Source organism: Microchirus variegatus (genome assembly GCF_963457635.1).
Source record: "Microchirus variegatus genome assembly, chromosome: 3".
Taxonomy (NCBI): domain Eukaryota; kingdom Metazoa; phylum Chordata; class Actinopteri; order Pleuronectiformes; family Soleidae; genus Microchirus; species Microchirus variegatus.
The window spans coordinates 29,918,325-30,062,503 of NC_139804.1; the positions used below are offsets into that span (position 1 = coordinate 29,918,325).

Genomic DNA, 144,179 nt, shown 5'->3' on the forward strand with positions numbered 1-144,179 from the left:
GTCGCAACAGTGACCATCTCATTGTCATGGATCCTGGTATTCATTTTGTTGTCCTGTGAAGGTGAGCAGAGACCGTCTACATTGATTAACAGTAGATAATCACACCTCATGGGCTTTCTCAAGGATTGTGGGAGACAGAGGAAAACCATGTACACCCCTCTAGTTGTTCTTTTGTCTCCATTGGGGAATTGTACTCCAAATAATGCCAAGAGAACCTCGGCATTATTTGCATGATGTACTCCAAGATTTGTAACCACTCTGATTTTGGGTTGCTGTGGGAGGCGGCGTTTGAGCTCTCCAAAGACACAGCCCAGCCAGCGAATGGGAATGTTTGAGGCATCTCCATCCATTAGTTCAAGTGGAACCCCGTAAAGGAGCAGGTCTGCAGCTAAACTGGGTAGACGCAACACACTCTGGCTCCCAATGCCAGGGCTGATGTAAGTAAGGTCAAAAACTAGGCCCATCTCACGCAAAAAGTGCTCAAGCCCCAGTGAAGGTGGATCAGGTTCAACTTGGTCCTCTCTATGTTCAACCTGGTCCTCTCTATGTTCAACATGATCAGGTTCAACCTCATCCATCATTACTGGATCTGCTGCTGCTGCTGCTGCTAGTGTTAGCTCGTCTTTACATTTCTGTGTCTCTTGGCGGCTCAAGGGTACATCAGACTCCAAATCACTGTCTTGGTTTTGTTCTTCAAAACAGTTTTCAGTTATGCCTTCGCCTTGAATTGCACCATTGGATAACATATGCAACTCCTGCTCTGGAACTAAATCAACTGTGGACTCAAGATTTTGTAGCGACTGTGGTTCGATACTTTCATGAGCACACTCGGCAACAATATCCTCCATCTCTTGCCCATTGTCCCCCTGTCGATCAGAATCAGTCAGTCCAGCATTTACAGGTTGTTCATCTGAATTCTCGCCTTCAAACATTGACTCTGTACAGAAGCTATCGCTGTCATAGAAGTCATCAATGACTTTCTGATCATGTAAGAGCTGATCTGAATGTTCAGACATACCATATTCACTTTCTGTCTGCGGCTGTCTGAATAGATCATGTGTATTGTTTCCTGTTTCAGTTTGCTTCAGCGTCAGCCTCAGTTTCATCCAGTTCAGGAAATAGGTCCTCTCTACTTTATCCGTTGTGAAAAGCGCATTGGTAAAAATCTTCATCGCTGGGGTCATTTTGTAGCTCTTCAACTCAGCCAAAATAGCTTTCTTTTCTTTTCGCAGTTGGAGGTGAAGCTGTTTTTCTTCTTTTCCCAGTTTACTCTCCTTCTTTTCTATTTCTGTCACTTTGTTCCACAAAGCCCCCTGCAGAGGAAGCTGCTTCTCCTTGAACTGCTCAGGTCCGTCATCCAAACCTTTTAATACTTTCTCCATTGTGGCCATTGCCTTTTTACAGAGTGTCCCTTCATCCAAATTAAAGCCAAACTCCACTGCTATGTTTGCTGCTTCCTCTAGTGTAACACGTTTCAGTTTGTCTGGATACAGCTCTTTCAGTATCTCGCACAACTTATGAGCAAGTTCCTCCTCACTCAAATCTTTCCCTTGCAGCACTGACCCTTCAGGTACTCCCAGGTCTTTTTCAAAGTTTAGACAGGCAAACCCCACAACACTGTTCTCATTTTTCCCAGCGTCCATGTCAACCACTATGAGCTTGCTTGCCATATATTTGTGCGAAGCAAGAAGTTGTTTGTCTTTTTCCCTGAGAGTATCGCAGATAACAATCACAACTGAAGAAGCTTGACATAGAAGGCTGAAGCAATTCTCATGCATGCTAGCATCACCGCGTAGGTTAGCGATGACCATAGGGACAGGGAGAAAATCACTTGAAGTGTCTTCACTGGGGACATACCATCCAATCTCTACCAGGCCACCGGATAGCTTTTGGGGAAGCTGCCCTCCATCCATTCCCCTGTGTACAAATGTTTCATTGCAAGATTTGAGTCCAGTTATAATGCGGTTGAGCACCTGTGACTTGGAGACGCCACAGTGACCAAGTTTCACGCAAGAAACCATCGGCATGCGCGTACTTGCCAGATTGCCTTCTTGAACCTTCTCATTGTGTTCGGGTGAGTGACTTGTCCACTGGCTCACAACACTTCTCATGGGCCAGAGAAGAAAGTGACTTGGTTCTTCAGGAGTTATACTTGGCAGGACTAGGGGCACAGCAAACTGACACTGCACCATGCGCCATGTCATCTCCTGCTGAAGGAAGTTGTTGGCTGACATAAAGACAGCGGAGACTAGATCAAGGGGATTTAAGATGGACTGGCTTTCTCGAGTCAAGCCATTCGGTATCTCAGGTGAATTGTTGGTGTCATCTGGAGCATCACTTGGAGCTTTGCAGCAAGTACTTCTGGCATCTGGGCGAAGCAGCCAAAGACGTTGAAGAAAAGCATTTGGCAGATCTTTGGGCTCTTGAGGAGCTTGAGCCTCCAAAGCCCAAGTGCTGATCTCCAGCATACATGCTGGGTCCATTGGTACATACTTGAAGAATTCTAGGCCCAGGTTACATAATATCTGTTCTCGGAGATTATCAATCGGAGGATCTGGTTTGGGGAATAAAGGTGAAAATTTAGTAGGTACATTAAAAAATGAAACTAAAAATATTGATATGATTTCAACCAGTTAATTGAAAAGTAAAGTTTTATATGAACAGGGATTTTTTTTCTTTCCAAAAGTTATATTGTTTTGATTGGTAAACTTGTTCTCGTTTTATTTCATACTTCAATTATCCAAGGAATTCAAGTTCTGAAGAAGTTTATTCATTTTCACGAAATGATTGGGTTCTGGGTTTGCAGATAGTTGTCAGCTGTTGCATCAGAATAGTATTTTATATATCTATAGATATATAGATATATGAAACGGACCATCCCATGGTGCCATTAACATCAGATTTTTACCCAGATTTGTTTACCCAGATCAGATTCTACCCAGTTAATGAGTGAACATTACGACAATCACTAATGCAATGCTTTTGTCTGAATACATCTCTTTTAGCCTGCAGGGTTTATTCTAATTTTACTCTAATATATTGATTTAATTGTATTCCTTTCAATCCAAAGCAGTCACTGGAGGTTTCTGTAGTGGCCAGTCTGAACGCAAATCTGCTTTTTCTCAATAAACAGACCTCATGAGATGCATAACATATCAGTTATTTTCGTGGTAGTGTACATTTACATTTAAGCATTTAGCAGACACTTATATCCAAAGCTACAAAAATACATCCCAACCCCCCAAATAAAATAAAAGGGAGAAAGAAAAAAAACAACAACATACGTTTCTTCTTGCTGCTTGAGCGTTTAGAAAGCTTTATCGACATGATGGTGAAGCCAGTTGAGTGCCTCTCGCCTCTGTATTGAGTTCTTCTTGACTGGTCAGCCACATCACTGATAGTGTGGCTCGTTGAAAGGAACCCTGTGATTAAAGTTGTAACACAGACATTATTGACGTATACAGGACAACAATCACAAGTATGCTGCAGTTTATTTGGCCTAAAACCATTTTGTTCACATGTAGCGTTTATTTAGTGCTTTCCCATTACAATATTTATGTAAACGTATAACATTTGGAGATGTATAACAGTAACAGAACTGAGGCTGGTTTAATCCACACCTTTATTCTCTTGAAATATTTCACTGAAGAAAGACAAACAATAAAACTTGATAAAAACTATATGTGATGATGATAAAAAAACGGCCTCTCCTCTCTACTTTTAAGAATACTGTTTCTGCTGACAAATGAATGATATTATGTAAAATACAGCAATGGAGAAGTGAAGAAGGGAGAGAAAAAAAGTGAGGAAAATAAGAGAGGAAAGGAAGTGAAGAAGTGAGGAAACCCTATCATGGAACTCACAAACAGCCGTGAGGAAAAACACTGGAGACTAAAACACTAATGGGTGATCTAAACAGGAGATAAAAGAAGGTGAAAGGGAAATGAAAAGCATATTAGAAACAGACACAATGTAATGAAACAGATAAGTGAATCAGCAGTTAAAATAAGTAAGTAAATAGATGAATGAACAAAATAAATAAATTAAGTAAGCATGTTAAAGGAATAGTACTAAAAGAGTACACCTTAATTATAAATATCAGGTTTAAAAGGTTAGTCTTTAATGTACATTTCTGTCATGTTTCTTTCCTTTAGTGCAGAGGTGTCAAACTTGTGCCCGTGGGTCACATGCCCACATAATGGTTATGAGTTATTTCTGTATGTTTTAGTTAATCGTTTTAAATGTGTTCATAGTGTGAACTATTTTTATCCTTCCATATTGAAACAAACACTTTTATTTTGAAATTATCTGAAATATCAACATAAATATTAATATTTTGTATTATATTTTTATGTCTTTTTCTCAAGAGGTTGGACTTTTTTTTTTTTCCACTTGACCGGCCCAAGACCCTCAGTGACTCCCAGGTCATTTAAGTTTGAGACCCCTGAATGAGTGGTTAAATATGAGATGTTATAGATCAAGGTGTTTTTACTTGTGTCATTCATGAAATAAAGGTAACAAGTAATAAGTAACAACTCATAGTTCAATGAATCTGCTATCATCAACCAGCTCAAATTAACATTACTATTGCAATAGTGTAGTAGAATAATGTTCTTACCTTTTTTTTCTCCTCACACTTAGTAAAAGAGGACGTGTATCCACATTGTATCAAGTATCTGTGGGTCTCTGGCCGTCAGGGAAGCTCTTATATCTGTCGTCGTGTCATACGACACATTCCTGTGGTTCTATCTGATCCCGTACTGTACGTACGAAATGAACATCGGTCGCGTGCGTTCAGGCTTTAAGCACCAGACTCACCAATCACCTAGAATCAAGTTAAGGAATGACATTATTGATGAGGTAAAGATTCCTTCAGAGGACAAACCTTGATAGAAAAGTGTGATAACGGCAGGTTGCGTCATTGCCAACACACTGCTGAGACAGTATGTGTACAGGCACCTGTCCACACACTGATCATTGGTTTCAGACAGTGACGCACAGACACACACAAACATTTACATGTGTGTGCGATGTCCGAGATACGGGCCTGTGTCTGATTGTTACAGATAATTACAGACAGACATAATAAGAGAGAGCCTCTGTGGAATGATAGGAATCCTCATTACATAAGTGTATGATTTTGGTCAAGTTCAAAGTTAGTCAGAATATGACTGGATACTTTGCTCCACAAAGGGAGATTTAAGGAAATAAGGAAATGTCTTAGTCATACATTCATACATTTGAAAGGTGCAATTAAAACTTCACTTTTTTGATAAATGCTTTATTGAAAAGTAAAAAACAACAACGCTGATTTAAAGGTGAAGTAAGTAGTTTATAGTGCCATCTAGAGGAGAGGCTGAAATTTACAACAAAGACCTGCTGCTCTGCTCACCCCCTCCCTTCGCTGAGCGCTACGGTATCCTCAGCTGGTCAAATGTCGTCCACGTTGTCTTTCTCCGTGTCAGCAGATGAGGTTCGTGAGGTGAGGGAGAGGGCGAGCTACCGCGGCCGTAGCAGACGAAGCGGAGAGAGAGGAGGCGGGACTTCCGCTACAAGTAAGGAGACGCTTGATTTGTACTCTCGCGTTTGTCCTTAAAGGCTCCGGTAGAAACATGGCGTCTCGCTGATAACAGTGGCTATGCAACCGCGGCCCGCGACCGTGTTATTTTACATGACTTTTTGAAACACTACGAAAATGAAACAAAAACTATTATACAGCGACGAGACAATGCAGGAGCACATAATATGTATAAAAAAGTGGATTTTGGCTTATATTAACCCATAAATACTACACATTGTCCCTTCAAAGGTCCCATATTATGCAAAATAAACTTTTTAATCATTTAAATCCTTATATTTGGGACTCTGGAGGTCCTATCAGTCGGCAAAGTGTGAAAAAAATGACTCAGTCGTGTTTTTGTGGTCCTCCTCAGTCTAAGTACAGGAGATAAGACACGCAATGTTGACTTCCGCACTCATTGGGACGTCTCAAATTCCTGGAATTGTTTTCTCGCGGAGCTCAGCTTTGTCTGTAAAACATGCGAGAGTGCTGGTGAGGGCAACAGTATCCGAAAACCGGAAGTCCACAAAGTCCGCGAAAAGTTCTATTCTTGGCTCCACAGTGCAGCACAGAGTTCTACACAAACCTCCAGCCTCAGAGGATTTATCTGTCCAGTGGATACATGTTATATATGACGGCAATGTGCCTGCTAGAGCCTGCAAATGATCACTTTTCCAAATGCTAACTGCTGTTAGCTCCCAGTAGCCTCTGTGGCTGATGTCATTTCCTGTCCCTTAAGTTTTGTTTTACTTGACATAGGGCGAAATGCAGGGTACACCCTGGACAGATCATCAGTCAATCACAAGGCCACATGGAGACAACCAACCATTCACTCTCACACTCACGGCCAACTTAGAGTGTACAATTCATGCAGAAAGGCGCAGGTCATGAACTCGGGTCTTGTTGCTCCAGGAGTGCAAATCACTCCAAAGTTGATCTTATTAATAGTAAGTTTTTCTTTTTTCTTACTCTACATACGCAAATAAATCCTGATTTGGTCTTTGTTGCTGGAAAGGTGAAGGAACACCTGAGGGATAAACGTTGTGCCAAGGAAAAAGATTATCCCCCACTTCCCTATTTCTGTCCTGCAAAGCTCCTTAGCAGTCTTACCGTCATGTAGCTCTGTGTGTGTGTGTGTGTGTGTGTGTGTGTGTGTTAGTCAGCATGTGATTGTGTTTACTGGACGAGTCCATGTGAGTGGACACACTCATCACTGTGGTCAAATGTCCTTCCCCCTGAGTGGCCTGAGCTCTGTTGCATTCCTGATTGCTGTAGCTGCGTGGACTCATCTTTCCAACAGTGGGACTGAGGAGAGCAGACGAGAAGCAAAGAGAAGAGAACGCTGAGGACGGACAGAAACTAAAGGAACAGCAAGGATGTTGGTCGCCATGCTAACGACCATGTACATGCTGGTCAGAGTCATAGAATCGGTAAGAAGATTGAAAGAAACTGAGATAAGTCAAGTAAATGATAGTATGTAGGCATAAGGAATAACAACTGCATTTTAACCATTAGCTTGCAATTCCATCAGCCAGTATGTTGTCAGGGTCATAAACAAAATGTTTTTATATGAGCATTAAAGTGTTATTATAGTGATGATAAAACAAGCTGCCAGAGTTAAATATAAACCAGGTTCATATTGATGGCATCCAAATGTAATCAAATGTCATGCTGTCATTTTAAATATCACATATAGAGCTGCAACTAACGATTCTGTGTGTAATCGATTAATCTGTCGATTATTTTCTCGATTGTAAGAAAATGTTCAAAAACATTGATCAGTGTTTGTCAAAATGACAATTTTCTTGAATGTCAAATTTGATTCAGTTTTAATGATTTCTTTGTTATGTGGAGAAAATATTCACATTTAAGAAGCTGAAACAATCAGAAATCTTGTTTTAATAATGAAAAAAGCTTTAAACCGATTAATCGTTTCCCTTTTTCTTGTACAAGTATTTGTAGGTAAAGTGGCGGATATATGACGGACGTCACCTCTGCAGTGACCGTGTTCTCCTGCTCTCTTTCAGATAGGAGTACGGTTTGCACGACAACAGGATCCTTTACCTTATATGGTGTCACAGCCTTTGCCTTGGCAGGTTCACTCTGTGTCACACAACCGGAGGAGCAGCAGCAAAGCAGACGAGGTTTGTCATCACGAGAGAGACAGCGGGCCTGTGATTGTTGTCGTACATGAAGTCATGAACAGTGATGGAAAAGTTACAGGCAGACAGTGTAGCTGGGAAATGTCTATTTTACTCATGGATTAGCGTTTTTTTAATCTTCTGTTATCTAATGGTCAGACAGTGCACGTGGAACGTGGAGCAGTCAAACCTGACTCAGCATGTGAGCATGTAAGCTGGTCTCAGAAAAGGAAAAGCAGAGAGATGTGATTAACACATTAACAGAGAGGACTTTTAGTGAATCTGAAACATCACCACCCATAGAATAGAATAAAATAGTGTGTTCAGTTCACCTAAGTCAAGACAGTTTGACAGTGACCCATCATGCACCTTGAAAGTGAGGAAGCTAAATGTCACTAATGTAGCGGAAATAATTACATAATTTTTCAAAATGGCTGCTGTGCAACTGCTCCTCACTGAAAATAATCACTTTTTTTACATAGACTAGTGCAGTGCCCTTAGGAAGTATGTATGTGCCCTTATTAGGAAGTATGTATTCCTATAGTAGGAGCTGAAGAAGAGGCTACTGGTGTGGATGACAGTCACAACCGCTATCTACGCTAATGCTAAGCCAAAATTAAAACATTTGCGTTGTGCCTAATGAGGTTGCACAGTGTTTATATTATGTTAGCCCTACGCTAATGCTAATAGTAGCCTCGCTAGCTTACCTTTGGAAACAGGTTTGCCAAGTTAGCCGCAAAGTAGTAGCATGCTAATGCAAAGTAAATATCTGCTCGCGTATTGGTGAATGGACACCGACTTTGTCGTTTCAGTATAACACCATGTTCTGCGGTGAAACGTTTGAAAATGTCTCACCCACCACCGTGAGGACAGTCTCTTCACTAACAACCTTCCCGCTCCAGACAGCGCAGCTGCTGCTGATGAGCCGCTGCCTGCCTGGTTTAGATGATAACTCAGCGAAAGTGCAGCATAATAAATCAGTGGAAATTAAAATTCCTCAAAAAAATGTAAAAATCAAGGATGCACACCATCGGGCCATGCTCAACCCATATCCAAAGTCTGAATGCGATCTGAATAACGGTCAGTGAGATATTCCTGTCACAGGCACACAGACACAACTTGCTTTATAGATAGATAGATATACTTTCATACTGTATACATGTTCCACTGTCCACAGTAATGTGGCTGCTACCCAACATTTAACTTTGCCCTCTTTAACAAGAAAAACAGGTCAGTCGACTCAAACCTCAGGTGTTGTCTACATAAGAGCACATATTTCACATGTCCTCGGCTTTTCACGTATAATTAATGTGCAACAAAGAGTAAGGAGGACAGGAGGACTGTGGTGGTTGAGAAACAATGTTGAGGGTAATATAAGATGTGAAGTTGAGAGAACAGTACACAAAGTCACATTTGAATCACTTACTTCTCTGGTAAAGAAGGAGAGAGCAGAGGTCACGGATGAGGTCATGACTGCGGTGTGTGAGACTCACTGAGCAAAAGGCCGTGAGTCGGTCCAGTCCTCGGCCTGCAACTGCAAGACCTGTAATCCCAATTAAGGGGATCAGTAATTGAGGTCATTGAGTGAGTACATGACCTGTCATTTTTGAACAGCACATTCTGTACAGTTGAGTTGTGCCTGTTTACACGTGTCCAACATTTGTGCCGACAGTGGCATGTGAACAATGTCTCCATATCAGATGGTTTCATCGATAATTAGCATACCTGAGTGGTATCTGATGCGTCTGGCACACAATCCTCACCAGTGACTCGGTGCCTCAGAGTGTGTACTGGTCTGAATGCGTCCTCTAACGCAGGCGTTCTGTTTCAGTTCGATGGCTTCAGGAGGAACAGTGTGTACAGAAAGAGTAAGTACTGTCGAATGCTCCCACTTTCAATTGAAGTCTATGAGACTCATACGAGTCAGATTTTAAATCAGAATAATAAGTAAACCATGTGTTTGGACTCAATCACTGCTACAGACTTTGTCTCCATGGCTATTGCCTCTACCTGTCTGGCTATCCCCTGTGTCCTGTCGTGCTCAGACTCCAACGCCGGCAACGGGACGTGCCCTCATGCCGCCGCTCGTCCACTCAGCCCAGTGCAAGTTGAGAAGGCCGCTGCGACCATCCAGAACCATTACAGGAAGTTCCAAGAGAAGAAACAGAAAAACGGCAAGTAGGCGAACAGAGAGAGGGATGATGGTGGTACAGGTACAGGTACAGGTACGGCAGGGACATGCACAATCCTACATGGATAACAAAATGTACATAGATCCAAACCTGTAAATAAACAGATAAAAATGGATTAGTGACAGAATGTTCAGTAATATCTCACATGTCAAACAGCTGCTGCTGCTCATAGAGGATTAAAAAATTCTATGTTGATTGTGTCCAACTGCAATAAGAGTGGCTGTTAGAGTGCAAGTTTGTTGTAAATTCAATAATGTGTAACACTGTGGATTTATTTATTTTAGTAATAAAAAAAATCATTGCGGTGTATATCTTACCTGGAATCCCAGATGAGAAAGAATGGAGACGGCCATGAGCGTTCATAAAAAGATAGCTTTATTGCACAAGGTGTTGAGTACTCTTTTTCTGTTTTTGTTTGTTTTCATAGAAAAGAAAATGTAGAGTTAAACACAAGCAATTTGCAAATTGAAGCAATGTTTTCCCCATAAAAACAACCTCTGCATTTATTTTTATTTTATTTTTTTTGTAATGTTTTAATTGTTACCCCCCCCCCCCCCTTTTTTCTTAATTTGCTCAATTCACCGTGTCCCTTTGTCTTTTATAACCAGCAAAATTTCTTCAGAACATGCAATGCTGCTGTCCTCCCCCCAAAAAAGTGGAATTAGAAAAAAAGGCAAAATCTGTGACAAAGTAAAAAAAAAAAAAAAAAGAATAATAATAATTAAAACAAACAAAAGATAATGCAACCAAATGTCCTGTGAAAGGAGAAATCAACATTGGTAACTATTCATGGTCCACTCTGACATAGTTCAACTGCTCCATATATCAAGATAAAGGGTGTGTGTGTGTGTGTGTGTGTGTGTATAGTTATATAATTTTAACTTCTTTTCTGTTTCATTACAATAACGTCAGTTATTCAGAGTTTACATTGTGCCCTGGTTTCTAGTGAAGATGTCGAAAATAGTACTCATTTATACAAAACACTTTTCTATGTACACAAGTCTATTATGGAGTACAGGTGGGCAAAGGGGTACAGTGTGTGGGGGGGGGGGGAAGGGGGGAGACATCTGATTGGTTGGACAGATGTGGAAAAGGAGGGGGTGGGGTTGGGGAGGGGGGGGGATAGCGTGTGAAGTTGTCCACACAAACACAGACTGAGTGAAAGTTTGAAAGTATGTTTTCCTGCACGTTGAGAGGAAATCCACCAACGTCACCACAGTAAACTGCAGAAATGGGTCAACAACACTTTTATGTCATAATAACTTTTTCTTTCTCTCAGTTTAAAGGTCCAAATCACTCACCGGTACTTCAATACATCAAAATTGACACAGAAGGATTGAAAATCCTGAAATACTTTTAGATTTAAATGCTGATAAAGTATGAAAAAGCATAAAAAAAAGTAATGTGACAGGGTGGGATATTCCCTTAAAGGCAGATGATACTTTGGTCAAACTGACTGCAGATCTGTGTTTGGAAACAACTTTACAGTAGAACTGTGGGGAAAAGCAGGTTAGGCAGTTTATTTAATCACTCCATCCAATATCCATACAACTGGAGTAAGGAACCCTCTGTGTTTTTGGTTTCTAAAAAAAAGTCCTGTCCTATTTTTCTCTTTTTGCATAACTTGGAATGTAAATGAAAATGTAAAATGGAAATTAAAAAATACATTTCTATTCTGACTACATGGGGTGGGGGATGTTGAAGTTTTATGAGCAGTTTTACTTTGTTTGTATGATCGTTGGCTTTCAGTCCTAGAGTTTGGGGAGAACTTGCTTTGACAGAGATAAGAAACAGAAGTCTGTGTGTGTATCTGTTTCTCTTCGTTCACCCATCGTCAGAGAATGGCGTTGAGTTTGTGAACACACCTTTGGAAGGTACAATACAACATTATTACAATAGGCTCATTGACTGTATAGGCTGTTCTCGTTTCACTTGTTTTCTTTTTCAACACCACACACACACACACACACACACACACACACACACACGTTCTCTGCACTGAGCCGTCGAACCACAGTTCACCAGCGACACAATCTCACACTAGAGTTTGACTTGACTGTGCTTGACCTTTCAGCTGCTGCCTGCTGTAGCTGGAACATTTTTACAAAAATCACAAGCGAGTCATTGTATCACCGTCACCACGTCATTTTCTTTCACACCATCTTCCTTTCTCTCCACCGTCTCCTGTCCATGGTTGTGCTACCCGTTTAACCTTCTTTTTCCTTCCTGCGTTTATTTTTTGTTGTTTCTCTTTTTTTAACTCTGAGCGATTGTCTTGTGATCTTTTATATATATTTTCAATTAGAACAGTTTCTATATTTCTCTGCTTTTTTCATTATTCATATATTTGCTATATATTTGAATAGAAATATATATGTACATACTTTTGAAAACAAACATATATATCATATCTTTTCATTTTTTTTTCTATTGCGAGAGCCCTGATTTTACATTTTTACCTTTGCAAAACATTTGGAGCAACTCTTGTTATTTTTTGTTGTTTTTTTTTTTTTTTTGGAACAATCTTTGTAATGGGAATAAGCTTTGGGAGCAGAAATGGGAGAAGAAGAAAAAATAAATAAACAAACAAATACAGTACTATTTATAAAGCTAAAATTAATTTCCGTGAGGTGGAGGGACTTGAAAACACATCTGTTAGTTTCTAAAGAAAAATCTCATCTCTTCCGAGTTGTACCTCCCCCTTCTTCCTGTTTCCCAACACGATTGCAAATTCTATTAACACTTGATCTAGCCGTCTATAATCTCAAAAGTCATCGTCCGTCCATAAATCCGAGTTTATGTTTAGCTTCGTCTCTATAAATGTGCTGTTTACTTGTCCAGCAACAACCCACTCAAGTTGTCTTTGAAAATCAAACAGCAGCATTTCTGCCCGTCTGTGCATATAGGACCTCTTCTCTCAGACTGTCTTCAATATCTGGCCTGTAAAGGCAGCACTAGGTCACAGTGACACTGTATGGATATGATGGGAGGGGGCTGGCTGGGGATATGTGAGGGGTCGGGGAGGATGGAGAGGGATAGAAAAGGTAAAATTACTCAAAAATAATAAAGATATTGTGGCACCAGGATGAATATATAAAAGGGCCTCCTCTGGTTTCAAATCAGCATCATCACCGTCCCAAAATCCTCTTTCATTGGTACAAAATGAACACTAGGGGGTGGTGTTCAGTCTCGATACAGATCTGTCCACTGTGTTGTTGTTGGTGTGTGTGTGTGTGTGTGTGTGCCTGCCACATGTACACATATACATATTTACACACTCACTCTCTCTCACGCGTGCATGCACACACACACACGCGCGCAGGCTTGTGAAGGTTTATGTTACTTGGATCCATCCTAACTTTTTCTTAGTGCACATGAGATTATATTCCCATTGTCAGAGAGAAATAAAATAAACATTTAAAAAATAAAACGTTTTGGATTCATCGTTCACATGATGATGCTCGACATTGTTTATCTGCTCGGTTTTTGAGTCTGTTTATAAAACCATCAGTTAAGACCACTATATGCTGTGTCATCGTCATTGCATGTATAAGAAAATTGCCCATGTCTCAAAACTGGACAGTCATTTCACTGACTTTTATGTATGAATCCGTGGTGGAATAAGCTCTCAGAGCCAGTGTAACCCACAGGCTGGTGGTGTATGCATACAGTAAAAGCATCCCGCCATGGCACAATACTGTGATATGAGCTCTTCTTCCATCACAGACCAGAAAAGCAACAAATTAAAAGAAAGAAAGAAAAAAAACTTCAACACACATCTGTGTGAAAACTCAAGCAAACCTAGTTTTCATTCTACCGCTGTCTTGATGCAGAAGACATCAGAGACAGTGTGTGTTAGAAAGTATTTTGTGCATACAGTGTCCTTACTTGAAAAGTAAAAGATAAAAGTGAAAAGATAAATCATTTATGATTTGGCAAAGTGATTTCCAGGGTGATGAAATAAGAGCAAGAAAGATGACATGATAATAATAATAATAATAATAATAATAATTATAGAAAGCAATCAGGCAGAAAGGAAGGCAAACCCCTGTGCTGTGGAGAGCCACCTCTGACCCCTTCATACAGTAGTGTCGATGGGAACCCAACCAGCCCCCTGCAGCCCGGCACAGCGCAGGCCCTGACGGCTCAACTGTGCATTTGTGTGTTCCTCAGCTCGCTTTTTCCACAGAGGCTCCAGGCAAAATGCCAGTTTTGACCAGCAGTCTTTAAAGAGTTACAGTGACAGGCCGCGGTGATGGCAGGCTACACCAGTGTGTAGGACTTGGAGTAGGCCCCCGCACCTCCATCCCGCTGCTTCTGCAGTCTGCCTAAGCCCGAGGAGCTGCTCTCCAAGAGAGAGTCTCTGGATCCTCCCATCTTGGAGGATGATGAGGCGGCACCTCCTGGGGTCCCTCCTGTGGCCCCCATTGCTCCGCCTCCACCGGAGGAGGATGCTGATGCCGCGGCAGCGGTAGCAGCAGCAGCTGCCGCCGCACTCTGAGCTGCTGAGGCAGAGGAGCCGGGCATGGTGAGAGTCCTCTGGGGAAGTGTGGAGCTGCTAGAGCTAGCAGATGCTCCACCACTCCCACAACCTCCTCCACCCCCTGTGGCTCCTCCAGAGGATGCCCCAGAGGAAGTCAGGTTAGACAGGCCAGAATGACCCTTGGTCAGGGCCTGCTGCTTTGCAGAGTCCATAGTCACATGACGGCCCTGGGTGTGGTATGATCTCTGGGCCAGGCCACGAATAGAGGCTTCACGGGGCGGAACCACTGGACACGGGTCATGATGCTCCGACTGCTTTCGGAAGAAGGGGTCGGACTTCATGTAGAGGGGTAGGTTGCAGTAGTCACCTGGAGGGAAAAGTCCAAAATTGCTGTGTCATCATTTAACGACTTGTGACTCTCTTTCCGTAAACTTAGTAAATACTTTATTACCATATATTATTATCATATATTTTTTAGCATTTACAATCACTCTCCTTTAACCATCAAAACTTTTCTCTATCTGTTTGCTTTCATTAGATAACATTACTTGAAAACTGGAGTGTGTAACTTGAAAATATGAACAAATTTGGTAACACTTTAGATTAGGTAACACATATTCACCATTAACTCGGTGCTTACTAACATGTGTAAGTTGCATACTGGCCCTTTATTAGAAATCATTATGCACGTATTAACATCTTATTCTACATGACCTTATTCTACCTCTAATTTGACATAATAGGTGTTAATATGTGCTTTATATTTAGTAATTAGGGGCTAGTATGCTACTTATGCCAAACATTTGGTGAATCTACTGTCCATAAAACACTGTGCTGCCAGTGTGTGCAAACAAACGCTCCCTCAGTCAGCTCTGATAGTATAGCTTGACAGAGTCTGCTTTTTTTAGATGAAGGATGCAGAATGCAAATAATGTTGCATCAGTTCTGTTCACGGAGACCAAACAGAGGTCTGTGGAGGTTAAAAAAGTTAAGTTTTCAACCAAACTCAAGCAATCATGTTGCCTACATCATCTAACACCAACAAATGATGCTATTTGTTCTGTTTTGTGCCATTTAAAATATAAAACGTGAAATGAAAAAAAAACACATTTCAACAGCCACTCACTCTTGGCACGATGTGGAATGGGCACAGCTACATTCTTGCCACGGTCATAGTCCTGGGGTTTGGGTGGCGAGGCAGTGAAACGGCAGATACCAGGCTCCGATGGCGTGCTCATGGACGTCATGCTGTCTCCGTTGTCGTTGGTACCTGTGGTCATCTGGTCAGATGAGCTGTCGGAGATGAAGCACTCTGTTATCTCAAACTTGGCATGCTGCAGGTGCTCCTCCAGCTTGGCGTGCTCATACGCTCTCGCCAGCTCCTCGTAGGTGGAGGAGGCGCTCTCTGTCGATACCATGCTGTTGCGACCCTTATCTGAAAAAGCAGAATGAAAGAAACAATTAATCCAGACTTTTTTTTGAGGTGTGGCCCACAACATAAACAACATTCTCCTCTGAATTTGAGACATTTGAGTCTCATTTTAATTTGTAATGCTCAGTGTCCTTTCACTCTGTGCCAACCTGTGTCCTGTGAGAGGCTGGCACTGTAGCTGTCGCTCTCTGTGACGGTGATGCCATGCTGGGAGCCCACTGTACGCCAGTCTGAGGTGAGAGTGCGGGCCGGCGTGGAGGCCTGGCACTTGGTCAGAGTCCACTGACTGGAGTAGCGGTTTCTGATGCTGTGGGCCGACTTCACACTCTTTCTCGACACAGGATCTGTTGATAAATGGATGAAGAAATATTGAGGGAAGTCAACAAATGTCTAATGTCTTAATTGCCAAATTAATTGATACAGAAAATAATAATTAGTAGTCCTAGATTAATTCTTGATTATTTCTGGTATGTGGTTAAAATTAAAGGCAAAAAAAGAACTTTAAACAACAGTACAGCTTATTCATTGTTTTCAAGGAGGAGGGGATTTTCGGCCACAAGTGATAATACTAACTCAATTACTGGTAAGTCAGCTTTTAATGACAAAATGACTGATAATCATAATCACTTACTGGTTCCTGGTCTAATGTCTGACATGTCAATCAAAGGGCCGGTGTTCTGGATGAGGGCAGGGTGATGAACAGATACACCTGTGCAGAAGCTCTGGGGGTTTCCAGTTTGGTTGAACTCAGTGTCTGTCACAGGAATCGTGGCCTTATCCTCACCTGTAGCAATATTACAGAAAATGAGTTAAAAAAAAACCTGAAAAACAAAAGACTTTTCCATCTCAAACAATTTGACATCAAAATAATTCGATCCACACACACACAGCAACGCTGTCTCTCTTCCTCTCACCGATTTGCTTGATGCCTTCTTTGTCCTCAATTAGCAGCTGCACTCTGGGAATGTCAATGTGTAAGCGTGGGCCCTGAGGAGGGCCCTTCACTGGGGTGTCGAAACTGCGGTTGTTTTTGCTGTTTCACATTTAAAAGAAAAGGACAACATTTCATAACTTTGAAAAAAAGAAAACTGTGGATTTGTGAAATGGACTTTGAATAACACTAAATTCTTTTTTGGGGGATGGAAAAACGCAGCCTTACCTGATCAACATCTCAGCCAGGCTCTTGGCATCTGGGCAGAGCAGAGAACGTAATAAATAATTAATTTCCCTGACACAAATCAGCCTTATAAAATAAATGCGACTCTAAAGATTATATTCAACGTCTGCTTCAGGGATTTTACTTCTTTCTTTTACTTCTAATCTCACCTCTAAGTCTCTTCAGCCGTTTCTCTTTGCGTTTCTTGCGAATTATGAAGAGGAGCGCAACACCCAGGGTGACCAAGATGACAGGACAGCCAATGGAAAACAGCGTCTTGACATCATCATTCTTTTCCAAGGGGGATTTGCTTGGTGGGATTGTACCTGCACAAACACACGATAAGGCAAGAGTTACAGCCTTTTCATAATAATATGTCTGCCACTTATTGAAATGCAAATGCAAAAACATGGAGTTATCAACTTACTGCCATCAATGTCCAGAGTGGCAAATTGGGAGGTCTGATTTCCACAGCCAGCGCTGTTACATGCTTTCATCTTCAGTTCATACCAGGTTGCCTCATGCAACTCTGCCAGGAACACATCTGTGGTAGCATTGGTGCGCACAATCTGCCATGACCACGTACCTGCAACAAGTTACCAGTGTCAGGTCTCACTTCTTTACTCGTTGGTTTCCATAAAAAGGCGGCATAATACTTTCTGATCTTATTGGGCAATAATCTCAAATACTACAAACTCGTACAAACTGAAGAAGCAGTGACTCACCTTTTGGTCTAAACTCCAGTGTCACAGCGCTGATTGGACAGCCTCCACTGGCCCAACCCTGGAGGTTAAGGCGTGCGTGGCTGGAGTTGATGTGAGTGAAGACGGGCTGATCCTTATTGAAAATGGGTTCTAGAAAAGATGCAATATCATGAGATTTTCACATTTTCAAACTTCAATACAAACAAATAATATTGTGACAAATTAATGGTCGATTACATACAGTATGAAATGTGTCAGTGAAAATAGGAAAGCGGAAAACATTACAGATAAAGAGAGGGTCTATATGACACCACGTTAGCTTTGTTTTCCTTTGAATAGTGTGCATGTGCACAGCTGATGTAATTAAATTCAGCAACCTATAGTAATAAAAATCATCATTATCACAAGAAGACAATAAATAAAATACAGTTGTAATAAAAATATAATGTGGTAAGATTAAATGGTAACACTTTAGATTAGGTAACGTATATTCACCATTAACTAGATGCTCACTAAGTAGCATACTAGCCCTTTATTAGTAATCATTAAGCATGTATTAACATCTTATTAATTAATTAAGATTTTTCCTACATACGGTGTTAACACGTGCTTATTTATTTACTAATAAAGGGCTAGTATGCTACTTATATGCATGTTAGCAAGCACCTAGTTAATGATGAATATGTGTTCCCTAATCTAAAGTGTTACTAATTAAATGAATGAACGGATTTAGTCGTAGGTCATTCAATGACATGTGATGTCTCCTTTGTGAAAAATTTCATTTGTCCTTTTTCACCTTCCTCTACCCCGGTTTCTCACCTCGCCCGTGGGTCTTTGCTTCAATGATCTCACTGATGCGTCCAGCTCCAACACTGTTCTTGGCAGCGAGCTTCACTTTATACCAGGTGCCACAGCGCAGGTTGTCCAATTTGAAGGAGCGCTCAGTAGAACTGATAAAAACATCTTTCCATTCCTCTGTGTTGTCGACTGAGTATTGCAGCACAAAACCTGCATACATACAAACAAAAAAAAGGCAAATTGTTATACTTTTTGCTTTATTAGATTATTAATTCTCTTTGCAGGTTCAGATGAAGGACTCTTTTTTTTACCTTTATGCTACTAGACAGTCCCAGAGATTAACTACTTACTGTATTGTATATTTAACAGAAAATACAGGGATTAGAATTTCAAGTTTGAGTTTGAGTGGGATTATAAATCTGGAGCCTATTGTGAGACCTGTGATTATGACTGCTTTGTAAAAATAAAAACATTTGACTCATGTCAGAAACTTGCTTGCGATTACTTTATAAAATGTATGGTGTTTTTTTAAACTACCCAACTACAGTAGACAACGCTTATAACTCTACTGTCCACTAGATGGCAGTGTCAGACTGTACTTTTCTTGCATGGATAGGCACTGAATGGAGGACAATCCGAGATTGAGAAACATCAACGGTCGTGGGGACCCATTGCCTTGAATGTTTTAGATGTTTACCTGCTCCAACATGACTGATTCAAATGAATGGGTCATTATCAGGATTTTGTAGAGCTTGATGATAAGCTGAACATTTGAATCAGGAGTGTTCATCATATTCACATCTAAAACGTTGAAAAAAACCCCAAATATGCAGGGCATCAGGTCCCCAGGACCAGGTATTAGAAGCAATGGTCTATTTGTTCTCCTTCTAAGTTGCCATTAGTTAGTGACAAACCTGAAGACTGGGATGATGCTGACTGAGCATCTATGCAAATGGAGACATTCAATACGGTGACCATTTTTTTAATCAGCTGCCTTGAAGAGCTAAAATCTTCCTGCTCAAAGCCACTTAACTTGTCTGTCTTTCCTTCTCTTTGTAAATAATTATGCATACATGGTCGTCTGTGGTACTGTGTTTTTCTCTGTACGCTATGTACAGTCCTTTTCTATCTTTCTCTTGCTCTCTCTCTCGAACAGATGGTGTGATAGAGTCAAAAACATTAACAAGGGTTAACATGTGCAGATCCTGCAGTGTTTGTTTGTTAATAAGTTTTACAGTCACCCTCTGTTGGTCACAGAGCAGAACAGAACACGGCAGAACAAGAGCAGAATAGTATTGACCAGAACAGTTCAACAACAGTCTGCTATAGAACAGATAAAATGGTCACATCAATTGTTCCTCAAGGATGTCTAAACTACATAAATGCTTTTATTTATCCCATGGTGTAGCAGTTGTTTTGTTGTTGTTTTCTACAAAGGCTTCAAAAAAAAGTGGCATATCCAGCTGAAAACATATTTCATCAAAAAAAGGAATAGTCTGCAGATGCCACTGCACCAGTAATGAAAAACAGATTTCTGAATGGCGAACTTGAGCATCGCCTTCTGCTGACATTGCGCAGACACACAAGCATTCTGCTACACATAAAAGATATATACAGAATGTATGAGATGCTGAATGATATATGCACTCACTGATTTAGTGGACAATCACTGTTTAAGTACAATACTTCATAACTCATAACACACTGCACAAAAGTTTAGATCATTAGAGTATTTCCTTCCAGTGATGCATGTAAATGATATTAATTTTCTGTAACTTCCAAGATGGATAAAATCCAGGCTTACACAAATCAAACAAGTGACCCTTTTAGTAATATTTTATACAAACAGACACAAAAAGAACAATATTTGTTACACTATTCGCATGTCTGGCCATTAAGGCACAAATGCTACATCCATCTTCAAACAGAAATGACCAACCAGATAATCAGACACAGACAGAAGTACAAAAACAAAGCCTAAAATCATAACTCCAATGATTAAAGTAATAGATTAGAATGCATCATAACAATATGAAAAAAGATATATAGAGACATGGACTAAGCATGTATATTTCGTATTTTATAGCATAACAAAAAAATAGATGCAAGAGCCTAAGAAGACCAATGGAAAGACATTTTACCTCTGATAGAGCTACCTCCGTTGTCCCCTGGTATCCAGGCCAGAGTGATGGAAGAGGTGGAGGTGGTGGAGACAGTGAGACGAGGCTGGTCTGGGGGAACTGAGGAAGAATTTCACAGAGTTTAGAGTTCATTTCTCATTGTAGGCGCATTGATAGAAAAGTGGCATTCATGTTCTTCTCCTACCTTGCACTAAAAGGTTGACTATGATGGTGTCAAAGCCGAGGGTGTTGGTGGCCGTGCAGGTGTAGTAACCCGAGTCTTCTGCTTTGACAGAGCGCAGCACTAACGTCCCGTTGGTCATAATGAGACGCTGTCCATCCAGAGACACTGGGATGGCTGTGTCCTCGCTAAAAAAAAGGAAGAAGAAAAGTTCATACTACAGCCTACTGCAGCGTATATCATGGCTGGAGGTGGACATGGTTGCCACAGTAGTATAGTGGTTTACTCTGGTGCCTCACAGCAAGAAGGTTACCGGTTCAATTCAAGTTTGACCTTTCTGTTAAGATAAAGGTAAATGTGTTATTCCCAGTGGGGGAAATTCATCCTCTCCATTTTATCAACCCTCTACTAGGCACCTTCTTAGAACAAGAAGCAGTGGGCAGTCACTGAGCAGAGCCCGGGGACCAACTTCTGATTGAATGTCAGTGCCTAATACATGTTTTGATGGCGAGAGGAAACTGAAGCACCTGGAGGAAACTCACACAAAGTAAAAACCAACACAGAAAGGACTTGGGAGGGACAGGGGCACAGGGGATTTGAACCCAACAGTGCCAACCACTGTGTCGCCATACCATCCTGTCTGTGTGGAGGTTGCATTATTCTTTGTGTGTGTGCATGACTTTTCTCCAGGTGCTCTGGCTTCTTAGTCCAAAATTAGTCCAAAGACACAGACAGTTCATTTTGAATGTATTGTTCTTAGGTTAGGGTTAGGGTCCTGTGTCAGCTGGAATTGACTCTAGCTCCTCTGTGGCCCTCAAAGAATATGCAGCAAAGAATAACGAATGAAGTTTTTTGTTGCATGTTATTAAAAACAAGAAAACAAATTGGAAAAACAAACATAAGTTTTTCAGGCACAAAAGGAACAGTGATTACTGTGGGGAAAATTACTCCTTTTGCTGTGGACGTCTTTGTAACAAAGACCCTATTTATCCACAAAAACAGTGAAGGGAAGAATAAAAGATACGGGTAAATATTTTTGTGTTGATATTCAGCTCAGGGTCAAGCTTTGTGTGCGTTGTACGTGTGTCGTAAGGTCATATAAAGATGAAGTGCTTAGACGACATTGCTAATAAACCGACCTTCTGAGATGCTTTCATGTGAATCCATCATTCAAAGACTCACAGCAGCACTGTGTGTACATAGCTTCATAACAGTAAATAAATGGGCTATGATGGATTCTCACCTGTCTTTGGTCCATTTTATCGTAGGTGTCGCTTCTCCAACTGAACTACAGGGCAGACGCACCTCTTTCATCCAAGGAGTGGTTACAGTACCCCCAAATGACAAGATCTTAGCTGGGGCTGGGGGGGAGGAAGAGAACAGGCACATACAGATGAAGATGGAAATAACCATGAGAGATAATTGCATGAAGACACAATACACACAATACAAGCAGAGCAAAGGTGTAATTAATATGTACAAATCGGATTATGTTGCCAATGTCAAATAAACAACTTGCAAACCAAATTAAAACAATGCTGCAGAGGCATCTCAATGTCTGGATCAATATCCTGAGATGTGAAAGCGTGTACTGTGTTTCCTGGGATTCACACTTGGTGGATAAGACATGTTAAATGTGACATTGTCCACCAAAGACTAGAATATGAATCTAAGAGCATAAGATAAAATATCCATACATTATTATTCTTTCTTTCTTTCTTGCTCAAACATCTTAGTGGCAGCACTCATGTCCGCTAATGTTCAGGCTGAATGAAATATTGAGTGGGCAAGTCAAGAGGACACTGCCTTCAACTGACAGCTGACCTAGCCCCTTCCCAGCAGTCAAGGAAATAGAGAGATTTAGAAAAGTGTAACATGGTTCAATAGGCACTCTATTAAGTTTTGTTTCCTTTTTTTTCCTCTCTTATTTTCTATTAATCCAAATTCTATTGATTTAACTGTCCTCTTCCTTTTCTTAAACACTTGCTTTTGTGTTGTGTATTTTTTTTTTAGCTCTGGTTGTCCTCTCCTTGCTCCCTCTCTTATTATTTTCCAGTTTGGGCGCAGTGTAGTTGGTGCCCTCTGAACTTTGTGATCAATAGATCACCAAGCATCACCAAAAAAAAGAAAGGGAGGGCGAGGGAAAAACAAGCTGAGAAGAGATACTGTATACAGAGCAAGTGGAAAAGTAAGAGGTAGATCATTTACACAATTCACAGTGTCATAGGGGATACGGAGCAAAGCATCCATTAAAAGTGTATTTTTAGTTCACGGCAGTGTCACTAAGAGGCTTGAAGAGGAATGCTAGCACTGTCATAACTGTTCCTAATGGGGATATGTAGAAGCAGAGAGAGGGAGGGGGAGCAAACAAGAAATAAGAAAATTCAGGTAAAAAAAATAAGAGAAGAGTGTTGTCTCATCGCCAAAAAACAACTGATTTGGTGATGCGCAGGACACTGGAGGCAGAGATATGCAGCATGTTATTCATTTTGAGGCCGGTAAATTGTCCCACCTCCCTTTTAACCACTATTGAAACAATTGTTAATTGTTACATTAATGTAAAGAAATATATAGCTAAATTTGCATTCCCAGTATATGCTCACATTTAACCTTACTTTCCTTTCACTTGAAAATGACCAAAACTACAGTTATCTGTTATTTAACCATACGGAGTCTCTAGTAGAGCTGAAACTTAATCGGTTTAAAGCTTTTTTCATGATTAAAACAAGATTTCTGATTGTTTTAGCTTCTTAAATGTGAATATGTTCTTAATTCCTTTGCTCCACATAACAAAGAAATCATTCAAACTGAGTAATTTTGGTCTGTGGACAAAACAAGACATTCGACAGCATCGTCATCTCCACTGATGAACACTGATCAACGTTTTTTAACATTTTCTGACATTTTATGGACCAAACAATTAATTGAGAAAATAATCGACGGATTAATCGATTGTGAAAATGATGGTTAGTTGCAGCTCTAGTCTCTAGTTACAGGGACTCACCCTTGGCTGCTGGCTCCACGGTGACCTTGTCACTGAAGTTACCACGGCCTGCTGTGGTGACGGCTGCAGCCCAGATCAGGTACTGCTGCCGGTGGTTGAGATGAGTGATTCGGTAGAACAGCAGCTGAGGGTTGGCTTCATACTCACTGGGCATCTGTGGAAAACAAAATGTATTAGTGGAAACGTTTCTTTCTTAAATCTTTTCTTAAAGTGAAGGATCTACTGGTTGGCTCTTGCTTTTTCACTTGGAATCTTCGCAGAAATTAGCAGCAAAATGGAATATATAATATGTAGACAGACAAGAAAACAGAACAAAAGTTAAAATATAGTCCACACATTTTCTAAATCTCTCTACTAATATACGTACACCAAAGAAACACGTTTGTGCTCTGCTAACAAAATGGGCCTTTTATCACAGGTGCTAAGCCACACAGTAAATTCTGGGGGATGCCAAAGACAAGATCATTTTGTCACTTTAGTGTAAAGGCAGGATTAATGTGAAGGGCTGAGTGAACATCATTCAACGTGAACTCCACCCTGCATCCTCTCCTCAAGTCAGCACTACAGGAAGAAGAAAGGAGGATGGGTTGGAGAGGGCACATAGGTTCTGGGGCATATTATGATAAGGTAAAACTGTGTGAAAGGATGGCGCTGGAGGGAGGGGGGGGGGGTAAAGCCCACCCCCCTCTTCTCATCTGTTCTCCTCAGGGAGAGCAAACAGAGATATGATACAGAGAAAGACAATGGGAGACAGACAAATGAGACAGTCAGAGATATCATGAACAGTCGTACACTAATGAGGCCGATATCTACTGCAGGCATCAACACTGAAGGGGAGAGGAGAGGAGAGGAGAGAGGCAGACAAATTGTTAAACATAAACGACGCAGGAATATACACGTATACAGTGGCATTCATGACCTGGAGGTGGATGTGTAATTGCCGTGGTTTTAACCCAGCCATGTGTCAGCTGTCTAGACATATAGACGTCGCTGCCCCTTCAAAACACACACAAACACACACAGTAGATGCACAAACACATGAACACATATTCCTACCATCAACCGCCGTCAGCTAAATCACAATGTTCACTATACCCGACCAGTTTGAATCACATTTTCTCAGTGGCAGTCGCTCGTGCACAGATGAATTGATGACTGATGAGTGTGTAGATGTGGCAGACACCAGGAAAAACTTGCAAAGACTGTTCGAGCTTGATGTTTTTTTTATTCTGGGCAAACAGATTCCAGCATTCCTGTTGTTTTTCCACATTTACGAGTGGGCCGTCACGGAGGAATCCACTTGGCTTTTTATTTCCTGTTCATCATCCATTCCTCCCGTCTCTGTCACATCTTTGCTCACCTCTGTGACGATCCTTTACCCCCACTGCACCATCATTTCCCTCTCCTCCTGCCATCACTCTTCATCCCACTCTTCATTTCCTCATCCCTCTTCACATTTCCCTGTCAACTATGGGCCCACTCCTTGCTATTCCCTCCATCCATGCACAGATACCCCCCCCCTTCTCCATTTTACACCATCTCTGCATTTCCCCCCTCCCCAACTCTCACGTCTATTAATGTATTCTCTTAGACTCTTTCATCTCAGTGCATTTGCCTATATATACCTCTCCACTGCAGGCAGAGGTATGGACAGAGGGATGTATGTAAGTATGGATGGATGAATGGGTGGGTGGGTAGATGTTGAGAGGAGGGGAGGAGTGACAGAGTGTGTGTTGCTGTAACGGATATTAAAATATTCCTCCAGCGTGGAGATAGCAGTGATCCAGGGAACGATAGAGAGAGATAATGAAAAGAGGAACAAAAGTACTTCCCACACGGTGTGTCTGACCCCCCATCCCTCCTTCCATCTCTCCAGTCGCACTCATTTACATAGTAATCATCCCAAACTCTGCATGGGGGCTTCAGAGAGAGAAGGAGAGACTGAAAGAGAGAGGGAGGGAGAGAGGGAGGGAGTGTGTGTGTGCATGTGCGAGCGAGCGAGAGGTAAATAGATAGACAAAAAGAGAGTGATTTGTGAATGAGCAACTATGAAGATGGATGTATATTTGTAGATAGATTTATGCGGTGTGTGTGTATGCAAGTATATGCAAACTGGATATATTTCTTGCTTCTGCATTCACTCATTCAATCATGTCACAAAAACATGAGTTGCATATATGTATGTATGCTTGGTGTGAAACACACACACACACACACACACACACACACACACGTGAGTGTGTATTTATTCATGTGCATGTGTGTATCTGTGTGTGTAAGTGAGCGTGTGTGTGCTTGCTGTCGGCTTGTTTTCTGCCCTCGTTGATGAACAGATGAGGTTGTCCTGGCAACGTGATGAGACGCAGATATGCAAATTAGGCTGGAGGTTGACTTTGCATGCACACACACTGCGGTATGAGGAGAGCTCATCTCACACACACGCACATCTTGCTGAGACTGCAGCACTAGACCACACACGCACACGCTCACACACACATCCACATAAATGTAATATGTCCTCATTATCAAATTTCCTTTATCTTGTCATCATACAAATTCTATAACAGAACCTTTATGGTACATTTAAAACTGAACCCATCTCCAGCCATGTTTGGATGGTCTTCTCTCACCCCCCCCCCCCTCTTTTTAACTCATTCATCCAGCTCCCACTCCTGAAAAAACTCACTGCACCCCTCTTCTAACTCACCGGTTGGCCCGACCCGGGGCTGGAGCAGTAGATGGTGTATTTGCGGATGATTCCATTTGGCTTATGAGGGGGTAACCAGGACACCACAACACTGCTAGCAGAGGAGGGGACAGCTTTGATGCCAGCTGGTGGTCCAGGGTCTGAATCATACAGAGGAGAGAATATGTGAACCAGATACCTTTGTCTGTGTGTACAATACAGTGGACTAAGAGGAATCATAATGAGTGTTAACGTTTTTTGTACACTCCATGAAAAAAAGCACACAAAAAACACCCTTGACAAAATTGCTGCCACAGAACTTTACCCTACAGCTCTGTTGTCATTGTAACATCTGAATGGTTGGTTCCCCTCAATATTTATCCATCTTACAAAAATGCCAGACTTTAACTAACTTGCCTCTGGGAAACTGCATGTGATCCAGGTCATAGTACTATAGTACTTTTTACAATTTACCCACAAATCATAGAAAAACAAATGCAGATTATTCATAAATGAAGACAAGTTAGCAGCAGCACTAATACACATCACCATTTTTCATTGTGTGCTGTTTTTGTCCACAACCTAGATTTGCACATTGTGTCATTTTTGTTTACTTATTATTACTCATTCAAGCAGTTCTTTGAATGAAAAGTCTCATACATATTACACAGTTTCCATTGCACCTTATATGAACCGTACTCTGTCTGATTCATATACAATTCTTAGTTTGTGGTCAAGTGTCAGCATGTTTTACTATGTGATTTTGATGATGATGGATCATTTAAATCAGTTCATATGCCATAACTTCAGGATTAATAAACAAAAGCCAAAATATCCCAGACGTGGCTCCTGCCATTTTGTGCCGGTGACATAACATGTACTTGATGTTGAATATGAGCAGTAAGGATTGTGGTATGGAGCATATGTGTCGAATTCCTGTCAATAGACTCACCCATCTAACTGCGATTAAGTCACTGCTGTCGATCATGAAAACTTATTTTTATAACTGGTAAAGGATAATTATGAATATTATATTCTAGATTAGGGTCATACGGCGGAGTATCGGCACGTACTGTTGCCTTACAACAAAAAGACCTGGGTTCGTGACCCGGTCTTTCCTCTTGGCATGTTGTTCTCTGGTTTCCTCCTGCCCCAAAAACAGGTTAATTGGACTCTAAATAAACCAGAGTGTGAATGTGTCTCTCTGTGTTTGCCCTGCAATGGACTGGCAACCTGTGCAAGGCGTACCCCTCCTTTCACCCTCCAGTGGCCCTGACTGCCCACATGTGGAGGATAAAGCAGTAGACAGTTGATGAATGAATTATTATTCTACATCTGGATCCTTTTAAATCCTACCACTGAACATTTAAATGTTAAAATCCTTCGAATAAGCAACATAAAACTCACACACATTCATATTTTCAAACCGATGAATGCTGTGACCCCATAGGTGTGTGGCCTTTGCAAAGAGCATGAAAAATAACTGCAGGGCGAACCCATCTCCTTCACTTCGATGCTTACTGACTTTTGTCTTTGTGTCTGAAGGGCGGAGGTTGAAAAAGGCAGACTGAAAAGTGGCTGTATGCACAATTGCACCGCAAACACTTTTCCATATGTTACAGTGAGAGAACTGAGGGCAAACGGAAGGATGAGGCCCAGAGAGACAGAGGAGGTTGAATGCACAGTATGTGAAGAGGTTGCCCCTGGACACAGTGTCAACTCTCATCAGGGAGAAAGAGACACTCCACGCCGGGCCATGGATAAACACGCACACGCACTCAAAGACCAACACAATACATATATTTGAAGAGCTATTGCAGCAAGGCCAGCTTATAAAATGAAATACAGTATGAAAAATAGAATAAAGGCCTTTTCTGAAATGGCACTTCTTAAAAATCTCTGCTCCCCCCCCCCCTCACTCCTCCACTCCCTCTCTCGCTCATTTTCTCCATCTCCAGACGCCTGCCTCCTCCTCTGCTTGGCCCCAGGGAGTGAGAAGAGAGGCGGATACGGATGTAATCCATAGCCCGACAGTGTAAGCACAAAATTAATTCTTTCTAAGCCACAAAGAATTAATCCTTCTCCTTGTGCTGGGTGCTAAGCTGGACCTGCACACATACAATAGTTGTATGCACACACACACACACACACACACACACACACACACACACACACACACACACACACACACACACACACACACACACACACACACACACACACACACACACACACACACACACACACACACACACACACACACACACACACACACACACACACACACACACACACACACACACACACACACACGCATACAAACACACTCTCTCCCACACAAGCAGACAGACAGACAAATGCTAGAAAATCTGCACACACACTTAACCCTTCCACACATACACACGTGCAGACCCACACCCTAAGGCTCCTTAACTAATCACACACACACACTTTTGGTTTTATAATTCTCATTAGCACTGGTAATGGCACATCAGAGAACAAAGAGGTTTTAATCAGCATCCTCAGCCTTACAAAGACCCTCTTCTAACCCCTCTGGCTGTCTGCCTCCCACACACTGCTACCTAAACCAAGCAGTGAAAAAAAAAATTGGACCTGCCCAGTAGATGTGGTCAAATCAATTCACACATTCATGTATATTGTGTGTTTATTATTTGGTGTATCCTTTGTGAAAAAGATGTACTAAATTAAGGACTCACAGTCTTCACGAGTTTGGATGTAAAGGACGTTGCTACGGACTCCATCCCCGGCCTGGGTGTAGGCCAGCACCTGGATGCTGTAGTTGGTGAACTTCTCCAGGCCTCTGAGCTCCACCTGCTCTTTGGTGGTTGTTATGTTTTGCATTTCACCCCACTCTGGGAGACACAGAGGAAAAGGAAAGATGTTCAGATCAAGGGCTGAGGCTGTTACCAGGCTATGGTGTGGAAGGAAGATGACAGACACAGTCAGCCCACCTCCATCTGGGTAGACGGCCCAGAAGACGATGCGATATCCCTTCAATACGCCATGCAGAGTCAATCTGGGAGGCTCGGCCCATGTGATTACCGCCTCGTCTGATGTTACAGAAATGGCTCGCACGTTCTGGGGAGGCTGACTGGGCACTGGAGTCAAAGGAAGAAAAGAGATTACGAAATTTAGTAAGAAGTATTTCACAGCTCAGAATAAAAATGTTCTACTTCATCAAGGTAAAAACAAAAAAAACAATCACAACTGTATTTGATGATTGAGAATACAAAGTGAAATTATCATCCAACTCAAACTCTTAATAGTAGCTATATGGTGTCTACATGAGTTAAATATTTTAAAAGGAATTATATGCTAACTTTGGAAACTTATGTTGTTGTTTTTTTATTTTTCAAATAAATAATCAGATGTTATTGTAATATCTGAATTTACATATCAAAAATGCATATAAACATACATCATTGAGTAGTGGTCTGTGCTAGGAGAGAAAATGGATAAGCAAAATTCAAATAAAGTAGAAAATGAAAAGAAAATAATAAAGCAAGAAATGCAATTCTCACAAAATTTAGGGATGTTTGGCTTTAAGTTAACCTTCTCTAAACTTTTGAATGCACACATGTCCAGTTGTTCAGTACTTATTGAATAACATGCTGTTCTCTAATGTTGACATCATGAGACCAAGACAACACTTTAAAATGAAGTTATTGAGACATCACATCCCTGTAGCTGTCGAGAAATATTTCTGATCACTGGTCAACTCAGTCTGACAGCTTCTAAGCCAGGTTTCCCCTCTGGATTATTTCACTTAGATCGTTAGGTAGGTAATCCATTAGAGGCCACCATATGCCCAATGGGTCGTCATTTCCATTTAATTTGGCACTTAGTCTTTCCATAGGAAAAACTCTAAAAATGTCTTTGTACCACTGAGTTACAGTGGGAGGTTTCTCGCTAATCCAATTAAATAATATACATTTTCTGGCCAAAAACAAGATTTTATTGAGTAATTTTCACATCTGGAAACTTATATGTTTAATATCTGATTCTATCAAATACTCTGCGAGCTTGTTCCAGATTCTAATTGAGAAAAAATGTACATATATTTTCAGATCCTCACTATGGAACTCAAGTTTAGTGTATTTTAACAAACATAAATATGCATAATCTGGCCTTTATTCTGAGATTTCAAGGGGTTTTAAGTTTGCATGAAAACATAAGATGACGCAAAGGTGTCCCATCAAAGGTAGGACTGGTTTGGTTTTTAGTTGATTAATGAATAAAATAAATGAATAAATCCTTGCTGAATCCCAGAAAGGCATTGCCATCGCAAACCTGAAGTGAGTATACAGGCTAGTGATAGATGAAAAGCCCATGACATGCATCCAGCATGATGTATAGGACCATCTCTATAACCACCACCTCTCTCTCTCTCTGTACAAGCCACCCTCTGTCCCCTCCAACCCAGGTGTCTCCTCTGTTGGCTACTGCTGACCGTTAGTCTTTCAGAGCCTGAATAATGCAGAGTGTTAAAGACGAACAGAGGTCAACTTGTGAGTGAAGGAGAGGCAGGAAGAGAGGAAGAGAGGCAAGTGAAAGAAAGACGGCAATGAAAGAGAGAGATCGGGGCCAAGTCCACCAGGGAATTTCTCTGCAGCTGGAGAAGAGAGTGGTGGTGTGGAGAAGGACGGAGGAAGAAGGGAGGGAGAGGAGAAAGGAGGATTAAAAAACTAAACGTGGGTTTTGCATGAACAAATCTTTAGGGTCTGAAAAAATCAAATGGCATCATCTTTACAGTACCTTTACAAAAGGAACGGGAACAGGATTTGAACAAAAGGTGTTTCCAAAGTGTCTGTATTGGAGCTTATGTAAAGTAATGAAGGCAGATGGATAAAAAGTTGAATAAATCAGTGGTCGTGTTGGTATAAAATGACCTCAGATAAATATGTGCGCAAGCTGGAGGAAAAAACAAATACAGGAACAAAGCAAAAGGCAGTTTTTGGACTGGGGCTACAGAGAGGAGGAGATAAGGGTTGAGGGGCAGAGGAACAAGGGAGGAAGTGAGGAAGAGTTAAAAGCAAGAGGAGCAAAGGAAGGGCAGAAAAAGATGAAAAGAGGGAGCAGGGAGACAATGCGCTCAGCTGTGGATAATTACAGCAGGAAGCTAGCACAGGGAATGAGAGAGAGAGAGACAGACAGAGAGACATGCTAATTATAATTATTTTTAGTATGCTTGTTGTTATCACTATTATCATAATGGCCATCAATATCACTGTCGCCACGGTGACAGCCACAGGAAAGAATTGGAGGGCTCTGTCTCCTCTGGACTAATGGAGCTCAGCCAACTGTTCACTGGGTGGACATGTGACGTCTGTGGGTGTGTGTGTGTGTGTTTTATTTTGCTTTATTTGTTTGCTGATGGAGGGAGGGCGTCCTATGATAGAGAATAACAGACGTGACAGGAACAGAATTTTTTTTTTGTGTGTATATTGTACAGATTGTTGTTTATTTTTACTGCAGCGCAACAATAAAGAATACAATGTAAAGAGGGGAAAGCAGTTCTTCTTCTACTAGCTCTAAAAGATGGTGGGAATTTGAATGGAATTATTTATTACATTAAAAATAAAGAGAGTGAATGATTGTCTCTGTGTGGCCCTTTTCGCCGTATGCCAGCTGGGATTATGGAGGATAAATTGGTAGACAATGAATGAATATTTGGTTTCAAGGATCCCAGGATCCTGGGCCTGATACCTGGTGCAATTCAAGCTATCTCTTCAGAATTCTGATAGTTTCACGCAAAAAGGCAATTTCCAAGGAACTGGTTGAAATGTGATCCTCCAAGCCGAGATCAGTGGCAGGACATCGTAGAGGAAATGCACTCCATGGAAATACTGACTTATCTCATCAGGATTAAAGTAGGGATCCATACAAAACTCGAGGCTAGACCAGAAGTGTTAAGTGTTTTAATTTGCTCTTTTTGTCTCGTCTTGCTCTTATACTGTAAATGTAAAATGTATAAATAAAGAAAAAAGGGGGAAAAAAGGAAAACAGAGTCAAGGATGTTTTTGAAGATGAATAGTATTTAAAACTGTTTTGTTTTCTTTGTTAAGCACTTGTTTCAGATTTCGTCTGCTTGTCTTTGAAGGCCAAATGTCAATCAAAGCTGCTCACTTACAAATACTGCTTCATGAATAAAAGATACATGTTAGCTTTTGAAAGACAGGTCTGATCCACAAACAAATGTGATCCAGAAGGATAATGCAGACATATTTTAACCTAATATTTTAATGCTTTGCACCCCCATAGGTTATTACCTATTAAGTTGGAATTAGAAATAACATGATAATACTACCTCCATATTACAAAATTATTACCATAGTATTACCATGTTGTTGTTACTGTACTTTTAAGTATTACAAAAGTTGGCATTTCTCTTTTGGAAGGCAAATTAGGGCTCTACAAAATGACTCCTTTCAGTTTGGTAAATGTTTTTTGACTGAGCGAATGAGTTGTGCATCTGGGGAGTAATCCTAATTCTGCACCTAGCTGATAATTGTTCCTCGTTCTGTGCATTTTTTCGCATACTCAGGGACAGATGCATTAACAAATTAAACTAAATACTGGATTGTCCAGCCTTGAAAGTATGGGTCTGATTCCTAAATGCTCTTTTCGTTAATTCTGCTGAAAGAATGGTTTCTGTAAGAGCTTGTGTCCTTGATGTTTGTAAAAAAGGAAGTGGAGTCGCATTTAGATTAGAGAGGAGAGAAGGAATATAGCAATTTTAAGTTATGTGCCAATCACACAAAAGCACAGCAAAAAGAGAACAACAAACAGAAAAAAGAGCACTTACAGTGGATCAGAGAAAAAGCCGAACTGACAGTTCACTCTTCTTCTGTATGTACAGCATCGTGCTGTTTTACCTGCTGTATTTCCCTCATTGTTGCTGGCCCCTTTTCCACCTATGGTCCCAGCTCGACTCGCCTCGGCACGGTACGGTTTAGGTTGTGTTTCCATTACAAATTATAGTACCTCCTCAACATGGGCAGTCACCACTGCACAGCTGCATGAAACTGCCTTGACTTTGTTTTCCACGCAACACAAAACGAGTGACGAGTGACTTGTAAAGCAGTTGTTTTCAGTGTAACTGAATCATTAGAATCAGTTAATTAAAACTATTTGTTCACTGTTTACTTCCTCCATGACCAGAGCACAGACTCCGTCTGACACAGTCACTGGACTGAAATACAGCAGCAGGGTTCGTGATGCCGCTCGCCACTCACGATCAGCACACACCAGACTCCTCTGTTAAATATTGAGAATTTAGACATTTCCCTGGTAACTGTTGGAGGTTAACCCACGTTTTTAGGATAATTAAGTCTTTTTAACTGATCTACAATTCGGCATTGTTCGGCGTGATTCTTGTGTCGGACTTCTCTTCCTGTGATGGCACTCTGACCAATCAGGGGCCGGCAGTCTGGCGACATCATGCATAGTATCGCCTCAGGTTGCTTGGAATCTCGCCAGAGCAGGTACTAAAAAAGTACCAGGTACTATCGCTAGTGGAAAAGTAAAACAACTGTGCCAAGGCGAGTCAAGTCGCACTATTATGGAAAATGATTATATTTTTCTAGGCTTTTTGATCACTCAAACTACATGTTGCCATTTACTCACACTTTCATTAATGTGCATTAATGTGCATTTTCTATCACTCATCTTTCATACCCATTCACATTCTGGCGTTAGGGTTAGTGTCTTGCCCAAGGACACATCAGCATGTAGACTAGAGTAATCGAACCCACAACCTTTGAGTTGAAAGACAACTCTTTCTACCACTGAGTTACTGTCACACACTCAGATACAGAGCAAGAACGCATGCTGAGATACTGTATGTGTGTGTTTTTGTGATTCTCACCATCTTCCAAGGTTGTAGCATTGATCTCTGAGCTAGAAGGTCCTGTGCCAGCTCTGTTAAAGGCCTGGACAACCACACCGTACTGGGCAAACTTCTTCAGGTTGTCCAGAGTGTAGACTTCAACATCTCCAGTGGCCTTCATCTCCACAATACTGTACTGGCCATTACTGCCAGGGCCGTTCTCTCTGTAACCGATCTGGTAACCCCGGATCACGCCATTCTGCAACTCTTTCCTCGGAGCCTAACAGAAGAAAAACAAAGAGACAACTCTCACGTCATATCGATGGAGTCATACCAACATTTTACATAATAACTCAAGGACATCCACTGTCTTTCAGCATTTAAAGTGTGGGACAAAACAATTGGGTATCTTTGCAAGCATCAAAACATGATCATCTGAAATAGCTGATAGGCTTTACCTTCCATGTTACTCTGATACTCTGAGAGGTAACAGGCTGCAGGATCACATCTATGGGTGGACCATCAGGCTCTAGAGAGAGACCAAAAAAATACTAAATGGCAATGTTTCATGTACAAATGAACAATTCTTATTTTAATTTCCTTAAAGAAGGACACCTTTAAAATGAGATGCTTATTCAATGACAGTGTCACCACAAATCCAGAGGCTGAAAGCTAATTTCACAAGGACAGTGTTAAAGAGCATCCTGGCTAAATACTTACGTGCTTCCTCTGTGCTGATGGTGAGTTCCTTACTGGCCTCGCTCTTTCCTATGGCGTTGTAAGAATACATGCGGATGCTGTAGACTGAGGCAGGATGAAGGTCCACTATGTTGGCTTGATTGTTGGTGGGGGAGATATTTCGAGTTGCATGCTTCAACTCCCAGGAATCTGAAAGTAAAATATAATACAAATTTCTTCTTTAAAAAAAATAAAAATAATAATAATAATTCCACTGTGAGATTCACTCCTTTATTTACTGTCTAATAAAGAAGAATACTCTTCTTATTTACCCGTCTTGTTCTTATACTCAATATCATAAGAAGTAATGACACTGTTTCCATCAAATCTCTGCGTCCAACGCAGATTCATGCTACGATCTTTCACTTCTCGCACTTCCAACTCCGGAGGGTCTGGTGGCTCTGAGGATTTAATAAAGAGGGAGTGAACAACAGGAGGGAGCGGAGATAAGGGAGGGAAAGTTATAGATCACAATAGAAACAGACTTGTGTATTTTTTTATCAGTAAGATAAAACTACAATACACACATCCGTGCAGGATCAATAGATCCTGGTACGATACACACATTGCACAAATGTGTGCAGCAGTGGTTACCTTGCACTGTAAGCTGTATAAGGCCTCGTCCTTCTCCATAAGAGTTGATGGCATGACAAGAGAAGAAGACTGAATCCTCGCGCTCTGCTGGCTTTAGCTGTTGGGACAAAGGCAGAAAGAGTAATGTCTAAGAGACAAACAGCTCCGTCTTGGAGCCAAAAAACTGTATAGCTCTGTGGTGGAGAAAAGAGAGTTGTGTAATAAAAAGGAAAGAGTCAACTATCCACAAGTGCACTGTATTTAAAGAATAAAGAGTCACTTTTGCAACATTTTTTGTCGACATGAGCTAATAGAGGTGTATGCAGGTTTAATCATTCTTGGTTGAATGAGGCTGTGACCAGAACTGTTGAGGAATGGCATTTACAGCAGCCAGCAGCTTTGAACGTGCCTCATGGCCTCACTGAAACAACTTGCAGTTGCCCAATATGGAACTAGTCTGCTGTCGGGTGTTGCTGATGAATCAGACAGTGTAGGTCCTTTTGTTCTAGACACGATAGGCAGAATTTAAAAATTCAAGCAAGTATTGGACCAAAATTAGAAAAAGCCCTTGGGTAGAAGATGAGTCATCAAACAGTTTCTTGCAGAAAATGCAAGAAACTGTTTTTTTACACATAATTTGTCAAAAAGCCAAGAAATTAATGAACAATTAACACAGAGACACAAAATAAAACATTTACAAGTAACATTAGAAATAGAATTTCTTAACAAGTACCGATACATTTACATCAAAATCTTCCACTTGGACTGAACTACCAAATCAAATCTGATGAATCATTTGGATTTATTTATTTTTAAGTAAATATTTGTGCCTTATGGTTGCCATAAGTGATACATGGCGTATTTTAATTTTAAAGGAATACTTCACCGATTTGCATTTAGCTTTGAATTACTAGAATAGGGGTAGTATTGTTGAAAAATTGTGCGAGTTGAGAAATATCATTTTTTTGTCGCGTGACCACCAGTGAAACTTGGTCTGAGGCTTGAAACCGTGTCTGCCATCTTTGCTAACAGTTACGCTAACAGGACCAAGTGTCACTGGTGGGCACGTGACAAAAAAATAATGAAGATATTTCTCAGGGGAAACTGAGGTTGGGAAGCACATTCTTTCAAAAATACTACCCCTATTCCAGTAAAAGCTAAACGCAAAATCAGTGAAGTATTCCTTTAATGTACAAAAACACGGTTTTATATCACATTTTCTCTCAGTTAATGCCGGTCTGGATTTGATAAACTAAACTGGCAGATTAAGAGGAAGCATTCATGTCAAACAACTAGAAGATCCGGTGTGACTGGCCATGCTTGGTGCCAGCCTTTAACAGTTGTTAACACACCAACTGACACAACAGTGAGTATGCATGTCATGCTGCATCTTGACTCAGAAATGCAAACAAGAAAAGTGAGAAAGAGAAAACTGAAAGGATCCTATTGATCACACTGAGTAAGAGTAATGGACACACTGCTGTTTGATTTCTACAAATAGATGATCTAACATATATACAAGTGTTTCTTACCCTGAGTGTAGACAACACCTCATCAGTCTTCTCATTGGGACTGGTGGTGATGGAGTATCGGGGGTTGCGGTCAGGGTCAATGACTGTGTCGCCTCGTTCCCAGCGGATGATGATGGGCCATTCTCCCCTGGCTGTGCAGTTCAGCTCCTTCACATGACCCTTCTTCGCCATGGTAGTGTTAGGGTGACTGGTGATCATTGCCGGGACTGGAAGGAGAAGGGAAGTGAAGTGTGAGACGAGTGGAACGTGAGGCCAAAATGGGGAGAGGCGGGGAGAAATGGCGATAGTAAACGTAAAAAGATACAAGAGGAACAGGGGGGGGAGAAAGGAAAGAGTGAGTGGACAATAAGTTGAGTTTAAGTGAAAAGGGAGAGCGAAGTGAACGAGCGGAGAGTAGGGCAGGATATTTAAGTTTAAAAAAGTGGAGCTCAAAGTAGCCAAGTTCCATTGCAGTGGAGTAATCAAGAGCTATGGTCAATGAGCTAGAGTCAATAAACCTCCTCTCTCATTCTCCAATAGTTAACATCAGGGTCGCGGTGAATGAAGAGGCAAAAACAATACACTCTACCTTTCTTGTGCACTCCATATACACACAATCACTCACACACTCGATCCTCTCTAGTCAACACACACACACACAGTCTGGTTTCCATGACTTGAGCGGGCATTGCATTACCTTATTTCCTGGAGACTAAATCTAACCTTAACCGTAACTACTACTGGTCTAACCTCATCCTGACCATACAGCATGTCTTCACCTTGAAATGTAATCATTTACGTTATTGGGAGTTGCTTTTTGTCCCCATAAAGAAGACAAGTCGTGGAATGCCCGCACCCGCACACGCACACACACACACACACACACACACACACACACACTATCGATCCAAGGAGGGTTCTGCTGTTTTGTTTTCATCACTTATTCAACTCACCCTCCCCTTTTCCTCCCTCTCCACTGAGCGAAACAGACAGAATTGAGGGAAGCAGGGGAGAGGAACGATTCAATCAATAACACTAACACCAGTAGGAGAGAGAGAGAGAGAGAGAGAGAGAGAGAGAGAGAGAGAGAGAGAGAGAGAGAGAGAGAGAGAGAGAGAGAGAGAGAGAGAGAGAGAGAGAGAGAGAGAGAGAGAGAGAGAGAGAGAGAGAGGCAACCCTTAGATAGCAGAACACAGAGAAACTAGGAGATGTATTTATGTACGCCTGGTTATGTGTCTGTGTGACCGAGAGTCAAAAAGTTCCTGAAATTAAAAGTTAACATCGTGTAAACACTGTTGGATTGTCAGGTCAGTGCTTTGCTACTGCACTGCTTCCACTCCCACATGGCCTGGTGCGCGGTGTGTATCTGTATGTATATTATTTGCCTATGCATTATCACACACAGGGTGTTACTGACAGCAAGGGCAGGATGAAGAGATTGATTGCAGATAATGATTAAGCTCAAAGTGTTTTTGAATGTCAGTGGACAGATCCCAAGAGTCAAGAGATCAATCGCTCAGTTGCTCACGTTCTCACTGCACTCTCTCTCTTACACACACACACACGCACACACACACACAAGCTGTGTTTTTTTCTTATGTCCATGCTCACCTTTGCCCCTTCACTTCATCATCGAGTGTGTATGTACGCACAGTGTGAGCTGGTTCACTGGTATGACACGGTGTGTGTTTGTGCACGAGTGTACTGTAAATCAGGGGCACTGACATCCACGGCATGAAAGAGTCACGCTCTCTGATCCATTAGCTCATGTGAGTTATCATACTCACTCTTAACGGTGAGAACCATGGATTTGCTGATGTCTGAGCCCACTCCGTTGGAGGCCTGACAGAGGTAGAAGCCACGATCCTCTTCCAGGACATGTCTGATGAGCAGAGAGCCATTACTCACAATCTGGATGCGTCCTGTCAGAGGCACAGGGTGGTACTGCTGCGGGTTCCCAATCCCCGCTGCACAGAAAGACAAAAACAACCACAGAGGTGATTATGTTATAGTCGCTGGCAAAAACTTGGACAGGACAGAACTGCACTACTGTTCAAAAGTTTGGGTCACTGAGAAATGTCCTTATTTTTTCAATGAATATAACATTAAATGAATCAGAAATACACTCTATACACATAGGCTAATCGCGTTAGAATGCTATTGGATGTTTAGAAAACCCTTGAAAACCCTTGTGCAATGATGTTAGCACAGCTGAAAACAGTTTTGCTGGTTCTTTGACCAAAGCAAAATTTCAAGGGCAAAATGTTCTAATCTTGTCAATGTCTTGACTATATTTTCTATTCATTTTGCAACTTGTTTGATGAATAAAAGTGTGACTTTTAATGGAAAACACAACACAAATTGTATAGGTGACCCCAAACTTTTGAACGGTAGTGTATGACTACTATATTGCGCAAAGAAGAAAGAAAACTGGATTGAAAAATGGGTTGCGTACCTAGTGCACCTTTGGCATGCTTCCACATGACCTTGGGAGGAGGGTATCCATCAACAGAACAGTTAAGGATCCCAGCTTTCCCATAGATCCCATCCTGATTGTTAGGCTGCACCACAAAGCGAGGGGGTACTGGAGGAAGAGAGAGAAAAGACCCGCTTTACTAGACGTCCAGCAAACAGCGTTTCAGGAAAAGCATCACCACTGCTGCACGAAATGTTCATCTGTGAAGTAGAAGTGCCATTGCAACATTGCTAAAAATGCTAAATTTTCTAAGTAAAAGTGCATAAGTATGTTATTAGATTGAATTAAGCACTTAAGAGTTTCAACTTTGGACTTCAGATTTTGACTCCACATTTATTGCATTCAAAACAAGGACATATATTTTCAAATGGGCCTTGATAAGATACTGGAAACTATATCAATACTGTAAAATTAATCCGTATAGAGCAAGGGTGGAAACAGCTTGCATGCGGAGTGATGTGAACATTGTCAAGGTTATTGCTGCGTGAAGTTAGCTTTCACAAATTCTCCAACAAATCACCCAACAATCGCTGGAGTGCTCTTTAAAATAACCCCTTTGCTTCCTCAAAATCACTTACACATTTTCTAGCCTCTTTTTTCTCTTACCTGTGACAGTGAGCTGCCTCTCCGTGCTGACAGTGGCAGCGTCATTGCTGGCGATGCAGGTGTAGTTGCCATTGTGTTTCAGCGACACCTTGGATATCTGGAGGGAACTCATAAACTCCTTTGTGTCAATAGTGATGCCCGAGGAGGCCACGATCTCTTGTCCATCCTTGCGCCACGTGATGCGTATAGGCATGTCTCCAGATGACACCACGCAGGCAATGTACATAAGTTTACCAATGGAAGTCGGAGGAAAGTCAAATGGCTGGATCAGCGGAGGAACTATGAGAGGCACAGAGAGCAAGGAGTGAAAGAAGGAACGTGATAGAGAGTCAGATATTAAAAAAGAGGAAGGAAGAGTAAATACAAATGTAGTAGAGACAAAATAGTACAGGGAAAAATAGTCAAATGAAATAGAAGATGAGTGAAAGAGAACAGACCGCTCATGTCAAGGAAGGAATATAATGAAAAGGCAAGTGGGGGAGATTGACAAGGACAGGTGGCAGGGTGAAACATGGGTGAGAGAGAAAGAAGACGGAATGCGGCAAAGAGAGAATACATAAGAAGAGAAAAGATGAACAAAAACAGGGTTGTTTAAATGTGTGGGGTAAAGAAGAGGTGAAGACGGATATTTAAGGCAGATATGAATAAGTGAAGAATGGAGAAGAGAGAGAAAGTCAGATGTGAAGGCACGGGGAGAATATGGGTAGACACACAGATTTGGAGAGTCGAGGGCATCGAGAGGACACAAGGTGGGAGAATGAGTGATGTAAAAAAAAAAAAAAAAGAACAGATGGAGAGAAACAGAAACAGAGAAGGGAGACAAAAAGATCTTTTTTAGAGGGCATGGTTACAAAAATCTGCCATTTTGACCTGGAGGGCTGACTGGTAAACATCTGGTTTGACTGAAGGTGAAAATAAAACCTGCTTCCATTAACGTTTTCCTCAAAGCCTGGACCCCACTTTAACGCAGCCTGGCCTGCTAGACCACAACCCACTCCACAGATGCATGTACCCACTACCAACCCCTCAACCCCACCCTGGTAAAGCCAGCCCATAATAGTTGCTCTAATTAAAGCTTCATCCACAGGGGGAAGAACAGTGTTGCCATGGAGACCAGCGGAGGTGATGGCGGTTGTTTGGAGTGCGGGAGGAGAAGGAGGGGAGGTAGCGGTGGTGGTGGTGGTGGTGGGTTACAGCTGAGACATCTGGGGGATTTAATCTGGGCCTCGTTAAAATTCATCTAATTAAATCAAAGACCTGACGAGCACACATTCATACAAGCACATACCTACAGCCGTGCACGCATGCATACACACGTGAGAGAAACCATCCAGAGACGACCAAGTGCCACAAATTTCACCGCATCTACTTATGTCAGGCAGAAACCCACACTCATACTCGACAGCATCCTAAAACAAACATGTCATGCTCCTGCTGCAGAGAGCAGAGCACAATAACACACAGGCTGACATGCAGAAAACACACACACGTGCGCACACACACTTCTTTGCAAGTACAGATACGTATGCACGTAAAGCACACGCATACACACATCTTATACAACAGCGCTCCTGCTCTATGTAATTGCAGAGTGGTTGAGAGAGCACACTAGGCCACTCCGCCCCTTAATCAGGGGTTATTAGAGGCAATGCATACAGCTTTCTTCTTTCCTCTCCCTCTATTACAATAACACCCGCCTGCTACACACCAGTCTTACTCACTCTCCATACAATAATCCTGTTTTACATTCAGAGGTTTTTTTTTCCCCCACAACCTTTTATGGCACAGTAAATCTCAGCTCAGCTACACCCATATAAATTACAATTCTGTATTATTTCCCATACAGTACATTCACATTATTGAAATTGTACGCTTTGGTTAAAGCACAGTCATCTCTGACGGCAGCGGTAAAATAATGAGTAAAATCCAGTGAAACACAGTCATCAATTTCATACATCCTGACACGTCACTGACCTTTGACAGTGACATAAACGGTCTGTGTGATGAAGAGCTGTGGCTGGATGAGCACGCTGCACACATAGGCGCCCTCATCCATCCCTTTCTGAACGTCGCTGAGCTTCAGAGTCCCGTTCTCGAACACCACCTGAAACGCAGACATCAGGAATGTCACATACCAGAGCCTGGCCTTCTGTATACATAGAGGCTCTAACACAAGGTCGGCACGAACGCAAAGAGAACTTGATTTCCTTTGTGCCCTCAAATGATAAATCATAAAATATAACGCGATAGAAGTGGCTCGAGGGGACTTTAAGAGGTTAGTGGTCAATGCCATCGTGTGTATCTGATAACACAACTTGAATGAAATGTACATTTGCAGAAAAGAATGCCATTTCCTTTCAAAGTTGTTTCAAATGTTCACCTTTAGCTCAAAGGTCAAGGGCAAGCCATGAAATCATTGTTTGGCAGCAAACACATTGAAAGACATCTGAAGAGACTCCTGCTCTGTTCCTTTACATAGTACATGATTTAATTAACTGCCGCATTGAATAGAATACTGAAAATACACCCTCACAATACAGATTTTTTTTCCTTCCAGGGCTCTGTACTGTTACTTATGGATAATATATTCAATTTCTGCTGTACAGTATACATGCTGTATACCCTATAGAGAGGGTGAGGACTTATGTGCATACGCGTTACAATGCAAAGTGCAGAAAAACCCTACCTGGCGATGGTTATCAGGCAGTAGAAGTCCCTCCTTGTACCAGTTGATTGAGTAATAAGGGTACCCAATCACCCGGCAGTTAATGAAAGTGTTTCTTCCTGCCACTGCGGTGATGTTCTTCATAGGCCGAATCCTTGGAGCACCTGGAAGGACAGAGACAGCGAAAAAATAGGCAAAGAGAGAGAGATGAAGAAGTGGGTTGTGCAGAGGTGAAAAGACAAGGAAAAGAAGTTCATTAGTTGATGGTGTCAAAAAGCAGGTCATGGAATTTTAGGAATATTGGGAAGGGATTTGGGGAGGAGGAGGAGGAAGGGGACAAAAGAGGAAGAAAGGCATGTAGTGGTGTAAGGAGAGAGAAAGAGAGAGGTTAGAATGTCTCGCTTTATTATTAAAAATCAGCTTTAACCCTGGAGTTTTTCCGGAGCTGCACCACCCACTCACAACTGTTTTCTGCTGAAAATCTGTTTAACCATCCCAGGCGTATGTGGGTCTTTTTGGAATTGAGGAGAAATACAGTTACTCAGCAGTTTATTAAGCTGCCTTTGTAAGATGTAAACTATAAATACGCCTCACCAGATGCATTTAAAAGTTAAAAAGTTTAAGGGAACAGACGGTGTGCGAAAATGTCATAAATCATTTTCCCGGGGTCTCTGATACCAGTGATTCATGTTGTTCGACAGATTAACAGACCCCAAAAATACAGGAATGCCAAATTTTTGGTCAGATTCCCTCAGTCATGGTTATTTTGTTTAAAGGGGTAATATTATACCCTACTTCTCCAAGTTAACCTAGTTCCCTCGTGTCCTAATGAACATGTCTGTGACATGCTTTGGTCAAAATACCATAAGGATGAAGCACCACAGCAGTTCAATCACCCTGACAAAACAGCCCTGTTCAGAACACTCTGTTTAGTAGTATCTCTTTAGGTCCACCTTAAAAAAAAAGTACAACAAAACTTAAGGGACAGGAAATGACATCAGCCACAGAGGCTACTGGGAGCTAACAGCAGTTAGCATTTGGAGAAGTTATCATTTGCAGGCTCTAGCAGGCACATTGCTGTCATAACATGTATCCACCGGACAGATAAATCCTCTGAGGCTGGAATTTCGTCTAGAACTCTGTGCTGCACTGTGGAGCCAAGAATAGAACTGGTTCCGGTTTTCGAACAATTCCAGGAATTTAGCACATTGTGACGTCCCAATGAGTGGGGAAGTCAACATTACGTGTTTTATCTCCTGTACTTAGACTGAGGAGGACCACAAAAACATGAATGAGTCATCTTTTTTCACACTTTGCCGACTGATAGGGCCTCCAGTGTCCCAAATATAAGGATTTAAATGATTAAAAAGTTGATTTTGCATAATATGTTCCCTTTAATGTGACATGTTTTGTAACAACAATACAACTAATCTAAAAAAGAGAAAATAACAGACAGCAGGAACGTGAATGAGAAAGAGATAATATTAAGAATGAAAAATAATCTGTATTTTGCACTTCTGTTGGAAAGGTAGTACAGTTACATGCATGGGTAAAAACCCACATCTGTCATATTTTCATATTCATTTTCATTCAGGCCAACCAACCGCAGTTTAACAGTAAATGTTTCCCACACCTGCCACATCTGTACTGCACAGTGCAGAACATAATCATAGACTGTGTCTGTGTCCATGCTGAATGTGTGGTTTGAATCCCTCTAGGACATGTGGACAAAACTATGCAAACTTTCATAATGACATGTCGCAACTACTTTTTCTTTATGCTATAACAAATATGAGACAAATATAACACACAGCACAGCACCCCCCGCTACCCCCTAAAGTGGTAGATAATGGATGGATGGATAATGAAAAATATCTATATTATTTGTAGGTCCACATTTAACATATAAATGTGTATATAAATATCAACGTGTTGGTTATGTATCACTGCCAAAATGCCAAAGACTGTGGGCTGCAAACAAAAAGTCAGACAAACAAAAATGTGTTCAGCATTATTGGAAGACAGTGGTGGGAACTATCACTCATCCATCACTTGTCTTCTGACCTTCTCACCACCATTCGTCTTGTATCTTTGTTTTTGTCTCTCCTTCCAACCTCCTACCCCCCACCTCTGTCTCTCTCCGTCTGTCTCTCAGCGTATGCTGAGCTTTGAAGTCACGGCTCTGACGAGTCAAAGATGTATTATTCACGAGCACCGTTGCACAGACATGAACACGTGCACATGCACGCGCGCGCACACAAACACTGCTGCACTACACTTGTGAATGTCATGCACTACGTCTGCGCGGCTCAGTATCTTTGCTGTTGGCCGCTCACTGAATGGGATAAGTTGGGCGTATCGCATTTCTGCGAGTGGATAAGCGCAGCAGTGTGTTAGCGATTTTTCCATCCATGTGTGTGGTTTTGCATGAGTGTGGATTCGCTGGCTGTATTTGTGTCAGTTTGTGTCGTACGTTGGGCTGAGGATCTCTGGCAATGGGTTCTCGTTCTCACTCCAATGATCACTGGGACAGGAGGACTGCGTAAAAGAAGACTCACATGTCACAACTACACATCTCACCATAGGATAAATAAAAGAGGAGGAGGGAAAGAGACAGGGACGGTGATACTGTCCTGTCCATCAGTGTCGCTCCTCGTCACCAGCCCTGTCAACAGAGCTCACATCACTCCCAAAACACTCACCCCTTCTTTTCCTGTTCTCTTATTTCATATATTCTATCACTTTTGTCCATTTCTGGCCCGTTTTTATTTCCTCTAAAGTTTCCTCTGTCTCTTGTTTTCTTAATCTCGCCTCTTTTTATCATCCATTTCTCTCTATAATCGCTCCATTTTAACATTTTGTCTAACAGCAAACATGTTTATGTGAACGTGTGTGAGTGTGCATACAGTAGGTGGAAGAGTGTGTAGGTGTGTGTGTGTGCCTGTGTTTCAGGCGCACACACACATAAGACACGCAGCAGAACAGGAAGCATGTGGAGACAGACTTCCCAAAAAAAATAGACAAAACATACAACAAAATGCTGCAGATAATACTGTGTATGATACTTTAAATATATGTGAGAGAAAGGTAAAGATTGAGAAGGGTACAGGATAGGATATGGGTCAGGGTTGGGGAAGGGTTCAGGCTATGAGAAGCCTCTGTATAGCTGATATTGAAAAGAAGACAGGCACCTCTTACGTTTATGCGCGCTTGGTACTCGGCGCTACCGGCCGAGTTTCGTGCGGCGCACCGATACACTCCTCCGTCGCGAATCTGTGGGCTACTGATGTTGACGTGGCTGACCGTGCTGCCGTCTGAGAGCGTGTACTGGCTGGTTCTGATGCGCGACAGGTCTCGAGCCACAGGCTCGTCGTCCAGGGTCCAGGTGATGGTCGGGGGAGGAGCTCCTTTGGCAGCGCACATCAAATAAAACGGTTCGCCTGGGACCACCACCCTTTCACTGAAGGAGGCGACGATTCGAGGTGTGCCATCTGAGAAACAATCAGGACACAATGTGCGGATTTAGTGCATTTGGATTGAAGTCAACATTATGGTGAGAAGATGGATTAAAATTAGAGCTGAAACAATTCATCGATTATTACTCGATTACTAAATTAATCGTCAACTATTTTGATAATCGATTCATCGGTTTGAGGCATTTTTCATATTGAAACAAGATTTCTAATTGTTTAAGATTTCTTAAATGTGAATATTTTCTTTGTTTCTTTGCTCCAAATAACAAAGACATCATTAAAAACTGAATCATTTTGGTTTGTGGACAAAACAAGACATTCACACAACACTGATCAACACTTTTTAGCATTTTCTGACATTTTATGGACCAAACAGTTAATCCATTAATCGTGAAAATAATAGACGGATTAATCGATGATGAAAATAATAATTAGTTGCATCTCCAATTAAAATGATTTGTAATAAACTCACTACTATTATTACATGGAATAATAACCTTACATGATATGTGTGCTTAGCAAAAATCCAATGCATCTGTTTATACACCTTTGGTTTCCTTTCTTCCTGTATATGTGGAATAATAATTGAATGCTGAAATGCCAATTACTCAAGAATGAGAATCGCAATGCAATTGTCAATGTGACCAGACTTTGCAGACACAAGAGTGAAGTAAAATGATATCATAATTTCTCTCCAGTATTCTTAGTTATGTACTATGAAACAGCCACTCCAACAAACTGGGTCAGGACCCATACATGGATCAGAGGAGATTTTTTTGTGTTACCCCCAGCCTTTAATGAAACGTTTATCCTCACCTATTCAAAAGAATATAAGGTGTTTCAGAAATGGCAGTAAAATAGGCATGCATCAATTTGAGCTTGTCATGATTTATATTGTGAATAACTTTGTCATCTTCAAAAGAGGGGGCCCATATAAAATGTTTGGGAAAATACTGCTGAAAACCAGAGAGTATATAACTGTTATGTCCTTAAAGGTCATTTTTACCATAAAAATAAAGTACCCTGACTGAGAGTTTTATATTAAAAAAAACATGGATAGTTTTGGAATAGTACTGGAGGGGTGTCCTCACCTTCCAGCAAGATGATGGAGAAGTCCTGGGCAGTCTGGCCCTTTCGTGTAGCAAAACACTGGTAAGCTCCTGAGTGTCTCTTTTGTGCAGCAGAAATGAACAGTGTTTCATTGTGAGCCCCCTGGATGGAAAAGTGCTGATCAGGCATGACGGGTTCTGTGTTACGGTACCAGGACACGGAAAAGTGGGGGGAGCCCTGGACGGCACAAGACAGGATTACTGTACTGCTGATCCCTGTCTTCAGGTTCTTGGGAGACAAGGTGACCCGCAACGGCTCTGGAGGTAAGAAAGGAGAGAAGTAGAAGGGACAAGGGTTAGAGACATGTGACTGTTATACTGAAAGCACAGTGTGTCTGCATCACCTCCGTATATTTCACTTTCATACACACAACATTATGAAATACACTTTTCTCACATCCTCGCTTTAAGGATACATATTATACCCAATTTCTACAAGTTAACCTAGTTCCCTGGTGTCCTCATGAACATGTCTGTGACATGCTTTGGTCAAAATAACCTTAAAGGGATACTTCACCGATTTGAATGTGGCTTTGTATTGCTAGAATAGCAGTAGTATTTTTTAGAAAATGTGCTTCCCCCCCTCAGTTTTTCCCTGACTTGTAAAACAATCAGTTTTCCCTTGTCCAAATGTGCCCAACTGTGAGTCAAATGACGCATTTTGCATCACAGTAGGGCAAATTTTGAAAATGGAAAAGATATTTTTTAACAACTCAGTGAAAAACTGAGGGAGGGAAGCACATTTTCTAAAAAATACTACTGCTATTCTAGCAATACAAAGCCACATTCAAATCGGTGAAGTATCCCTTTAAGAATGAAAAACCATAGCAGTTCAATCACCCTGCCAAAACAGCCGTGTTCAGAAAGCTTGGTTTTGAGTGTCTGTCTCTTTAAATGCAAATGAGACACAGGAAACTACATCAGCGTCACTGAGGCTCCGGCAGCTAACAGCAGTTAGCATTTGGAAAAGCCATCATTTGCCGACTCTAGCCGGCACATTGCTGTCATAAATCCACTGGACACGTAAATCCTCTGAGGCTGGAAGTTTGTGTAGAACTCTGTGGTGGAACACTTTTTGGACTTCTGCTGTTCCGGATACTATTGCCCTGGCCTGTACTCTTGCATTTTTTTAGGGACAAAGCAGAGCTCAGTAAGATGTCAGTTGTCTGATGTCAGATACGGTGCGGAAGTCAACATTGCGTGTTTTATCTCCTGTACTTCGACTGAGGCGGACCAAAAACACATGAGCCCTACTCATAGGGCCTCCAGAGTCCCAAATATAAGTATTAAAATGATTAAAAAGCTGATTTTGCATTATGTCCCATTTAACATGACTTGACTCCCATTCTGCTACGTCACTGTGGCAAAACCTCAATGGGGTTTAAAGGGGGTTTTATTAGGGGTTTGTGCTGTTTGTGGCGATGAAGATCACCCGAGGCATCTACAACAGCGGGTTGGGCTTAGTGAACACTGGCCGAGCTCACAGAACTCAAATGTTTGTAACCTGATGTCTAAACTGTCCATCTCACTCATTCACTTCATCTTTAGTTTAGTCAAAAGTGGCCATGTGACTCAAATAGTAATATTTTATTACTTTGGTTGCTCTCTAAACCATTTACCCACCTATGACATTGAGATGACCCGTCACCTCTTTGGAGCCAAAGCTGTTGGTGACCTCGCAGATATAGTTGCCGCTGTCCTCGAGCCTCAAGTCTGAAATAGTGAGGCCGGTGGTGCGCCGCGTCCAGCGGGAGTCTGCGGGTAACGGCCGACCATCCTTCAGCCATCGGATTGTGGGGTTTGGGTATCCGGATGCGATGCAGGGCAGTTCCACGATGTGCCCCACCTGCATCTCACCGGACTGAAAACTGTCCAGCAGTGACGGGGTGGACTCCGTGGGGTCTGTAGGTGATATATGTGTCATAATATGTCATCTTTTTTGAGATATTTAATGATATAATTTGATGTTTTGGGAAATATACTGAAACACCTTTTTTCTTAGAGTTAGACAAGAAGATTGTTAAAAGCTATTAACAGCAGCTTGACGACTTAGAGGAGTGCGAACACAGCAAACAAAGGGAAACGGCTATCACGTCTCAACCTAGTGACACAAAATCTGCCTGAGCTCAGTATAGCAAAGCAAACTGTGATATGTTGAATTTGGGCCGACAAAGATCTGAATAAAGGCCTGTACAGTACAGTACATACTCCACAGGAACAAAGAAATGTGTTCTTTTTCTGGAGGTGGCAAGAACAACAACATAGCTATTTCTGGCCAGGACATTTCATACTTCACGAGAAACTTAAAAGTGCAGAACTCCTGGGACGTCCTCATAAGGAATGACAGCATTTCCGAATCAACCGCACCCACTTGAAATTTCTGGCCAATCACACGATAGTTGTCGGACACCGAGAAAAAAACTTCTGCCCGGATGATGTGTCAAGAACTAGCTGCAAGAAAATAATGACGTCATTCTCTCGCAGCCCTGGCAGAGAGAACACATTTCTCTGTTCTTTGTACAGGCATTAAGTTTGAAAAATATATTTGAAGTGTATAAATGGTTTTTTGCTAAGCTAAGCTAACCATCTCACTCGATACCTTGAGGTTTATCATATAGACACATGAGTGGTATAATTCTCCTCATCTCCACTCCCAGAAACAAAGCAAATATACATCCATTCATTATCTACCACTTTATCCTCCACTGGAGGGTCACGGGGGGGTGCTGTGCCTATCTGAGCTGACATAGGGCGATAGGCGGGGTACACGCTGGACAGTTCGCCAGTCAAATAAATACATAATTCTTAAAATGAGACTGACATTTTGCAGCTGTTGTGCGTGGAAAATAGTAACTTGTTGCATACCCATAACAGAGAGCCTGGCTCCATTGCTCTGGCGAGTCTCTCCGCTGTACTTGTGCTTTGTGATGCAGCGGTAGGTGGACAGAGCGTCTTCCTTCTGCACTTCTGAGATGTACAGAGCGCCGTATGAGGTCAGGAAGAAACGGTTACCTGTGGAGGACAGCAGGGGAGGGAGGGAAGGTCAGTCCACGCATTTGGGTGTCAAATGTGCAGTGTCATTTTTACATGTTAGGTGTCGTGTCAACACAGCTGCTTTTGCATTCGTCGGGGTTCTCACTTCTCAACCCGACTCACTCTCACCACATTATTCCAGTAACGTAACTCATCTGTTCACGGACTCATGCTCTTAAACTGTGTTTTGGCATAAAATAAGACATTTGAGTGCTTTTATTCACTGTTCTGAATGTAATAAACATCCATAACCTATTCTCGACCCTGCACATTTGTTATTGCAGGAAAAAAAAAAGAAAAAGAAAAACACCACAGGGATAAGAGAGATTGCTGGCGAGTGAAGCAAATGACTCCAGACATACATGTGCTGATTCGGAAGTAAAGCAAATAGCAGAATCTCCACCATCTGACCCAGTTAACACAATCTGAGCACATTTCCAAAAGAGAAACAACTGAAACTCAACGACTGAAGCGAAAAAAAAAAGAAAAAAAAAGAGGGACGACGATTTACATGTCTTTGAATGGCCCGACCACAGCACTTAGGTGAACACATGGGAGCTTTTAACATACGCGGCCTCATCCATCTGCTGAGATGAACACAATGAGGGAGAAAGAGAAATAGAAAGGAAAGTTATTGTAGGTGTTAATAATTGATGCGCCTTGTGTGTGTTGTGGTAACGGCAGATTAGTGTCATTTTCATTTCACATCAGTGACTGCTTGGTCTGCCTCTGATTTATCTACATGTCAATAGAGAGAGAGAGAGAGAATGTATGTGTGTGTCTGTGTGTGTGTCTGTGTGTGTGTGAGAGAGAGTCAGAGATAGAAACAGGAAAGAGAGATGGAAGGAAGACGAAGAGAGAGTATTTCAGTGTTTGATTCCTTACGCTTCTCTGAGTCTTTTTGTATTCTGTTTCCCCAAAGGTTTTTTTTTAGATGGAGTGTACTTCAGAGTTTGTAATAGATTGCAGATTGTCTGCTTATACGAATGCTATTGCTCTCTCTCTGCATGTGTACTTGTATTTATGTGTGTGTGTGTGTGTGTGTGTGTGAATATACTGGCTGCCGTTTGCTGTACATGATGTCTTTTTGCAGTGTTTACAACAGAGAGCTCGGGTAAAAACGCAGGTGTATTAAATAGTTGAATAGTGGAGATGTGCGTCGCACAAACACAATCACACGCACACAGCTTTGAGCAATAGGTCAGCATCACAGCAAATTTATTCTGAAACATTTTGGGTGCTGGATGTTAGATGCGTTATATTGTTGTTGTTTTGTTTTTTAAAATAAAGAGGTTACTATAGTGCTACTCGGCTGGGTTTCATCTTGTTCTTAAATCATCATTTGTGAGCCAACTGTAATATTCTCCATTCTTCTCCCCCCCCCCATGTTTTGATTCACAAAACTTTGTGTTTATTGTTTAATACGAGTGCGAATCTGTGCATAATTCTGCATGTAGGCATCCGAGATGTCAATACACTATTGTGTGATCAATGAACACGTACAGAGAGGAATGTGTAGTTTGGCCTGAATAACCGAGCTCCTGTGTGTGTGTGTGTGTGTGAGTGTGTCTCCTGCCACAATGTGAGCAACGACAATCGATGCATTTTATGGCTGCACAGCTCCATCCAAAGGAGATTTATTAAAACAGCGAGGACTGGCCTGGCCCCTTGCCCCACACACACACGCATTCTATCATTCTAACAAGACTGAGAGAGGAGAAAGTGAAGGATTCACCTCCTCTTACAATGTGAACAGGTTTTCACTCAAGAAAATGTGACTCCACATAAAAACCCCCTCATTAGTCACTCCTCTCATTTCTTTCACCATCGATAAATCAGTTGATGTTTTTCAATTAAGTCATCAATTCATCCATAAAAAAAAAAAAATTTAAGTGAAAAGGCATTACACTTTGACAGAAGACAGGGTTAGTTTAACCCCTGAGGTTTAAACCCTATCAAGTTGTCATAAAATTGGAAAACCAGTTCAGATGAGCGAAACATCATCACTGCTCCATTGCACTTCCGGGATTTAGCGCAGACACATTTTTGCATTCCAGTTTGGTCAAGATTAAAAACCACTTTTTCAAAACTCTTCATACATTACCATTACGATTACACTACATCATGTAGTGCATTACCAAAATCCACTCAAATCACCAAAACACTTCACTACTACATCTCAAAATAAGCTTCCACATTCATAGACATTCATAACACAATCACCGTGTGGTTTTTCACATATAACATATTTCATTAAAGAATTAAAATATGTTTTCAGTTTCTTTTTTTACTTTACTGAGGTACGTCTAATTCAATTTTTTCTATGTCCTTGTCTGTAGAAACGTACATGGGCAGATTGAAATTTTCAAACAAAACTCTAACTGTGGCTGTTTTGTCCATCAGCATTCTGTCCTGAATGCTCCATTTAGATTTCTCTAAATCTACAGTGGTTCTCATGTGGTAGAAAATGACAGAGACAAGAGATTTTGAAAAAAAAATGTTGTCATTGAATGTCAAGGCAATGAAAATGATCCTTCACTGAGACCTTCTGTTTCCTTGACTGCGTGTGGAGGGTTTGGAAAATGTGATTTGATTTTTGACCAGTGCAGTGAGTGAGTGAGTGAGTGAGTGAGTGAGTGAGTGAGTGAGTGAGCGCATGCATGAGCTTTTTGAATATATCTTAGAAAACACTGTACATCTCCACAGATGTGAACGTCGGGCCTGTGCATCTGCATGCTTATGTGAAAGTTCACACACACACACACACCACACACACCACACGCACCACACACACACACACACGCACATGTTTTCATGTGAATCAGACTGTTGTGCTGAGTGCTAAGTGACGTAAGCTGTAATTTCCAAGCCTGCCCTTTTGTTCCAACCTGGGTATTAAGCCTTACAGGATAATATGCACTTGGCGAGTAGAACCCTGTATAACACACTGCTACGCCCTGTCACAACATGCCTGGAAAGAGAAAGACAGACCGGGGGGGACCTGAGGGTGGGGTGGTGGTGGTGTGTAGAGTAAGAAATTCAGAGATGGTTAAGAACAGAGGGAAATAAAGTGGCAGATACAGCGCTGGAAACTTCCCTCTCTCTCGTTTAGAATGAGTTATCTACAGAATGAATTATCTACGTCATAAGTTGACCACTGAATGTAAATAATTGTTGCATGCAGAGTCCAAAATTTGAAGACCATAAAAATGATTTTAAAAAAATTAAATAAAAATCCCTCCGTTCCTTTCCCTTGACTGCTCTGACTTTAAGCTTTCTGCACCTCGTCGCCTCCTATTTTTTATTTTTTATTTTTTTATTTACTGATGCTCTTTCTCCTGCTGTCTGTGGAGATGTGACACACCTAAAACAGCAGACAGGGTGCGAGCAGTAGTAGACAGAGGCAGTGGAGGAAAGGACAAAGCTGACCCTACAGGGAGAAGGACAGCAGATGGAGATTGATGGAGGGGGAGATAGGGAGATAAAGGGAAACATGCTGTTGGGAGTGACAGAGTAGGGAGTGAGAGGGATGAGGGGCCTGCAGGCCTGACAGCCACACATGGGTAAAAACAATTCTTCTAGGTATTTCTCCATCCTTTTCTCTCCCCTTGCAAGCCTCTCCTTGTGGGAGTGAAGATCAATTCTCGTCTAGTCTGTCTACGCCTTCAGGAGTTTATTGTTGTCGAGTGTGTATGTATGAGCTTCTCTGTCTGTTTTTTCTTCTTTTTTTCTTTTTGCTGTAGCAATGAGATAATTTTTTTGGTCTATCCCACACCTAAAAAAATAAAAAATAAACTCCACTTCCTCCTCATTCTGACCAATTCCTACCCTTCTGTGTGACATAAAGCCTCCAGCCCTGATCTCTCTTCCTCCAGTCTCCCCTCTGCCCTCTTCCACTTTCTAAATCTGTGCTCCCCTTCCCTCTCTTACAGGGGGTCTGTGAGTAATGGAATCAGTTCAGCTGATCAGCCTAAGGCAGGACGTCAAGCCAAGTGCAGAGTGGAGCTGCTGCTGTTGGATTTATGTGTGTGTGCGGGCGCGTGAGTGTGTGCGCATCAGAAATCCCACAGACAGATATGAACATGCAAATAACGAGACAGAGAGACAGGAGTGGGGAAGAGAGGCAGGCACAATGAAAAAAGGATTAGGAAACCCTGGAGCATCACTTATCTTCCCAAAGTTCCTCCAGAGAGAGGACACCCCTCTTTTTTTTTTTGAGTGGGAGAGACAGAGAGGACGGTAGAGAGGAGATGGAGGGGGAGGGAAAAAAATGAGGCAGAAGTGGAAGGGATGCAGGAAAGGCAGAGTTAAATATATCTCAGTGGAAAATATGGCTGCCATTTTCAACAAACTATCATCGCATTGGAAGGGAAACGTACAGCAACGCGCCAGATCATTATGAGCAGCGCAATGAGAAAATGAAATGAATATGGGTAATAGGAACGTTGCAGCCACTACAGAGGCTGGGAGGAGAAATGAACAAATCACACCAGAAAGAAAGACTTAAAAAAAAAAAAAAAGTTACTAAGAAAAGACACATTTAGAGATGCTGGCAAGACGAGATCAAGCAAATGAAAGAGACGTAGATAAAACGAAAGAGAGGCGAGAACATAAGCAATTTGGAGAGAAACAGAGCGAGAGAGGAAATGGCGTAGGTAAGGGGGTTTGTTCCTGGTGCTGCTATGCAAATGAAGGCGGTGCTGCAGCAATGCTAACTAACAGCAATTCACACTGTTGGACTCATCACTTATTAATGCTCTACAGCTCCCCCTCCCTCTCTCTCTTTCCCTCCCTCCAATCTCCTTCTTTCTCCCTCTCTCCCTCTCTTTACCCATTCCCCTCTACCCTGCTCTCACCAGGATCTCTCTTTTTTGTTCGCTCTCTCGCTCGCTGTTGCTAGGGCCCGTGCGATCACGTGACGACAGCTGGGTAGGGGGCGCTGCGGTGGTATATACGGCGGCACGTGTAAGTGTGCGTTTCATGTGTGCTTTGCATGTGTACATAATTGTGTTTGCGACAGAGCACCCTTTATTAGAGGTAGAATCAGCCATGTCAGTGATGGCGATGCAGATCAGAGGAGAAAGTGCTGAATGGATGTGTCACTGCTTCACAGGCCTGGGCCCCACACACACGCTCAGCACATCTCTCTCTCTCTCTCTATGCGTAATGTCACCTCATTTTCCACTTATGCTTTTCAACAAAAACAAAATGACAAAAGTCTGTCATAGCCAGCCATTGTCAAGGTTAGACTTTCAGATTTTATGGTTAAATGAGCCAATAAGGGCTCAGCGAAACACAGACAGGTCAGGTGCAACTGCAACAACTCCATTTCCTTTGAAAAACACTCGGATATCTGTCTCACGAGCTACACGTTCCATACTCCCACTGTCTCACAGTCCCACGTTTGCAGAGTGCTCTCAGCAAACTCTGTATGTGAGTGTGTATTTTGGTGCAGAGACTCTTCACCACAGGACGCCACAGCAGTGAGCAGACAGTAGAGTACACACCTACACATTCCTTATTTATTCGTCTTCCGATTCAACTTTTACATTTTTTTTGCCTTTCTTCCCCCACTTTGTCTTTCACTTGACTGTGTCTCCACTGCAGTGGACATGAAAGAGCAATCATAGCTGCAGTGACGAAAGTGAAACAAAGTCTCCCTTCATTTCCCACAGGTTTAATAACATTAAGCCATTATTAAACTCCACTGAGGGCCACTGGAACTCCACAAAGAAAACGTAAGCTTCACACAGTTGAATTCCATAACTAATTTCCAACAAGAAAACATTTAAAACAAATGTTATTAACCATTAATTTATAAAATAGGCTTGAGGTTCAGTGTTTAAGATGTTTTACTTCAGAAAAATTAAACACAATACATTTACTTCTTACTATTCATCACTAATTTAATGTCCGTCACCATGTAGAAAACACATTATCATTATTTAATCTGATACAGTACATACTAGTACATAGATCGCATCTCATCTATGCACAAAACAGTGCGTGAGAAGTGATGCAGTTACTGTAGGATCAATGTTCAGGCTTTACAGCAGAGCAGCACCATTACAGCAACTCTACAATGCATTCAGGTATACTGGAAAAAGTAGCACCATGGACAGCTCCACAGCTGCTGGGAAACCTTAAAATCTCAACATACGTGTGCGTGCGTGTGTGCGTGCGTGTGTGCGTGTGTGCGTGCGTGTGTGCGTGTGGTGGTGAGGGGGACATAGAGACAAAACAAAAACATAGTGAATAATTGAGTGGTGATTCAGGTGTGACAGACATTTGAGATTTGTGAAAGGCAGGTATCATAAAACCTTTTAAAAGTCAAATCAAAGCGCATTTCAAACACTTTCAAGGTCAATTTTCCTATTTTTCCAGCACTTTACAGCTGTGGTAAACTTATATGAATGAGCAAGGATTTCAAACAGCCGTTTGAACCCTGCAAAGGGCATCACAGTCAATGAAACTGTTTAACAGACAGTTCAGAGCATGAAGCTTCAGGGAGGGAGCAAAGAACAAATGGCGATGCTCATGACAACTTTAATCTACAAGTTAATAATAAGTTTCCTCACCAGTTTTTCCTCACCAGTTCACTACTATTCCTTGGCCTAAACCTGAGTGACAGCTAGTCAATAGTGTCTATCAGTTCAAATATACCCCCTATGGTTGTGCTGGGCAGTACATTTCTGTAAAAAACTGTATTTATCTATTTTCTATGATATAAATTTTTCTTATACTGCATGAAAAATGGAACGTGGTGCAGCAAAACACTGCTCGAGAGGGGGGGGGGGCTTTTCACTGCTGCACATTATGATAAGGGCTTTCCTGAAGTTACAATGGTATTAATAGCAGGAATAGGCAATTTACACTACCATTACGTTTCCACAGATAAAAGTTAAAGGTGAGGACTGAAAATGAAAGCATGTCTGCAAACTTGATCAACTACAGCTCAGCTGTGCAAACAAAAATGACACTGAAACACTTTCAGTGAGGTAAAAAAAAAAAAAAAAAAAAAAAAAACACGGCTTCCACAATGTAAAAGAATGAAGAGAGGCAGTCTTCATCCCTCTCCTTCCTTGATTTAAAATGTATTTGATAATTAAGCATTACACACGAACACAAACGCCTCTGTATGTGCACAAACACATATATCTTTGTGCTTCCATTCATTTGGACACACAAAGTGTTATCCTTAACCCTAACCACAACCATAACCGGTTATTGCCTAACCCTAACCATAACCTATAGCCACAATATTAGCCCTAAACTTAACCAGTTTCTCAGAAACTTAAAACCTCATTAGGACCGGGTTGTGGTCTTCATGACTACTGGTCCTTACAAGGTCAGGGTTTATGTCACAAAAGGCCTTGAAGAGGTTACAAATACAAGTATATATGCATATATACTCACAGAGAGAGAGAGAGAGAGAGAGAGAGATGGCATGTACAACTGTGAGTCCATTCAGAACCAACAGTTAATAAAAACTATCATCACACCTCCACACACATCTAGGGGCAAGAGTGCGTACATGTGCACCAGTGCATACATGCATGTGTTTGTATGTAGGGGCAGAAAGGTAGATAAGGTGAAGGACAATAGACAGGATTTTAATAAACTGCCATATTAACACCACCATTACAAATGAACAGAGATGTAGTGTGATTCCCTGAGTGTCAAATCAATACCACTCTCCTCCTACTCCTCCTCCTCCTCTTCTCTTCGACTCCCACCTTCATCCCCTTTTCTCTGCCGCTATCATTTCCCTCTCCTCCTCTCCTCTGTTGGTCCTGAAGAAAATTGTTTTTTGACGAAAGGGAAATCTACACACCCAGATACAATGAGCCACTTTCCCTGTCCGAGTCCACCACCACCGCTCTCTGGTATGAAACGAATGACACTTGCTCCCATCTCTTCTCAAATCACATTCAAAGTAGTCCATAATAGTTAAGTGCTGCTGCGAACAAGCCAGACACAGAGAGAGCCACAAGGACAGTATATTACATCCACTTTCTTTGACTCAATCAGAGACAAGAGCTTGTGTAAGGAGTGGGAAGAAGTTGTGTCAAACTATAGACAAAGGTTTACAAATTGGAGTCTTCTCTGTCCTTTTCTCTCGTTCCGAGTGCAGGACACACTTGGTTACGGTCTTTCAGTCCTAACTCTTGACCTTTCTCATCCTCCTTGTTCCAAATGGTTTCCATGTACAGTGTAATGCAGTGATCTAGAGGATAAACACGCAGTAAACTGGGGATGTTAATGATAAACCATTAGCCGATTAATTGCCAGTAAGAATTTAACCGATTAAATTAGAACGTATTGATTAATTAACCAACAACATCTGTTAGCCATTTCTCTGGACCTCACAAACAGTGTAGTTATGACTTATACCAGCAGGGGACAGACATCAGCCAAAGCACAATTAAAATCAGCAGGAGAAGAAGTCAAAGAATACAATAGTGTTTGTGAAGCATTACTTTTCAAATGTATCTAACAACACTTCCTCCACGACAAACTCTGTCCTCTGGATATAAAACATGTTGACCCGGAGAAAAGCAAATGCAACCAAATTCCCTTTGTCAAGTAATATCTGTGATTTACAGGAACAGAGCAACTTTTTCAAGAAAGTTAGTCTAGTATCATATAACTTATGTTGTATATTCAGTATATTCAGTGTTTCTATTATTTATTGTTCACGATAAATCGACTATGATTAATTCCCATATTCTCCCTCTCTCCCCGACAGTATCTCTCTGTTTCGCTTTCTACATCCGTGGTTAGAAGGTCACACCCCTCACCCTGAGAGCAACTCATTATTATGAGACTAAGGCAATCGAAAAGAGAGGACGAAGACAAACAAATGAAGAAAATAGGCAGAATACACTCATCTAAACCAAGAAGAAATAGAAAGGACTCTGAGTATCAGACAACCCACTCACCCTTGTATACTTCTCTATCTTCCCCCCGTGATAGTCGAAGGCCTCTACCACACTTAAGCAACCTTAATTGGAATGTCCATGAATATTCAAACAGCAAGAATGAGGCAGGAATGAGTAAAGAGATGAAGGGAACATGTTTCAGGCGTGTGCAACCATAAATGACACAAAATTACCTCTTTTTCCTCAGTATGTTTTTTGTTTCAAATGTACGTTCTCTATGTCGGAGTGCAAACACAAACGCACGACTCCAAAAACCTGTTTGTGTATCTGTAATTCGCTTTGGTCATACAAACAAACACGAGCTGTCCTCGTCTTGTCAACATGTGGTGCATTGTGTCCCTTTTTGTCTTTAATAATTTAAGTCTCATGGATAATTGATACAGACATGTTCACCAGTCATGAGATGGCTAACGGGATATAGCTAATGCATTATACACACACACACACACACACACACACAACACATTAAACACACAGAGTGAACTCTGCTCAAGTGTAACCTTATTTCTACTGTGGAAAACATAAAAACAACCGTCCAATGTTGCAAAACAGGTCTGTTTTTTGTGATCGTCATGCATTATGAAGAGGAAGACATCGAGAAGAGGGGAAAAGACTCATCATCGACCTTCTGAAAAGCGGCATTTTGTTTCAGGCCGACTCCATTGTGTACTTGTCTAAAGTGCATCGTATTCACACATGTATCCTCTCTACAGTGCTCCTTCAGTGTGCGTGGATGAGAAGGGGAGACACAGAGAGACTGCGCTGCCACACGTGTGATAAACTCTCACACAAATCAATAACGCCTTGCCCTTTGCAAATCCATGTTGTCCTCAGTGGGAGTACTACAGTGCCACGGCATGTAAGCAGCACCACAGTGACACATACTGAAGCTCAGGGAGCACGAGGTCACCGGGGAGCGAGGCCTGTGTGCGGATGAGTGCACCTTGCATGGCAGGTGGATGTGAGGAGCAAGGGAAGGAGGGAGTTTGAAGGGGGGGAGAGAAGGCCTGGCATTCTCCTACGCACTCGTTCTCTGGCTCCCCTCGTTTGCCTGCACCACTGTGATGATGCTCCCGCACCACTGTTGCTGGGCATCTTGGCGACAGAGACCCATAAGAGGATGAAAAGGAGGAGGAGTCAAAAGAGGGAAGAATGTAATGAGGGCTGATGGGAAGCAAAAGAGCTGCAGAGACAGATGTTGCAGATTGGAGTGGAGTAATGGTGACATGCTAAAAGTGGGTTCCCTCGGCGTCGCATGAAGGCCTGAGGGGCCAGGAGTGCCCGAGGTACGTGCTAGGAGGAGAAGGGGGCACTACAGCAGAGCAACAGCTCTCTCTGCCTCCCTCCCTCCATGACTGTCTCCCCGTCTCTTCTGCCTCACTGCCCCCCTACACTCTGTCCCACTTTAGCCCAATGTCACTGCCAGATCAAGGGGGAGGGAACATAAAGAAGACACAGAGAGGAGATGGAGTAATGAAAAAGGGGAGAAGGTGAAGAAGTTAAGAGGTAGAGAGAGAAAAAAGAAAAGAAAAGACTGATTCAGGACAGAAGAAAGATCCCATGGAGGAGAAGGACAATGAGGAGTCCAGCTAAAATGCCTTCACAAGTTTTCATGTATCCAGATTTCCTTTCTTCCTATTTCACAATCTTTCTCTCTCTTTGCTTTTGTCTTCTTGTAACACAAACATACCATAGTCGGAATATGAGCAGTCAAGCACAAAGTCCCTGTTGATAATGAATGTATGCTTACAACACACACACACACACACACACACACACACACACACACACACACACACACACACACACACACACACACACACACACACACACACACACACACACACACACAGTGAAGCATGTATTGTGGATTGTGGTGGTGTCAGCTGATCCAGCGTCCCATGGCGTGGTGATGTGTGATTGTTGGACACATGCTTAACAGGACAGTAGTTCAACAACTCAAAGTCACCATGGGCAAATGATTCAATAAACTGCATTATGATTCTTTCACTGAACTGCTGCAGAACATCGAATCCCACTGGACACAAAATACACCCTTTTCCACTCAATCAAGTTGACATCATAAGTGTGAAAAAGAGGGGACCTATAAAGGTGTACAGGTGATCTACCACTGGAGTAACAATGAAAAATAAAACTTTTTTTTAACATGTGAAGCAGCCACACGGTTGCAGTAGTGGTTAGAGCCTTTGCAGCAAGAAGACCCTTCGGTTGCAACCCGGTCAGAACAAGAGCCTTTCTGCATGGAGTTTGCATGTTCTACCTGTTTCCGGTTTCCTCACCACAGTCCAAAGACATGTAGGTTTGGGGATAAGGCATCAAATTGGACACTATAAATTGACTGTAGGTGTGAGAGTAGATGGTTGTTTGTTTATATATTTATATATTATGTGTCCCTGTGATGGACTGGCGAGGGTATGACCCCACTTTTCCGCTGCATGAGACTGTCAGAGATTGGAACAGCGACCCTCATGTGGAGGATAGATGTAGAAGATGAACGTGAAGCCCAATGCCTGTGAATATGTCTTGTATATTTTGAGCTGACATATCTAATAAGCAAATATAATATCAAACAACAAAAAAAAAAAAACACAACAAAAAATTATTTTGTTTTTGAAAACAAGAAAACAGGAACTTTGTCCATGCAACAAAAATGACAGGATGATACAACAAACAGGTTGTAATCATTATAATATACATAATCCAAATCATTATGTATATTAGGATATCAGAATAGAGGAGTTTAACGTTGCAACATTTAAAAACATGAACACATCCCATTTTATTATAAACTTGCATATACGCCCATGATCCAACCACATTTCAAAGACACCATGACTTCCTCCACTTTTTTTTGTATCATCAGAATCATTTTCTGGCTGTGGGACCATAATACATGGGTTTGTATGTCTTGACATAATTATCTTATGCCAAACTAAATCCAACTCAAACCGACTCCATGTATGGTGCTGATACGGACATTATTGCGAGGTCTCCTGTTAAATATATAGTCCACACGCACCACTGAATGAACTCTCTGGGTGAACGTACATATGGATCCAGTCATGTAGAACAGAGCAGGATAGCGTGAAAGAGCATTGGCAATCTCCTGCCCCCCCCCCAGCCCATACACTGTACCCCCTCTTCCAATTAGGTTTTACAGGAGAAACCCCTCCTCTTTCTCCTGCTCTGTCCACTGCCAATCCCTGTATAATCCTCAACATCCCTCCCTGAAGAGTACGGGGTCTCATCAACCCGAGATGTAGCAGTTTGGCTAGAGGTGGCATTTGCCAAGGTCATACTACGTGTTCTGAGGGTGTGCCATCATCTCTGTTGCATGAAAGAATCCCATCACATATGACAAATATTCACAAATAGTGCAGAAACTGGCCTTTTTTTTTTTTATTTCACTTAAGCAGTATGCAGAGCAGAAGCCATCTTATGAGGCTGCCTAGCTGTCTGTCTGCAGTACAAGGATGCTGCCTGGTTTTAATGGGCCAGCAGCTCAAGCTGAACCTCAAATCATCATAATGAGAGAGAATGAGATCCTTATACGCAAGGGGGGGAGAAGGGAAGGTAGATACAGAAAATCGGGTAAACAGAGAGGAAAAACGCAGGGGCAAAGAAACTGAGGGAATTAGGGAGGAGAAAAGAACATGTTAAGAGAAGTAGAAGGAGGAGGGAATGAGAGAGAGATTTCTCTGCATTTCAGATTTTTGTGCATCAGAGTGACAGAGTGTAGGGGAGGAATAGACGGAGGGAGGCAGAAGTACAGAGAATGGAGAGGAAATGGAGGGAAGGAAAGCAGAAGTATTTTTTTGTTCCTATAAGCCATTTGTTTTTATGAGCTCAAATCATCTTTCTTGTGATTATGCACATCAGCAGCAAAACCATGAGCCCATGAAGCGGAAATAATAATGATGGCAACAATGCAGGTTGACATTTTGACCTCCTTCAATTAAATAAATATGTGGGACACCAAACAGAGAGTAAAAACAGAGAGTAAAGTTACCTGTTAAGATGTTAAATCATTTTACTTTATTGTTAAGATCATAACATACAATTGCTTGCTTAAAGGGGTCATATTATACCCTATTTTATTTCTATTTTTTTATTTATTTATTAAGTTAACATTGGTCTGTGACATGATTTGGTCAAAATACCATAAGGATGAAGCACCACAGCAGTTCAATCACCCTGCCAAAACAGCCCTGTTCAGAACGTTTAGTAGTATCTCTTTAGGTCCAAAGTAAAAAAAAGTAAAACGAAACTTAAGGGACAGGAAATGACATTAGCCACAGAGGCTACTGGGAGCTAACGGAAGTTAGCATTTGGAAAAGTGATCATTTGCAGGCTCTAGCAGGCACATTGCTGTCATATATAACATGTATCCACTGGACAGATAAATCCTCTTAGGCTGGAACTTTGTGTAGAACTCTGTGCTGCACTGTGCAAGAATATGCATTTTTGCGCACTTCCAGTTATCAGATACTGTTTCCCTCGCTCCACGAGACAACAATTGCACAAATTTAGCACATTGTGGCGTCCCAGTGAGTGCTGAAGTCAACATTGCATGTTTCATCTCCTGTACTTAGACTGAGTAGGACCATAAGAACGTGAGTGATTCATCTTTTTTCACACTTTGCCGACTGATAGCACCCCCAGAGTCCCAAATATAAGGATTTAAATTATTTAAAAGTTGATTTTTCATAATATGTCCCCTTTAAGGCAAGCTTGATTGTTTTGGTTTATTAGGTCAATTTTGAATACAACCATGACAAGTACGTATCATCCGTCTGTTGATCTAAATGTAATCACACAGTCTGCTGTGAATTGCACTTACTGTCTGCTAAGAATAAAGAAGTTCCAAAGATATATTAAAACGGTACAGCGTACAATTTATTATCTAATCTAATCTAATCTATAAGACCTACACAATATAAAATAACCATGTCTAACATTCATGCCACTTTCCAAAACTGAACCTAATGACAGGCAGACCAACTGGAGGCTGTTTAGATTTTGAAGGGTTTGTATTTCTGGTTACTCTCCAACATTGTTTCTCTTTTATTCGAGGGAAATTATTGGTTAGTTATAGTCAAATGATGTAGTTAAGGGGACTTATCTTAGTCAGGACTAAGAGTAAGATTCAAAATAAAATAAAAACTAAACATAAAGCAATGGTAAAGCAATTCAAAATGTCTAATTTAAGTGCCTTTGGTTTGAGGATTGGAACTTGCTCCTAAAAAGCTAATACTGTACATGTTTTTATTTTAATTTTGTTGTAATGGACCTATAATTATAAGGCGGGTGGTGCTTTTCTCACAATCAAAAATACCAACTAATAGGCTGAAAAAAAAGAAAAAAAGAAAAGAGTCTTGCTCCACTGAAAGTGTTGTGATGTTGTGAGTTGCCAAAGCTTCATTTAGCTTCTTCCACTCAGCAACAGAACAGAACAGACCTCTACACACAAACTATTGCAAAGACATAAATGAGCCACACAGAATTGCACTGGATTACATCTCAGCACATGACAAAAAACATATATTGAGTCAGTCTCACCTGTAACCAGTTCTGTGAGTGTAATATCGCAATAACTGCTGTTTATTATTATTATTAGTTGTAGTATTATTATTATTATTAGTATTATTTATAATAATACTAATAATAATAATAATAATAATAAATAACCACTTTTGCACCCAATGTGTTTTAATATACAGTAAAACTATGGTAACACTATAAATTAGGGAACACATATTCACCATTAACTAGGTGCTTACTAACATATATAAGTAGCATACTAGCCCTTTATTATTAATCATTAAGCAGGTATTAACACCTTATTCTACATAACCTTATTCTAGAGGTTATGTCTACCCTACTTGCCCTTTATTATTATTCATTAAGCACATATGAACAACTTATTCAACATAACCTTCTTCAACCTCTTTTACAATGTTTTTTATTAAGATTTTTCCTACATAAGGTGTTAATACGTGCTTCATATTGACTAATAAAGGGCTAGTATGCTACTTATATGCATGTTATTAAGCACCTAGTTAATGATGAGTATGTGTTCCCTAATCTAAAGTGTTACCAAAACTCTATATGTCTATATGACCAGTTATGGATTTACATAACGAGTGGAAACTGTGCCGAGACACCATGGGTGCAATAACATGGGATATTTTCACACTAAGAAAACAGATTAATGGTGGTCTTAAGCATTGGTGTAAACTAAGTCTATTTTATTCAAAGGGCCTGCTTCATCAAAGCACAGTGGTCAGACGGAATAACAACAGCACGTACGCAATATGGAAGTTGAGGGCGATGAAAATAGCTGTGGCCTAAAGAGCTTCAAGCTGTGAGGAGAAACAAAGCTGAAAAAATATCAAGAGACTGGGTGCAGTACAGTGTGGGAGAAGACGCTGGAAAAGAATGGAAGGAGAGAGAAGGAAATAGGGGGAGGGAGGAAGAAGAGAGGGAAAGTGACAGAGTGGTGACAGAGGGAGAGAGTGGAGCACTGTGTGTGTCAGGACTGTATGTGTCTCTGTGCCCGCATGTCCCCAGGCGCAGGCACACATTAGCTGCATTAAGTGAGTTGACAGGTCCCTCCCCATTACCACTACTGGTGGCCGAGACAGGAAGAGAAAGAGAGAGAAAGATGTAGATAAAGAGGGGGAGAGAAAGAGAAAGAAATGTTAGAGCCTGTGGTTTTTGCCTGTTGTCTTCACACACACACACACACACACACACACACACACAAACATGCATATTATTACAACATAATTACACATAAACAGCGCTGGCACAAAACCTCTGATCCATTTTTGCATGCTGTTCACTCGCTTTTAAAAGCTATTTTGACTATCAGACATAACCGCACGGATATACAAAAATCCTTACAGTGAACTCCCACAACTACCAACCACACACACAGTACACGCACAATAAATTCCCTCGGTGTGCAGAAAAACACACACCATACATCATGCAGCCTGACAGCCATGAACTTGTTTCTCATAAGAGTATATAACTGACTTTATGTACAGTACGCAAACGTCTCTGTTTGTGAATGTGTGTGTGTGTGTCTGTGTGTGTGTGGTGTATCATTTCTTCTCTGCTTAAATATTGATTATTGTCTTGTCTTGGGTTCAGGGTTAAAAACCATCTGCTGCCTCAATCCTTCAATTATTCAGTCACACCACCACTATGATCAAGCCCCTCTACTCCACACACACACACAGATTTGTGCAGCTACTCATCTTAGCACGCTGCATTGACTTCCATTCATTTGGACAGCCTAAACAAAGCATTATCCCTAGCTTTACCCATAAACAGTTAATAATTCAAATCTTAGCCCTGAACTTGCTCAGAAATGAGGTTCTGCCTCATTAGGATCAGGTTCACCTTGCAAGACGACTGCTGCTCCTGACAAGGTCAGTGTTTGTGCCAGAAAGGTCCTAAAACAGGTAACAAATAAAAGTACACACACTGGAGCTGAAATAATCATTCGTTCAATCGATTATCAATCAATTACTAAATTAATCGTCAACTATTTTGATAATTGATTAATCGGTCTGAAGCTTTTTTCATGATTAAAACAAGATTTCTGATTGTTTTAGCTTCTTAAATATGAATATTTTCTTCGTTTCTTTGCTCCACATAACAAAGAAATCATTAAGACTGAATCATTTTGGTTTGTGGACAAAACAAGAAATTCGATTTCCAGGTTTGACAAACACTGACACTGACTTTTTTTTTACATTTTCTGACATTTCATGGACCAAACGAATAATAATCTACAGATTAATCGGTTACAAAAATGATCGTAAGTTGCAGCTCTAACACACACATATACACAAACACACAAACAAACATTATAGTTGTCATCCTTGAGTTGTAACAGCACAATACTACATGTTAATTAGGGATGTGAATCTTTAGGTGTCTCACGATTCGATTAAAAAATCGATTCTCGATTCAAACATTGATACAATGCATAGTGTGTTAAGGCAAATTATGGCATCAAAACAATACAGTTTGTATAAGATAATGTGATTTTTAAATAAACTGATTCCAATTATATAATCACACAAAGGCAAACCTAAGGCAAAAGTTAACATTTATTCATTCAGAACAAATAAAAAATTACTTACTGTACAAAAAACTAACTTGCATAAATAAAAGCTTATAGGCTTGCTGCCTTTTTCTCCCAGAAGTTACAAAAATGAACTGAACACAAATAACACAAACTGGTGTTTTGTGTGGTTTTTCAAGAGAGTAAAAAAATAATTGAAATAATCGATTTTTGAAGTTAATGAATCGATTCAGAATTGTGGATGATTAGAATTGCGAATAGAACATATAATTATTATGTGAATCGATTTGTTCCCCCACCCCTAATGTTAATAGTTGCAGTTTGTTCCATGTTTGGCTGCTCACACTTTACTGGTCGTGTAGAACTGTGTGTGGTGGCTTCAATGTTAACAGCACACTTCTCTGACCTGCACAAGAGCACTGAGGACAATAATGGCATGAAAGCAGGAGAATGAAGGAGCTGGAGAAATGACCATGACAAGGAAGTGCAAAGAGGATAAATAGCTGTGGAAACCGGGGTATGGGAGAGAAGACGAAGCAACTCAATGAAAGACGGTGAAGGCAAGAGAGGTTGTTGACCTCTGGCTATGGAGCTTGTCGCTACAGTGCAGGCGAGGAGGGGAGTGATGGGTGGAGGGCGAGAGAGAGGGAGGCAGTTGTTAGTGAAGATGTTTTTCCTCAAATGCAATGTCTACACGCTGTCGTCCGTGTGTGTTTGTGTGTAGTTTCCCCAGGCAAATCCCTCTTTAGCCAAAGCAGGGAAGAATAGAGAAGAAAGGGAAAAGCCATCTTTATCCAAATCCAATTGCAGCTGGAAGAACAGAGAGCAAAGCGAGGAGCGAGTGAGGTGGAAGAGGAGAAAGGAGGAGGAGAGGAGGACGTTGTAATTTGTCTGACGGATTACAAGAAGTGCTGGCAGAACATGACTGCTGTCTGCATGTGTGTGTGCGTGTGTGCATGCCATATCCTAACCCCACAAATTCCGAGCACAACAACGTCAGAGGCGGCATTTTCCTAACATAAATAGAGCAGAAAAAAATTGTATTTAGTAATTATGTTGGAGGTGGACACAGTGGACAGATGACTGGCCCTTTAAGTTCAATGTCATCATGTTTGTTAGGACAAAATGCAGTTACATTGAGCGCTGACCACAGAGGTCACATTTCTGTTTTTCCAGCGCTGAAGAAGCCTCTTAGATGAGAGATGAAACATCTTACAAACCCCATACAGAGCTAGTATTAACATCCATCCCCAGTGATTTGATCGTGGTTAGATTGTAAGAAGTAAATGTCTGAATGGGCCCAATGTGTTCCGGTTGCCTCCTCAGATCGGATCACAAGAAACCACATTCGGAAAAGGATTGAGGATGCATTTAAAGGGGTAATATTACACCCTATTTCTCCAAGTTAAACTAGTTCCCTGGTGTCCTAATGAACATGTCTGTGACATGCTTTGGTCAAAATACCATAAGGATGAAGCACCACAGCAGTTCAATCACCCTACCAAAACAGCCCAGTTCAGAATGCTCGGTTTAGTAGTATCTCTTTAGGTCCACCTTAAAGGAACAGGAAGGTAAGGGACAGGAAATGACATCAGCCACAGTCTACTGGGAGCTAACAGCTGTTAGAATTTGGAAAAGTGATCATTTGCAGGCTCTATCAGGCACATTGCCGTCATATATAACATGTATCCACTGGACAGATAAATCCTCTGAGGCTGGAAGTTTGTGTAGAACTCTGTGCTGCACTGTGGAGCCAAGAATATAATTTTTCGCGGACTTCCGGTTTTCAGATACCATTGCCCTCGCCAGCACTCTCGCATGTTTTACTGACGAAGCGGAGCTCCGTGAGACAACAATTCCAGGAATTTAGCACATTGTGACGTCAAAACATCAGTGAGTCATCTTTTTTTCACACTTAGCCGACTGATAGGACCTTCAGAGTCCCAAATAAAAATATTAAAATGATTAAAAAGTTGATTTTGCATAATATGTCCCCTTTAAGTTTAATTCAGCACATATTCCTAACCAGACATGGTGTTCAATATTAACAGCCATAACCCATGATAAGACACAAAAAGGGCATCTGGACCAGATACCCTATAACTATATGTATCAGACCGTTGGAAAACTGTTCAGATGTCACATTCTTGAGCTGCATGAACACAATCCATCCTCCGGGGGTGGATTAGTGATCATCTCCTCAGCTGACGTCATCTCAGCAGTGGCATTATTACACCAGTCAGTGTGCACACGTTAATTAATTTGCTGCCACTGCCACAATATTATCACTGATTGCCCTAGGATTTCTTTTTCCTAAAGGTCAAAACTTTTTTTCCAGTGCTTTTAGAGCTTTGATTCACTCAGCTCCTCTCCTCTTTTCTTCCTTCATCTGTCTCTTTCTTACTAGTGCAGATACAAACACACTGTGTCGTGACTTCAATATGTATTTAAATAAAGGGCTGGGTCACATATGTACTCACAGCAGACACATCCAGGACACATTTTAATGGGAGGTGTCAAAAGTTCTCCTAAACCCAAGCTGGCCGTGGCCGGATCAATGAGGACAGTCTTTAATACCAGGTCTGACCAGGTATTGCTGCTACAATTCCACAAAATATGTAATATATCTGGAAGATTTGAGTTTAACTGCACTGATTATACCTCATAATATAATAAATATACATATTCAACCAGTGATTTAACACTAGATTCAGTCAGATACAATAAATTGCTTTCAACCTACACATAACAAACAGGAGCAGAACCACTTGTGCCCTCTAAATCTGTCAAATATAAAGAGGTATCCAGACAACTGAAGGCTTAGGAAATTGAGAGAAATAAAAAGAAGTAGGAGGGACAGAGTGAGGGAGCTGGAAAACGATTGTGGAGGAGAGGAATTGGCTTTAGGCCAGAGTTTGGGTGCCACGGTTTGATGTGATGTGACTGTACGACACACAATAACACATACAGTATATCTGCCTGGAGCAGGGTTTAAGTTGAGGACATAGTGGAGTCAGATAAGTGTCACTGCGAAACAACATCAGTGTCTCTCTCTGTCTCTCTGAGTGACAGTGATACAAGGCAGCCTGTCCCTTGCAAACACACACACACACACACGCACGCACGCTCACACGCTCACACACACACACACGCACGCTCTCACTCACACACACACACACACCCTTGCAAACAAATGCACGCTCTCTCACACACACACACACACAGGTGCCCAAAGGCTCTGTGCAGAAACAGATGTTTTGCTGTGACACACAGCATACACTGCACATCACATCAATTTCACAGCAGTCCCTTATCCAGAAACTAGTGGACAACAATGACACAGAGATACCACTGCTTGCTTCGCCGAATGCTGACACACTCTTCGAGGGCATTTCATTTCGTCATCTTACATTTAAACTCACTCCATGTACAGTGCTGTCCTGAATGCACAGAGAACAGCCTACAGATACAAAGTTAAGATTCATAGTTGTGGACATACCCCTTTGTTATGTATTTAGAGTATACTGTATGAAGCCATCATAGGGAAATGTAGTTAATCAATGAGCAGCAACACTGACCTCTATCACAGTTTATACTTACTGCATTTCATTTTAGTGTGGGGGGTAATTTTTGCATTCTGCGGGCTTCAGTTTTAATAAAAAGCACCCCAAATATATATTTTCTTTAGTAGATTTGTGTGGATTTATATCATAACATGGGCAAAATGAGCCGTTGCACACTAGTCAATCTTAAACTGAACAACAATGTCAATTTAAGTGCAATTTCAAACAATGCAATCAGCAAATCGCAAAGGCTACAACGCTATTGTTTTGTTTGTCATTGATTTGTGGGGATTTTGTTTTTAAAAAACGTTCCCAATCTTGCATTAGTGTACAGTCACCAGTGTATTTACTGTGGTAATGGTAAGGCTCCACCTTAAATCTAAAACACAGTAAATATTGAACCGAAGACTGGCTTAAAAAGCTATTTCGCAAATCAAATGACAGTGGCAATAGATGGCACATTTAATTATATTATCCAAATCTTAACGGCGGTTAGCGACATCAACGTTAACGCACGACACGTTTCCATGACAACTGACCAGAAAAAGACGCGTGTGACGTCATGTTTACGTGACTCCGGATTAAAATGAGTCTCTAGAGTAACTCTAAACTTTAAAAACAGAGGCAAACATACGCAGTACACAGGTACGCTGGTTATTTGTAGCGCTGCTCTTTTCGTTTAATAGTTAGACCGCTCCAGTTTGACTGTAGGCGCGTGCTAACGGCGCTAAGCGAGCTAATGCAGCTAACGGAGGTAACTGGTAAATGGTGCCTGGACTCCGGTGTCGCGGCACGCAAACATGATGTCACGCGTCTTTTCCCGGGCAGTAGTTAACACGCGTTAACCTAGTGCCCAGCACTAATACATTTGTAAAGTGCCATCATCATTGTTCCACCTGTTATAAGCCTATAACTATACCTAACCCATACCAGTCTCAACATTACTGAGTTTCAAAAACTTCAAATCTGACACTAATAAGCTAAACTTTTAACTTTTTTTTTTTTTTGTATAATTCATTATCGATATTTCTGAAAACTCTGAAGTCTGGCTTAGTTTAATTCTCTGTTCTTTTCTGTCCTGTTACTCAGGTAAAGCCGTGCCTCTCTCTCATAAAGCCACAGGTAGACTTTGAGAGAAAGGACGAGATTCAGAGTGCTTTTCTGTGTTCGGACAGCTGCGCCTCCTCTCCTCCGTCGGACGATGGGATAGAGGTGAGGAACGAACCGAGAGAGAACAACACAGGGAAAAGACAAAGAATGTAAGCCCCATAGCAGCACTTAAAGTAAGTCTGCATTATTGATGAGCAGACAAAGCGAAACATTTATTTATCATTGAGGATGCGTCGAAGCTAAGCTGATCCCTGCAGAGCCAAGAGACAGAGGGAAAGAGAGAAAGAGGATCAAGAGACAGTAACAGGCCATGTTGAAAGAGAAATTTCTATGAAGGCTCGAGTGCGTTTTGTGTGTGGGTATACACTAGAAGGTCAAGTCTGAGATGTGCCCTGTGTATTTTCTCTGGTCAGCTGTGGGATTTCCTCAGGGCTGAAGGATCGAGACAGGGCCACAGAATTATTTATAAGCCTTAAACAGAGTTCCATAGCACACTGTGTGTTTAACCCCTGCACTGCCCTGACTTTGACGGTCAGGGCTCAGGTTCGTCCCTTGACTCTTGTCACACACTATCCTTGTTTGTCTTTATTTTAATTTGTAAATAAAAATAAATAAATAAAATAGAATGTACAGGTCTGTTTCTGTTAGTCATCAACATCTAATCAATGTATTGTTAAATGTTATGAACCTAAGTCGCCATCATTAGCTCCCATTGTCCAAGTGACAGATATGGAATGTTGATATTGTTGAACCAAAGATATTCCTCATAAAACAATATAAAATTGATAATAGTCTAAAAGGTGTGTTGAGAAAAACATGATGAATGTCAATTTTACAGATGTCTTGATTATAAAAACAAGAAGAAAATGGAAGGAAATGGAAAATTAAAATGTTTAATTAATTAAAAAATGATATGTATCACACAAACAATGGGTGACTTAATTTCTAGATACAGATCATTACTTTGGAGTCAGCTAAAACAGGGACAGTGGGACAAAACCACAAAATCACATCCAGTAGCATAAAATGGTGAAAAAAGATTTAAAACATTGTCAGTCTGGATGCTGTGTCGACATTTGGTAGATAATTTACACAGCAGTTTTTGTTTTTCATTTAATCAAGTACATTATGTATTGTGCCCACTACTGACCATGTGCATACTGCAAATACACAAACAAACACTTGTGTTCAGCTTCACACGACTCACTCCGTGTTTCTCAGTATTGCTAATGTCAACATCAACATCAGCTTTGCTTGAAGGGCGAGACAGCTGCAAACTGCAGGTTGGAGTATGATAGGAAAATGTTCAGTTTGACGAGATATATGTATACACACAAAACTCCCTCAGTCAGGTCTGATAGTATTGCTTGACAGAGCCCATTTTCAGATGAAGGATGCAGAATACAATAAAAATGGTACATTGTTTTTGTTCACAAGAATTAAACAGTAAGTTTTAATATCGGTAAGGATAAAAAAGTAACAAACTAAGAATGAAGCTTGTATTGTCAATGAGAACCTGGAAGTCATGGCATGTGGAAACTTGAAAAGCCGTCCTAGCTATGTCCTCAGCGATTTCAGACACGGGGGGGGGGGGTGTAACTGTGCAACCGAAAAAATAATACGTAAAATAATACGAGTAGAAAACAAAACCTATTTTCAAATACTATTTTCTTTACTATTTTTAACTTGAATGAACAATACAGATGAGTGACTGTATGTTCCGCACACGGTCAGCTACACTGCACATCCACAGCTCATTCATGTCTGACTCCGTATCTGTGTGGTATCTGTGTTTCTCGCTCTCTGCCCACAGTAAACACAACTCAAAGAAGTTCAAGTGCAGCAGAACTGGCGATTTCCATCTCGGAGAGTAGCTAGGATTATGCCAGAAAGTAGGTAGATTTGTGGCTAGTCACTTTCACGAAGTCAATAAGCTGTCAACACCTCAAAACCTCTGGCTTGGTTCATTCTGTCTCCGATTCGGTGTTTATATACATTGTAATGTCTATAATATAATGTGTAACGTCTTCTTCTCTGTTTTTTGGTGTAGTGTTACAGCACTTCTTACTTGGCATATGTACGACAGTGTTTTGAGTTGTTTTTCGGCGGTTTCTTGTGGATTGTGACATTTCCTGAAACGACGCCATCTTAACAGGAAACTTTTCTTTTAAAAACAATAAAGAAAAAGATAGTTTCCGTTCCATTTCCGTGTGGATATGACCTGAGTGTGAGGTATAATACCATGCAGTACAATGTCTTAAACATGCATACATACTTTCAGAGTTGTTGGATTTCAGATTGTTTCCACCGCAACTATCACGAGAGCAACTAATGAATGAACAAAGGCTGTTGTTGAGACAACTCTAACATAAACACTATAGTTACCATGGTGAATAGGCCGTTGCAGTCGCAGATCAAATTGTCACCTGTCACAACCTCTGGGAACCCTTCACTCCATGTCAGATTAGGCATAATGTTTGCTTTAAATAATGTTTCTGGCTGTGACTGATGGATTTGCAGGGAACTGACGTGTGAAAGTGGCTGAGCACGAACGTATGAATAGTGCAATTTTATGGACATGGCTATACATTGTGTGTGCATGTTTGTGTGTGTATCTGTGCGTAGGGAAGGCCGTTAGGGGATAAGCACTCAATAACAGCTGACACTGAGCTGCCCTCTGCTCTCGCTCACACAAAGGACTATGATTATATTACTGTTTGACTGCCTGTGCACCCCCCCACCACCCCCCCTCCCTCCCTCCCTCCCTCCCTCCTTCATCATACGCTATACTGCCAAGCCCTCTGTGCACTCAACGGCTAAGATAATTACCACTATTGTGTGTCACACACATACACACACACACACACACTCTCATGCAAAGTGTGCCACGTGCTTGCTCACTCCCCCATCTGTCCCCCACTCCCTACCCCTGTTTTTTCCTCACTGTATTCCTCTCTCTGTTTTTATTCCTGCACCCTTTGACATTTGGTAGGAAATAGAAAATCCACGACAGAGGAGGAAAGGAAGAAAAATGTGCGATTTTCTTACAACTTACATTTATGCAGCGTTGTACAGAGTCGGCTGTTGATTCCTAGTGATATAATTGTTATCAAGCGATCATCCTATAGTGTGAAACCTGCACTAGAGTAATACATCAGTGTTGTGAAGGACTTATTAATGAATATCAATATCGTTTTACGATACCTGATAATCTCCCCCAGACTCCACCTCTCCTTCAGCCATGAAGATGAGAAGAAAAGCAGAGAATTTAGACTGAGTAACGAGTGGCAGAATAGCATGTGCGACAGTGCTCTGATGTCCCCCTCTCTTTTATTCCTCCCCTCCTTTCTCTCCTCCTCCAGTTAAACTTTAATGTGTTTTTCCTGCACAAGTACGCAGGGAAACTCCTCAGAAATGGCTTTGGTTGCAGAAACACCAGAGTGGCTGAAGTGCTGCTTTTGTGTGCGTGTATGTGTGTCACAGTGGTGTTTACATGAACGACTGAAGCCATGGACAGATGTAGCCATTAATACCAAAGGTCTTTTTCCCATTCTCCATCTGCCTTTTCCCATCCCTCCGTCTCTCCTACAAATTAAAATAATAAACTGTGGAAAACACACACACACACACACACCTTTCTATTTCTTTTTTTCCTCTGTGTCTTTCTGTGTTGAAGGTTGAGATGACTACCTTGACAGTGTGTAATTCCTAAATAGCCTAAGAGCTCCAATGTCCACCCCAGGGGCCTTTTGCTCGCTGAAGATCGATCACACCCTCTGGCTGCTGGTGGCAACTTTGAGGAGATACATATGCAAAAGGGGGCTGACAGACAGCGAGTGCTGCTGGAGAGATGGACCAAGACAGTTTAAGGAAAAGAGCAAAAGAGAGTGAAAGGAAAGAGGAGTGCCTCCCTTAGTGGCTACCACGTGGCTTTAGCCATCTGTTGGCAGAGTCTAAATTAATTAGCTCTGCTCAATACTAGTTTGCAAGAGGCTTGTAGCCTAAACCTGCTCACGACAACAGCTCCCTATTTCTCTTTCTCACAATCCCGTCTTTCCGTGCAGCCTCTCTCACAACTAAAAAATCTATAACTCGGATTAAGCCTGTGAAAGCTTGCGGTGTTTATTATTCTTCAGTGACACTGAATGTAAAACATAGAAAGTTTAAGTGGGGCCCTCTGGCCAGATTAAGCAGCAGCAGCATCAGCAGCAGAAATAAGTGTACTTTCTATTAAGCTCACAAATACAAACACAAACACACAGGTTGGAACATTGCCTGTTTTGCTCAAATCAACACAGGCCACTCAAATAGTGCACCAAACAATTTTTGTAAATGGTACAGTGCTTTCAGCTTCTCTCTCTGAATAACCACTCAAAGCTGTTTAAAGTCACACTCATCCATTCACACACACATTCATGCAGTGCATCTATAAAAAGATATCGCATACATCAGGGGCAATATGCTGTTCCAAGGACATGCAAGATCAAACCTCTGACCCTCTGATTGGAGTAAAACCTGCTTCATCACATGACCAACAGCTTCAAACACCACGCACCAAACACCATTAGGGACAGACAGAAATAACTGCACTGTGTTTTTTGTTCATTATGAATTTCGACTTCATTCATTTTCTACCACTTATCCTCTGGAGCATTGCAAAGGGGGAGGTGTTCACCCAGAACAGGTCACCTCGCCCATATCAAGGGACCAACTCACAGTACAGAGACACACACAATTCAACTTTTCGGAATATTAGTCGTTTTGAGGGTATAAAGTTGAATTTCGACGTTAAAAGCAAGTTTTTCCTCACCTTCTGCACTACCTTGTGTTTAAAGCGAGATGTATTCTTGTGTTGTATTGTATAAAATACTGTAAATATGTAAGTATTTGGTGATGGGATAAAGTAGTTAAGTGTAATAGGAATGGGGTACGTATATAAGCCTACTCCTTTTCAAACGTGACAAGATGTAAATGTATTGTCATCTATCTATCTATCTATCTATCTATCTATCTATCTATCTATCTATCTATCTATCTATCTATCTACCTACCTATCTTTGTATTGCTTTGCATGTTTATAGTCATGTGAAATGACATTTATGAGGAATACAACTCAACAAAAACAGTTACCTGTCCACGTCGACAGAAACTCTGATATTATATTTAGAGGGGGTGGACACTTTAAGGTCACATGATCCAGAGAAAAGCAGGACTCTCTATATATCCTGCACATGATGTTGTAAATACAGAACACACCACTCCGCACAAGGGTGTGGTATATCACGATTTTTATCAAGCATGCATTCAATTAAGTTGCTAATGTTATTGGTTGAATTATGCATGACAAGTGCTATTGTTACAAACAAATCAAATCAATCCCAGTGCGCACACACAAACACAACAATAAAAATGATATACCTTTTCCACTGCTGTAATTGTGTATATATTGAAATTATGGTATACACAAGTACTTGGGTAAAATAAAAATGGAAAAATAGGAAGGATTTTATTTTTTTCTTCTTCTAGAAATTAATATAAATTGTGGACAGACTTCTTAGGATCTGGCATCCAGGACTGCAGTTTGAGACACTTAAAGCCCACAAAACAAATCTCAGCAATGACACTCTGCGAGGGGGGAAAAAAAACGGTCATTTTGTCCCTCTAGACACACCCTTCCCTCACCCTTCACTCTCTCTCTCTCTCTCTCTCTCTCTCTCTCTCTCTCTGTCTGCCCACTTATCCCACTTTTCCCTCTCCTCCTCGGGGAGTGCACTGTGCCACCACAGAGACGACAGATGGGGCTCAACATCATCCAGAGAGTGAGAGAGTCGGAGGGAGAGAATAGAGGGCAGTTGCATTCATTATTTACATTACTTGGTATTGGAATATTAATGCTAAAAGCAATCGGGTAACCCTTCATTAAATTAACTGGAGATGCAGGGGAAAGAGAAGAGGTGGAGGGGATGGAGAGTGTGTGAGTGAGTGAGAGAGGGAGGGAGGGAGGGAGGGAGATACAGTGGGAGAGCAACACACTGTTAAATGGGCCCTAAAATTAGTGAAGCAAAAACACCTCCATTAAGAAAGCTTGCATGTCTCTCTCTTTTCTCTCCCTTCCTCCACTTGACTTTGTCTCTCCTTTTTAAACACCCCCTTTCTCTTCCATACACACAAAAATCACCGCTTTACCCACGAGTGCCCGCTCTGAGCCTCTTTGAGAAATATGCATTCCTGCGCTGTCCCTCTTAAGTGCCTGTTCAAACTTTAAACATGCTTATGGCGGCAAAATGTCTCTTTCGTCCCCGCGTGCGACTCTCCAGAGAGCATCCCTCTGTCTTTCGCTCTCACTCGATCACTCGCTCCGCGACAGCAGCTTCTCTTCTCTACGCAGTATCTCTTTCATTACTTTATTTTAGCCGTCCACTTCTCATTCTAGCTCAGTCTATGTCTCATCAACCCTTTTGACGAACCGCAGCTTAGCGTCTCAGATCCCAATGTAGGGCCTTCCTCTAACACTATCAATCAGAATCGAATGCCTAACAATAAAAGAAAAAAGAAACAATAATCTAAATATCAACACAATATTAAATGGTCTTAATCCTCAAAAAGTACATCTCAACCCATAGGGACCTCAGTTTCTCTCTCCACTGTGCCTCAAGTTCCCATGGGTTGATGTCTGTTCAGGTTGAAGACCCAGTCGGGATATAAAAACAAGCGCACACACACCACACACACCACACACACCACACACACACACCACACACACCACACACACCCAGTGAGAGAGAGGGAAAGCGAGAGCGACACACACCACAGGCAGTAGCAGAATGGTTCTCCCCTGCACAGCAACACATTGCGTATATGCAGAGCCACTCTCCCTATTAGTGGAACACTGATACGCACTGTTGACTTCTGGAGAGGAAAACATACAGTCGTGTCCACTGGTTATCAACTGATGCCACAATTACCCACCCTTCCACCTGCCACTCTGCCCTTCTTAGAGAGTGTGTGTGCACTGACTGCATGCATTATAGGTGGGCGGCTTCCGTATATATGAAAGTATAAAGGCACCCAAGAATTTCACGTAATTGAAAAAACCAGGTCACTTTCTATTGGTGGGGGGGGGGGGATCAAACCAGGAAGCTGAGTTTTGCAGGTGCAAATGAGGTCCCAGTGACTCATATGAGGTCTAAAATGAGAGAACAAAAGGCTTGAGTTGTTTGTTTTGAAATGATTCACCTGGTTTATGATTTATGATCTGGGAGCTACAACTGGATGAAATTAAAGATATTTACATGTATAGTTTCCAATTTTTTTTAAGCACAATAATCCAAAATGTACAGGATTCAAACAGGATATTGCTGAGAATAAAGCAGAGCAATAGGCAGCAATTAAAGAGTATCTACAGAAAGTAAGAGTTTAAAAGTCTATCATCATACCATAGCTTTAAATGCAACTTGTAGTAGCTTTCAAAATATCACAAAAAAGACCCCAAGTAGTTGATGACTGAAAAAAACTGAACAAAACATAATTAAAAACCAGACTATTTTAATATTTATGGGAATCAAAGATGCAGTAAACCTAGCCCAGATTACTTTAGCAGTTTTAAAGCAGAGATATTTTTTTACCTTGTCATTTGTCTTATAGCTGCAATAGTGGCACCTACCAGAGAAGTAGTAGTTAGGTAATGGAGGAGTAAAACAAACACAGTGGAGAACTGTAGTTAACTTGTTAACATTATTGTGTGAACTCTTAACTCATTGTTTTTGGAGCACCAAAAGCAGCTAATGCATGTTTTGATTTTGAATGGCAAACCTCGTGTTGCTGTTGTGCCACAACTGATACCGTATAAGTTACATGCTTATTGGTTAGTGGGTTGTTTTGCTGGTTAGGAGCTTTATGTACACACAGTATATTTTTCCTAGACATCACACATGTACAGTAAATGTATCATTGATATAAGCCGTCTCAAAATTAGAAAATTAAGCTACGCAGCAACATAAACCTCGAGAGATCATTTATCCTCACCTCTCCGTTTCCAAATAAACTCACCTGGATGAAATATTTGCTTATTACTGTGTGACACTCTCTGCTATAAGTTCATGTTTGTTTGAAGGTGTTAGAAATAAGGAGGATGGCGATCGCAGAGCAAAGGAATAAATACCAGTCTGTTTACCCCTGAGCAGAAATAAGCAAGGTGTTCACTTGTCAGCTTGCAAGAGAAGGGCACACTCTTTATGCAGAGTAAAAACACACACACACAAGGATGCACACACAAATGGCAAATCTGGAGATGGGTGCTGTTGGTGAGTGGGGGTGCTTTAAAAAAACACAAAAAACAGCGTATTGTATATTCTTGGCATTGTCAAATATGATATGTTGCCCTTCCTTTGCATGGCTGTGAGTCTAAATTACACAAAAGCACAACACAACATTAAAAATGTTGTTGTATTGTGCCTTCCTTGATCTCCAACATTACAACAACCTAAGCTACCACTTCTAGTGGCCATGTAAGAAATATCAAATTACATCTACATCAGCTGCCATTGTATGGTTGATGGTGATGTTTTATGGGAGTTCCATTATCCATTACCTTTTCTTTCCATACCCCCCATCATTAAGCAACACAGAGCAAACAACTCCAAAATACAACCACATTTCTGAAAATGTGTTTTACATATTATTATTATTGTCCTTTTGAGTGATACCGTCCATCTATTGAGTCACAGAAAAAGAAACATAATGCTGCTTATTATTATTGAAAAGTATAATAGTGCCTACCAGGAAAAGAAAAGTAGATGCTGTTTCCAAAAGAAACAGGTGAATTACAATGACACTCTAGTGAACGGAGAAAAGATCACACAGATTAAAAAAAAGCCTGATCTGAATCATAATTACAGATGGACACATGCCGATGTAAAAGGACAAAGTTAATGGATAATGCTAATGATGCTAAAAAGCTGAAACCTCATTCAGAAGGTGAAGAAGCAACGTCGGAACTACAGAACGACTAGAACTGAACCAACTTAAATTTGTCTCGAAGTCAAAACAGTTTACTGATTTAGCACAAAATATTCAGAAGAAGGTCACGTTTATCTCTTTGACCTTTGATCACCGGCCAAGGATTGCCCTCACGCACCTGTAAAGAGACTTCATCTTGTTGTTTTCTTCCCATTCTTTCTGTTTTGTTGTATTTGGATTATTTATGTGTGCAGGCAACTGTAGCTATTACAGAAAAATATGTGTACTTTTTTTTCAGAGGACAGACTGACAGTTAAGACTGAAGACTAATGAGTTTTAGGTGTGTGTGTGTGAGTGTGTGTGTGTGTGTGCGCGCGTGTCAAGGCTGCAACGGCTTTCAACCGAAATGCATATGAGATTCAAATTCCTTTCTTTATTTCCTCCATACTCTCCCTCTCTCCCTTTCTTTACACACAAAAACAAACACATTTTCAGCCAGAGGGCAGTTGGGTTTAGGTTTGTGTAGTGAGCAAATACCAAGTGAGTCAGGTTTCTATTGTGTGTTATGTTGGTAGGTGTACAGGAAGCCTCATGTGTGTGTCAACCATCAACCATGATGGCTTGTCTCCTTAGCTGAAGGGATGATGGCTTTTCACAACTGGGCCAAATCTAAAACATGAAAACTGTTTGCTTTCAGGGTTGGAGTCCCTTTCTGGCTCATCAAATCCAAGACACCAAATGTGCCTATTTACATAACTGTAAAAAAAGGCCGCAATTCAATAATGGGCCTGTCAGAACACCAAAACGCTTGGTATGCACCTGCTGCACACATTTATGTATCTCTTCACTTTTGCAAATTCTTCTTTCTCTCAGATCAAACAGAAGGAAACGCTGCACTTCACTACAAAGTTATTTCAGGATGTTTGTGGTCAAGTTCAACCCTACCAAAACAGCCCTGTTCAGAATGCTCGGTTTTGAGTGCCTGTCTCTTTAAATGCAAATGAGACACAGGAAACTACGTCATCATCACTGAGGCTCCAGCAACTAACCGCAGTTAGCATTTGGAAAAGTGATAATTTGCCCACTCTAGCCGGCACATTGCCATCATCTATAAAATGTATCCACTGGACACGTAAATCCTCTGAGGCTGGAAGTTTGTGTAGAACTCTGTGCTGCACTCTCATCAGTACTCACTGTATCACGTACATCTTTAGAATAAACTGATATGCTTAGGGTTAAGAGCCAAAGACATAAGATTTTGGTGCCAATAGCAAAATCACAGGATATCACCAGTCTGATCCTTTCCCTGGATTTAGGACTCCGAAATTGCAAGACATGAAATATAGTGGTAATTCAAATGTGTGGTGAGGAGCGTTAGTCATGAATGTGAAGCACTGGATGTTAGTGGTGAGCCAACAGCTCAATGAGGGTTGACTAAGAAGCAGAGGAGAAAAAGGTAGAAGGGAAAAGGAAAAGGAGAGGAAAAACATGTCGAATTTCTCCCAAGACATGTTTAAAACTCATATTGCTGTTTTCAAACAATGTCTCCAGTGAGAAAGAGTGAGAGGAACAGAAAACCTGCATTGCCCTAGGCTTGTAAAACAATGGCGATGCACATCAACAAAACAAGACTGCACTTTCAAAATATGGTACTGAAAGTGAGAGCCGGGCAGTGTAAATAAGAAGGTGAGGGGAAGAACAGCAAGAGGGCAGGCACGCCGAAAATAGCAGAAAAGGAAAAAGAAAATAATGATGCACAACAAGAGGTGGTCATGTGGACCCGATAAGTGCTTACAAGGAATAAATGTCAAGTCAAGCAGTAAGAGTACCGTGCGAGGCAGCCGGCAAAAGAGAAAGTGCATTTATGCTAAAAACAGATAGATTAGTGAAGATGAAGGACAAATCTTAAACAGCCTGTTTAAGATCAGAGCTGCTTACATTATTCTGACAGAGTGTCGACGTATAAACATAATAAGAACTTGGAGGGAGAAAAACGAGTGGTAAAATGACCTTTTCATGTGTTATAATCCATTGACACCAATGAACTATCGATGTGTGTGTGGGGGGGGGGAGGGTAGAGGTGTCCATGTGTATGATGAAATCCTCACATATGTCTTGCGGGAGTCCTCAGTACGACCCATAGGTCCCAGAGAGGCCATTGATTAGCTATTAATAAAGCAGAGAGTTACCATTGCTCGTAGGGGTCAGGTCAGTAAGGGCTCACACACACACACACAGAGAGAGAGAGAGAGAGTTGAGTTTTGGGGACATTACATAGATTTCCATTAATTTCCTGGTACTATTTTCATTCACGTTTGAAAATGCCGGTTCCAACGGAGCTCCTGCCTGTTGTGTGGGCGATGTTGATATATCTTCGTTTGATAAATCAACGGAGAAGAAATGTGCGAAACAGAAGATGCGTGAGCTTTATACTCGCAACAGTCAGGATGTTTCAGGATAAGCATGAAGCATCCGCATGTATACACAGGGACACACACCCCGGTCATGGGAAGACTCTTGCAAAGCACTCTGCGTATTTACGAACGTTGTCAAATAACGATTTTCAAACTATAACTTTTTATATAAAAGATTTTTTTACGGGCGTATTTGCGAATAATGTTCCGTTTGCATATAGTCGTTTGCACCGGTAGCCGCCATATTGTTCCAGAAAATCGCAGCTGGATTTTTCTCACACTTTAACAACGCACTTTCCCTCTCTATCGTTTGCTGCTTCTTCTTTGTTGATTCCTGCATTTGTGCATCATAGTAAGCGCATGCTTCTTCTTGAGAGTTGGAATGCACATCTGTCTGAGCTGCTGTAGAAACACAGCAATGCAAAATGGCAGCTGTACTTGACTGAAGTACAATATAAAGGCTGCATAAAATAAAAAAAAAGAACGGACAAGTAGATGAAAAATGGGGTCGGACTCAAGTAAAAGAGAAGAGCAGGTAATGTGTGACAATCTGTTTCACTTGTCTTCTGCCCACTTTCCTACTGAGTTATCCTCCTGTCCCTTTCTCTTGCTGCATCCGCCTGCGTCCATTGTGTGCTGTGTGTCCGAGCGCTGTTGGCTGTCTCCATCCTGTCTTTGATTAGCTGTGATCTATGAGCCCCGATGAAAGAAATGAATAAGGGGGAAGTGGGTGAAAGCCGCAAAGACGGACAAAGCAGAGGTAAGAGGCGAAGCACTGGCAGCTGATATGACTGTGGTCAGATAAGGAAACAGCCAAGTGAAAAAGAGCAAGAGAGATGAGAGAAAGAAGAGGAGCGGGAGAGAGAGAAACTGATGCATTTGCATCTCTCATTCTGCAGTCAGTTTTCATCCATTTTGTTCCTAGTTCCTCACCCCACTGCCTTCCTATTTCTGTCCCTCCTCAGCTGCCCTCCCTTCTTCCCTAACATGTACTGTACATCTTCAGGTCACAGGTCATTAAGTCAGCTCCAGAGGGGATGTGTTGGAACAGGATATCTCTCATATTACCCTGCCCCCACCACGCTCCCGGAACACAAATATGCACAAGCACGCACATGTCTGCAGCCGCACAAACGCTACATTCTGTGTATTTCTTTTCCCTTTCTTTAATAATGTCTCTCTTTGAAGACGCACGCAGCGACAGACAGATTTGACCTGTTGGTCGACCAACACGTTAAATTATAAAATCATAGGCCGCAAATGAATTGTTTTCATTGTAAATATGCACTACTAATACATCTGTAAAATTGTTTTCAATTGATTATTGATCACCACCTCTGGAACCTTCAAATCTCTTGTAAAAAAAAAGTGTGAAATCTACAGCAGCAAATCATAACAGTGGAAATCTACAATAAAAACGATATTTGGGATTTTTGGTGTGCTCATAATCAGTCATTTTTTTCTGTTACTCAACAAATTCATTCAAATTTAACAACCAGTTGTTCAAATACACCTTGTTTTGGACGATCAGGTTTAAGGGAAGGAATCAAAGGTGTGGGTCCTTCTCAGGTCCAATATGTGAAGCATGATATCATTGCTATGCTGTATTACTATAATATAAAATGTTCCTCTTCACTGAATACAACAAGTGATCTATGTTATAGCATTTTAATGATTTATGTTTTAATTGCATTGCTTGGAAGAAAAATGTGCATGAATGGTAATGTAATGTGTTTCAGTCAATAAAGCTGGCGTCACAAGGCTTATGCTCGACATAACTATCCACAACTGCACAAATAATCCCCAATCAAAGGTGAGCGACAGATAAGCTGCATATTAAATATAAAAAATAATAAATCGTCTATAATTTTTTTTTTTTTTTTTAAATCTACATGAATATATATATATATATATATATATATATATATTATATATTCATCAAGTTGGCCTGACCAACAGATAATTTTTAAAAGGTCACACAAAACACATTCACATTTTGGCTTGAGCACATGTGACAAACGCTGTCAGACTCGAGCATAAATGTTTTCCTGCAAATTCATTCACAGACAGTGATGCACACACATACGAATGCACACACACACACACACACACACAGACACTCACTTCCCCACCATGGTTGTTGTGCGATGTCAAACAACATTAGACTGCAAGGCAGCGTCAGTGGGATAATTAGAATAACACATCCACTGTTTTTCTTCAATTTGCGTGTCATCTTCACCTACTGTCTCTGCATCCTCACTGGCAACACCCCCACACCCACCCAGCCCTTGCACGGGGACACAATCTTACCCCCACCCTACATGTGACGTGCTTTTTAAGGCAAGTCATGATCCCCATTAGTGATGGCCTCAAGTATGGATCTGATTGTCTGAACCCTCATCATGTTTTTTCCCTAATTAGTTCCTTGGGCTGATGGAGGAGGGGGGAGGAGGTGGGGGAGGACACGGGCAGTGATACACAAAGTTGAGGCACAGAATCCTTGTTTGAGGAAGAGGGTGCTGGCGAGTAGGTCATGGTGGGTGATGAGTAATGCTCTGACGTCCGTTCTGCATTTGGCCGAATATGTGAAAGCCACTGCTGGCATCTACTAATGTATAAGCACATATGAAGGAGGATATTTCAAGGCACGTACGTTCATTCTGCTCAAGACGCTGACACAAGTAAAGATTTTAAAACACAAATCACCAGGATTATGCAGTAAAAAAAAACAAAAAAAACAAAAGCGCGTTGGCCATCCGGTCGAAAACAAACAGAAGAGACAAATTCACATACATGCACTCGCGCACCTTGGCGGAGTGCGGTTAATGAATAACTAACTAGCAGAGCGAAAAGGGAGCCATCTTCTCTGAGTAAGGCCAAATGAATTCGCTGAAACACTATGCAAATGTTCTCTGGGCTAACGAGACTGCTTGCATGATTGGAGTGGCATTGAAATTCTCCTCGTGCACAGCCTTCTCTCACTTCCTACCTCCCTCCCTTTCCTTCGTTCTCCCTCCATCTCTCCCGCCATTTTAATCTCTACACAGATCATTCATGTTCCTGTGCATAAGTGGCGTCTGTCCGTCGGTCTTTTAAACCTGAACGTTTGTGTCTCAGTATAGCTCCGAGGAGCTAATCGTCAATTCCATTCAAATGTCATGCCACGCACACAAATAAACATTGCAGCGCTATCAGTGTCTGGACAGCAGTGAATGCCCCTGTGTCTTACTCCATGTCTGTGTCACGAACACACACACACACACACACACACACACACACACACACACACACACACACACACACACACACAGAGGCCGCTCAAACAGAGCGAGCTCAGAGTCGCTCTGCACCTGTTCTCTCTGTAAAACATCCAAACACAAGTGCTGAATAAATAACCAAACCTCACACGCATCACTGCCAGGTTCACACACACACACAGAGCCCATAAACACACATCAATAAGTAAACACCACCCATTTCCCCTCCATATCTACCCCCCCCCCCCCCCAACTCTCACATGAGGTACAAACTGTCACCATCCTAAAGACAAACACACAATGACGCACTCATCATCGTGATGTGTGTGTGATGGTTAATGGTCAGACACTAACAGAGATGAAGATGAAATTTCTAAAGAAGAGAGATGGAGCAGAGAGGATAGGTGGGGGGGTGGGGGGGGCATTAAGCACTTGTCAGATGCATCTTTAATGGCAGGTTACAGTGGCTTTAGAGCTTCTGGCCTCCTCTTCCTCCCAAGGGTGCTGGGGACAGCAAGAAAACCGAACACACACACACACACACACACACACACCTATACCTCTCTCTTTGTCCATCTGCCCATCCTCTCATATGTGCTCATCTACCTACCCACCTTATTCCATCAAGTCCTCTATCCTATGCCCACTTTTCCATCTGCATAATTTAGCATGTCCTGCTTTTGTGCCACTTTGTCTTTCTTTTTCTGCCTATTCTGCCATTTTTTTTTTTTTGGCCCATCTGTTGTTCACTTTCAGGTTTGATGGAGTGGAAGGAAAAGATGATGCTCTGTCACTTTCCCCATCTCCTAATAAGTGCCACTAGAAAGAATGGCAGCGAGAAGAATAAAGTTGAGAGAGCACAGGGGTAAGAGAGAGAGCACACGGCCTCTGCAGAGTGGCGACAAAATGGAGACTGGGATAGAAGCTGCAGCAGCTGTGGTGACGCTACACTTCTCAAAGAGAGAGAAAGACACAACAAAGAGAGAGAGAGAGAGATGGGGGGGCAGTGGGTGAGAAAGAGAAGGGGGGGATTAAACGAGCTCAGTCAATGCATGCAAATATAAAGATGTCACCCTTTTTTTCCCCCCCGAACACTTCAGCATAAACTCACGACATGAACCAATCAATGACTTAGTTGCTTGATAAATCAATTAATCTATAACTTTGTGTCACTCTCATGTGGTCTCCTGTGACCTACAGTCTGCAAGTTATAACTAATATTATTTTACGAGTCAATGTCTGCCGTTTTCATAGAATAAAAACTATATTAAATTATATTAATATTCAAATAATGGCTACATCAGGTTATAAACTACTAAATACACACAAGCATTATGGCTGCATATGAGAAATGTATAAAGGAAACAGCTACATGTGACGATGGAGCGTATCACTGTGATTCAGTGTTTTTCGTTCATTTAGCTCGAGGCAAAATTAGACCAAGTGTAAATTACCTTTGAACATGTCTTCAGCAACTCACACATTCTGTCTTATCAATACTTCTACATATAGGCACAGATATTGATGTATCTCCAATAAGATCATATTTGTTGATACATTACACCAATCTCAAGCACACAGAGAGATTCAAAGAAAGAATGATGCAGCTATGTTCTCTGTGTGTGTGTGTGTGTGTGTGTGTGTGTGTGTGTGTGTGTGTGTGTGTGTGTGTGTGTGTGTGTGTGTGTGTGTGTGTGTGTGTGTGTGTGTGCGCACGAGTATGGCAGAGTTGAGCCGTGGTGATGCACTAATAAAAATCAGGCAGCGATGCATCCTCACACCTTCCTCATTCCGCCCGCCGGTTCGCACCCGTTGCCATGACGACCAGATAAAACTCACACTGTTTTAAGCTCCAGCTGGAGGAGGAGATGGATACTAACAAAGTGACATGCACACACACACACACACACACAGACAGCCATATACAGATGAAGTTTCTTCATACACATCTGTCAGCATAGCTTCCTCTTTCAGTTCACTCACTGACAAGCAAACAAATGCTAATTTTCTAACTGACAGCAACAGCAGCAAACCATCAATTAGAGAGAGAGAGAGAAAGCGACATGGCCAGATAGAGAGATAACAGGGAAATGGGAGGTATGACATGGGAGTGTAAACTTGGATCGCCAGTCAAAACACAAAGCTCTCCCCTGTTTGACTGTCTGTCTATCTGTGTGTCTAATCCTCCCTCCTCCCGCCGCGTCTTGAAAGAGCCTCAACGCAAACAGATCTGGCTGTCAAGTAGTGACACGACACCCAGGCAGGGTCGTCTCACAGTGAGGCCCAGCTGTCAGCAAACACCCTCCTGCCTCTTCATCAAAGCCCATTCAAAACTCCGCTTTATTGACCAACATGGCCGTCGGTATGACATGTGTCATCCTGTCAGGCCAACGCCATGGCGTGCATTCATCGTCCTTAATACACGGCAAACCACCAGAGCATCTCCAGTTCTATAGGGTGGTGAATGAATGGATAGATGGATAGATGGATAGATGGATAGATGGATAGATGGATAGATGGATAGATGGATAGATAGATAGATAGATAGATAGATAGATAGATAGATAGATAGATAGATAGATAGATAGATAGATAGATAGATAGATAGATAGATAGATAGATAGATAGACACAGGCCACCAGTCAGTACCAGGGAGAGAAAGAGATGAGTGGAGGCTTTGGGCCAAAGATGGGTAGAAAGAAGAGGAGCACTGTGTAACTAATAAGACCTATTCATCAGCACTGCAGAAAGGGAAGAAAGGCAGAAAGAGAGAAAGAAAGAGAAAGAGAAAGAGAGAGATGGAAAACAAATAAGCTCCAAGCCTTTCAAATGCAAATTCAGATGCCACAGGGTGATTATTTTCATCATCAAATAAATGTGATAATTATTTCCTTCATCAATATTACTAGCTGTACTGATGTACTAATAAAATCATTTTGTACTTTGTGCAAATGACCATTAAGTTTATCTGTTCACTATTGACTGTGTAGCATGATCAAGAAAAACCTAGAATATTTACAAGGTCTGCATACAATGAAATAAAATGTATAAAATGTTTAAAGGATCTTAAATTTTGATTTGCTTATTTTACATAAAATGTGTGATGCACAAGTGGCATCCGTGACGTCATCCTCATAAGAATATGAACAGCTTCAATATTTGCATTACATGTTGTTTTGCAACTGGAAGTTCACAGAAGGCAACGGCAACCAGCCTCCGATTGGACGATACCATTTGTTAATAGCAAATTAACATGAAATGTGTCGTTCTTTATCATGGGTTTTCCTCTAAATGGGAACATAACTTTACAAACTTGACATCACGCTCTATTGGAGAAGACCTGAAGAAAACTAGCAATTGACAGCATTAACTCCGCAGACAAATGTTTACAGATGTAATAAAGCAAGGGAGATCAAGCAATGTTTTTTGCCCCCCTGGTGGCTATAAAGTATTATTTTACTCCTGCATTGGCGTCCTTGGGAGAACCGGAAGACAATGTCTGCTTTATATGGTCTATAATTAAACCTCTATTTTTGCTTTGACTTTATAATGGCTTGTTTTGATCGGCTTTAGCAGCTCATGCTCATGAATATGTCTGCGCGCTCGTTCTAACAAAGGTGCTCCTGCTTGTTCAAATGTGCATGTTTCACTTGTTTTACTAAACCTGTCCATCAGATGATCAATAATACACTCCCACTGAGTTCTTACCACACAGCCATGATACAGTGGCTTGTACAAACACACACACAATATAGCACACAGCTATCAGTCAAACAGACTGGCCCCGGTCTCACCACTCTCACACTGAGGGATCCATGACAAGAGAGAGGGGAATCCAACAGCAAGCTTTATCGATCCAGACTGGAAACCCCCCTCAGGCCACACACACACACACACACACACACACACAGACAGGCACGTGTGTGTGTGTGTCTGCATGCACGCACACAAACACTACAGCTGCACTGGATCAATGAGTGCTCCCGTGTGAAGGACAGAGCCATACAAATGCGCGCACACACGCACACCTATTACACACAGAGACACACACACACACTATTGAGAGAGATGAAAGGGCTGCTTGGTATCAGAGAGCGAGATAAGGGCCATAGGGTGCAGTGCATATCATCTGACCTAAACAGTCTCATCTGACACCCCTGCAATTTGCCATTGCTCCATGGAGCAATTGCACAAGCCCTCACACACACACAAACACACGCACATGCCTAAACAGACACAGACATGTTAGAGTCTCAGTTTAAAAGTTATATTATTAGTATCCAGGTAAACAGTGAAGTATTTAAGCAGAGGATGAAACCGAGCAGAGAAAACAGAGCCCTGAAGGTGTGGCCGCTCTCTTTTGGGTGACTGTTAAGATCACCTAAACAGATCTATCACTATTAGAGGGTGCGCACACACACACACACACACAGAAAGGGGGAGAGAGAGAGAGGGGACATGTCTACTAATGTCTGATTTATCCCTGTAACACAGCTATTAAGCACAGCGACGTCAGTTAGTGAGTGAAGAGCCACAGATGTGCCAGGAAAAGGCCATTTCATCAGACGTGAATGATTGGAACATCTATTTTTTTTTTTAAACCTTCCTCCTTCTTCCACTGACAAAACAAGAGATGTCAGCGACACCAATAAATTGATTAGTATCGATTAAAGGCTGTCAACAAGCAAAGCAAACGAGGAGGAAATCTCAGCGACGACAAAATTGGAAAGAAAAACACTTTCTTTTTTTTTCTTTTTTTGAAGATGCTTATACAGGATTTGTGGCTTGGGATTTAAATAAAGGGAGACATATCTCTTTCCCGCTGAGTCCACTGACATACTGGGATGACAGATCATTTGCTTTCCATTACTAGCCACCAGCTGATCAAACACATCAAGCACGCACTTAGCCAAATAAAACTCACATTGTCGTACAAATTAGTGCTCGCAGTGACAGCACATTTCAGCAATTTCAGAACTGCAGGAGCACAATGTGATAGTGGGGCAGAAGGATTTCAAGTTACTGGTGAAACTTAAGTTGAATTTTCCTACCTGGGATGATGGAGACTGTGTCCTTCTCCCAAGACACCACACTGACGTACTCCTGCACGGCTGAGGGGATGAGGCACTTGAACACGGCAACGTTGCCCCGCATGGAGCGTTGGTCAGCCACACGGACTGTGTAAGGCTCCCTGAACACTTGTGAGTGGAGAAAAGAGCTGAAGTTAGACAATGGAAGGATGGTGGTTGGTGGTTGTTGCAAAAACAAACCCTGATCTTTACTTTTAACAAATAACAAACCCATAAAAGAACATTTCTATCACTGAAGTGATTGTAAAATGATTAAAAATGTCTCTTAGTTTTTAAGATTATGACTTGACATTGCTTGTTTTATCAGACAAAACAATCCAAAACGTGAGGCTTTTCAATTAATTATATTAAAAATTGAAAAACAGAGATTTCACATCTGCAAAACTGGAAATAACAAGCACTCATGACATCATGTTGCTTATTTTGTCCAAATGACAAAACCCAATTTGATGTTTGAGCAAATTGTTACTGAAACCAGCAAATATTTGTCAAATATTAAATTGTTTGCAAAATAAATGAGGGCAACAATTAATCAATTCTTGAAATTGCTGCAGATTTATTTTCAGTCAGCTAATGGAGTTATCGACTCATTGTGGCAGCATTGTAAGAATTCATTCTTCTTTACTGCAGGTAATGACACAGTACATCCTTTGGGCCTGTTTAATCCACAGTAAACGCAGCGGCAGGTCTTGTAAACAAACATGTCTGGTGTTCTGTCCCCCCACATTAGGCCAACGTTCCCCTCTTTAGCCCCTGCAGACCTGACTGTAAGAAAGGTTGACTTGGAGCCGCGCTGAAGAGGATACGTAGTGAATGGCCCTCGGCCTTTTCAAGAACAACGCCACAGATGCTATGAGAGGGCAAGGAGTGGAGGGGTTGCTCACGGCCAATGGAACTGTCACATGCAGGCGCCAGGAAGCAAAAACACACCCCCTGCACATGGCATGTAAAGCACTAGGCTGCAAATCTGTGCCAGTGCACAGAAAGGATGGTGGTGATTAAGACGGGCTTAATGATGAAAACAGTAGCCTGTAGCTAACCGAATTATCTCTACAGTTAACTCCGTCACTTTCAGATTAGATGACAAATGTGAAGTGCTGAATCAGAGCATATATTTTCATCACGCAAATGAGGTGAAATAAAATCAGACATGCGTTTCCTATAACTTGAACCAAGCTGAACTGTGTGGGCTCAGACTATAACCTGATCCTATTTCCATGAAGGGAAGTTGCGGGGAAAGGAACACGTACAAAAACGAAGCTGCTTGAATGAGTAAACAAAAATTAGAGAACCAGGCTCCTCTTAGAAATGAGGACAGTAACAGCTTAACAATGTAAAACACACACATACACAAGGAGTGGCCCCACCCTCTCAAGTGTTCATTCTCTCCCCCAGCTCTCCAGTGATATAATTAACGCCTGGCCTGAAGGCCAGTTTCCTTGGTCATTAATAATGCTTTTTGCTAGCCGCCACTGTCACTGGAACCCAGTGGAACCAAAGCCAATGTCCTTGTCCGAATGGTGGAGAGTCTTTCCTCCTTAAAATCAACATTTAATCTACCTTTCTATCTTTCTAAGCTTGACACTTTTGCCGTGTGAACCTTGAACCCTTCTTCTCTGTCTTTGCCGCCTTGAAACCGGAGTCAGAATTGTTGACATTCATCCTCGTTATTATACAATATACATGACCATGGCCTTTAGACCACTCGCGCCGTTGCTACGCTACTTTGTATCTCAGCTGAATTGACGGCTACACTAAGATTTCCTCTGGAGAGTATATCACATCGGTCATCTGATACGCGGGCCACTAATCTGAGCTGAAGCCTCATTTGTAAACAAATCAGATCTAACGGACAAATAATTCCAATCAAGTCTTCATTTTAATTCTTCATTCAAACAGCCCCTGCTTCTCATTGATGCCATCTACCTGCAGATCAATAACCAGGATCGACTGAGGAGCCTCGTCTGTTGTGGCCGAGCCAATTCTTTCAATCATTTATTTACTCTCTGATTGACCCGGCTGCCTCTTCTCAATAGCAGGGAAAAATCCCCAGTGCCCAATAAGCCTCTCACAGAGTGTTTAAAATCAGCTTGACAGCTTGTAAATGTTTGGTTCAATGATGACAGTCATCACATGTCAGTTCAGCGGCGGTTCAAATCCAGTCAAGGTCACATCAGGTTTGTACATCCCATGCTTTGACCCCCAGCTTGTCCTGCACTCGCTAATCTCCACCAAAAGTGCTGTTTAACCACTCCTACTCCTCTGCTCGTTAAAAATCGGTCAAATAAGCCTTGTATGGCAACATGCCCTGGTACACAACCATGTAACCAGTTCCAATAAGAGGCAACTGTTGTGATAGCATTGTAATTTAACACACGTTTCTCTTCCAAGATATGAAAGACACAGGGGAGAAAGAAAACATTACATATTCATTCTCCTCAGCCTTGTGACAGGATGCAAATGGTAACCCAACTGATTTGTGTGTAAATTGCACTCCCCCTCATCGCATGCGCAGCAGAATCATTAGGATGTTACTGATGCCTGACTATATGCAGCCCGGTTGCCTAGGAACGAGCTAAAACATGGGTCTGGTGCACTGGGTGCACTGGGAGGCAAGTCCTGTATCACTGTCGCTTCAATAATTAACGACGGGAAACCAAATACTGCATTTACTTATTCATAAAGCAAGCAGTAAAAACACTGAGGGAGAAAGAGAGAAGGAGTAAAAATAATGAAATACAAAAGTAATGAGTGGATGTAGGTTTCATTATTGAATGGATAAGAAAAGCAGGCCTTGTGGATCAGGTTCAGGGGCCCTACTTACTGTATTAGTAAGGAAATGTCAGCCAGAGATGAGAAGCACAGATGGAGGAGAGGCATCTAAACACCTGCTGCCATTGGCCTGAGCATATGTAGGCTTTAGTTGGGACAAAGGGGAGATGAGGTGATCTCATTGAACAGGTGTCCTCATTTCATTTTATTAAGTTTGTATAAGGAGGTGTGTGGAGCCTGGTTATCAGGCCGAACACTTGCACAGTGATACTGATGAATAACTGTGTGTGTGCAAAGGGCGTGCTTTCATTTTCAGTTCTTTGACTGCTCACGATAAGTGAAAGTCATTTGTGTATCCCGCAGAAGAGGAAGTAAAGCAGAGAGGAGAAGAGACCCTTAGCATACAGTAAAACAGTATTGCTGAAGCGACCGACGCTGCCAAGCTGCATAAAAAGCTTTGGTTGGGAGAAGAGATGTCAGACTCCATCACTAAATGGTCATAAAAAGAAATCACAAACCATCCGTAGGCCAAACAGGCCTCTTTATTCATTGACCATCAAAATAAATCCTCTGTAAAAAATAAACAAATGTCTACAACCAAATGGATTAGTGTGGAAAAACAACATAGAGTGCACTTCATCATTCTTTTATGTTGTATAATATACAGCACGGTATAAGCCAAGCCAACTGAATCCTTTCATAGGAGAAATTGTTAATTCGTTGAAGAATCAAACAATCAATTAAGTTGATTTGCTGATGAGAAATCTATGGTTCATTCATTTGCACATCGCTGGCACATAAAGCAGTCAGCACATGGGACAGGAACGAGAAAGACTTTAGAAATAAACGTGAGCTGTCAGTAAAAAATTACAATTGATGTGATTAGGAATTGTATTTAAGAAACTAAAACCTGCAAAAACACGACTTTATGGTTCTTTGGCAACTCTTTTGCTGTCCAAAGAGCAGTTTATTATTCAATGTCTTTAACGGTCAATCAAGTCTCAAACAATATAAAACAAAAAATATGTTAGCCAACGGACTGGCATTTACACGGAAACTAACAGACAAGCTGGAGGACATGTGAGAAAATTATAGGTGTGATGAGCGAGCCAAACAAAAACATCCGTGGGGGGGGGGGGCTGCCCACATAGTGATTTTCATAAATGTAGAGCTATCCAGACAGGTGCTGGTGCTATTATTGGACCGCAATCAGCATGCATGGGAGAGGGTGAGAAAGTGGGGGAGGGACAGAGAGTGATGTGAAGATGTGAAGGGAGAAACAGAGAGATGGTGATGGGGGGGTGGGGGGTGTGGCAGATTTTTTTTGGGAGGGTGTCACACTGCGAGCTGTCGGCTGTCATCATTCTCCTGCGCCACCTGAGACGGGGCATGCCACACCCTACCGCTCACGCCTCTGTCGCCCATGGCAACTGGAGCGTTGTGTGTGTGTGCGTGTGCGTGTGCAGAACTCTGGAGGTAATGAGGTGCACACACACATTACACGCATGCACGTGAGGCCTGGTTATGGAGCTGTGGAGTTGTGGTTGCCTCAGCATTTAATTGATTAATTGTTGTAATTATTTGGGAGGGAAGGTCATCCCAACACCGAGGCTGGCGAGAAGGTCACTCTCACGCTGGAGGGACCGTCTCCCTCCAGGGAACACACAGGCCATATGGGCGTGTTTGTGTGCGGTGGAGGTGGCGATTTGTGGGATTATAACCACGTCCGTGTACAGTACAAGTGTGTGATGGAGACTGCTGTGTTGCAGGCTGGATTAAAACTGTCAAAATGGCTGCGTGGATTTGACCAAAAACCTGATAATCCACTTTTGCCATGCATGATTCTGTTCACATCTTTCTATGTCTGCAGTTGACGCTCCAAAATCTTTCTTTGCCAAACCCCCCCGACAAAGAGCTGGCAACTAAACACCACAAGCCAGCTTGATGAAAATGGCTCTGCGTGTGTGTGTGTGGTTAGGGGACTTTCCAGTCTATGGACAGATGGAGAGACTGGGAGACAGGAGGCTTGCTGGCATGAGCTCTGCACAGGCTGGTGTGCATGTTAGTGTGTGTGCATGTTAGTGTGTGTGCATGTTAGTGTGTGTGTGTGTGTGTGTGTGTGTGTGTGTGTGTGTGTGTGTGTGTGTGTGTGTGTGTGTGTGTGTGTGTGTGTGTGTGTGTGTGTGTGTGTGTGTGTGTGTGTGTGTGTGTGTGTGTGTATGTGTGTGTGTGTGTGTGTGTGTGTGTGTGTGTGTTAGTGTGCATGCGTGCATGTCTGTTGTATACACATGCATCCAGTGTGTATTACATTAGGTCATGTGTCTATGATGTTTGCTGTGTGTGTGTGCGTGTGTGTAGCAGTGACACCTTCCCTCAGTGTGTTCACAGCTTTGACCTTGGCAGACAGTGCTGACAGGTCACAGAACCAACTGTCTACGTGGCTGCATATGTCGGTCTTCTAGAGGATTTTTTTAATCCCCAGGGACACGACGAGGCGCTCGGAGACACTTCACCTCCACTGGGAGACGTTGTTAGCGTGGTATTCCAATATGACTGCCGTTTGGGTGACCATGTTTGCATGTGTCGGACTGCAGGTATAGGTAGAGCTGTTGTGATGATGATGAAAGTTAGCTGCCCCACGCTGGGTATCGGTGTATTTTTGTATTATAGATGTAGTGAAGTGAAATATTTAGGACTGATCTCAATGTAATTTTTTGAATTTTTTTTGCAAAGCTTTGTGCTGTTTTGTCTATTGGGGATTAATAAACGTAAATATTACCTTACCTTGAAATTTTACACATAACATTCTTATGACCATCATGACATTCAAGGCCGCCTGGATTTATTTTGATTTTATGGCTGTAGAATTGTCAAAAAAAAATTGAAAAAATTAGTGAGTTCTTCTGCTCCTTTCTCCAAGATGACTCACTTTCAATATTGAGTTATTCAACCGTTTAGGAATAAGGTACTGAGGGCGTGCTGTGCCAATCGCAACTCACATAGGGTGAAAAGCAGGGTCACACCCTGGACAAGTCGCCATAGTTTTTGAATTTTCTCAATATCACAAACGGTCTAGGAGTTAAGATAGCTAGAAGTACGCATACCAATCCTGCTTAGGAAGGTAACTGAAGGGTTAAAATTGTTTTACTTGTACTAGTTAACCTACTGTAGACCTACAAAGCACCGTTAAGTGATATCTGATGGGGCTTTAAGAGGTTTTCAAAGCCTGAAGAAGTGACCCAACTCATACAATCAGGATTATCTCAGAAGGAGATTGAGATCTCAAAACATTTTACAATATCCAACAAATGAGATGAGCAAGCAATGACTGAAGATGTGGATCTTAAAAAGGTAAAAGACAATATGGAGTGTCGTGGTTTTTGTTTAAACTCAATGGATAATAGGGAACAAAAGTTGGGATATCTCAGCCTCGGGTGCTTTGATTTTGGGTTGGATTTTTTTCTTTTTATTTTAATCTAATCCCAGTCATACTGGTAGATAGATAGAAAGTGTTGAATCTAGAATCCTCAGTTTTAAGTAATTACACATGATGTATTTTAAGTTGGTAACGCTACACCCAAACACATTGTCTGTCATTGGCTGACCGCCTTAGCTCCATGCATGACATTGGCAAGTTTAAAAAACCTTGGAAACTCCACTATCCCTTTAACTGATGCCACAGTTTACATGGTGTCCAAACCTCACCTGCTTTGACGTGGATGCTGGGGCTTCGAATCTTTCCTGCCTGGTTCTCAGCAGTGCAGAAGTACTCATTGTCGTGGATGATGCTGTTGTAGGCGGAGGGAGAGAAGGGGTAGAGCTGGAGGGTGCCGTTGGCATGCACGTGACGGATATGGGGCACGTCGTAAATGTCGTCTCCGGCGGCCAGGTACCAGCGCAGGACAGCATGGGGGGCGCCGCCCGCAGGGCAGGGCAGGGACACCCCCACCGAGCTGGAGAAGGTCACCCGCTGCAGGGAGGCGTTCACAAAGTACAGCCGTGTGGAGACAACATCCTCACTGTTGACTGTTAGGAAGAGAGAAAGGACGACAGATTTGCTTAGTTTAGTGGTAACATTCATGTGCTCAGTCAGAAAGCCAATCAGGAACACTTTTTCGTTGTTTTCGATTATCAAAACAATGGAGGACCCAAAAACCTGCCTAAACACACAACTTACATGAATCACATGATGCTGCAGGTAACTTGTCGGACATGTGATCATTTGAGATATTAAAACCCTTTAACACTGAGCGTATCGCAGACGACACATTCACACAAGCACACTTTGCATTACCGTAATTACACGATGGTTTGTGCTATTGGAAAAATTCCCACGGTTTCTGAAAGCTGAGAAGTCACATATAACATATGGGTATTACGGTAATTTCACTCGTGCAGTTGCAGGAAGCTGGAGAATCAGCTTCTAAACATGTTTTATACTGTTTAAATTATAAATTTAGCACACAAAATCTGGTAGACTAAACTAGAGTGGGGTTGTTGTTGTTTTTTTTCAAACTTTTTGTTTTTCCTCATTTTAAATTGTTAATACACTATTTTAACATGCAGGTAATTGTAAATAACTGACGAATATTGAAAGTTATTCTGGAAAAATGGGCACTTGCTCGCGGGACATTTTCTGCCCTAAGCAGAAAAGTCCAGACAATTATTTTGAGACTTAGGTGTTAAAAGGTTAAATGATGCATTTCAGTAAATAATAATGAAAATGGCCATGTGAGCTATATCTAAATTTAGTCCCTTCGTTGAACGAAACAATATTAGTGAGGTTTTATTACTGAAAACACCACCTGTAACACAAACTTACACAGACACTCAGATCCAGGTCAACTCAGCCCAAACAACTATCTCCATATGATCCAACTGCAGCCATTTGTTTTAATCCCATACATGTTCTCAATACCTATAATTTAATGTAATATCTGAGGAAACCTAGCACTTTGCCTGTCACATCACTGAGGAAACATCTCCATCAAAGGAGGTGGCTGAATCATGTGTATGTGTGTGTGTGTGTGTGTGTGTGTGTGTGTGTGTGTGTGTGTGTGTGTGTGTGTGTGTGTGTGTGTGTGTGTGTGTGTGTGTGTGTGTGTGTGTGTGTTCGCTGTAAAACAATGCTCCTGACAAGCTGCTCCCAGATATGTCGTCCCAGGGGAGTCAGACCACCACATACCTTCTCCCTCGAAGCGCCTCCTCTAAGTATAGAGTTGGGTTTTGTGGCATCTGTAAGATCTGTGAGTTTCTGCGTATGTGTTGGAGTGGTGGTGGGGGGGAAGGGGGGGGGGGGGGTGAGGAGGGGACAGGGGTGTAGAGGAGTGTAAAGAAGTGCTGAGCTCAGCTTGGCTGGGGGCCAGGGGAAGACGCCGTGCCCCGAGCCAGAGAATTTTCTTCTCAGACAATGATACTTAATTAATCCCTTTTCCTGGATTGTGTCAACAATGAGTGGATTAGCCCTATCTCTTTAATTCTCTTTTTGTGTATAGGAAATGGGGTGGCGGCTAAGACACATCAATGGAGATATAAAGACACTATCAGATGTCATTCATGCTCTAATTTCCACAGATCCTCTACATCAATGGATATCATTAGTCACTCGCTGTAAAATGAAAAACAGAATTTGTACCGGCTGCTTTTTAAGCTCTAAATAAGCCATAAGAAAAAAAAAAGAATTGTTGATATCTGTGAATCTATGCTGTCCAGTTTGAATAAACATGCATATTGACAAAATGGCGTAAATGGGCAAATAAATAAGCAAAGGCTCAGAAGTTAAAGGCAAAGATTAGGGATAAAACCTTGTTTCCATTCTCTAACTTACTTTTTTTGTCTTTCACAACTGCTATCACTCTTTCACCTTTCCCAGAATGCATTTTCCCTGCCACACTAGCTACAGGCAGTGTTATATGATTAGAATTTGCACGCCAGACGTGGAGAGTTAAACCCACATAATCTCCTCTCACATTTAACACACACGGGTCTATCCAGTCTGTAATCAAACTGCCATGGGAGGCCAACATCCGACCTCCCTTGTTCTCAGGCGTGTGTGTGGTTGTAGAGCAAAGAGAGAGCCAGGCAGAAGTGCAACACTGTGGACAGGACACAGGTGGCTCTGCTGCGAGTCAGGAAGTGTGTCCATGTATGTGTATGTGTGTGGTAAGGTCAAAGGGACCGAGAGGTTAATGTTAAATGACAGCCTCAGTTGTTGATGTCAAACGCAGCCAACAGTGGAGGCTGAGGTGTGCAGGGGAAAGCGATGGGATCGCTGCTCGCCTGCATGTGCAGAGCACGAGACTCTAAGCGCGTATAAGTATGAGGGAGATGCTGAGGAGGTAGAGAGTCATTGTTCTACTGCTTCACAGCTAAAAATGGAGCAGATCCTCTGTGTTTAAAAAAAAAAAAGAAATTCAGGTCAAGTTCAATCCATCCTGCCATCCGAATCCATGTCAATCTTTCTTACAGGCTGCTCGGCTCACTGATATGCACTTTCAGCACCAAGGAGAGCGCCACAAAAAAGTGGAGGAACACGCACACAAAGACATGTTTGTGCAAATAAGGAACGATTACTGTGATGAATGTTCAAAAACAACTCGAATGGAAGGATATCACTCGATCAGAATTGTGCTAAGAATAGTCTCGCGTTGTCACATACCGATAATCACAAAATAATGTTATTCTCCACACTGTCAGACGCTGTTGCTCAGCGCACAGGCTGAAGAAGTCATTCATTATACATGTTTGATAGATGGTGTGTCTCGTTGGAATTGTTTGATAGTATTTCATCACAGAGGGAAACAGCAGCGCATCCTTGGCTACACATGCAAATGTCCAAGACCCAATTTCCGCTGAGACTGTCAAGGTGTCCGCATCACGGTTGGTTTGGTCAAGTTTGCATTCATACAGCTACGGCTATGAGTAGCAGCTGAAGAGTGCGTCAGCGATTTATTTATGCCCTTGAGCTATTTGTTTTTTCTGCCCACGTATAAAACTTTTTGGGTTGCAAAAATTGCGGTCAGCAAGGATATGTAGAAAATTAGCATCACACTAGTTTGTAATCATGTTTGTGTGCTTATATTATATCTGTAGAATAATCTGTCCAACTCCTTAAGGTAGAGAATCACTGTCTGACAAGTGTTGGCACCAATTAATGAATGAATGTTAATATATCCTGTTATTTCCAAAGGAAACAATATATATAAACTTTTAAACAGACGTAACCATATCTCTATTTCTACATCTTTTTCCATTTTTAAATAGCGTAGATGTGATTACTGAAACCCAGATTGAGAGCCACTGCTCACACTCAGAAGTGCATTTGTTATACAAACAAAAAAACAAACTCAGAATCAGAGGGAAACATCAAGATAGATCCTGCAACATCAGCATCCTCCGGACTTCTAAAAAGCTTATGATGTGACAGTTAATTGCTTTGTCCTACAGAACAAAATCAGATCACCGAGTTCACACACACACACACACACACACACACACGCATGTAAAAATATAACAGCTACACAGAAGACAGCCGTCACCACAGTGATGATGACCACATGAGTTTGAGGTCAAATTTGCAGATGATGATATTGTTACCTGGTATAAAGCTCTTGCTGTTGGTTTGTGTGTGATGCGATAGTATAGACACATTTTTGATTGACATGAGTGAAGTTCTATCCTGTACCTGAAAGTTGAGATGTGCAGATGAGACAATAATCAAATGTAATATCTGCCACTGTCGTAAGCTGCAGAACACTAATGACCTAAATGACTCTAACCATAGATGGTTATCAGGGTTCATTTGTGACTCCAGGCTTTGGCACTGGAGAAATGTACTGTATTACTGTATTCCCTTCTTTTAGCCTGAATACACTGATTTAAAACAAAATAAAAAGTCAAAAGAGTCAAAGACAACTCTTCACAATAGTTTTTTCCCCTATTCTCTCCCCTTTCTGTTTCTCTTTTTACCCAAATATTATTTTTTTCTGTTTTTGCAATGGATATGAAAAAGTATGGTATGAATATGTATGATGGAGGACTATGGTGGACTGCTATGCAGCTTTTTCTGTCTCATCTACATTCATCCAGACATGCACACACACACACACACACACACAGAGAGACAGAAAGGGATTCACACACACTATTTGCATAGAAAAGCAGGGCTATAAATCCCTCTCCCTCTCCCTCTCTCGTACTCGCCTTCAAACACATAAGTCACATAAATACATTTCAGATTGCAAATATACATTCATAATAGCAAGTGGATTTCCTATTTGGTGAACCATGTATAGCACTACAGATAACAGCACACAAAGCACATTCAGGCCAAATCACGGCTGTAGCATTTAAGTCAGTGGCAAAGCAGTCTTTGTAGAGAGAAAAATGGTGGCACACAATAGGCAAAAGATATGATCAGGTTTAATAGAAGAGGCTGCTAATTTACTATACAATAACTCCAGGGTGAGACACGCGTTAGGTTTGCATGACAATGTGTTGCAGTTTTTGTGCGCAGTCAAGAATAGGAAATCAATTTCAAACATGGTGTCATGTCAGTGGGAGACAAACTGCCTGGCATGATATTAGGGATATGAATACATGCATGTGAACACACACACACACACACAGACATGAACATGTGTGTGTTTGTGGGGGGGGGGGGGTTGAAACTCCTATATGTGATTTATGCAGTGTCAGTAAAATATTAGGGAGCCATTTCAGCATTTGAAAATTCACTTCTCCCACTTCAATAAGATGTTTTCCTCTGTTGAAGTGAGTGTCAGATTTGTAGAGATGTTTTTCTTCTATTCTCCCTCAGAGACTGGGCCATAAATTGTTTGATAGTAAGCAGAACAGGAGAGGGAGAGATAGAGGAGCAGAGTGAAAGAGAAAGATGATTGTGAGATGCTGAAATATGACTGTGTGCTTGTTTGATTTTCGTGAGGTTGCTGCGCTACAGGACACCACTGTTGTGTATAACAAAAAAAAACCTGTTGAGTGAGTGGTCAAAATAAGTGCGTGTGACAACTGAGTCCATCTAACAATGTTGTTGCTATGGACTCTATGATCTACAGCTGAAACAGGCATTTGAGCACGATATCTGAACCCATGTCAGTGCATCTACTCTGTTCAAACGTACACTCCAATTCTTCTGAAGAGAAATAAACACAAACCAGCCAGTACTTATCAGTGCAATAGAGGTTTTTTTTTTTTTTTATGCGCCTCCAAGGCAATACCACAACTGCCATTATTATCTAACACCACTTGGCCGACGTGTTTCAAGACAAACAAAATGTTCAGACTGGATATGAGACTTGATCAGATGGACGTGTTTATGCTGCACCCGCGCTCAACTGCCAAACGCAGAGCGCAAATAACACCCGGCTATGAAAACAGGCTTTGCGCGCCGGAGCACAGCGAGGGAGGTAAAGTTAACGTGAGAGGGTGACATGAAGCTGTTACACTGTCTCTCTCTCTCTCACACACACACACTGACCGGCTGCGCAGACACAGTGAGGCACACAGTGGCCTGAACGTGCTTGTCACCGCCGTGCGTTATTGGAGACGTGCGTCATGGATACTATAATCATCTAAATCATTCATCTGCACACCGCTGTGTTAGCTAATTAAAATGGATCTTTATACATGCTTTAAACGAGAGAAGGGCTGTCGGAAAAAAAAGAGAAGTGGCATTTTGCCTTTTACAGTCCTGTGTAATTAAAGGGCAAGAATTACGCACAGACTCCAGCTTTTACACATATAGAACTTTTACTTTGCACATAGACCAAAATAGCAAATGATGACATATATATATATACATAGAGAGAGAGAGAGAGGTTTTGCAGGCAGAATGAAAAATACTGCCGCAATATGTTTCCATCAGCAACATAAGAAGCCTTCACCCAAACGCAACAACTCTGAGAGAGAGCATCTACATTGTGAGTGGAGCCTGCCTGCACGGTCGCCACCACAGTCTCTGACTCATACTGCAATTACTGGGCTCCCCCCTTCAAGCACTACTCCTCTTTAGCCTCTATCTGTTCAGATACCACTTTTACACACAGCCCCGTGGTCCGCAACAACACCACAGGTCTCAGGAAAACACAGGACTTTATGAAGGGCTGACAACTCTGAAGTGCAAGTGATAAAAGCACCTGCACTTCTCAAATACATGGAAATGGCAATAACATCTGCGTAATATTCACTGAAACCGAGAATTACATGTGATAAATAGCTGATGCACAAATATAGTCCATGCATATAAAACAACGTGTTTGGATGAACAGTCAATATTCATGTTCATGTGTTGCAGGAGCCACGTCGACCGAAACTGGATAAAACCAGAATCACATTAGTTAATGAAATAATTATAGCAGCATCTCTCGCACTCACACCTCAATCAGCCCACCATCTTTGCATGTAATGTGTACAATTTACCTCCTCCTCAATATTATTCTAATCAAATAAAAATTAATTAAGAGGCCTACAGTAAATATATATATATATATATTTTAATTGCAATAATGTGTTAGCCTTCACCATTTTCTCAGGCCCAGTTCTCTGGCCTATACCAGGCCTCAAAACCGATGCCCTCACAGTCCTCAGCCGAGTTTGTCTCAATTTTAATTCCATAAAAATGACAAGAACCTCCCAAATCATGACAAAAGAGGAGCGTATTCCTTCCCCTCCTCTCCTCGTATCTATCCATCTCTCCATCCCTCTTCTCCTCTCCTCTCACCCCCTCCTCCGCACTCATGCGTGCAGGTGTGCTGATATGCAGCCAAGCCAACGCAACAAACCAGCCAGTGATGACTAAGTGAATGTCGAATTAATAACCAAATCATCTTGTATAGATGTAGTGTGTGGCTCGGAATATATATTTTCGGATTTAACACAGTTAATTTTAAAAAATAAATAAGGGGGGGGGGGGGGGGGTGTAGAGAATCGTGTGCCATTCTGGGAGGCGCGACCGAGCCAGGAAAATACGCAGTCCTAATGCATATGCATGTGTCATAATAGACCTCTATTTCCCTCTTATAATAAACTTCATTAAAATTATATTACTCGAAATGCAAAAAAAACTCCCACGCGAGACAACAAATCACAACTGATTTCTGCAAAGTGGCTGGAACATGGCGTTTGAAAGGCAACGGAAAATGGAAGTTTGTTTTTTCCACTGCGTTATCTACATCTCTCCCATCTCAAGCACTCTTTCCGCTCCAGTGACTGTTTGCAGCCCACAGCCCTCCTCCCCTCTCTCTCTCTCTCGCTCAAACACACACACACACACACACACTACATCTCGATCAGTCATGGGACAGGACGATGTACAGTGTGTATAATCAAAAAAAATAGACCCTGTAATCCAATTACATACAACAAAAACACAGCACAGAAGTCCTCCCGCAGCTGCAGCCTGGCAGAGGGCAGTGCCAAGGCCACTGATGGAGACCAGGACCATGAAACACTGCACGTCCTGATCACAATGATAAACCAATGCTTAATATTACTCCAAATGTCTTATTACATAAGCTCCACCATCAGCATCATCATCGGGCATCTTAACTCACAGAGGGGACAGAGGAGTGCGTAAAAATGACCATCTGTGTAAAAATCTCAATTGTTTTTGCTTGTTGCAAAGCAGCATCAAGTAAAACACATAAAAACAAAAGAAACTCATTTATATTTTCCGTTTTTGCACCTCAGACCACAGGTGAATCATTCTTTTCCATCTGCAGCATTTAAAGCGAAGCCAATCAGTGGAATCTGGTGCCACAGAAAATGGTGGATGAATAATTAGACCATGGGATGATGATGAGGATCAGCAGCGAGTGTGCACAGCACACACACACACACTGTGGCACAGCAGCATTTTATCAAAGCAAATAAAGTGTGGACTTTAATATATGGCCTCGTCTTTCAAAATGTCCAAGCGGGGGCACATTATCTGCAAATTAAAAGCCAGCGCTCAATAACCCCAGCATCAGTTCACGCGCTTCTCTCATAAAATGTATTGACCCTTGTTGCCTCACAGCAGTGCGCGCACACACGCACACACACACACACATAGTATTATGTATCCTTCTTACCAAACTTAACTGATACAAATATCTTAACCCTAACAAACACCCAACCCCACCCCCCACAGCACACACACACACGCACACTAACATAACGCAGACTTCATCTGACATCTTATTTGTGTGGGGGCCGAAGTGGGAAAACTCAGTAAATATACATTAAACTCCTCTAAACCCGTTTGACTGGAGTGCGTAAACAGCGGTTACAGCTGTGGCCAGCAGCACCACTGCTCCTCCGAGGTCGCCCGTCTGCCCGTGCATGCGCGCGCCTGCAGATCCTTATCTGCCTGTGCTCCTGTTTCAGCATCCTCCATATTCACGACACCACATCCGCGTAATCATCATGCAAAATGCAAATGCACATTGTCTTTTTATTTCCCCTCATCTACATGAAAAGCGCTTAAGATCCGTTTTCCCTGTAGGTTGTGATCCAAATTAGGTGCAGGTTGTTTTAAGCTTCTTTTTTAAATCATTTATCAATTACAATATCAGCGAGTGTGAGGACCTATAAGAGGAATGCGAGCACTCGTTGGGGAGGACAAAATAAAGGATGAGATGGAAAAAAGCATCCTCTCAAAAACATGATAAAAAAAAAAGTTACCAGTTCTTCTCCAAAGGTGATGGAGAGTTTGATTTGTGCCTGTCACCTGAGAGTGGAACCACTTCTACACAACATGCGTCCACTTGATAAGATGACCAATACACACACACACACACACACACACACACACACAACTTCACAGTCACAATGACAGCAGATAAGCAACACTCACCTTCTTGCAAAGAATACAGCAGAAGTAAAGTTACAAGCCACATGCCATTAAAAGCAGTTATATTTCACAGGAATGTTGTGCAGTCCCCGAGAAGAGTGCACGGCGCAGCGGTCGGCCAGGCGAGGCTCCGTGCTGGACTGGTTCTGCTGATGCTCCCCGGCGGCGGTCTCTCTCCAGCCCTGGTCCCACACTCTCCAACGCCGAGAAACGAGCCGCGGAGAAAGTACCGCCTCTGCTCCGCGCTCTCTCCTCCCCTTACCGGGACAGGCTGCTGTCGCTCCACCCACAGTATCCTAGTGATGCGCCGTGATGGAGAGGTGAGCCATACAGCGGGACCAAAGCACCGGCACCACCTCAGTGGAGAGAGACGTTGATTTTATCAAACCAAAGAAGAAATGTCACAAAAGTGACTTAAATGTAGGTTTAAGGAAGTTCACAGAGGAGCGGTTGGAGGGGGTGAAAGCGCATATTCTCTATGCAAATGAAGTGAGGAATTTGCGTAAATCAGTTGCCTGTCCTTGTCGGTGCAGTGACGAGCTCATAAAAGTTCAAATAAAGTTTCCCTCGTCTTTCACAGCACGAGCTCATTGATTCATTCATTCGGGAGAGTGGGACGACGAGAACGTGTGGAGCGCGTAAAGGCTGCAAGCTCCGTGTGGGAAATTGAAAAGTGTGCATGTCACCACTGGCGGTCAAAAGGACTATTGCTTTTGGAAATCGATGTGAACGGATCGATATTAAAACGCAGCAGGGGATTATTTACTTCATTAAAAAGTGACCATCATTCTGTGAAGCACTGGTCAATAATTAATCTGAACTTTGACCTTTGTCTCTCTCCTCTCTCTCACACACGCACATTTTTTCCTGTCACATAAGTGCAATTTGATTTGCTCTATCACTCTTTTAAGTCAAGCTTCACTTCACTGTTATAGATTTAAAACAAGATGGAGCTTTGCTTCACAAGATACCAGCAAAATATTAACTCTATAATGTGAGGAAGGGAATCTACACAATTAAACACCTTTAAAAGCCTTTAAAGGTGAGGTGGAAGATCATTATCTGGATTTTTTACTGTACTGCTTAAAATCCTCTTCACACCCAGATTATAACCAATCCATTAATGCATTGTCACAGAAATTAAAAAAATTAAAATACCCGTGGCACGAACAGGGCTGTAAACACCATCCCATCATAATAAACGGTCCGAATTAAGTCATTGGAACGTGATGCATCGATCAAACTGTCATCTAACCCCACACGTACACCTCCTTGTGCACTATTTCTTATGCTAGCTTGCGAAATCCAACGAGACCGCTGCAGCAGCGTTAGAGCAGAGAAGTTGCCAACAACAGGTGTTGGTCGCAAAAAAGGATGCTTTTTGGGGAAAGAGTGAATCGGAGCTGCGTTTGAACAGTGGCGACAACTGACAGCCCAGAGCGAGCTGCAAAGTGATGCCATGGTGGCGCTGTTTCTACTGGACCTGTAAGTTCACTTTATGTCTCTGTGACCTTTTGAGCGTATTTGTTGTTTTTCGGCATCACGTTGTCATTTGAACATTCGTCATTCGTGTCTAAAAAAGTTGCGGAAACGTACCGAAAGTTACCGATGCTAAGCAATGCTCGTTAAATATGGGCTTGGACTTTTGAAATCAAAATGTAGCCTGCTCTAACTGTTGTTTAAGATTTGCTGTTGGCGTTTTTTGTTTTTTATTTGAATGTCAATGTTCAGCTCTTCTTTTGAGAGAGGTATAAGTTAAATGGCCCAGCAACTACTAAAATCTGAAAACATTACTCGGCGTAAAACTGTCAAATGCTTCAAGCCTGGTCAGTAGGGGGCGCTCATGTGAAGAAAAGTCCAAAAAAAACACCTGTTCAGTCAGGGTGGTCAACATAAGCTTAAAAATACATCACAATATTCCATCATGATATCGCAACAACAGCGATTGGGACAATATTTTTGACATGATTTCAAAATAAAAGTGTTTGTTTTGATATGCAACGACATATGATTCACAATAAAAAAAAAACTATTTATGATGCAAAATGAATCAGTAAATGTCAAAAACAAACCCCTTTAAGCGCCAATTGATCGAAGGCCCCCGAGTTTGAGGTCACCCTCTTAAACTATATGTGTGAATAGTGAAGCGACGAGACAAACAACCTGTAGCTTCTGCACATATACGACTGTTTTGCATGTATTTGCACTGCAGCTGTGCACATTCAGGACACGACCTAAACATCAAAGTTTATCATCATCTCAACGTGTATACCCGTTTTAGCAGCAGTGTGCATGTCAGTGTGTGGACTTATCTACATGTGCGGATGATTTAGTCGTTGCGTTATCAAAAATATTTTCTTCCCAAACTATTATATTTCATTTTAAACAACGTAATTACAACCAACATGGAAAGACTGTCTTTGGGATTTCAGCACAACAAAGACTGCCACTGAGTTCATCAACAACACCTTCTTCTTAACACAAACGTCCTGCTCCACCATCGTTCTTCCTGTGTTTTTGAGACTCGTCACCAAAGAAGAAGAAGTCCCAGTTGTGGAGTGTGAAGTGAAGCAAACTGTGGCCTCTCTCTCTCTAGCTCGCTCGCATTGAAGAGACGCCACGGTGCGGCAAGCAAGGTAGCACACGCTGCCTCCACTCTCCATTATGTAACAGGTGGAAACACACACACACCCACGCATCCTCTCAGTCTCTCGCTCTCACAAATGTGCACACAAAAAAACACAACGACCAGGACGCGCACATAAAGTCTGCACAGGAGCCATACCGTCAAATATTTTATATATATGTGTATTTCAATTTGTGGTTAATGTGGAGGGGGTTTCTTCAGCTTGATGCACTTTTCAAGTTTAAAAGTGCAATGTTAAGTGAGATGGGCACTCTCGACAGCCCTCAGAGAAAAGAATCCATCTCTGCATCATATATTCTCCACCTCAATATCCTTCCTGGTGTCCCAATGACAAACCGGACATATAACAACACGCTGTACCTTTACGCTCAAACAAAGCTCCTCACACACATGAGCTCCACATGGCAACACATGGAAGTCTCTGTCAGGACTTCAAAAGGCAGCATGGCGAGCTGGTTAAGGGGCTGATGTTGAGTCAGCCTGACAGCACCAAGCAGGTTGTACTCTCTATGTCAACCAGTGATCATCATGGGCTTTGACAGCCTGAGCTGGGTCAGCCAGGGCCAAAGTACAGGCAAGCAGCTCCCAGACAACTCCAGTGACCGTCAAAGAGGGACAGGGAGCCAGGACAGGCTGCTACACCACACCACTAAAAACTACAGCGACCATGGGACTCTGCTCAATCACTCGGCTCCATCGTTGAGGGCAGGAAGAGAGTATGAGGAAGAAAACGGGTTAAAGGGACATGGAAGATGGTAGAGGAGGGGTGAGTGGCAGGCAGACGGTGTGATGAGGCAGATAAGTTAATGTGCTTGTTAATGCTCAGACAATCAGAGCTCCCCCTCAGGCTTCAGCTACATGCTAGGATCATATTAACAATAATATATCCAGTATTAATGCATGGCCCATGGCCCAGTAAAACCTTGTCAAGGTCAGAATTAGGAGACGGCGAGGGCAAATGTGCAGCTGCTCAGCTCTGTGCAAGGTCAGAGGGATCGAAACGGGGAGCTGCAGGAAATAGTGATGATAATAGTGGTCTGTAATTGTGAGGAGCCGCTGGGTAAATGATTCAGTAATGGGTAAAAACATTTAAAATGCATAGTTATGATTCTTTAGAAGTAGAACATGGCGGTGAAAATGGACTTCAGAACGTGAAAGCGGAGTGGGCTGCAGAAGCCTGGATCTACAGCGGGGCACCAAGCTAACACCCTACACTGCTGTCTGTGTGTGTGTGTGTGTGTGTGTGTGTGTGTGTGTGTGTGTGTGTGTGTGTGTGTGTGTGTGTGTGTGTGTGTGTGTGTGTGTGTGTGTGTGTGTGTGTGTGTGTGTGTGTGTGTGTGTGTGAAGCAGCCTCTGCATTAGGCTAATGTGAACCAGCACAGCACCATGCTGCAGCTCATTAACAAGGAAGGTGCCGACCAATAGAGTGTGTTTATCTTTAACCAGGCATGCGTGATCGCTGTGGCAGATGTGTGAGAGTGCATCAGAGAATGTGCGAGTGAGTGTCTACATGGCGGCAAAGTGTAGGACGTGTACTTCTTGCAGCTCGTCTGCCCTACAGTCGAGTGTGTGTGCGCGCGCTTGTGTGTGTTTTAGCGTCATGTATGTGCACAGTAGACATCAAGTGGTGTTAATTTATTCAAATGAGCTGGGGAGTATAACAAGAGGATGGGGTGAGGGGCTGAGGTGGTGTGTGTATGCGTGTTTCTTCTACACCCCCAGCACCCCCCCAACTTCTTTTTCCATGCTTTCAAATCAGACTATTTGCATGGCCGATACGGAGGGGAGGCAAGAGGAGATGTATGTGGAGAGGAAGAGGGTGAGAGTAAAAAGGAAAACTGGAGATGGTGAATGATGCGATTCAGAGGCAGACACAGAATGCCTGCAGACAACAACATACCGTGCCAGGGCAATGCCGCCACTTCCAAGATGGCTGCTGCTGGAGGCGTCCTCTGTGGGACCAACCGAGAGACCTGCTGCGCTTGCTCTGTAGTGGGTGACACACAAACATTGTTTTCTTTTATTCTCCTGCTGTAAAACCATCGCAAGGACAATGACATTTTGACATGAAAGGATCAACATTTATAGTTTATATTTGAATATGTTTAACACAGATGAATATGGCTGTGGCTTATAAAGAGATATTGATCAGAGATATCTAGTGACACCCAGTGGTTACAATTAAAGATGTTATCATTAGAAAACCACAGTCCTCCTGGTGCAGGTTGAAGAAGGCAAAGTTCACCATGTGTGAAACTACTTTCCCATTCCAAATCCAGGTCTTTCATAAATCGTTGACCTGCTGACCAAGTTCGCCTCTCCCTCTTATCCAAATTGGTTTCGGTTATTTATAGATATTTGTTAAACTCACTAAAATCACTAAAAGTGGGTTACTGCCCTGGGGCCCCAAATTCTTGGGGGCGAATGGGGACACAAAACCAAACATAAGCTCCACAGTCCACTAACAGGTTAATCTAGAAGGGGTGCACAGATATAAATACCAATACTGGCACTGATCAGATAATCGTAACAGATAATCAATAAGCCACGTGGCTCATTGTGTCGCAGAGACAGAGAAAAACTTGAACAATGATTGAAACAATTTACATTAAACAGTGTTCGGTTTTTCATACATTCAGCTAAAGGGACATATAAATAAGGGATGAACGACAATAAATGAACAAGTGTTGACAGTCAAATCTTTGTAGTTCTGGTCTGTTACATTACATGGTGTCAACAATGAACCGAGCAGTAAGAGACTACGAAAGAGAGACAGGAGAGACATAGGAGGCAGGAAGACGGAGAAGAGAGGAGGCACAGACAAAGACATGGAGGCGCTGAGATCTGGCAGGTGTGAGAGGACGTTTTAGCTGAGGGCAAAGTTTTCCTCTTGATACATTGTGCTTTGATCTTATCATGTTTCCCACACTTAATCACTCTTGTACCTTAGTGTTAATGGCTAACCACACACACACACCCACCCACAAACACCCACCCCACACACACACACACACAACAATGTGAAGATGCTGCTGCTGTACAACAGACAAAATCTCATTTAAGCATTGAATTCTTACTACAACATAAAACAGAACTGAATAGACGCGTCAACAAACTGTGTAATTTGTTTGCGACTATGACAACTGCGGAGTTGGGACATTCATTCTGCCCACACCTTACATTTTACCTTACTATCAATAAATTTCATCAAGTACAGCTACAAACAAAAGTGATTATCAGGTTTGGTAAATATTCCTGCATCAAACAAAATGCAACTGACACTATTGCTGTGTAAATACATTTTATGTGTATTATATTTGACTGTTAGTGTTATATTAAGACTAAATTAGTTATTTAAATTGACACTTCACATATATATAAGAAGACAGTGAATGATCTTGTGAGGTTCCCACGTGTTAAATTTCACAATTACAATTGTCCAGCTACTGTGGAAAACACAGGTTCTGCTTCAGTGACAGAAAATTGCGCCTATAATTCATGCAAGGAGGGCAGAATAGGAATGGATGTGTTTTTTTTTTTTATTATTTAACCAGGATCAAACTCATCAAAGAATCACAGAAACAGCACTAAAACAGCACCATAAATCATCGCCCATGTAAGAAATAAATAGGAACTAAATAGAAACAACAAATGTGAAGTTAAAATGAGTCAAAAATCATCTACAGCCACATGTTCGTGCCGCCAACTCATTCAGTAGCCCTTCAGAAGTGTTCAGAGAGACCAGCTCCTTCAGTCTACGCTCATTTTGAAAAGCGTTCCAGTCACAGGGAGCAGCAAATGTCCGGTTCTCACTTATGGAACTGACTGATAAAAACAAGCGCTGTGACCTAAGACCATAAGAACCAGCTTTTTGAATAACAAAAACCTGTGGCTATGATGGGAGCAGACATAAAACACAAAAACTGCCACATTTTTCATTTATAAATTTTATAAATGAAAAATTTGCCAGTTTTTTACGCCTGCACCAGGACAATTTCACTAATTTTTACTTGTTTTTTTTCTTAAAATAAGTCCACACAGCTGACATAATCACTGCACAGTGACAGTCAATGCGATCCAGAAACTAGTTGACTCGTATCTTCACCCACTTTAGTGACTGTGACACTCCCCGCCTCAGCAGCAGCAACAGGACAGGACCTTGGTGTTTATGGGAAGAGTGCGTGATCAGCCCTCTCACACCTGTACAGCATGTGTCTGTGTTGTTGTTGTTGCAGACCTCCCCTGCTGCTGTGTGATGTTATCAGCTCTAGTGAACTGTGTGATGAAGGCCTTCTCATGCTTACCTCAACTGAAGCCCTCATGAAAGCAGGTGACCTCAGCCCTGAGGGATCAAACCGGTAAAACCGCCAGCTCCCAGCGCTGCTCGACAGCTCGCTGCAGTAACTTTCACAGCTCAGTCCCTCGTTTTTTCCCACAGATTCAGGCGGCTGAATGGAAGAGTCCTTGGGACTCACTCAGCTGACAGCTCCTGTCTCCCCCTGTAATGACTTATTTATTCAGAGATGATTAATCAGACACACTTTTCTGGCAGCATGATTAATGTGCTTTGTCATCTGTGCAGCAGCAGAAAAAACACAGTGGTCTGCTTTTCCCTGGCTGTGACGTGACAGCAAAACAGGACGTCCTGTTTGCGTATAAGTGAGTTCATGTAACTTTATGATGCATGACTGAGGTCCTTCCTGCCTACCTTTGTTGCCTTTTCCTCCCCTCTATGGTTGTGTTGCTCGCCATGTGGTACATGACAGGAAAGGACGTATAGTTTAGTTTATTAGTTTAGTTGACAGGGACCATGTACAGAACTGGGTCCATACCAGAGTTAGCTAAATGGCTAATTTGCATCTGTGGTCCCTGGGCAGGGAGTTTTTCAAAGCCAAAATATGTGTCAAAAATATCATTTTAAATCTTTATTCAAAATCGTTTTCTGCTGCATTAACACATTCAAAACACTCATGTATTTATTTAGGGTGTTTAATTTGTTTATTGTGGTATAGTTATAGTATATTAAGTTAAATTGTTGTTAAATTGTCTATGCTCTTTTCACACGTTTTAAACAGGGTGGCAATTGTCTGGAGTCGTTAAAAGTGATTTTAAAAAGTTCGGGCAGGGAAACACTGACTTTTAATATTATTAGTATCAGACAACGCTTTAATAAACTATACTTCACGACAGAATAAGTCAAAAAACCTTTAATAATTGGAGCGAGTTTAGTTTCCACCTACTTCTCGTTTCCCTCGGTTTTTCGTTCCGCAGCTTCCTTCCGTCCTTCCACCATCTGAACTTCCTCTTCCTTCCTGGGGTCATGATGGTCTCATGGTGCCCCCTAGTGTTTGGTTGTGTTGCAGCAAAGCCCAAGGAACTGTATTACAGGTTTCTCCCATTTTAGAAACACAAAGTAATCAAAGTAATGTGCTTATATACATATACTGTATGTCTCATTTTATATATTGCTTTTGAAAGCCCATTTAGTTTAGTTTTATTTATTCTATTTTATTCTTATTTTACTGTATTTATACTTATTGCTGCACTGGTCGTACTCAGAGACGCGCAGCAATTTCATTGTATACCTGATGTGCAATGACAATAAAGGTTCTATTCTACAATTCAAATCGTGAATTTTCCTCCAATATGACTAGTCCAACAGTTGGGTAAAAAATGTTTTAACTGTTTAGTGATTAGAAATTAAAATTATATCTTGATGGGCCATCGTGATGTTATTAAAAACATTTAGGATATGGCACGACATTTCAAAGTAAAAGTGTTTGTTTTGACATATATATATATATATATATATATGCAAAATGAATCTGTAAATAACAAAAACAGGGCAAAAAAATAAAATGGAATCAAAACATTACATCAAAATAACAAAGTAGTAAATAAATGATATATATATGTGTATATATATTTGTGCGTGTTGACATATTTAATAGGAACTACAATATAAGGATTAGGGTTAGACATTATCATTAATATGTAATTCAAGTATCCTAATTAAATAAAAGTAAATAAAATATTATATTATGAGGGGTCAGGTTATGTCCAGCAATGGGATTTTGACCTTCATCTTTCAGCTTCTCCCTTTAGGGGGCGCCACAGCAGATCATCAGCCTCCATCTTGCCCCATCCCAAATAAACTTTATTTTACACTGACAATATTGTAAGGTCTTACCATGTAAATGACGTCGAGATGATGTATGTTGTGATTCAATACTTGACAAACAAAATGTAGTTGTTTTTTTTTAGACTTTATATTTTGTGCATTTAATCCATATTCGCCCAAAGCAAACAAATATAGCAGAGCTATACGCACACCTTTTTAATATAAAACTCTTACATTTTAAACACACATAACAGTCGGCAATACTGTGGCACGTCGCAGCGCTCCTCTTCTTCACTCCTCCGGGGTGCGTTTTGGCTGAAGACAAAAGAGTTTACAAGAGGTTATTTTCATGTGAGAAAAATGTTTAATAATTTTATTACCACCTTTAAATAAATTGTGCATGGTCTCGCAGTGACCAGCAGATGGCACTATGTAACCATATTGTTTGACACAGTTCTCTTACCTTAGATTTGCCACACCTGGTGAGCTTGTTGCCTTTAGAAGAAAAAGAAGAGGAGGAGGAGATGATTGAGTGATTATTTATTTACATTAGTTGTGACTACTTTTAGAACAACTCTGAAGTTTAACAGCTAAATGGAGGGAGCTGAGATACATTTCAGCCTCATGAACACAAAGCACAGGCTTTCATTTCATTATTACTATGTTGTTATTCAGGGAAAGAGAGAGCCAGTTAATCCCCATCCCTGACCTCAACCTAACCACAATTCAAATCTTAGTCCTAAAATCCCCCAGAATTGAGGTTCTGCCTCATCAGAACCAGGTTTTGGTCTCCGTGAGGACTACTGGTCCTGACAAGGTCAGTGTTTATGCCAGAAAAATGACAACTACAATGCGCACGAACCTGTGCAATGTTACACATGTGGAAAAACAGTGCACTCAAAATTATATATAGCATTTTTAACTGTGCAATATGACAGGAAGCCTCTATAAGCACCTCTACAAGCAAACTACCTCTTTTGAATCTTTGTTTATAGTTAAATAGTTTAGTAAAATCTTTATATTCATTGGTTTCTGTAATTTTTTTTGTCCCTGCTCCACTCTTTGCTTTTCTCTTCAGGTAAAACACAGATGTGAGCCTCAACACACACACACACACACACACATACACTGTTGACATACCTGCCAACAGAAAGAAGGAAAGGAACACAATGACGCCAGCAAACACCAGCCCTCCAACACGCAGTGTGTGGTAGTCTGTAAAAAAAAACAAAAAAAAAAACATAATGTGATTATTATGGTCCTCATTTGTCTCCCTCTTTTTTTCCACACTTCTTCCACCCTCTTGTCCCTCTTCTTATTTCCACACCCAACATGGCAGGATATCAGTCTATTATTGTATCCGAGCAGCATGGTTTTCTGTTGTATCTGTGCTCACCATAGACAAAGTCCGCATCAGGATCCATGACAGCACCTGTGAAGAGAGAGGAAACCCGGTCAGATCCAGTCAAGATGTCACACATGAATGTTTGTGAGAAAAAACAAAACCATGGCACATTCGTCCCGTTCATGGATCAGTAAAAGTTTTTGGATCTGGATTTGGTCTGTCAGAAAATAGGTCAAAGTCCCGGAAGGTGGGGTTAACAGACAGCATGGGACGGATTTATACAAAGTCATATTAAACACTATGTACGTGTGTGTGTGTGTGTGTGTGTGTGTGTGTGTGTGTGTGTGTGTGTGTGTGTGTGTGTGTGTGTGTGTGTGTGTGTGTGTGTGTGTGTGTGTGTGTGTGTGTGTGGTGTGTGTGTGTGTGTATATGACTACATCACATGTTAGAGCCACAATGGAGCATGTCAGTACAGTTAAATGTGCATTCATAATGAATCATGTATCATTTGATGTTGATTTTTGTGAACAGGAAAGGAGGTTTAATGGTTAAATATGTATGCATATTTGATTTAAATCTTCTCTCTAAAATTTAACGTACTCAGGCAGTGTATACATAGAGCACAAAGTTTTAGTTTTAAAAACCTTTTTCTTTATTAAACATTCTTAAACTGAATTACATCTCATGTCATTTGCCACTACGAGCAAACAGTATTATGGATTTTGTGGACATCAACAATCTGCTGCAGAACACTGAAATGTGAGAAGATGGGGTGACACTGTGACACTGCAGGGCCGTGTTTGATTTTCCTTCTCGGTGGGGTGGGGGGGGGGGACTATATATAAATGAGTTAATAAGTCAGCGTTGTGTTTCGCAGGTGTTTGATTAACACACTGTGAGAACACAATGTGAGCCTGTAAACACTGCTCATTAACCCTAGAACACCATTGCCGGGGTGGTTTTCACCTGAGCAAATACATTTCTGTGATTTTCATGAAAACCAATAAAAAAAAATTGTTCCCAAATTCCTAATTTTTAGTTAGTACTTTTAACTACTTTTTATTGGGTGTATTTATTATTTCGGGTAAAAATCACCCTGGCGTTAGAGATGGTGTTTTGAATTTGAGCGATAGTGTTCTAGGGTTAACAGGATGTCAGGTCAAAGTGTCTATAGGTTCCAGATCAGCCGTGTGTGTAACTCACCTTTAGCGGACGACATTTTGGCCTCGCCTGTGTTTGTGTGGTCAGTCGACAAAACTGCAGGGACGTAACACAAACAGTGTTAACAAAAAGCCTGACGATGAGCACCTCACAGCTGCCGGCTGGTCATCCATCAACACATGCTGTTTTTAAATGATTTAAGCACGCACACACTTCAATGTTTTATATCATAAAATGGCAGCGAAAGGCGTTCAAACGTTGCCTGAAGGTCACAGGCGTTTGCGCGTACTTGGTTTCTTTGCCGTTTTAATTTGAAATTGGCTAATCCGGTTTAAATGAAAGGTGGCTGAGAGGCTCAGAAACTCTATACGTCCTGTGTCTCTGCTGCACACTGAACGCCTTTGAACTTTAAAGACCTAATGGCATAATTGATTCTCTGTCACACACACACACACACACACACACACACACATTCACTCAGACCTATAATCATTAACTTTCACAGATTAACAGATGAAACATTTCCCTCTCTTCTGTCTGTCCTCACTTTAACGTGTGCCGCTGTGGTTTTCCTTTATCATGGGCCTCTTGCCTTTTTCAATGCACCGCTGAGTGTAAGGGCAAACCGGACAGTTACTCATTAATATATTACAGCTCCAATATTCATTAACCTTGAACCTTGCACAGTCTGATAGAGGTCATAGATGGAGCAACAAACAGTAGCTATCTACGGTGGCGGCTACCTAATAATACAGAATTGATACACATATAATTCTGGCGTGTGAAAGTGCATCACTAATTTAGGATTTTTTTTTGTCTGTCCTCTAAACCTACTTTTACACTAACTGGATCATCATGTGTGCTTTTATATTTATTGGATAAAACAGGAGTTTCAATCTCAGAAAAAAAGAAACACACATGAAATAAGACCCATTTTCACTTTACCTGTTATAACAGTAGTTTTTTTTGTTGTTTACAAACTGACATTAACACAACATATTGACTTTTAAATTGCATTCATTTGATAAGTTTTATGAAAGCAGTAAGCGACTCACCTGAGCTGCTGAAGGCACGGTATTACCTCTGTGCAGGTGTCCGTAGGTGTGTGTCTGGCCCTGTCTCAGTCTGGGACAGGTGCAGATAAAAACTCCCACTCCACAGACTTCCACACCCCCCACACACACACACACACACACACAGCACATCTCCACACCCACAGCCATCGTAAATGTTGTACTCTGATGCCAATAAAGAGAAAATATGCCAACCCTTGGAATCACAGCAAAAAGTTACTCATTCATAACCTTGACTGACATTAATAGCATACGACCTAACCTTCTAGGTCTCACAGTTGCAGGACACAGGCCCAGATACAGATCCAGATCCTGGAGCGGGCTTTATCCTCAAAAGGAAAAACTCAAAAATCAGTATGAGCTATATATTGAGTGACTGTAAATGCAGAACACGCCTTTCTACTGTTGTATCTTCACATTAAATTATTTTGAATGTCAGATGAAGGTGTGAAGGTCACAACTCACTCTAGTTTTTATACATTACCAAAAGTAATGTTGCAATGTTGTATGATGGATTAATTAAGAACTAGAAAAGCACTCGGAGAGCACAGACCTCTGCCAAGGCAGCTCAGTGCCTACAAAGTACACCCCGTCTACACACAGTGTGTACGGATCAGGCCCAAAATGTAATCACTTGTTCCTGGTCCCAATGCAGACATTTCCTGAAAATTTCATCCGAATCCGTCTGTGAACTTTCGAGTTATGTTGCTAACACACAGACAAACAAACAAACTCCGGCGAAAACATATAGCTCCTGGCAGAGGTCAATTAAAGCTGCAAGTAGCATTGTAGCAATGCGAGCCCTCGCAGCCACCATTCTGTTTTCTGGCCGAGTCTATTTTCTCACATATGAAGTTTCGAGCAGATCGTCCATGTTCGGCAAAGTAACAGGGGGCAGAACAGGGCTAAATTCAAAATGGCCTATGGGTTCCTGTTGGATGAAGTTCATGTTCATAGACATGTTCAGGGTCACGTATGACGTTTCCAGCCGATGGGTCAATGTGAAGCAAAGTTACAGCCCACTTCCTGTTTTGTGGCGAATGGACGAAATTCTTCAAAATTCCGATGATTCCCCGCGGCCACTTCCTTTTGAATCTGCGAGACCTGACGATAAACTGTTGGATGTGTTTTTTTACGTGGGTAAGATTTTCGTGCTCAGAAGAAGTCGTTAATTTACGGCAAGGGTGTCAAACTCTGGCCCGCAGGCCAAATTTGGCCCGTAGTGTGATTATATTTGGCCCGCGAAACCATACCAAATGATTACTAGGGCTGGCCCGCCGGTATACAGCGTCCGTGCAGACCACGAGAGCACGGACTAGGGCTCTGTTGACAGCAGTCATAGCGTCCCTATGCCACCCCTCCCAAAAATGACAGGTGGGAGGCTGAATGTATGTTTATATACGTAAAAGACAGACCTGTTTGTCTTGAATGTGGAGCCAATGTGGCTATAACCAATGTGGAGTATAACATTAGAGGCCACTATGATACAAAACATCACAACACGTACAGTAGAAGAGATGAAAAGAAGTTTGGTTTCACAACAGACTATGTTCAAAAAAGCCACATCACAAATTCTTATTGTGGCAGCAGAGATCACAAAATCAGTCCGACCCTTCAATGAGGTGAATGAATGTCAATGTTGGCCCACGACTTTGTCCAAGTTTTACATTTTGGCCCACTGTGTATTTGAGTTTGACACTAATGTTGTAGTGGAACAGCGCCATTAGCTTCGGCTTTGTCCTACCGGGTTTCACCTTTGGGGGTGCTCCTGAGCCGTTTTGCACCAGTTGTATGTATTACCCTTGTTTGGGCCATCTGTTGTCCACGTTTCCCAACGTTTAGTACCTTTAGTAGATGACCTTCAAAAAAAATATACTGATATGTGCTCACATGCACAGATCCATGTTCAAAAAGAAGTCTTGGATCAACACAAAATTCGGTTGAACGCAGAAAAGACATTCTTTCGTGTTTGGACATACTTTGATTTATTTATGCCAAAAGCACAACAGTTTGCTACACAACAAGTGGTCATGCGTTGAGAGAACAGAGCGTGTACTTTTAAACCTTTACCAAACACTGGTGAGGACTGTTCATTTGTTCTCTCATGATGAATCTCTTCATTTCTTATAGGCTTCGAATAACAATGTAGTTAAATGTACATTATGTCATGTGAAATTTTGAGTTTCTTTTCTCTCAGACCCTGTACAACACGTGTGATTCTTCAAAGTGTGGTGCGTCATTAGCCTGGACTTAATAAGCAAAATACTCACGACAGCAAATACAGACCCTGCATGGCTTCACACATTTGTGGCACTATAGTGAGTGTGTACAGGGAAACTAATCATAGTCTGCAGGAGTCTGCAGGTTAATCCTGGTGGAGCCAGTGGCAGTGTGGCTGCGTGGAGAAGAAGGCAGTGAGACAGCTGACGCAGAGCCCCCGTGACTGTAGTTATTATTAAAAACACTACAGAGGAAGAGCTCAAGCAGGATTCCTGCAAACTCAGTCAAAATAGCTGTGGCAGTGGAGATTGTCTGATATAAGGCTCTTTGCATTTACATGAAAATCACACAAGTACGTCCACATTCAAACACAGACGACATCTCGCTGCATAAAATGATCTGTACTTGTATATACTCGTGTATGTGTTCTTCTCTATGCAGGTCAATCACATGAAGGCACATCGACGACGACGGACAAGACAACTGAGGGACTGACACGGTCACGACAAGAGCACGACAGGTTAAAGGTTTCGTCTTCAGGACACACGGATAATAATCTATACATCACACCACTAAACATACAAGGATACCTTATCGCTCACGCTGCCAAATAACCAGTTACAAAAATGTTATAGTGTTGTTACAGTGGCTGTACGTCAAATAAAAACAGCATCGTGAAGCGTTGCCTCACTTCTCCGCTGTCGTCTCGTTGGCAGCTTCTGTAGAAGAAAAGAGTGAGAGGTTCAGGTTAATTCTTAACACGTCTGTTATGCTCTGCTTCACTCACTTATTCTCCCATTTGCAGAACGGTGGACAGCATTTCACAGGCATCCGCCACCGCCAGTCCTTTTTTTAACGTGACATGTGACAACAAAGATGGAGCTTAAAGGAGACATATTATACCCTATTTCAACAAGTTAAACTAGTTCCCTGGTGTCCTAATGAACGTGTCTGTGACATGCTTTGGTCAAAATACCTCAAGGATAAAGCACCACAGAGGCTCTGGCAGCTAACAGCAGTTAGCATTTGGGAAAGACTCTAGCCGGCACATTGCCGTCATCTATCTATAAAGCAATTTGAAAATGGATCCGTTGAAAATATTTGCAAACCTGTTAAGGAATCATTTTTATTAATTTTCAAAATTCAGAGGTCATGCATTTGCCCTGATACACTTCGACAGTGAGCTGACTTTCTTCGAAAAAACAAAAAGTATCTCGGAATGACTTGAAATTTTCAATCATAAAAGTCAGCATCACCCTGAAAAAGGATCCGTCGAAAATATTTGCAAATCTCTTAAGGAATCATTTTTATGAATTTTTGAAATTCAGGATCCATTTGCCCTGATGCACTTTGACAGTGAGCTGACTTTCTTCTCAAAAACAAAAAGCATCTCGAAATGACTTGAAATGTTCCATCATAATAGTCGGCATCGCCCTGAACAAGGATACGTTGAAAATATTTGCAAATCTCTCAAGGGATAATTTTTATGAATTTTTGAAATTCAGGAAATGATCCATTTGCCCTGATGCACTTTGACAGTGAGCTGATTTTCTTCTCAAAAACAAAAAGTATCTCGGAATGACTTGAAATTCACCATCATAATAGTCGGCATCGCCCTGAACAAGGATCCGTCGAAATTTGCAAACCTCTTAAGGAATAATTTTTATGAATTTTTGAAATTCAAAAAATTATCCATTTGCCCTGATGCAATTTGACAATGAACTGACTTTCTTCAAAAAAACAAAAAGTATCTCGGAATGACTTGAAATTTACCATCATAATAGTCGGTATCGCCCTGAACAAGGATCCGTCGGAAATATTTGTATATCTCTTAAGAAATAATTTTGATGAATTTTTGAATTTCAGGAAATGATCCATTTGCCCTGATGCACTTTGATAGTGAGCTGACTTTCTTCTCAGAAACAAAAAGTATCTCGAAATGACTTGAAATTTACCATCATGATAGTCTGCATGGCCCTGAACAAGGATCCGTTGAAAATATTTGTAAATCTCTTAAGAAATAATATTGATGAATTTTTGAAATTCAGGAAATGATCCATTTGCCCTGTTGCACCTTGACAGTGAGCTGCCTTTCTTCAAGAAAACCAAAAGTATCTTGGAATTACTTGAAATTTACCATCATAATAGTCGGCATCGCCCTGAACAAGGATACGGAAATATTTGCAAACCTCTTAAGGAATATTTTAATTAATTTTGTCAAATTCAGGAAATAATGCTGAAAAAGTTGATTTTGCATAATATGTCCCCTTTAACATGGATAACATTTAACTGATGAAATGAACCAAACAAAAACAACAACGCAGAAATGAACATAAATGAATAAATGAATGGATAATCGGTCACATAAATAACAAACAGAACATTATGTCAATGAAGATGAATGAACACCCTCCTCTGACTATCACACCCCTGAGCTGTTTAGGAAGTTGTGTCTATGGTGGATGCATCATTCAAGCAAAGCAGATTTTGATTTGTTGAAATAGTCTGTTTCTGATCAGAGTTTAGCGCACATGTATATGAGGACTGGAGGTGTAGATGTGCATCTTACCGCCGGAGACGATCAGGTTCTCCTCTTGCGCCTCCTCCTTGTCTCCATTGTTCCTGAGAGAAGGTTTACGTGTGTTGTCGTGGTCATTTTCAGAGACTGACATGTTGGCATTCTTGCGCTTATTGCAGTGGCATCGCCGACCTGGACAATTTAGAGAATTAAAATATAAACAGGCCTTATGAAAACTATACAGACACACACACACACACACACACACACACACACACACACACACACACACACACACACACACACACACACACACACAGTGTCATTAACTTACTGAGGATTAGAAGAATGCCCAGTGTGAAAAGAACCACGGCTAATGCCAGCCCCCAAATCCTGAGAGTCCCGTAGTCTACAGAGGAGATTGGTGTGAAAATGAATGAACATTAGGAATCAGAGACAAAAACAACATGACAGTGTCTTGATGCGTAGCAGGAATGAAGCCCAAGGCAACAACTTTTTTACGAACTTACCGTATTCAAATGGGTTTTCTTCTTCTTTCCCCGGGCCATCTGTAAAAATAAACACAGCAATATTTAGGATATAATCGGACAAAGGTGCAACAGTAATTTGGTAAATCCTTCCAAAACGAGCTTAACATTTTAGAAAATCTGGAAAAAACAAATTTGTATTCTTCAAGAGTATCTTATGACTAATACACATCATCTTGATTCTTATTTACCTTTTCTTTTCCTTGTTAATGCACAAACACTTGTTCATCTCGAGCTGAGAAACAACCTCAGTTTATTAAACAGTTTCAAACTGAATTAACAGATTTTTTTTGTCTTTCTTTCTTTCTTTTTTGCACTTCAGTGAGTCTTATTTTGAATTTTTCAAGAAAACAAAAAGCATCTCGAAATGACTTGAAATGTTCCATCATAATAGTCGGCATGGCCCTGAACAAGGATACGTTGAAAATATTTGCAAATCTCTCAAGGGATAATTTTTATGAATTTTTGAAATTCAGGAAATGATCCATTTGCCCTGATGCACTTTGACAGTGAGCTGATTTTCTTCTCAAAAACAAAAAGTATCTCGGAATGACTTGAAATTCACCATCATAATAGTCAGCAATTTTCTTGTTTGTGACAAGTGAAATCAGCACCACATGTTCAGGTGACAACAAAGCAGTGTAATTCTAACACAAACAAACATAATTTCTCTGAAAAGAGATGACAACAGACAGAGAAATAGATTGTCTTCTGTTATTATTATTATTATTATTATATATATTTAAAAATTGGAAGCACAATTTTTACTAATCCCGAACTGTTCATTTGTCTAATATCAAATGTTTTATTTCTTATTAACGCATTAACACATTGATCTACTTCAGGGACTCTACATTAAATGTTACTCACCCTGTATACTGGGCTCTGTTACAGCTGAAAAACACAAAAAAGAGGGAAAATGAGATGGAAAAATATTCACAACAATCTTTTATTATCATCAGTCTATATTTCTCCCATGTATCAGTCTATATTTTACCTAGATCCTGACAGTGGTGGTGCGTTAACGTGTCTTACATTTAATCATACACTGTAGACAGACCTCACACACTCAGCCGGTCTGTGAAAACCACAAAACAGTAAATAATGATGGGGTTTCTTGGGTCCTGTAACGTCACCTGCCTCTACACTGCCACTCTGTGGACATTTGTGAACGTGCAGCTGCTGTTAAGACTGTCCGCAGGAGACCACGTTCTCTTAACTCTGAGCTTTTACACAACTGACATATTCAGGTGCAGCATCTCTTGCACTGATGTAACGTAACACTGTGTCTATTCATGTCATTTACAATTGATTTACTGTGCGTTTTAAAAATGTCCTCGCGTTCATGTCGCACGTCACGCCGTGCATGACTTTCTTCTCTGTGTTTGAGTAATATACGGTGCACTTACCAGCCACGCAAACCAAGAGAGACGAGAGGAAGAGTAAAACTGTTTCCATGGCAACTGTTGATGTAGAGCAATAAAGAGGGAGGGAGAGAATGATAGAAGAACAGTGAGTGAGATGCATTACTCTACCACACGTGTGTGTCGGGATGCAACACATCATTATTATAATTATGATCATAAAATGGATTCATTTAAAAAAACATCATAGCTTCAGGTTAACTTCAAATATTTGAATCATCAAGAAAATAATCGACAGATTAATGGATAGTGAAAATAATATAAAGCCCTGTACGTATGACAATGACAAGTGGCACAAGTTGGTAATGCTGAGTTTTCTCCAAAAAACATACAAACCTATCTTTGTCTGGGACCCAAAACTTAAATTAGCTTTTTCCAGGGTTAAGACCTCATTTTAGGGGTCATAAAAATGGCAACTGGCCATAAAATCCTCCTAATACGTCACAGAGACTCAAGAATAAATGTGTCTGTCCATATTCTTCTTCTAACCATAATAATAATAACATTATTGTTTTTCAGTTTTTTCAGAGTATTTTTTCTTTTTCTGTTTTTCAGAGTATATTTTCTTCTGTTTTTCAGAGTATTTTTTTCTATTTTTCAGAGTAATTTTCCTTCTGTTTTTCAGAGTATTTTTTTTCTGTTTTTTAGATTTAAAGACTTTACAAACTAATGGTAATAATATCATATATGTGACGTAAAGACAGGACGTATCTCCCAGTGTCTTAAACCCAGATCAAAGTCAAACTTGATTAAACTAAACAAGCCGTCCATGTTGTTACCATTAAATAGAGCTCTCAATTAAAGGAACGGATGTGTTGATTGTTTCAAATGCTCTCAAAAGTCAGAAAAAAAATTACTCCTAAAAACATAAATAAAACCCATGCTGTTCTTCTTCTTCTACTCATTTCTGTAGACTGAAAGGTGCAATGCTGCCCTCCACAGGAGAAACAAAGTTCTTTATTGCCTGCCCGTCTTACATATTTACATGAACGTGTACGAACTGTTTGGCTGAAATCAGCAGAAACGTGTGGGAGGCGATAATAATACTAAAGAAAACTGACTCAGCGTTCCTAAACACACAGAGTTTAAATACACAACACACGTGACAATGACAGGGGAGAAAAAAAGTGAACTCAAATCACACAGCACTGTCTGAACCCTTGGAGTCTAGAATCGTTTTTTTTATCTTCCATTACAATCCATGTTCAGAGCCGACATACTGTCGTACTGTGCTGAATGTTCTCTTTTTCTGCCGGATTATTCCCGCCTCCCTGTGGACATCACACACAACCTTGACCTATTTTCAGGCGGCATCCCTGTGGCGCCATCTTGAAGTTGACATTGGTGGTTTATTTAAAGTGGAAAAAGACAACTCGGGGATGAAATATGATACTAATGGTGCGTTCCAGAGCCCATCCAAACCAGTGGGACGTGGGACTTATCCTACCTCCAACTAGAAAAAGTGAACTGGAATGCCTGTCGAAGTGGGACCTCCTGCTCGAGAAGTCGGGGCTGATCAGCCGACCCCCACTTCACCAAAATGGAGTCGGAGAATAATGGCGACGCCCGTGGAGTCACATGAATAGGCTATAAACTTTACTTTTCTGCGTGTAGAGTTGTTTTAGACACAGCAATTTTATCACAACTTGTTTTTCATGTTATGGCGTGAAATTATGTCGTCGTTGTTATCTGTTAGCGTGAAGATATGTAGGGCTACGGTAAAAGTACACTCATGACGTTGCATATCGATATGCATCGCTTTTACATATACGGCTTGCTTGTGTATGTAAGTAGACTGAATTGCTGACAGTCAAAACGCCTCTTCAAACATAAATCTAATCGTCCATGTTTTCTAACATTCGACTTCAATTGCCTGGAACGCTTTGAAGTAGGCGCTAGTACAATTCAGTTAGGATAAGTCCCACATCCCATTTGTTTGGATGGGCTCTGGAACGCAACAATAGTGTGGCGTCATCCCACAGATCTAATGAAACAATCCCTTCAGCTGCCTCAGCTTCACTTTGTAATGTGTGCTCGTCGAGACATGGCGGCTACAGTGTGAAATTAAAAAAAACAACAAACACGAAACAAATATCATGATCATAAAAGCGTTCTGTGCCACGGTGAATACCACAGGTGTTAATGATGAGAGTCTAGCGTCAAGTTGGTTTAAGTGGTTTGATTGGTTTAATGGTTTAAGTAGAATAAGCAAATATTTACTCTACGCCCTGACATTTACAACTCCCGCAAAGAGTTTGACTTTCTTCATACGAGTGCTTTATATCCCTTTTGTCTTGGGCCTTCAAGAGTCCAAACATACAGTACATAACCCTATACATGACATTTATTTCCATCCAGTAACTGATTGGCTCCCTCATTCACTGGGTCCATTTAGGTGCAAATTTGATCTGCTTCCCCAATCATCATCTGTATCAGTTGCCGTGGATTTAATTCACTTAAAGGAACAGACTCAATTACGGACATCAGCAGAGGCCGGGACGGCTGTAGCGTGTTGTCCACGTATTTTGATTTGTTCACCCTTCATGCATCACATGGCACAAGATGGACAAACCTGTGTGGTGTTGGAGAGAAAAATATGACTTTAAACACTATCATTATGACATAACATGTATAAAGATCATAATAAAGTATACGGTGCAGTCACGTTAGCACCTTTTCACAGTCAATCATCTGCACGTGATGACAGATGAATCTTTGTTTTGACATCAGCGCTAATTGACGTCTGACCTCAATCTGTGCATCATTTAAATACTGATCCTTAAAGCAAACAAACACACACAGAGACACGAGCTAGTAAACCGGCTTTGGGGAAAGTCAGAATCAATTGCACTCAAATGATCGGTTGTCACCGACTGCAGTTAGAGTTAAATTTGTCACCTGAGCTTTTACATAATTGCTTTTAATTATTTGTAGCAGGTTATGCAACAGCAAAGCTCTGACTGTGACCTAGATCTGGAACAAGACTGTTTATTTTTTTATGCCATTGCTTATCATTGGTGATGTCTGACACCGAACGTAACGCAGCCTTCATTAACCTTCCTCCTATTAACCTACGTCTTCTTCTTCTCAAGACCTTGCATCATTGCTTTTAATTCGAAATGTAAATATAATAGTGCACAAGGAACAACACAACCGTGTGTGTGTGTGTGTCCTATCTTTGTGAGGACATCTGGTTTTAGGGTTAGGCTTAGAATTGGGGTAAGGGTGAGTCACTTCATTGTTTTGGTCAAGGTGAGGTAGGAAATGCATTATTATGTTAATGATGTGTCCTCACTAAAGTGTAGTAGCCGTTTGTCAAACAAATAATAGTTTCAAATTAAACTTCTATACAAATCAAAAGGCCACTGTTGCACCATGGGTTGACGGGTGCACGCGGAAGGGAAAAACTTAATGTCCAAACAAAGGTCCAATTTAAAAGAAAATGTGGTTTATTTAACCAAAAGGACGAGCAAAGAACATTCCTGTGTTTCTCCCGCTCCGGTAAAAAAAACATTTTCCCACCCAGGTGCATGCTGGTCCCTTACCGACAGCCTACCTATATAACTTCAGGTGCCCTGCTAATGTGCCCAAATGAAACAAACACAAATAAGAACAGTTTGTGTGTGTGTTTACGTGTATTTATATCTATTTGAGGTCCAAAAAACATACAAAAACTTAAATTGGCTTTTTCCAGGGTTAAGACCTCATTTTAGGGGTCATAAAAAATGGCCACTGGCCATAAAATCCTCCTAATACGTCACAGGGACTCAAGAATAAATCATGTTTATGTTTTGAAATCATGTTTTGGCATGTGGCGCCACCTACCCGCCGTCTACCAATCATTACAGTCAGTAGAGTCTCAGCTGCCGAGCAACCACGGGTTGCCAGTTACGTCTGAGCTACAATGGCGGAGAAAACAAAACCTAACCCCCGGATTTCCACTGGACGTGTTAAAGCCGAACCGCGACCTCTGCCCAGCGGCAATCCCCACCCTGCGGCGTGGTGCCTTGGGAGCCAGCGGTATTCACGGAAGATCACGCGATAATCTCGAACGGACGCGAGGTGGCGAGATCCCGCGATAGACTGTGTGTATAAAGGAAACAACAACAACACAGCTTCTTTTCATTCTCCAACATGGAAGAACCGTTGATCTGGTAGCACCGGTCACGATGTAATGTGAAGTTGTGATAGGCTATATGATCTGCGTATTGTGTTTTATTTTGAAAGGAACTGTTATACCTATGGAAAGCGCTTTGGCGCGGCAAGCCGCTTCTGGGACGCTGCTGAGACGTTCCGGAACACGCCCAGTGGAAATGCTCTCATTGATTAGAATGGAAGCTATTTGCAACGGCGTCCAGTGGAAATCCAGGGTAAAAGACCTCGGTATTCTGAATTTGAGTGTAGTAACCGTTTTTGGCCACATTCTTACATATGGCACCTTTAAGGTTTGGGTAAGGATCTCTATTATGTCCGTGTGTGTACGTGTCAGGAGAGATTTGTCTTTCTTTTCCTCACATTGTCAGAACTTAAACCTACTTCCTCTCCCCTGGTCCTGCAGCATATGATGGATTCCCCTCCAAGACGTTTGCCTTACACTTATCCCTCACAAACCCACGGGCATTACGAGTGACCCCACCCATCCCTCACACAGCCACTTTACGCGGCCTCTTCCTGCCATTTGGGAGACACCGGAGCCCTTTAGACGATCTAACATCCATCAGGCTGTAAGGCTGATGGACTCTCGCTCTCTCTCTCTCTCTCTCTCTCTATCTCCTCTGCTCCCACAAAGCCTGGACACTAACTTAACCCATTATTCACTCTACACAGAACAGCACCAGGCCTATGAATCTACACATACATGTGTACCTACACTCACAAACTAGAAGTGCTTCACTTTTTTTTATTTATCTCCAGTTTTTTTGCACAATCGCAAAAATAAACAAGCAGTGGCATTTACAGATAAGTACCAGAAAGAAGAGGGAACACAGCAGGGTAACTGTATTTCAGAAAACAGTGAGGATGGGGCACAGATAATGTCTTTGGGGAGGGGGGTGGAGGGGGGGGGACAAGGGGTGAAGGGGTGAAGGGCGTGCAGAGGAGATGCTGTCTGAGGAGGGAGGAGGGACGACAAAAAGAACATGCAGTCTGCTCGTATGATAGTGGCATTCCCAACACAAAAGAAGCAGAGTATTAAAAAAGAATGGCAATTTGAAAGTGCTCAAATAGTGTGTTTTTTGTGCGTCTGTGTGTGTGTGTATATTGACGTGTGATTGTGCCAATGGCAGCTATGTCCTATAGAGGACATCAGTGTAGTACAGTGACCATTAAGCATTATGGTTAATCGCCACAGGTCTTGTGGAAAAACACCGGAATTGCCACCGTAATGATGTTAGATCACCATGGCAACACAATGTGCGTCGTTCCATATAGTGTCCATTTACGGTGTGTCTCTCTCTCTCTGTGTCTACCTACTGTCTCCGACTGACAATGACATGGATGATGATGAAGGTGATGATGATGATGATGATGCTCCAGTGAAAACACGAGGGCGCACACATACACAGGAGGGAGGGAGGGGTGTGGCAGTGGCACTGTCGACTCTGAAAGCACAATCATTTTGTCAGGAGGAATTCAGAGTCATGCGTGAAAGCAGCGTGTTTGTCCACTTCAGACAACGCAACCAAAACACGCACGCGCTGCTTTGTTACTACCACATTATGCGTAATTATTCGTTCATCCACGCGCGCGCTTCAACCTGTGGATCTCCTTCTCTCAGCTTCTGACCATCTGCCTCCATCTTGTTCTACTTAAACTGTCCTCCGTCGTGTCCTCCCTCACAGCATCCATGGAACCATCTCCTGTGGTCTTCTTCTTCTTCCTCCTCCTCCTCCTCCTCCTCCTCCTCTTCATCCAACATAATCCCCGTGTCCCTCGCTCTGCACGTGACCAGCAGCAGACCATATCTGTCAATCTTGACTCAATTAAGTTTGTTTCCAAACCTGAGGTTTAAATTAAAAGCAGTGACATCGTCCGTGACGTCAGTTATTTGATTGAACACTCGCAAAAGTCATGTCAACCGAGACACGCCCTCACTGTACAGACTCGAGAATATCATCTTTCCACCGATTCTGTGAAAATCCCTCATTTATATGATTATTGCCGATTGGATGATTTTTGTTTGTGTTGTTTTTTCCCCCTCCGCGGATAATCGTGCGGAAACCGCGCACGACTTCTGATTTAAAACCATCCAGTCCGTCTCTGGTGGCTTTAATGATCCATGCTGATGATGATGATGATGATGGATGGTATTTCATGCGGAGAAATAGGAAGCATATCATTATAGAATAAGCAGCAGCATCGTTCATGCGCGCTTCTCCACTCACCTGTGGTTTTCTCCAACGGACCTTTTCAACCAAAACAAACTGAGATCTTCTTCCTCTTCTTCTCGGGGAATTGAAATCAGACTCTCGGTGCAAACGTTCTCATCTGTCGATGATGTGCAGGCACTCCCTCTCACACACACACACGGACGTGACAGACAACAGCATACAGTGTGTGAGTGCTGGAGTGACAGCTGATTCAGACTCTACCCTCTCTCTGTTTGCTCCTTATGCCCCATCTCTCTCTCTCACACACACACACACACACACGCACACGTGACTGATAGTTGCTTTCAATTTTATATGAAACTGCTCGATCATGAGGGAAAATAACACATTCAATTAATATATATATTTCACCCAACAAATATACAGGTGTCTTTTTAATTTTTTAACTCATCTCCAGAGATAAATGTGTGGTCCGATCATCAGACGGTGGATCTGATATACATATACCATTCCCACAACAACAGAGGAAGTTGGGATTGAACACAATAAATAAAACAAGTCTAATTGAATTCACCTCTTACCTTTTAAGTTTAGTCTTCATTTGACCAAGAGGGGGAAAATGGTCCTTTAAGATTATATAAAACAGACAAATTGGACACTCAGGTGTGAGAGTGGATGGTTGTTTGTCTCCGTGTCCCTGTGATGGACTGGCGACCTGTCCAAGGGTGAACTATTTGGCCGTTTTGTCAGCTGGGATTGGCAGCAGCGCCCTCCGTGACCTACGTGGAGGAAAAAGCGAAGGAAAAAAAAATGAATGGATGGGTTTCAAATCATGAGTAGAAAATCATTAGGTATTTCACTCACTCACTCATCTTCTGCTGCTTTACTCTCCATGTGAGGCTGGCGCCAATCTAGGCCTGACGTGGGTCAGAAAGTGGGGCACAACACCCTGGACAGACAGACAAACAGACAAACAGACAGACAGACAGACAGACAGACAGACAGACAGACAGACAGACAGACAAACACTCACACCTTCAGTCAATTTAGACTGTGGGAGGAACAGTGGAGAATCCAGAGGACCTAGAGAAACCCCACGCACACACGGTAAGAACATGCAAACCCATTGGATATTTCCAAATATTTTTAATTTTTAACGATGTAACAGTGTTAAAAAAAAAAAAAATAAGGCCAGTCCACAAAAAACATCACACAATGAGAATGTACACATTCACAAGCAATGTGAGAATACACATGAAATTTCACAGTGCGAGTATATATATATATATATGTATACATTTGTATACATAACATATACACATATATATGTATATATACACACATACACAAGTATATACATATATATGTATATATATACACACATATATGTATATACACACATATACACGTATATACATATATATACATGTATATAAGTATATATATATATATATATATATATATATGTATGAGGTGGTAATGGTGCACACGCTTCACACGTCCTTCATAAAATGACTATATACATAAAGTGCCCTTTTTGTCTTATTTATCTTCACTTGGTAAACAACAGTAAACAAAAAACTGAGATGTGTCCCTGAGGCAAACACACACCTCTAGAATCATGACTCCACCTCAAACTGCGTCATTCTCAAACCCAACGAGATCACAGTGTAAGGGACTGTTTCACTGGCACAGAACACCACCTATTATTGGTCATGTATTGGAGGTAAACATTGGCATACTGTATGACTCATATTCCATGTGACAAAAGGATGATGAAAACCTGAAGTTATTGCTTGATTAGTGTTGATTAAGTAAAGAGTAGTTCACACAACAGCTGTGTGACAGAGAGTGAATGTACTGTAGACGATGGAGAAGACTGAAGTCCTGAAGTCGACTTCACAAGCGATTTACAGTGCTGCTGCTCCCTCGACCTCTCATCTGTCTGTAGCATCAGCTCGTTCATCTTTGACAACTTCACAGTGACTCGGAGTCAGCAGCGCACAGGGGGTAAAGCAGAGAAGCCTGCAGCAGATTAAGCCACATCACAATCCCTCTTGCTGTAAAAAAAAGGAGGCACAGGCAAAATAGTTAAGAAAAACCTTCATCTACAGTACTCATCATCAATATTCAGATATGGCACTGAACACTATTCATTCTCTATTTATGCACTTCTTATTCATCATGTTAGCTATAGTTCTTGAACTGGTTACTGGGTGCTAACAGCAGTTAGCATTTTGGAAAAGTGATCATTTGCAGGCTCTAGCAGGCACATTGCCGTCATATATAACATGTATCCACTGGACAGATAAATCCTCTGAGGCTGGAAGTTTGTGTAGGACTCTGTGCTGCGCTGTGGAGCCAAGAATAGAACTTTTCGCGACTTCCGGTTTTCGGATACCGTTGCCCTCGCCAGCACTCTCAAGTGTTTTACGGACAAAGCGGACAACCATTCCAGGAATTTAGCGCATGGTGATGTCCTAAGGAGCACGGATGTAAGGTCTCCTGTACTTAGACTGAGGAGGACCACAAAAACATGAGTGAGTCATCTTTTTTCACAATTTGCCGACTGATTGGGCCTCCAGAGTCCCAAATATAAGGATTTAAATGATTAAAAAGTTGATTTTGCATAATATGTCCCCTTAAAAATAGATTAGGTGTGTTTCCAGCAGCTTGTTTAAATGTGCGTTTTTGATTTGTGGATTAAAAAAAGACATTGAATGGAGACAAAGAGAGATGGAGACCTCATGTCCCTGCGCCTTCCTGCACAAATATTACTCCAAAAACAAACTGAAGCGGCGACAAAATGTCACCCAATATCAACAACTGTCGGGGTTCTTTATTTGTAGTTGTCTGTTGGTGTTTATTTTCTTACCTGCATTCTGCTATGGACCCACGGAAGAACACTTCTGACATTGGTATAAACACCAGGGCGGTTTTTTTGTCCACAGCCAATTCCCCAACTCGTGATTCCCACCAGGTACCAACGATTCTGATCCTGACATACCAGTGGTCCACCGCTGTCACCCTGGAATGAGAATTTCATACTTAAAAAAATATTTTTCTGTATGCCAGAAGCAGAAAGTCTCGTCTTATCACTGTAAACCTGTGCCTTGACATTGAAAGCTCACCTGACAGGAATCTTTGCCTCCATCCAGGTCACCAGCACAGATCATGTTGTTGGTCACAAGGCCTCTGTACACACTGGCCCCGTTACACACTTGTCTGCTGATGAGGTCCACAGACACTTCCATCAGATCAGGGGAGATAGAGCCTGAAACGGACAGACAATTTGTTCATTGATTTTTCGATCAAGGTTCTGAAAAGTGTCAAAGTAGGGGCTTGAAGTTTTACATTGAGCGTGAAAATACAATTCACTGATTGTACTGATTGCAGCAGTTCTACAGCCTATAACATAAGTAACATGAGTAACTAGTTTTTGTAATCCTGCCGAATCCCACCATAAATGTTTAAAACTGGATTTCCTGATCTATGCAGAAAAACAGACTTTAGAAAAATGAAAAAGAAATTACCAAGGTATTCTGACCTTGTCTAATTGTCCTTTCTCTTTAATAAATGTATTATTCTTATTACACCCGTCTGTCCTGTAACAGTGTTGTAAACAGTGAAACCTATCTAAGACAGGTAATGAGACCAGCAGTTTACATTAGCTTGGCTATGGCATTTTACTGCCACTTTTATGAAATGCTTTTCTATTAACTATGTATTTTACTAAAAATTAGCAGCTTCTGCAAACTCATTCGTAATAAATAAATAAACATAAAACAAAATTACAACAAGGATCCAGTGTCTCAGCTTACCTTTTGATACATCAGTGACACCAAAGCCAGAGGTCCAGCACGCCGTCCCAGACACAAATGTCTGTCCAGTATTTGGCAAACAAATAGGTTGAACTTTTTCTGAATAACACACAAAAAACATCAATTTGTTCTGGTTCATTTGGCAAAATCACATGAAACAGATCCAGACATAAAATAGTAAAATTACATTAAGACAGCTAGCTTGAAGAAGGCCTTTCAGTCACTGACCTGGCCACACTATGCTAATAACACACACAAGCCATGCAAACGTTTGACGCATGATTCAAGGCTATAAAAGTGTAAAAAGAGTATTTATACTGAAACAATGTCCTGACTCATCTCATGCAAAAAGGAGGTCAGATTCCGACCATGATTGAGCCTTGCAACTGGATTGAGGATGAAACTCACACCGCAAACATGAACGTACGTACGTTGAGACATTATTTTATCATCGCCGGGCAAACAACCATTCAACTATTCAGTCTGACACCTACGGTCAATTTAGAGTGTCTAATTGACCTAATTGTGGGATGAAACCAGAGAATCTGTAGAAAACCCACACACACACAGGGAGAACATGCAAACTCCACGCAGAAAGGCCCTTGTTCTGACCGGGGCTCGAACCCGGGTCTTCTTGCTGCACAAGAGTGCCAACCACTACACCAACCATGTAGGCCCTTATTTTAACATATCATTAAAAAAATGATTTTGTTACTAACCAGTGTAAGGAACCGAAGATGTGAGTTTGAGCAGTGCTACATCGTGGTCATTGGTCTTGTTGTTGTATTTCTCACTGAGAAGAATCTTCTGAACCTTGTAAGGTTGAGGTAGAGTGTTCAGAGACGTCGCTCCAGCATAGACTGTCCAGGCTCTTGCCGACCGTGACAAGGGGACATTTCTGCAACACAGACAGAGGCTCTTCAGTGGGAAGCAACAGGTGCGGGGAAGAAACAAACAAAAAAAAAGGATCTCAACAGAGAAAATGTTTGCAAGGAGACATATTTTGTGTGTCACTCACTCTGGGAAACAGTGGGCAGCAGTCATTACATAATCAGAAGAGATCAGGACTCCACCGCAGACGTGGGATCCTCTGAAGCGGAGCGTCACCTGCCAAGGCCAATGACCAGACTTGGCTACACTGCCCCCAATGATTCGCGATGTTGACTGCTGCTTACCACAGTCTGTGGGAAAAAAAAGACAATAAAGGCTACATTACTGTACCATACATAAAAAGACATTCAAACATCATTTACATGGGGATGAGCCATGATTCAAAAGGTTTGGGGGTCGCCTATACAATTTGTTTGTGCTTTTCATTAAAAGTCACTTTTATTCATCAAAAGAGTTGCAAAATGAATAGAAAGTGATTGACAAGATTAGAAATAATAATTTTTATTCAAAATAATAATTTAAAGGGTTTTCAAGAGTTTTCTAATCATCCAATAGCCTACTAATGCAATTAGCAAACACAATGTACCATTAAAACACTGGAAACGGGCCTCTATACACCTATGTACATATTCCATTAAAAACCAGACTTTTGCAGCTAGAATAGTCGTTTACCACATTAACAATGTATGGAGTGTAAATTTGTTTTCCTTCAAAAATACGGTCACCCCAAACTTTTGAACGGTAGTGTATGTTGTGTTTCACTGAAATGGTTAATTCAGAGTTAACATTAAAATGTGAAGAGATAATGATCAACTGCTCATGTTGTGTTGTTGGGGTGCTAAAGGGATTGATGCGCACAGTATGTCACTGGTACTGTGTGTGTGTGTGAGAGAAATGCACAAAGCGAAAGAAAGACAGCATGTGTACGACACGTGACTGTAGGAGCAGATGGAGGCTCCTTACCCACACACTGCAGGGAGACAGTCTTCTGGTCTGGACAGGAAGAGCTGTGTGATGCCACAACAAAACAACAACAAACAAAAAGCATGTTTATTAGCATCACCTTACTCGAATCTTTTGTAACATTACAAGCAGATTATACATCAATGAATCCATAATAAATTGTGATGCGAATGGTCACAGATTAAGTGTGAGCTCTGTATGAAACAAAAAACAGAATAAAAAAAGATTAGAATTTATACCTGACTTTTGCCAGAGCCTGTATAGGCAAAGGTGAGGCCATGTCAGTGTTGGCAAAAGATACACCAGTGGTCGGCTCGGTTATCTTTGCTTTGGTAAGATAGGACCTGGAGATAGAGACAAAGGCAGTTTGAAAAAAAGCAAAATGCGCGCGCACACACACAGAGAGACCATTACGTCTGAATGTGTCTGGAAACTGATTCTAGTTCAGTCACACTGAGCTAACCAAGAGGCGCGTGTGGAGAATCAATACAACCCTAAACACAGAGCAGCAGGTGAGGATTAATTGGATGGATCTCATCCGGTAAATCACAGGCTGGAGATTGAAGCCACCATCTAAATTGTTTGATCATAAGACGAGCTACACGTGCGTGATTGTGGTGAATGGTGATTCAAAAGCGGGAAATGCCAGTGCTCTAACACCTTTAATTTCAAGGTCAGTTTATTAGTAGTTTAAAGAGCGCCGATTGCTTACGTTCTGAAGCCGAGCTGAGTGCAGAGCTTCTCAGAACGTGCCTGGGCCCAGCCACTGTAACACACGGGGAGGAAGCGGCCATCTTCATCTGTCTTGATCTCCAAACCGTTGCCGCCACTAAACCTCACTAAGGAAGACAAGAAGACAAGGAGCATTTAAACGGCGTCGCTTTAGAAGTACATTGCTGAATGCAACATGATCGTGATGTCACAATTTGTTCAAGTCCTTGTGTGGTTTCTAGTCTTTACGTGTGGATGTGATGACTCACCGCAGTTTGTTTCGTCGGTGCCCAGCTCACAGTCTTCTATGCCATCACAGTAGACAGTGGTGTTGGGGCAGACGTCATACGATTGTACTGGATCGTCATCGACGTGATAGTCATCATCATCGAGCAGGATCACCACCGTTGCCAGCCTGGTGCCGTAGCGAACTGTTGTCGGGATAGAGTGGTGATGAGCACGCATACACAGAGTGTGACCATAATATTACCTTCACCATGGACAATTGTGCTTTAAGTGCAGCTTGTCTGTCTGTCTGTTTGGACGATTACTCATACATTAACCAAGGATAAACCTATTCAATTTAGTAGAAGTGGCTTTATAGCTCTATATTATATAACAAAAATCAGAAATGTAGAATGGTTTCTATGCTGGAGCTGGATAATATTAGTGGAGCACCTTCTAAATCTCGACCGAGGTACATGCGTTTTTCCTCTCCTCTGCATCCTTCACTGTATCAAGATGTATTGCTTGAGCTATTATCAAATTCAACCCATTTAATTTAATTAACTATCAAAAAACTACATGAATGCCCAGTTATTATGTACAGTATGTACAGGTAGTCCAAGGAGCCACAAGGGCAGAACCAAACAGACATTTGCATGCAGGTACAATTGTCCTGAATAAGGAACAGCCGTAAATGAATATTAATGGCCATGTCCAGTAATCTGTGCAAATAAAGTTAGCGTACTTCCAATCCAGATGGCCAGTGCCAGCAGAGCGAGCACAAGTATGACACCCCCTGACCCTCCGTAGCACCGGGCATTGGTCTGACAGCATCTCTTCCTCTTATTGGTGGAGGCTGAACACAAGACGGAACACAGAGTTATACACGAGCACACATAGGTAAACCTTAAAGGGTTTGTTCCATCGGTTTCATTGTAATATATTACTCACCAGGCTGTGTGACTGGGGCAGTAACCACAGGTGATGAATATCGGGGGATATAATATGGCTGAGTGGGCGGCGTCAGGCCTGGGCCAACCCCATATACTACCTCGTCATAGGACTTGAGGGGGGGCAGCGTGTGCACGATAACAGAGTTGTAAGGAGGTGGGGAGTCCTTCTGTGAGGTGAAGAAAGACAATAAAAGAAAGACTGAGTTTGTGTCTTTATCGTTACTGTGTCACCCATTTGCCTCATGGCAAAAAAACCTCAATGTTTTTGGTTACCCAAGCTGAGCACGGCAACCATTGTCCTCCGTGCAATCCTAACACTACTATCACGTATCTGTTTAAGTCGACACATGGGTAACAAAATTACACACAGTGGCACACAATAACCTGGCAACAGTGTTGGAAAGATCAGAGCTGATTTGACCTTTTCTCCCCTGACCTAATTTATTTAACGCTACCAAAAGCCAATTAATTGTTGCCACTTAAGTGGTGTTTGAATGAAGGTTAAATCTGATTAATTAATGGTTACCATTGCAGTGCACATGAAATGGCTCATGATGAACAGATACTTGGAGGTCAGGCCTCTGTTGGTGAAACAATAGCCAATAATCACTGCGAAGACTTAAGTCAAATGACTTGCAAAACTGGGTTTTAAAAACGTTGCTCCTTTGTTGTTCAAACCAGAGAAAGCACTTAGAGAAAGAAAATACCTTCACCAAGGCCGCTCAGTTCCCACAATGTCAGTAGAGTCAACTCACCACCAAACTCTTATTAATTCCTCCTTGAGCCAAAACCTACATTCCAATAAATGTTCACACTTTATTTTTGTAATTATTCTGCCCACATTCAGACACATAAACACGGCAAGAACAACCACCTGGGCAGAGGTTATATTATTCTCTTCCTGCTTCCGCAAGTAAGGCAGGAGTTACTGTCAACCAAAAGTATGTGGCTGGGTCAGTAGCTTCCTGTCATTTCACGTGTGTGCGGCATGTGATATAAATTGAATAAATTGAATAAATTGAAGGTGATTTTCTTTCTTACTGACTTGGATAACATAGCGACAAAACAGGACGAAAAACGAGAGACTAGCTCTATCTGAATGCAACAACATCTGCCAGTCACCACACTAATCCATTTGCATATATGTATGTCAGTTGTTTTATTCATACAAAGGTGTGGGATTGTTTTTATTACCTCTCCTGGGAACAATAAACAAGACTTAACATATTAATATTTAGCAAGCTTGAGGTGCTGGCAGACAAATAACCTTTTCCATTTGTTTAAGGTAATTGTGTCACACAAAGCTACATGTATTACATGTATTTTTTGAAAACATCAGTGTTTTATTAAAAGTCCAAAAGGCTTTATCCTCCACATGAATGTCGCAGGGGGTCTTTATTTATACCTGCAGTTGCGTGTAAATATATATTACAGTGTTGTTTCTGCTGAGGCACGATGAGAGCTAACATGTGATCTGGAAGTTCCAGTAAGCATTCTGTTATGTGACTAAACTTGCTCGGGTACAATGTTGTCGTACCAGCTGCTGGCAGTGTCACGTAGGACTTTCCACAAGTGACAAATCATCGACAACGAAAAGAGTTGTCGCACTATACTTTGACGGGGGTTAAGCACAATACGTTCAGGCTAAATGTCTGTTGTCTACATATCAGTTGCAGCAGCTAACCAAGCTGTAAAGCGATCCAAACAACCAATAATCAGAGTTTCTCCATGGCAGTTGCGGCCCTTCTTCATCCACCACATAAGCACTTTACCCTGTTCTAATCCATAAGCGTTTCACATTTCTAATTAAAAAACATTAGCTATCTTGCCACCTGTTGAGAGTAGCTATCTTATGTCTGATACGTGGGTTCCAGTATTTTGCCTCGAAGTGACAATAAACCCATTTACATTGCTCTGATAACATGGGAAAAAATCATCCGTCAACAAAATAATATAGAATAATTCATCTGTCGAGCAAAGAGTAACGAGGTTATAGGCGGACTTGTCACAAAAGGTCTTATATAAAACCAACTGAATGGCATTGTGATCAAGTTTCAAAATGCTCCATAATATGCAGCATACAGACCATATACATGAAGTAAAATGGCCGAGCTGAACTCGGGGGGGGGGGGGCGCAGGCTCATCATATTTCACACCTGCACATATAGAGCATCACACCTACTAGTTTGCCTTTTGGCCATTGTCGTGGAAAAATACTGCGACAGGTGAAAAGTTTAAACCTCCCTCATGGATGGCATTTTAAAGGTCATTGCTTAACTCAATCAATACAACCTGAAACGGTAAACTTTAATGTTCGCTTAATGTTCAGTTTCTCGGTTCTATATAGCAAACACAAAACAGATGTTGGTCACTGAACATGTACTTCCTGTTGACCAGGTTAGGTTGGTCCCCTTGTGGTAGCGCGCTTAGTTGCAGCAATTCAACAAGTTTTCGTTTATATAACGACAATTAGTATCCCTTTCTTTCCTTTCCAGTAAGTGAAGCCGTGAGTGGCGTCACGTGTTCTGAACGGATCCTAGACAGACTTGGGCCAGAGTGAGTTTGAGTGTGATCCGATGAATGTTGCTGGAATTACGATCAAAAACCGAATTCGCAAAACTTTGTCAGCAACAGGTGGGTATTCTTCAACAACCCAAGGAAAGTCGTCCCTGAATACTTTCAGTGAGTTTTTCGTGCATAGCCAGGCCCTCGGAAGTGTGCAGAATAATCAGAGCTTTTGCACCACTTATTGCTCAGACCCTAAATATTGCTGTTGGTTTATATCATCCCAAATTTGACATTTTTGTCAGAATGCTTTACAAAAGACACAACCCCTTGGCCCTTAAGAGTCTCAGTAAAGCAAACAGCCACTATCCTTTATGTGGTGAGAGACTAATTATGGTTAATATGGTACATTTATTAATAACGCAAATACAAAAGTTGAAAACTGGCCTTTTCTACACTAAACAGACTCCAGTTAAGTATAAAATACAGGCAGGACCCTGTTTTTAACACCGTTATTAGAGAAAGCACTGAGAGAGAGTGCAATCCTCTGCAAGGCCACTAGGTTTCCCACACAGTCCGATGGTCATTTGTATCCAGTCAACCTCATGAATCAAATAAAAAATGGATAGTTCAAAATTTCATCAAAACCCATGACACTTTGATGCTGTAAACAACAAATACAGTTAGAGGTAATAATAGTTTCTAAATCCACATTCAAATTCCCTTTGCACCTGCTGTCAAACACCAGGAAACACACTCACAGTGAAACTCAAGGTACAACAGTGAAACTCAAACAGAGTAAACAAAGAATCGGGTGACTATTCACACAAAAAGAGCTTGATTATCAAATAAAGGAAGCTGAGGAAACCGAGAGAAATCCAGGGGACAAGAAAGAGATGAACAAAAGAACTTACCGAGTCACGCTTCCCATTCATCGTTCTCAGAACTCAAGAGAGTGGAGTGCAGAGGTGAGAGAAGACACTACAAGACTTTTCACATCCAAGTGTTTACTCAAGTCACAGAGCATTGGTCTCTTCTCCTTTCTTGACTTGAGAAACTGACCACCTCAGTAACCACAGGTAGATCTACCTACCCCCTTTCCTAGTTAACACCTCCTACTTCTAGTCTCCATTCTCTCAATCCTTCATTCTTTTCA

The 144,179-nt window shown here is 41.6% G+C and overlaps 3 protein-coding genes across 5 annotated transcripts in view; all 3 read right to left on the bottom strand.

Moving 5' to 3' along the window:
• The window catches only part of gvin1l2 (GTPase, very large interferon inducible 1-like 2), a gene marked incomplete at both ends in the record, with an annotated part of 5,161 nt that extends 2,678 nt beyond the window's left edge, over positions 1-2,483 (bottom strand). Inside the window, one exon of the mRNA XM_083886954.1 lies at positions 147-2,483. Within this exon, the coding sequence (XP_083743080.1) occupies positions 147-2,483 (2,337 nt within the window). The remainder of the gene's footprint in view (positions 1-146) is intronic.
• Positions 2,484-14,156: 11,673 nt separating this feature from the next.
• Positions 14,157-107,775, bottom strand: dscaml1 (Down syndrome cell adhesion molecule like 1; the record flags this gene model as incomplete). 3 transcript variants are annotated; one of them, XM_083886589.1, is made up of 35 exons in its annotated part: positions 107,572-107,775; positions 98,424-98,744; positions 91,908-92,054; positions 50,323-50,469; positions 49,081-49,359; positions 47,440-47,715; positions 46,067-46,366; positions 42,897-43,039; positions 42,185-42,314; positions 40,211-40,489; positions 39,593-39,712; positions 38,916-39,095; positions 37,150-37,355; positions 35,639-35,735; positions 35,317-35,445; positions 35,027-35,194; positions 34,765-34,835; positions 34,346-34,586; positions 29,430-29,576; positions 29,175-29,330; positions 26,479-26,618; positions 23,772-23,925; positions 22,011-22,128; positions 20,792-20,955; positions 20,608-20,706; positions 18,488-18,676; positions 17,690-17,818; positions 17,392-17,550; positions 17,135-17,290; positions 16,968-16,998; positions 16,723-16,841; positions 16,440-16,592; positions 15,958-16,152; positions 15,503-15,811; positions 14,157-14,743 (listed from the first exon to the last, which is right to left on the bottom strand). In XM_083886589.1, the coding sequence occupies exons 1-35, from the start codon at positions 107,612-107,614 to the stop codon at positions 14,157-14,159; spliced, it is 6,282 nt and encodes a 2,093-aa protein (XP_083742715.1). In that variant the 5' UTR covers positions 107,615-107,775. The 3 variants fall into 3 exon arrangements, with proteins under 3 accessions (XP_083742715.1, XP_083742716.1, XP_083742714.1); XM_083886590.1 differs by having other exon boundaries at positions 15,485-15,811; positions 107,572-107,701; XM_083886588.1 differs by having other exon boundaries at positions 29,175-29,576; positions 107,572-107,772.
• Positions 107,776-135,434: 27,659 nt separating this feature from the next.
• tmprss13a (transmembrane serine protease 13a) lies at positions 135,435-143,958 on the bottom strand (the record flags this gene model as incomplete). The annotated part of the gene is made up of 13 exons (XM_083886955.1): positions 135,435-135,470; positions 135,830-135,982; positions 136,086-136,228; positions 136,776-136,874; positions 137,495-137,673; positions 137,794-137,956; positions 138,630-138,673; positions 138,869-138,973; positions 139,342-139,468; positions 139,610-139,771; positions 140,311-140,421; positions 140,517-140,685; positions 143,938-143,958. 13 exons carry the CDS (start codon positions 143,956-143,958, stop codon positions 135,435-135,437), a joined length of 1,512 nt encoding a protein of 503 aa, XP_083743081.1.
• Positions 143,959-144,179: the final 221 nt, after the last annotated feature.